General features: G+C 38.6%; 1 protein-coding gene across 1 annotated transcript; it reads right to left on the bottom strand.

Moving 5' to 3' along the window:
• Positions 1-77,419: 77,419 nt before the first annotated feature.
• Positions 77,420-142,586, bottom strand: CEP135 (centrosomal protein 135). Its single transcript, XM_068975565.1, has 24 exons — positions 142,474-142,586; positions 140,779-140,969; positions 139,363-139,530; positions 136,832-136,973; positions 134,757-134,841; positions 131,322-131,450; positions 128,946-129,161; positions 125,860-125,925; positions 123,313-123,451; positions 119,262-119,485; positions 113,797-113,949; positions 112,754-112,906; positions 107,829-107,906; positions 98,287-98,438; positions 94,887-95,002; positions 94,659-94,813; positions 94,133-94,188; positions 91,702-91,870; positions 90,751-90,861; positions 90,282-90,467; positions 82,879-83,088; positions 81,826-82,028; positions 80,472-80,576; positions 77,420-77,519 (listed from the first exon to the last, which is right to left on the bottom strand). The coding sequence occupies exons 1-24, from the start codon at positions 142,584-142,586 to the stop codon at positions 77,420-77,422; spliced, it is 3,420 nt and encodes a 1,139-aa protein (XP_068831666.1).
• Positions 142,587-144,179: the final 1,593 nt, after the last annotated feature.

Genomic DNA, 144,179 nt, shown 5'->3' with positions numbered 1-144,179 from the left:
TTCTTTAAAATGAAACAGTATGGATCATAAAGCAGAGAATTGGCAAGTTGCTTTACTTTTTCCTGACTAAAGACAACATAAATAAAGCTAAGAGACAGATGGAAAGAAGATCTAAAATACACAGACTTCCTTAAAGCTGTAAAAAAAAAAAAAGACAACAACTGAAATATGGACTACACTAATGATGAGCTAATTCACAGAAAGGAGGCTCAACAGGTCAATAATTCTAAGATGCTCAGCCAAACTGCTGATCAGAAAATGCAGACTGAAACAGCCATGAAATGATGTTTTTTAAATAATTTTTTTGATGGGGATCATTTTTTTTACAGTCTTTATTGAATTTGTCACAATATTGCTTCTCTAAGGCATATGGATCTTAGCTCTTTGACTAGGGACTGAACTCATAATACCCCCTGCATTGGAAAGCAAAGTCTTAACCACTGGACTGCAAGGAAAGTCTCCATGAAATACCATTTTATATTCCTGAAATTAGTAAAAACTGAGTTATCTGTCAACAGTAAGTGGTGGTAAAGATGTAGATAAATCACAACTCTTCCTGTTTTTCCAGTGGATATATACATTCAAACACAAAATAAATTATATTTCTTTTCTTTTATTATAAGAAATGCAATTTTTAAGGTTTCTGGTAGATAATTCTGTGAACTAAATATAGATAAATGTACATGGAGGTGTGGAATACACATAAATGAATACATATAAAGTCACTATATAAATTCTTTCTACATTTTCCTATGCTTACATTTCCAACTAAAAGACTGCAATAGCCAATGGAGTCAAGTCATAAACATTATTATGACTTGTTAGGGAAGAAAGAGAAAGCTCCTTGAGACTCAGAGATTCAAAAGAAACAAGCAGTTATTGGAAGAAAAGGTATATGTAAACCAACCCAGCTTTCAATGCATTTCAAACAGTTTTCTTTCAAATACAATTTCAAAATCCCTCAGATATTTAGTAAAACCGCAAGCTATTTTTCCAACCTGGACTCAGTAACTACTACTTGAATTAAACTAAAATTTAAGCAAACCTTTTCATGCTATGCAATCGATTTCACCTTATAAGGAGTCAAATTCAGTCTTCCAAATGATATAGTTTCAAGGTGTCTTTATTCAAATCAAATTATTATGACAGCCAGTGTCCCAATTTGAGGCCTAGGAACTGCCAGCCATAGTTCATACATTACTGACAGGGAAATAGAGGCCACCTGGGAAGGAAAGATCTTAGTGTTTCCGCCAGGAAAAAAAAAAGGGCATCGGCATTTTCTTCCAACCAATCACTATCTAAAATGGCGTTGGGACAGAGGGCCTCTGGTTACCTAACCTCTTGAAGCATAAACAAGGTCTTCAGGATTCTGATATAGTCACTTTGGTAGAACAAGAGTATCAAAAACACTCAAAAGATAAAGCATCACTTTGGCATGAAACATGGGACCAGAATTCCTATTCAGGGCTTCCAGGGGAAGGACTCAGCTTCCTTATGGAGAAAGAAACCACATTTAAGGGAAGGGCAGGGAAGGTGGCCTGGTTGCAGGATACCCGAGGCCAGGCTCTTTATGTCTAAGGTACTCTAGAGGACCAGTCTGGATATAACAACCTCTTTTATTTGTAAAATGGAATAATTATTTTCATTACACGAGAAAGACCTCAGAAACTTCATGTGAAAATAATAAGACAAAAATGTAAACTAAAATAGTGTCATGAACCTGCACCGCACTTTCTCAACACAGTCACTCGCTGAGTTCCAAACATATTCTCAAATACCCACAGGCAGGTATGACCAACTTATGTCACGTCAGAAAGTAAGGGAAGGAACGAACATTTATATAAAATTAGAGGCTAGAGCTATCTCCCAGTGCCTGATACACAGTAGACACTCTACCAAAGCTGATTTAACACTACAAAGTAGTATTACAGCCACATCTGAAAGACGAGAAAGGATAAAGAAAATCAAATAAACTGTCCATAGTAAAATAAACAAATACAAACTATAACAAAATCCTTACGTACTCAAACCCCATCAGTCTGAATCCAAAACACAGGCTAATTCATCAATACCAGTGCTGTCCACCAGAAACAATATGAGCAACAGACACATTGTTTATATTTGGGCCTACTTTCTTTTTTTAATGTATTTTTAATTATATATATATTGTTTATTTTTTTATTGAAGTATAGACGATTTACAGTGTCATATTAATTTCAGGCATAGAGCACAGTGAGTCAGGTGGCTCAGATGGTAAAGAATCTGCCTGCAAGGCAGGAGACCTGGGTTTGATCCCTAGGTCAGGAAGATTCCCCTGGAGGAGGGAATGGCTACCCACTCTAGTATTCTTGCCTGGAGAATTTCAAGGACAGAGGAGCCTGGCAGGCTACAGTTCATGAGGTCACAAAGAGTTGGACACAACTGAGCAACTAACACTTTCACATACACACATACATATAAATATATATTCTTTTTCAGATTCTTTTCCCTTGCTGCTGCTGCTGCTAAGTCGCTTCAGTCGTGTCCGACTCTGTGCGACCCCAGAGACGGCAGTCCACCAGGCTCCGCCATCCCTGGGATGCTCCAGGCAAGAACACTGGAGTGGGTTGCCATTTCCTTCTCCAATGCATGAAAGTGAAAAGTGAAAGTGAAGTCGCTCAGTCGTGTCCAACTCTTAGCGACCCCATGGACTGCAACCTACCAGGCTCCTCCGTCCATGGGATTTTCCAGGCAAGAGTGCTGGAGTGGGGTGCCATAGCCTTCTCCTCTTTTCCCTTATAGGTTATTATAAAATATTGAGTATGGTTCCCTGTGCTATACAGTAGGTCCTTGTTGCTTATCTATTTTCGCTATAGTAGTATGCTACTGCTGCTGCTGCTAAGTCACTTCAGTCATGTCTGACTCTGTGCGACCCCACAGACGGCAGCCCACCAGTCTCCCCCATCCCTGGTATTCTCCAGGCAAGAACACTGGAGTGGGTTGCCATTTCTTTCTCCAATGCATGAAAGTGAAAAGTGAAAGTGAAGTCACGCAGTCGTATCCAACTCTTAGCGACCTCATGGACTGCAGCCTACCAGGCTCCTCTGTCCATGGGATTTTCTAGGCAAGAGTACTGGAGTGGGGTGCCATTGCCTTCTCTGCTATAATATATGTTAATCCTAATTTATCCCTCCCCAATCCCTTTCCCCTTTGGTAACCACAAGTTTGTTTTCTACGCCTGTGAGTCTCTTTTCTGTTTTGTAAACAAGTTCATTTGTATACAGATGCAATTTTTAATCTTCTAGTGGTGGTTTAGTGGCTAAGTTGTATCTGACTCTTGCAACCCCATGGACTGCAGCCTGCCAGGCTCCTCTGTCCATAGGATTGCCCAGGCAAGAACACTGGAGTGGGTTGCCATTTCCTTCTCCAGGGGATCTTCCTGACCCAGGAACTGAACCCAGGTCTCCTGCATTGCAGACAGATTCCTTACTGACAGAGCCACGAGGGAATTCCAATCTTCTAGCAGTTGCATTAAAAAAGTAAAAATTTATTTTAATCACATATTTTATAAAGCCAGGATGTTAAAATAGTATCAATTCATTGTGAAATCAATATAAAAAATAATGGAAATGTTTGCTTTTTTTTTTCATACTAAGTCTTTGGAATCCAGTGTACTTTACACTTATAGAACATTTTGGTTCAGACTGGCCACATTTAGTGCTCAAGAGTCACCTGTGGCTAGCAGTCATCATGCTGGGACAGCTCAGGTCTACACCACACTGATTCCCATAAACAAAAGGACTGTTCCTCAGGGCCCAGGACTGACAAGTGCTCTCTGCCTCACAGCTGGTGGTACGGAGGGCCATGTCCCTGGAGACACCATGTTCCCTTCTTTCCCTGGGTCAGGTGTCTCTCACCTGAAAACTTTCCTCTTTAGTGATTCCTTTCCTGACCCCAAAGTCACACTCCACCGTACCCCATTCACCCTCCTTCACCATATCATCTTTATTTTCCATTCATGGCACAGATTACTAACTAAACTGTCTGTCCATGTATTTGTTCACTGTTTATTGCCCATCTCCCTACATGAAAATTTAAGCTCCGTGACGGCAGAGCCTTTTCCACATCGTCCATCACTGTTTCCAGAGCTGGGAGCAGTGCCCGACACATAGGAAATATTCAAAAACTTTTTGGTGCACTCATCAATTGCTATAGCCAAAAGGTACAAATTCTCCTTCTACCAACTAGGTAATGCATTTACCAGAGAAACAATGTCATATGGAAGTCAGTTTCCCAGACTAGCCCACCAAAGTCTACTTAACCCATAATGTAACCCAAACCTAGCAGAAAATAACAGTGCCCATGACAATGCCAGCAAGTGGTTTAGTGAAAAGCAAGAGCTCCTCCAACGCCTAGTGCACTTTACTTCCCCAGGTCCTAGTAAGTTCCATGGGACACATCGGGCCTTCGATACGAATGAATGAATCCATTCTAAGGAGAAACAGAAATCACTTTCAACTACACTATGGGTTACATCATCATGGGTATGTTATCCTGGAAGTCCAACCAACAATTACAACACTGTGTAAAAAGTACGTTGTAAGTGGCTTTCCCAATCCCTTGGTTTGGATAAGGTCCTTGTGCTATACATGTCTCTATTAGAAAAGACTGCTCTGGTGTCATCAAACAGAAATGCAACCCAAACTACCTTAAGCAAAGAAGGGACATTTAATATAAAGATTCTCATGGAGAACTCTAACCAGAAACCTAAATACTGCAAGATAATTCTCCCCATCTCTGGTACCCACACCTCTGAGTATCAGATTCATTTCCTCCCATTCTCTTCCTAGGGCTTCCTCCCCTCATTCAGGTCTTATGTGAAAGTGAAAGTGAAAAGTTGCTCAGTCGTGTCCGACTCTTTGCAACCCCATGGACTGTAGCCCACCAGGCTCCTCCGTCCATGGGATTCTCCAGGCAAGAATCCTGGAGTGGGTTGCCATTTCCTTCTCCAGGGGATCTTCCTGACCCAGGGATCGAACCCAGGTCTCCTGCATTAGAGGCGGATGCTTTAACCTCTGAGCCACCAGGGAAGGGAGACATTCAGGTCCTATGGTGACCCTAAAAGCGACCAGGCTTTCACATTCCTGCTTAGACATCCAGAAATTCCTTGGTCTTCTTGCCTCTGATCCATTTCCAAAGTTCCTGGGTAAGAAAAGGTCCTGGCCCAATTTGAAAGGTGCTCATCTTTGAAACAATCAACAGTGACAACAGCATTGGTTCAACTTTAATAACCATGTGGATGGTTGGGTATAAAGAGTGACTCCTAGAAAAGGAGTGCCAGGCATCAAACCCACTGCAGTCCATTACAGCTTCTCTAAATCCTGCATTTCCCCATTCATATACTCATCATACCTAAGTATAACTATTGATTTAACATTTACCTTTCAGGTTATGCTATTGGCCCAAAGAATGTGGAATATGTGAGTACATTCTTGGTCTCTGTCTCTTCACCAAGAGTAGTTTCTGGCACATAGACATCCTCCAATATATTTCTGCTAAATAAATTAAACTATTTTAAAATGAAATTTTAAGGTGAAGACATGTAGCAAACGAGGAACTTTTCATACAAATTAATGATAGACTGGAACTCTATCAGCCCATGAAATAAATCCTCCTCCCTTATAAAAAGACACCTGGAGCAATTCAACTGGGAATCCAGTGTTGGAGACCATAAAAGCCTTTAATACCCTCACCAAAACCACTCTTGTCTGAATGACTCCTGCACACACACTAGGTAGCCTCCCTACAGGAAGTAGTGCCCATAGGCGGCAACTTAACAGTAGATATTCTATCAAGAAAAGTGATAGGGCTCAGGGAAAAAAATCTGCAAAGTGAACCCTCAGGTAACAAAAGCAGCAAGAGAACAGTGAGAGAGAGGGAAGCATCGTGTTTACAGCTTCACAAAACGAAGGATAAGCAGCCCAGTGTCTGGAGCAATACAAGCTCCTTTCACTTAGAAAGTGACCCAATTTAGCTGGCACACAAAATCCTACTTCAGCATGAAGGTGTGAACGCTTCAAGACACGCACACTTGTACTCCCAGACCTTGGTAGGGCATTCTAAATGCTGTACTTTACCAGTGATACTAAGTATTAATTCATGTACTACTCAAAACTAAAGGAGAATATCTCTAATTTGTAAAGAGGCTGAGGTATTCTACTCCAAAACAATAAAAATAACTCTCCAGAATTTTGTCTCTGAGATTTATCCACATAAGTAAACTCCAGTGAAAAACTAAGTAACAAGTCCTATTTGCATAACCCTCATGAAGCACTTCCACATGCCATATATGGTTTGAGCAAAGGCTCGGAGGGAAAAAATAACTTGGCGTAAATCGGTTTGGCTAAAAATCGCTAAAACAATACTTCGGCCAAGGCCTTTGATATTAAATCCATTGTTCTCTTTTTTTTTCCTTCCAGTTTTATTGAGATACAATTGACATACAGCACTGTCTAAGTTTAAGGTGCACAGTATAAAAAAGATTTGATTTACGGATATCATGAAATGTTTACCTCAGTAAGTTTAGTGAACATTCATCATCTCATACAGATGCAACACAAAAAAAATTTTTTTAATAATTTTTTCTTTATGTTGAGAACTCAGGATTTACTCTCTTAACTTTCATATATAATATACAAAGTGTTAGTTAGTATGTATTTATCATGCTGTAAAGCATATCCCTAGTATGTATTATCTTACAACCGGCGAGTGTACTTTTATCTGCCTTCATCCTATTCCCCCTTCCCTCATGCCACTATTTCTACTGCCTCAAAAATCACAGGTAAATTTTGGCAAAGTGAGTATTTCTTAAATTTACAACTGCAAACTATTCTTTCATTTGGGATGTATAACCAGCATGTATAAATCCTAACAAAATCCCAACTCCCCTGCTACACTGGTATTATGACATTGAGCAAGATAGTTATTTAGCTTCTTTTGAGCTTTAGCTTCCTCATCCATTAGAATGGGTACAATAATGTCAACTGCACAGGGTTATCATAACTGTTGAGAAGGAAGCCCTTAGATTCACGGAGGAACAAACAGGATTCTTTTCTCTTGGAAGAGTGAACAGTCCGTAAGTAAGACACAGATACTAACAAATTACTTCAATAATAATAATGACAGGGATCAAATATGAGCTGAAGTCCATGAAAAGGATCAATGCCCAAATTGCTAGTCATTCTTCCAAAAGAAAAAAATGAGACAGGGCATTTCTGTGGAGCAGGGGGAGCTATTAGCAAGAAGGTGAAAGATTAGAGTATAGCAGGCTGCTCCTTTAAATGTGCCTGCCTGAGGACAGAAGGTACGTGTTCAGAGTGGTTCTGGAATCAAAACCCCAAAGATACTCAGGCCCCATGGCATGAAGGAGGCTAGGCCAATTCACCCACTGTGCCACCAATAACAACAGTGGAGAAAGTCGGAACTCACCGGGCCGTGAAAGGCGAGTGCTGTGGCCAGACAGCTCCTGAACTGAACCAGGTAGTCTGAGAAGAGAAAGAAACGAGATGGGTGCTGGACTGGGGTTCACAGGGGTACTGGAGTGTGTGATCCATAGCGCCCTCTTCTGAGTCTTGTCCTTCAGGAAACAGAAACACCAGTACATCCCAGTATGGGCCAAGGGGTCTTTATACATAGAATTCTGGACTGTCGGTTACGTGTGAGCAACAGGATGCAACTCCATCAGAAAAAGAAGAATTGGGGTATTTCTTAACACTCACCACCATCCACCCTGTCCCACCCCTTCGCACCACCAGCACTGCCCACCCCTCCACCCCTCCCCCATCCTTTGCTCCCTGCCAGCCACTCCCTCCCAAAGTTCAGAGGCTGGGGTCAGGCCTATTTAATACTTCTTTTCTTAGGCTTCCAGGGGCAAAAAAATGGCTGCTTCCTTTTTGTAAGTGAAAGGTCACATCTGCATCTGCAAAGAAAGCCATTCCTCTAACTAGATTGCTTCTCTGAGCAAATAAGAAATTTGCGGAGAGCTACCAAGGGTAAACAGTAATATGCTTGGAAAGATGAAGATTAGGACTTAGGAATGAAATCACGTTTAAAACTGAGAAAAGTACAAACAAAAGGGAAACTAAATCATGAAATAAATACATAATATTTAAAATAAAAGAAAAACCCTTGCCTCCAGAATCCATGCTTTAGCCAGTGTACCTCACTCAGTCTTATATCTAAAAACTGCCAGTTCAAACTCCTTTTACTTCTCCCCGCTCCTTTTCTATTCTATTTACATGGTGGTGGGCAAACTAAAGCAAAGGAGCCAAGTTTAGCCCATGGCTTGCTTACATGTGGCCCAGGAGCTAAGAATGTTTTTTATATTTTTTAACGGTTCTAACAAACAAAACCAAAGTAGAATATTTAACAGAGACCACATGTGGCCTGGGAAACCTAAAATATTTACTTTCTGCTCCATTCCAGGAAAAGGTTGTCCCCCAGGTACAGTTGTAGACTCCAGTGCCCAGCAGAGCAGACATTCCTGGAGTCACACAGCTGTTCAGCAGGAGAATTTCCACAAGAAACCCTGGCTCCAAGTCCCAGGCACTCTCCCAACCACCACACACTAGAGCTGATATGACTGTCAGCCAAACACAGACTTGAGTAATTCCCACTTGAAAATAAAAAGGGGCGACATTAATGTTTCCAAGAGAACCACATAAATAAATGTTAAAATAAAGATTCCACTACTGTTTTTTAAAAACTCCTGGTTGAGGGATGTGAAAGTGGCGGGAACTATTTAGTGAGGGGCAACACACATCCCTCAGACTTTCCCCTTCTGCACTTACCTTTTCCTCCTGAAATCTAATCTCTGTCACCTGGATAAGAACGTCTGTAGAGAAGCTATGCCAGGAAGTAGGGTTTGCTCTTGGTCAAGCACCAGCTTTCCACTCAGACCCACCCATACTTGCCCATAAACCCAAACTGTGAAGCTTCGTGACAATCACATTGCCTTCAGTGAAGGCTGTGCCCCCAAGAGATTTACGCATGGCTTAAGTGTTAATTCAGGTCAACATGTCTCTCTTTTAACATATAAAATGGTTTCCTATGTAATCCATTTACCTAACCTTTGATGAAGTTATGTGTAATGATCAAAACTCATCTTGAAACGTCCAAGAAAAATTCACATGGTAACAACCCCGGAATAAATCTTTCTTACTAACCAGACTATTTTCTGGCCTACTTCTCTGTCCTGAATGGCCATTCATAAACAACTCCTCTTGGGGGCAGATATTTAATATCATTCACTGAGAAAGGATGGTGATAATTTATCTGTCTTTCTAAATCAAAACACATCCCCAGTCATCTCATCAGACATTTCTCAGTGCCTGTGGCCTCCTTCTGTCCTGGAGCCGAGCAGAGCTGACCCTGATGGTAACGATATTATGAACATCACCATAAATATTCCAAAAGGCAAGAAGCCAGAACAAGAGGATAAATGCAAATTTCATACTGAGTATTGTTTTCAAGTCTAAAAGTAGATTCTAGAAATCTAGTCCAGTTTTTTTTTTTTTCCACAAAGATACTAGGTCATAATCAGAAATAACAGAATCCAAATATTATATAATATCTTAACTGAGTGATCCTTCCATATCCTCTTAAGAAAATATTAAAAATTTGAAAAAAAAAAAAAGGAAGGAAAGGCAAAGGGAAGGAAGAAGGAATGAGTAGGCGGGATACAAAGAAAAATCCTCAGCCCAGTGTAGTTCGTAACTTTTCAGTCCAATGTAGTTCCATGGCTTTTAAATTCTGAAGTATTTTTACTATTTGTGATAATTTCACTGGTCTTTGCAGATGAAGCGAACCCAAGGTCCCAATAACATGTATTTTTACAGTGCACATAGCAAGTTTCTTGGTCTTCTATTTACATACCTATCTAAAACCCTCTTCTCTTATCTCCCTAAGAGAAGATTCATTGACTAGATTCATTCATAGGTCCTTATGCATTCTAGTAAGCACATTTTTAATCATAACCAATTTTTAAGAAAATCAATAATGAATCTAGGGTGGCTATAGATCCCCCTTGCAATAATGAAACAGAAAAATCTCAATTGGTTTTCTATTCTAAATGGAGCCTATTTACTAAATTAAATGCAGGTGCGTTTAGAGTATGCCATGGCATGCATGAGTTTACTGCGTTTGTTTATGTGTTTATTCCCCCAGCTCAGCTTAGCCTGTTAATTGATAGCTAATTTCTCACTTTGTCCACTAAGGAGAAAGAACTCCTTTGGAGAGCCTCTTTTCTTTACAGAACGAACAATTGTGCATTGCTACTGATTTATTTTTCAGGTTCTATTCATAACACACTGTAAAAAACATTTTTATCCTGGAAACACTTCAGGGTATAAGTTCCTTTCTCATAACAAAGAATGGAAGAAAGGAATCTCTTCCACTTCTGAAAAAGATTTGGTCTCATTTGCCTTTGGTCGGTAACTCAGTACCACTTCCACAGTTAATTACAAGAAAGAAAAAATGTTCTGACCTCCTTATAACTGCCTCCAGCATCCATCTTTGGCTTTAAGTGTAGAATGCAGAATCTGTGTGGGATTGCGTGTCCTTTGTGTCTCTAATTTTCAGCATCTGTCTTTTATCTGTAATTTTTTTTCTGTATCTTTCCATCCCTGTGTTTTTCTCCGACTTGCTTATTCCTCTTGTTACCATTTTCTACTCTTCTTTTCCCCCAAACTTCCTGTTCCACTTCTGCTGACAGGCCATCACATTAAAAAAAACCAATACATTTATAACTCTTCCCAAATATACTGAATAGAATATGATGTCTCTGTTCTCAGAAGCAATGATAAAAACTGGTTTTTATCAAATCATAAAAGCCTACCCCATAAGCTCTATCTATTCCTATCTCTATGTTTGAAACTCTTGACTCTTTTCCTCCAAATTCCATCCTTTCTTCAAAGTTCATCATCATTTGTCCAGCTGCTTAAGCCAGAAACCTATAAGGCATCTTTGATTACTATTTTCCTCACATTTAATTTCATTTTTTAAGTTGATATATAGTTGATTTACAATATGGTGTTTGTTTCAGGTATACAGCAAAGTGATATGGTTAATACATATACACATATTCTTTTTCAGATTCTTTTCCCATATAGGTTATTATCAAATATTGAGTACAGTTCCAGGTACTATACAGAAGGTCCTTGTTGTATATTCATTTTCTATATAGTAGTGCCTCACATCCCATTTTAAATCTATCAGCAGATCCTGCAGCCTCGATACCTAAAACACACCCCAAATCTATCCACCTCACTCCATGCCCTCACCGCCCTCTGGTAGAAGACACCACAGTCTCTCACTTGGACTTCTACAGTCGCCTCCTAGTTAGTATCTCTGCTTTTGCTCCTGCCTTCCACAAATTCATTCTTCACAGTGTCCACAATGAAATTCTTCAACAGCAACAAGCTTGTGGCCCTCCTTTGCTCAAAAGCCTCCTCCTGTTTACCACTGCAATTAGCATTCAATCCAAAACTATCAAAAACCCACAGGTCCATGTGATCTAGGACCCCTACCAACTCTTCTTATCTCATCATCTCATTCCTCAAACAAATCAAGCTCCTTGCTGCCCGAGGGCCTGGGCACGGGCTGCCCCTCTGACTAGAGGGCCCAGATGTCACATGGCTGCTTCCCTCTTGTCATTCAGGTCTCAGCTAAAACCACCACTTCAAGCAGCCTACAGACCAACAATCTAAAACAATCTGCCAAGATGTTCTATCATACCACCTTACATTAAATTTCTGCAGAACCATTATAAAATATTTCTTGTTAAATAGAGTTTTTGCCTTGTTCTTCCACCAGAATTTAAGCATTTTAAGAGCAGAGAACTAGTCAATCTTGTCCGCTGCTGCTGCTGCTAAGTCGCTTCAATCGTGTCCGACTCTGTGCGACCGCATAAACAGCAGCCCACGAGGCTCCCCCGTCCCTGGGATTCTCCAGGCAAGAACACTGGAGTGGGTTGCCATTTCCTTCTCCAACGCGTGAAAGTGAAGAAAGACTCTCAGTCGTATCCGACTCTTAGCGACCCCATGGACTGCAGCCCACCAGGCTCCTACGTCCATGGGATTTTCCAGGCAAGAGTACTGGAGTGGGTTGCCATTACCTTCTCCGATCTTGTCCACCACTGTATGCCTAATACCTACAGAGGTTCCAGGAACTTAGTAAGATCTCAATAAACCTTCTTTTTTTCAACTTTTCTATATTTGTATACAATTTTTAAAGGTTACTTTCCATTTAGTTATTACAAAATATTGGCAATATTCCCCATGTTGTACAATACATTCTTGAATCTTATCTTACACCCAACAGTTTCCCACCCCCAACCGCTATATTGCAACCTCAACCGAAAACCAGTAGTTTGTTCTCTGTATCTGTCAGTTCACTTCTTTTCTGCTATATTCGCTAGTTTGTTATACTTTTTAGAATCCACACATAAGTGCTATCATACAGTATTTGTTTTCCTCTGACTTGTTTCACTTGGCATAATGCCCAAGTCCATGCATGTTGCTACAAATGGCAAAATTTTGTTCTCTTCTGTGGCTGAGTAGTATTTCATTGTGTTCGTGAGTAGGTGTGTGCATGTCACATCCTCTTTATCCATTCATCTATTGGTGTACGCTTAGGTTGCTTCTGTATCTTGGTTACTGTAAACAGTGCTGCTATGAAGCTCAGTTGGTAAAGAATCTGCCTGCAATGTGGGAGACCCAGATTCAATCCCTGGGTTGGGAAGATCCCCTGGAGAAGGGAAAGGCTAGCCACTCCAGTATTCTGGTCTGTATAGTCCATGGGGTCGCAAAGAGTCAGACATGACTGAGTGACTTTCCTTCACTCACTCACTCAGGAACACCAGTGCATGTATCTTTTCAAATCAGTGCTTTTGTTTCTTTCAGATATATACCAAGGGTGGAACTGCTGGATCATGTGGCAATTTATTTTGGTGGGTTTTTTTGTGTGTGTGAAACCTCTCTACTGTTTTCTACAGTGGCTGCATCAATTTGCATTCCTTTAACAGTGTAGAAGAGTACCCTTTTCTCCACATTCTCTCAACATTTGTTACTTGCATTCTTTTTGAAGATGGCCCAACCCAGGTTGTGAGGTGCTAACTCGTTGTGGTTTTGATGTTCGTCTCCCTGACGATTAGCAATGATGTGTATCCTTTCGTGTGCCTGTTGGCCATCTGCATTTCCTCTCTGCAAAAAAAATGCCTATTCAGGTCTTCAGCCCATTTTTTAATTGAGCTGTTTGGTTTTTGATGTTGAGTTGTATGAGTTATTTACATACATTGGATATTAACTCCTTATCTGTCATATCATTTACAAATATTTTCTCCCCTTCAGTAGGCTGCCTTTTCATCTTGTTTATGGTTTCCTTTGCTGTACAAAAGCTTTTAAGTTTAATTAGGTCCCATTTGTTTATTTTTGCTTTTATTCCCTTTAATTTGGGAGATGGCTCCAAAAAAAACTTTGCTGCATTTGTGTCAAGAGTATTCTGCTCTTGTTTTCCTCTTAGGAATTATATAGTATCCAATCTTACATTTAGGTCTTTAATCCATTTTGAGTTTATTTTTGTATATGGTGTTAGAGAATGTTCTAATTTCATTCTTTTACATGTAGTTGTCCAGTTTTCCCAGTATCACTTACTGAATGAATGAACAAAAATTCACAGTCCTCCCAAAGTCCTCTCTTACCACTCTAGCCTAAAATGATATTTTTCCTTTATGACTTCAGAGCGTTCATTTGACTCTTCGTGTTTTGCTACATCTCTTATGTCTTCAACTAACACATTATTTAACTTTTCATGATGTCACCATTATGAACCACAAATATTAATTAACTTAAATATTAAATATGTACCTCCTCTAGTTGAATGAATAGAGGCAGGAAACAAAAAATACTTTGGTCAGAAAATTAATTAGCCCTTTTGCCTGAGCATTCTACCACAAGGAGATCTTTGGATTTCTGGCAGTCCTGCTGTACAGGTGCTCAGATCATTAAAAATAAAACTATATGTGATACATTCTCCATACACCATCCAGATGGGTCTTTAGCAAAATAGTACTAAGCATTAAGTGGTGCTGATATGAAAGAATTTAAGCAGAAGACATCATGCAGGTGTTTAATTTGATCTATGAGAACAAGATAACTGGAGCAAGAGAAAACAAGTGTACAGATCTAATACAGCTTGAGAAACGAGACATTTTCGGAATTTTGTTTTTAGAGACAAGGCATTGCTGCTCTAAACATATCATTTATCTTTGTTAATAAAGGTCTGGTGTCCTGGTTGCTGCTCATAAAAGGGTGGATGCCTTTAAAGGTAATAAATATTTTAAGTCTTGTCACCTTGACTTTGCCACTGAAACTATCTGTTGATGAGAGAGGGGCCTTTATTTTGTAACCATATCTTCTAGAAAACTGACCTTACTAATGAGTTGGCAAGCTACCACCATCTACCACAGTATGCGCCATACTCCGGCTCAAAGGAGGTTCCATAAAACCGGGAGCCACACTTTAGTTTATAAGCAGGGACTACCTGACAAACAAGACTTCTGTGATCACCCATGCAGTACCATGCATGCATGTTATAATATTACTGCAAAAAATTGAAAATGTATATAGGACTTCCTAGGCAGAGGTGACATCTGATCTCTGGACGCATGCCATGACAGGCCCTGAAGACCAGGGAAAATCTGGTGCAATTTAATATCTGATCCAGCACACGTGGTTGCTTACAAATAATGTAAGATGATTTGTGGAAATCAAACTTTGAATTGTTTAAGCCACCTCTGAAAATATATATATAGTATTTTATGGGTGAGAACCCATGATCATATATCCAGCAAATGCTACTATTATGAAATAATTTCTTCCAGTTTTTTTTTACCACCATATCTTTCAACATCGTTTCAAAAGGTGATTTAAAATATTCAATACTCAGCTAATAAGACAAGAGCCATGAGAAAACAGTGCTTCTGAGTGGTAGTTTTCCTTATCCTGTCTCGTATATCCCCATTCATCTCATTCTTCCAGTGTTCAGGTTCTAATCATTCAAATTATTTAACTGTTCAAATGGTAAACCAACTTCTGTCTTGCCTTATGTCACTGGGGAAAAGACAAATCTGCTACTGCACAAAGTGAAGGCTTTTTCATTTTTTAAAGAGGAGAAAGAGAATTGAAAGAAAAAGCTATTAGGAGCACCTGAGAAATAAGTTTGGTTTGGACCCAAACACAATCAACAATTATTAGACAAAAAAAAAAGTCTTAAGCACCTACCTAAAACGCCATGTCTATTCCTACTTCCTCTGAAAGGTGGGGGGGAGGGGGGGACAGTGTGATAGTTCAAATATGAAGTAATCAAAAATCTTTTTTGTAAGTCTTCCTTCCACAAATAAAATCAGAAAGGAGACATCTCTGCGTATAGACCGTCAAAGTCAATGGTAACCTTCAGCATACACTGTGCACTGAAAAGTCTATTCAGCCTCGCTCTGAAGTTGTTTTGGGAAAAGCTCCAGCGCCTGGTGACTGGGCCGGCATGGTGCCTTTAAATGGCTTCCCCTGCCCTGGCAAGACACGCTGGACTCCACGTAAAAGGAGCCTTCTACCACCAGCCAAGTGTCTGCAGACTTCGTTTCCTGTACAGCCCGACTTCACCTGCGTAGTGTTTTTTGCTCCATTCCCTGGACCTGCTGTGCCTCTGAGAGTTCCATCTGTGGATTCTTCCCCTGTAACTAAAATTACCCAGTCTCTTCCAGGTTCCTCTCAGCCACCCTGCTGTCTCACCTTCCTGGTTGAATGCATTCCATTAATTGCATCCAGGGTCAACTCTCTCTGCCAAGACACCTTTTTCCCATGTACTTCAGCAAATAACCCCCTCCAGGTCAATCCTCGTGGCCCAGATGAGAGCCAGACAATGAACACTCAAGGGAAAAAGAAACTTGGGGTCTGTTATCAAAAAAAGGAACCAAATGGTATCCTTGTCTGTGTTCTCTCCTAAAAAAACTAGTAACAACAACAAAAAACAATAACAATTTAGTCAAATGGGCAATACTAGGTTTTTAATCTGGATGTTAAATTAAGTACAAATACAGACAATGACAAAGTAATTCACTCTAACGGTCTGATACAATCATCACAGGCTTTTCTCCCATTTTATTTTGAGTTATGAAAAGAAAAGAGCAAAAATATTAAGAGAAATTCTAAAAAAGGAGAAAAGAAACCTACCAATAACTCCACAACCATGAAACACCAACTATTCCTTTTCAATTTTTTGCAATATACACATTTATTTTTGGACCAGACCTTTCCATAGGTTGATGCCTTTGTGTATTTCTTACCCACTTTTCATCTGGCAAATTCCCACTCTTCCCCCTTCAAACCCAGCTCATGTACAACATCCTCCCAAAATATCTTCAGGCAAAGGATCCTCTGGGCTCGTCAGACCTCACAGCATCCTCCTCCTATCTCTGCTGAAGCACTGTCCCTGCTGAATTCATCTATCCCTGTAGAATCCATCTGTTTTCATGACTAAGGCTTCCCTTAGTCACCTTCATATCCCAGGACCTAGCCTGCCACTTGCAGGTTGTATGTGAAAAGAAGGAACAAAACAATTGCAATCATGTTGTACATATAAGCTGGACTCAGCTCTGTCAGCTTCATGCTGTATCATAAACATTGTCCAACAGCCATCTCTAGCAACAGCTGGCAGAGAAGGCAATGGCACCCCACTCCAGTACTCTTGCCTGGAAAATCCCATGGACAGAAGAGCCTGGTAGGCTGCAGTCCATGGGGTCAGTAAGAATCGGACACGACTGAGCGACTTCACTTTCACTTTTCACTTTCATGCACTGGAGAAGGAAATGGCAACCCACTCCAGTGTTCTTGCCTAGTGAATCCCAGGGACGGGGGAGCCTGGTGGGCTACCGTCTACGGGTCGCACAGAGTCAGACACAACTGAAGCGACTAAGCAGCAGCAGCAGCAGCAGCAACAGCTGAAAGGAAGAAGGAAACTGGTTGTATCACAATCTCCAATAAGAAGCTACTTTGTTGTTCAGTCACTCAGTCGTGTCTGACTCTTTGCAACCCCACGGACTACCGCGTCTTTCACTACTTCCTGGAGTTTGCTCAAACTCATGTCCTTTGAGTCGGTGATGCCACCCAACCATCTCATCCTTTGTTGCTCCCTTCTCCTCCTGCCCTCAATCTTTCCCAGTATCAGGGTCTTCCCCAAGAAGTTACCAGGAAACTATAAAAGGACAAAAGAGCCTCTTTTGATGTGATAGGTTGCATGAAATGCTCTGGGAACAAGCCAAGGTTGAGTCCATTATACACACACACAGACGCACACATACATGCCACACTGGCAGGCTGTGAAAGGGGCCCACAGCACATGCAGAGCAGACCCCACTTGCATTCTTTTGTACTTAGAGACAAAACCACACCCACTGTAACACATAATTCAGATGCATCCTTACAGAAGTAGCATGATATCGTTGAGAAAGAGCTGAATTTAGACGCTAGAAAACTAAGTCCAAATTATTAGCGATATGATCTGATACATCCAAAAATAAAATATCCTGGCACTCTGCTGCTGCTAAGTCGCTTCAGTCGTGTTCGACTCTGTGTGACCCCATAGACAGCAGCCCACCAGGCTCCCCGGTCCCTGGGATTCTCCAGGCAAGAACACTGCTAGATGCTGGAAATTCAGTGATGAGAGACAGAGTTCCCATTTATAGGGCTGCCAGTCTGGTAAGGGAAACAGACGACAAACAGGCAACATAGTTCAGGTGACCTGCACCATGGTGGGGAAACAGCACTAAGAAGCATGTTAGCAGGTCAGAGAAAAGTCTCCTGAGGGAAGCTAAGTCCTGAAAGAATTTAGCAGAGGAAAGAAGCGGGGAGGTACGCAGGGGGCAGGGAAGTGTCTTTCCGGGAAGCAGGAACGACATGTATAAATGCCCAGAGGCATCTATAAAACAGGAATCTGAATACCTAAGCCCTGCACAGAGCAATTTCGAGGTTCAAATTAGATATTGATGTGGAAGGATAAATTCCTTTGTGAATGGTATCTATTAATGAGATTATAAAATTGCGATGTTGCAATTTTTCAGTAACATAGAGAATTGGAAAAAATTGATCTAAATCTAAAAGAACATAAAATAGAGTAGGTGGTTCTACACTGGTGTGTCTCAAACCTTTTGTCATTATCACCTCCCTCCCTTTATTAGCCTGCCAGGCCTGCCAAAACAAAGCGTAGACTGAATGACTTAAACAACAGAAATTTATTTTCTCACAGTCCTGTAGGCTAGAAATCCCAGATCAAGGTGTCAGCAGGGTATTCTTCTGAGGCTTCCCTCCCTGGCCTGGAGATGGCCATCACCTCCCTCTGTCTTCACACAGCCCTTCCTCTACGCTCGACTTCTTGTACTACTCTCTTCTTCTTCTAAGGACACCAGTCATGTTGGATTAGAGCCCATCCTAATGAATTCATTTTACCTTAATTACCGCTACAAAGCCCTATCTCCAAACTAGTCACGTTCTGAGGTACAAGGGATTAGAACTTCAACACATCAATTTGAAGGAGCAGCACCCTCCAAGGAACCTTTTAAGACATTTTCTTCCCTGATCACTCCCCTCACTCACGAAATGTAAGTACATGTTTATATACTCTGGCCCTTTGGAAGGGCACACACCACTGTTATCTCCAAGATTTTAGCCTCTCCAAGAACCAATTTTTGTGCCCTTGAAGGCAGTACCCTCCCTATTGAGAATTCGTACTCCTCCTTAAAAACAACCAGATCAATGTCCAGCTAAAGAGCACGAGATGGTAAGTAATTCTGAACTAAAATAACTTGTGACCTCAATGTAGCTACATGAATGATTTTTACTTTTTTTGTTAATACTTAGTTCTGAGTTTCATACATTTCTTACGATTATGTCACAGTCTCTTTGATGAGGAAACCAAGCAAACTCTCCTTATTATGTAACTGTTCACTCATCTCCCACTAGCCAGTGATCTTCCCAAAGATCTTAGTAATCTTATGTGGCACAATAAATGTCAACAGAGCAAATCGAAACTCTAGAAAGCTGTTCAAGTATGGCAACTGCTTTCTAGCTGTTTGTAACAGCTGTGTGGAGAAAGGTCTCCTGCCCTGCCCCCACCCCCTCAAAAGAGCCTCATCCGAGGGAAATCAAGACAAATGAACAAGGACATTAACTGTGAAAGAAGTCCTCAACAAGTAGGCGAGGGGACATGGGGCCAGTACTGAAGAAGGGCAACCCCTTTCCAGCTCATTGTGCAAATACAAGTCTGAGGGTTTATTTCTTTAACAGCATCAGAGGATTAAAACGTCTCCTTCACTACCAGGCCACCTGCAGCGGAGACCCTCAGAAGTATCTAGGACAGCCTGTCCTCTGAGTGCTTGCCACAAGGTTAATTTCACCTTGCTGTAATCAAAACTGTTAGAGGAGACTTCCCTGGAGATCCAATGGTTAAGACTATACTTCCACTGCAGGGGGCAATCCCTGGTCAGGAAACGATGATTCCACCTGCCGTGCAGTGTGGCCAAAAAATTAAAAACACACGAAAACTATAAGAGACGGAGGTTGGTTCATTTCTTATACATTTAATTTCAGGGCTGTTAAGTCATATCACAGCCACATGAAAATACAGAAATTCAGCAAGGAATGCTGGGAGGCGATGGGGGTACCGAAAGAAAGAGAGAAGGAGATGGGAAAAAAAGGAGGGAAGAGGAGAGCCAGGTAGAAAGAGGAAGAAGCCAGAGGAAGGGTGGCAGAGAAGGGAGGGACACTTGGAATGAACAGTGTAAAAAATTCTGCCAGCTCCCCAGTCAATGAGCATCTGTACTGTGAGGCATGGGGCAAGGAAATGTGAATTTGCACTGAAATTCTAATGCTTAAAGGTCAGTATTTTGCAAATAGCAGAGCCCCTAAATGGAAGCTGACTCTAGCTGGTGCTGAACTAAAAAAAACGAGTGAAAATATGGCCGCGATGAACCAATGAAAAATAGTACTTGACCTCCAATGCTGCACCTTCCTAAGGTAACTGCTCCTGTGTTTGTTCGGCGCCTCTCCCACTGGCTTTATTACCTTATCCAATTAGAGAGGATGCCACTGTATACAACTTAAATGCCCCTCTTACTATGTGAGGATTAAAAGGAGAAGAGTAAAGCTATATTAATCAAGACAGTGTGACACTGACATAGGAGAGACAGAGATACTGTACAAGGGAACAGAATCGACAGCCCAGAGGTAAACCCTCACATTTATGGTCAGTGAACTTTCAACAAGGGTGTGAAGACAACCCAATGGGAGAAAGAAAGGACAGTTCCACATCCACATGCAAAAGAATGAAGTTAAAGAGTCCCACCTTACACAAAAATTGACTAAACTGGATCCAAGGCTTAAAATATAAGGGCTAAAACCACAAAGCTCTTAGAAGAAACTACGGGAACAAATCTTCATGATCACTTATTAGGCAATAGTTTCTTATATTTAATATAAAAAGCACAAATAGAAAACAAAAAATAAACTGAACTATGTCACAATGTAAAACTTTTGTGGTTCAAAGGACACTATCAAGAAAGTGAGAAGAAAAAAAGAGAGAAGACCACCCACAGAACAAGAAAATATTTGCAAATCATATATCTAGAATATATAAAGAATTCTTACAAAATAATTTTTAGAAAACCAACCCAACATAAACTTGGCGAAGAATCTCAACAGACATTGTTCCAAAGAACATATACAAATGGTCCATAAACATACAAAAGAAGCTCTACCTCATTAGGCATCAGGGAAATGCAAATCAAAATCATACTGAGATACTACTTCATAGCCCTAGACAGTTATAATCCAGAACACTCAAAATAATATAAATGTTGCAAGGACACAGAGAAACTAGAACCCTCATACACTGCTGGCAGGGATGTAAACTGGTACAACACCTTGGAAAAGCCGGGCCATTCCTCAAAATATTACACGTGAATTACCACATGATCTGGCGATTCTACTCCTAGAAATACATCCAAGAGATTGAAAACATATATCCACTCAAAAACCTGCACACCATGTTCATTATATACAAAGTATAATATAAATTATTTACCCAATAGAAAAACACATATATATAAACATATATATTTATGAAAATGAAAGTATAAACAGAAGCATAATTTATGTCTCTTGAGCCTTCCAGGTGGCTCAGTGGTAAAGAATCCGCCTGCCAATGCAGGAGAGGCAGGTTCAATCCCTGGGTTGGGAGGATCCCCTGGAGAAGGAAATGACAATCCACTCCAGTATCCTTGCCTCGGAAATCCCATGGACAGAGGAGCCTGGCGGGCTACAGTCCACAGGGTTGCAAAGAGTCAGACAGGACTTAGCAACTAAACAACATACTATGAACCTTAGCCAGAGTTCATACTTTATGTCAACCCAGATATTCCAATTTTGAAACTTTTATATGAATTAAAGAAATACGTAAATACAACCTCCACTAATAGTAATTGTTACCATCATAGCATATTAAGGTAGAGAAAAACAACCTAGATCTTCTATTGACAAGGTAAATACAATTTTAGACAGAAGAGCTAAGGTAAATACAAGAGGACTGACCCTTCATTACTGTTACCAGGGAAACTCTAGTATTTCTCAGACCTTGAAGCAAGAAACTGTCTATCTGAAAAGATACCAGTAAGAGTGGGCACACATCACTGTCATCAATATCTTTCTTATGAAGAATCAGTTTTCACTTTTCCTGGGTTATCCTAAGTTTATTCGAGTGCAAAAACTTTTGGGGAATAGAAGTCTTACCAAAGAAGTTACATGATGCTTAGAAACTGTCAGTACAAATAGGGTTATTTAGCTAGCTATTTTAATCCAGACATTAACATGAGAGGGATCCAACTTTAAAACCTTAGGAGGTCTTTTTACAAGGTAATAAAGACTGACACAATGTTACACAGGCCACGTCAGACAAAGCATACAACTTCTGTGAACAGGGACTCATCAGGGAAACTGCCAAGCAAAAAATATGGTTCTCCTCTCCCTGGGAGCTCAAAGGGATACCTGCCTACAGGGGTGCCTTGCACACATGCACACACACACACACACACACACACACACACACACACACACACACACATCCGCACAGCCCCTAGGCTGCTCTCCTCCGTATTTACCCAGCAGGTTCTGCTCTGCAACAGAGGCAATAAACATGTGCAGATGAGCGATGGGGGACTGGAAGCTAACAGCACTCTACCCCCCATCACCACCACCACCATAACTGCAGCACCCAGATATTGTCTTGGGAATCATGCTAGAGAATTTCAAAGAGGAAGAGAGTAATGTGACTAGACAGGTCAGGAAGGAATTCACAGGTGTTGTTAGACCGTGAAAATGGGCCAGGACCTGGACAAGGAGAGAGGAAGTGGAAGGGGCTGCAGGCAGAGCACACGCGTAGAAAGCATGGAACGGACAGGAACCAGTGGCGGCACAGAGGGGGTGACTGGAGACTGAGCGGAGGGCCCAACAGGAGAGCGAAAGTACTGGGGAAGGACCTGGAATGGAAATGGAGCTGCAGCCAGAAAGCAGAGAGCCTTAGGTGCCGAGCTAGTGACTTTTCACTGATTTCTCTTTTTGTGTAGCTTAAGGGAATCACTGTTAGTTCCTGAACATCTGAGTCTCAATTTCCTTATCTATAAAGTGACAGTTTAGGATTAGAAAGCAGCTATTAACTAATAATAATTAGCATAAGTCGCTCACCCATTATATGTAGAGCTGTGTGCTGCACTTGTACACACACCATCACGTTAATTAAGCCCCTTCTAGTCTCAACCTGCTGTGACTCTTTGAAAGAGTCTGCCTCTCTAATTGATTCTAATTCCTCCTTTGATATTAGGAGGTATATTCTCTCTTTATATTCTGGTATATTCTCTCTTTGGAGTAGGAGAGGAGAAAACAGAAGATATAGCCTCTTTGTTGCTCCAGTTGTATTCTGGCCATTTTCTACACAGGCTCATTCATTATCAGGGTAAAGGGTCCCCCATCCAATATTCCTCCTCTGACATAAAGTGTTCCCTGGTGGAAGATATCTGAGGTTACAAGAGAACAAACAGAGAAGGCAATGGTACCCCACTCCAGTACTCTTGCCTGGAAAATCCCATGGATGGAGGAGCCTGGTGGGCTGCAGTCCATGGGGTTGCTGAGGGTCAGACATGACTGAGCGACTTCACTTTGACTTTTCACTTTCGTGCATTGGAGAAGGAAATGGCAACCCACTCTAGTGTTCTTGCCTGGAGGATCCCAGGGATGGGGGAGCCTGGTGGACTGCCGTCTAGGGGGTCGCACAGAGTCGGACACGACTGAAGCGACTTAGCAGCAGCAGAACAGAACAAAAGCTAATGAGCACGTTAAACGTAGGGGGTATCTAAGTCAATGTACCATTTTTCCCCTTGATACTCAGAAACAGAGAAAGATACAGGGCTTCCTTCCCAGACCACGATCAGAAAAGAGCTCACTAGTTGATCATCCTAAATCTCCCTCATAGCCAAGCTCTGCACATAGGAGAGCCCTGGGACTTGGTCGATGGACTCTTCTCCTGACAGATTCTTCCTGGGCATTTCTCCCATGTTACCAAATGGTGGTGGTGTCCAGATGCTCCCTGCTCAAAAGCCAATAAACAGGCCAGCTTGGTGGAAAGGAAAGTTTATTTCAGATGTCAGCAACTGGGTGTGGGGAGGGTGGTGGACGTCTGTCCAAAGGCCCACTCTCCCTCCGCCGCCGCCCCCCCCCACCACCGGGCAACCAGTAGGGCAAGAGGTTTTACGGACAGATGGAGGGAGCTACATTCAGAAACAGCAGAGTCAGCTCTGACAGTCACGTTCAAAGTGATCATCGATGGGGTGACCAGCGCTATCTTGTTTGTTTTACGTACAGTTCATCTTCACTTCCAGGGTCCATTCGTTCCCATTTCTTAGAGACCAGCTCTCAGAACTGTGGCAGCTTATGTCACGGGTACAGGCTGGTCATCATGCAGTTAAATTTTTCCACCTGGGGTTTCACAGGATATGGCTCTAGGACAGCTCAGAGGATATGGCTCAGAATATTACCTATAGTCCTTGAGAAAGAACTAAAGGTCGTTAACTATGCTCAACGACTACATTGCTATCATTGAGTCTCCTTTGACTGGTTTCCTTCATTTCCACATTTCTCACTTCTCTCATTAAACTTACTCTTTGACTAAAGTTTTCCACAGACAAGGCAGGCAGAGGACGAGGCTGGGGGCAAAGACCACAGGGTCCTGCTCCATTTCATCCATGCTCATGACTTAAGAATCATCTCCAAACTGAAGGCTCTCCATCTTAACCATCATAGAAAGTAACAGATCCCAGTCACCAGTGTGACTGTAAAGGCTCATGTCGAGAGGCTCCAGAGGCAGTCACCTGGAGCTCTGGGGAGCCTGCTGCGTCCACCTCGTGTCCTCCACCCGTGGCCCGACAACCACAGCACGTCGCCCCCAGCCTCGATGCCAGCCCTCGATGACTTCAGTTGCCTTCAAGGGTGAAGAATCACTTCCAACGTCTGTGACCAGACACAGATGGCAGAAAAAAGGGCACTGGAATTTTTTGGCTGTAATTTAAACTTTTGGTGAATCTGTAGAATGGAGTTTCCATTCAAGATGAGAGTAAGAAGTCAGAGTGCATGAGATAAGGAATTTGTGGAAAATTTGAAAGTGAAAGTGGAGACTTGAGGCTGTACTTATGGAAAACCTGTGAGTGAGTGAAGAAATACAGATAGAATGGCATCTCAAAGAGGAGGTTAAGTCTCGAGAATCTGGTTTTAAAACACTGTTTCACATTGTAAGTCGGACCTAAGGATATTGTATTAAGTAGGGAAAGAATCAGTGAGGAAAAGGAGATAATCTGAAACCAAAGTTTCTGAGAAGATGGAGGTAATAAGGTCAAGAGAACAAACACAAAGCTTGCCTTTGGAAAAAGGCAAGTTTTTCTTCCAGAACACTAAGGAAGAGGAGCCTGGGTAATGATTCAGGGAGATGACATGTATGCAGGCACCTTGTGCTGTGTACTGACCCTTGTAACATTAGTTATTAGAATGTGAATGCTCAGTCACTTCAGTCGTGGCCAGCTCTTAGCGAACCCTGTATCTCGCCAGGCTCTTTTTTTTTTTTTTTTCGCCAGGCTCTTTTGTCCACGGGATTCTCCAGGCAAGATACTGGAGTGGGTTGCCATGTCCTTCTCCAGAGGATATTCCCAACCGAGGGACTGAACCCACATCTCTTAACGTTTCCCGCACTGTCAGGTGGGTTCTTTACCACCAGTGTCCAGTTCAGTTCAGTTCAGTTGCTCAGTTGTGTCCGAGTCTTTGCGACCCCATGAATCCCAGCACGCCAGGCCTCCCTGTCCATCACCAACTCCTGGAGTTCACTCAGACTCATGTCCATCGAGTCAGTGATGCCATCCAGCCATCTCATCCTCTGTCGTCCCCTTCTCCTCCTGCCCCCAATCCCTCCCAGCATCAGGGTCTTTTCCAATGAGTCAACTCTTCGCATGAGGTGGCCAAAGTACTGGAGTTTCATTCAGCTTTAGCATCATTCCTTCCAAAGAAATCCCAGGGCTGATCTCCTTCAGAATGGACTGGTTGGATCTCCTGGCAGTCCAAGGGACTCTCGAGTCTTCTCCAACACCACAGTTCAAAAGCATCAATTCTTTGGTGCTCAGCCTTCTTCACAGTCCAACTCTCACATCCATACATGACTATTGGAAAACCATAGCCTTGACTAGACGGACCTTAGTTGGCAAAGTAATGTCTCTGCTTTTGAATATGCTATCTAGGTTGGTCATAGCTTTCACCAAATGCCAACAGAGCAGCCATTCAAAACATGTTTGTTAAAAAACAACCAAAAACACACCAAAAAGTCTGTTAAAATAACTGAGATCTAGGCACTTCCCTGATGATCTAGTGGTTAAGAATTCACCATGCCATGCAGGGGACTTGGGTTTGATCCCTGGTCTGGGAAGATCCCACGTGCCATAGGGCAACTAAGCCTGTGAACCATAACTACTGAGCCCCTGGGATCCAGACAACTAAAGAGCCTGTGTGCCTCAGCTACTGAAGACGGCACTTTCTGGAGCCCACACGCCACAACCAGAGAATCTGTGCCCCTCAACAGAGACCCTGAATTATGCAACTAAGAAAGACCCAACACAGCCAAATAAATATTATTTTTAAATAGCAGATCTACAGGAAAACTTAGTGAGATAGTTACGGGTTTTGAAATGTTTAGAAAAAGAGAGGAAAATTAAGTTCATGCTGAATTTCCTGAGAAAAGCATGAGGTTAAGTCATCCAAAATGGAAGGCACTGGGCTTCCCTGGTAAAGAATCCACCTGCAATGCTAGAGACCTGGGTTCATTTCCTGGGTTGGGAAGATCCCCTAGAGAAGGGAATGGCAACCCACTCCAGTATTCTGGCTTGGAGAATTTCATGGACAGAGGAGTCTAGCGGGCTACAATCCATGGGGTTGCAGAGTGGGAAATGACTGAAGGACTTTCACTTTCACTTTGATATGTACAGAAAAGGTTTGCAATAACTGCTTTAAAAGTATGTAAAGTAGTCAAGGGCAATAAAATAAGTGACTGAAGTTTTTAATTATTATTTTATTGGAAACCTTTTCAGTTCAGTCCAGTTCAGTTCAGTTGCTCAGTCATGTCCAACTCTTTGAAACCTGACAACATGCCAGGCCTCCCTGTCCATCATGAACTCCCAGAGTTTACTCAAACTCATGTCCATCGAGTCAGTGATGCCATCCAACCATCTCATCCTCTGTCGTCCCCTTCTCCCCTCACCTTCAATCTTTCCCAGCATCAGGGGCTTTTCAAATGAGTCAGTTCTTCACATCAGATGGCCAAATTATTGGACTTTCAGCTTCAGCATCAGTCCTTCCAATGAATCTTTAGGACTGATATCCTTTAGGATGGACTGGTAGGATCTCCTTGCAGTCCAAAGGACTCTCAAAGGTCTTCTCCAACACCACAGTTCAAAAGCATCAATTCTTCAGCACTCAGCTTTCTCTAGAGTCCAACTCTCACATCCACACATGACTACTGGAAAAACCAAAGCTTTGACTTGGATGAATCTTTGTTGGCAAAGTAATGTCTCTGACAAATAATGATGGTCAGTCAAGGCTGACAATATGAATGCGTTACAGAACAGAGAAGAGGGCTGGAGGCAGAGAGAAGTACTCCAGGAGTGCAACAGCTGGTGCTAGGGGTCTTTTCAGGTCCCAGGAGGGGAGTACCAGTGCGTAATGACATGCTTGTCCACGGAGGCCAGGCTGGGCACGAAAGGGGGTAAAACTAGGAGACCAATGCACTGGACAATCGCAACAGGGTTAAAAAGAGGAAAATCTCAGAATGAAGGCAATAAAGAAAGATTACCACTCAGGGGAAATAATGGGACTGAAAGGTGAGAAGATTATGGTCAGAGAAGAGGTTTCATCCACGAGGTTCGGAGCAACAAGTGCTCAGAACCCTATGAGAGGATGAGCTCAATGCTCAATCCTGAGTCCCAGGTGTCTCTGCCCTTTAAATAACACAAAGATATGTAGAAGTACACAAAATAAGATCCACTAAGGCCAGCGTCCGAAAGTTTCAATCTACTCAGAATGAGCAAGTCCTTATTTACTTCTTCTCTTGTTGCAAGTTGGTGGGTGGTTTGGAATTTTTATTGAATTATTCTTAGCTCTGGGACAGATACTAACACATTACTGCAACCTAAGGAAGGAGGCCAAAAAATACTTCAAGATTCTATAACCTGAGGCTAGGGACTGAAATGGCTCATTTCTTTTACATCAAAACATTACTCGATGCAGTAAAACTCCCAAATATCCTCTAAGGAAATAGTTGTTTCCTTATTACCTTTTTAATGATACTGGCTCTCTAACCAATCAAAAACAAATACTCTACTTGGAGAAACTGTTTATAAATAAGACTGCATAAAAACAAAGTCATACATATAAAGGTACAAACACATTTATACACATAAAAATTTCAATAACCCTCAAATTATTCTAGCAAAGCAGCTTTATGATGTTTCATAAAACTTTTTAAAAAAATAAAGGTTCAACTGCATCTAAGAACAACTCTTGTAATCTTACAAAAAGACAAAAGTGTCACCCCCCAATTCCATACTGGTGAAATTATCTGTGCAGTACTGGGGATATGAAATGCTTGAGAACTGAGGCAGCAGCTTGGGAGTGGAAAGACGACACGATTATTTGATATACAGATATATCTATTCCTGCTTTGATATTAACCCATATGTCAATGCTAATTCTATACTTGGAGTTGATTTCATGAATAAAAGTGGGTTCTTCTGTGCACCCCTCTTATCAATTAAAGATGGAACTATTAATGGTTAGCATCTGTGCCTCACCACAGAGACATATAAGGAAACATCACTAATTCTAAACTTAATAACCAAACTATTTGTTTTATTTTGATTTTACTTACGAGACTTAAAGACAGGATCACATACTGAAAACTTATGCCATCTCCTCAATGCTGTTTCTCCATCTATCACACTGTAAGGACAACGTCCTGAAAATACGTATTGCAAGTTTTTTGTTACCTACTCAGCCTCACATAATACCCCAAAGTCTTTGCCAGACTGAGATAATCAATAAGGACACAATTGTGTTTTCTTCTCCTTGTCCTAAGAATGAGTCTGGGGAGAGTAATAAAGGCAATTTTCTTCATTTTAACAATGAAAACCATAAACGTTACCACTGTAAGCTTCAGGTGGTAAACAAACAATGACAGTTCCAGTCAAACAGGCTGACTGCTTGAGAAAGTTGGAGACAGCAGTTGCAAACAGATTTATAATTTAAAAAATCTTGTAAGTGGAAATGTAATGGATAAACCAATCTCCAAAAGAAATAACCAGAATTATTTCTGGTTACTCACTGAACTGGGGGGAGATTTTTCTCTCACCAACATGAGACACTAGGACAAATATACAGTTACTAGATTTGGTACAAAAATAACTATGGTTTCTGCATTGCTGAAATTTGCCATTTGATATTGGAATACATTCCAAATAAATGTGATTATGTTATACATCATTTTAATGCACACCTCTCACTCTATCTCTTTTTGCTAATGACTTTGCTCAGGAGTTGCACAAAGAAGCAGCTCCACAGCACTTCCCAAAGCCAAGCTTGCACCAAAAAAAGGTCACGGTCACTGCTGTGGTCTGATCCACCACAGCTTTCTGAATCTCAGGGAAACCATTACATATGAGAAGTATGCTCAGCAAATCGATGAGATGCACTGCCAACCGCAGCACCTGCAGCTGGCATGGTCAACAGAAAGGGCCCAATTCTCCGCGACAATGCCCAACTTCACATTGCACAACCAACACTTCAAAAGTTGAACGAATTGAGCTACAAAGTTCCGCCTCATCCACCATATTCACCTGACCTCTTGCCAACCGACTACCACTTCTTCAAGCATCTCGACAACTTTTTGCAGGGAAAACACTTCCACAACTAGCAGGAGGCAGACAATGCTTTCCAAAAATCTGTTGAATCCTAAAGCAAGAATTTTTATGCTACACAAATTAACAAACTTATTTCTCATTGGCAAAAATGTGTTGAGTGTAAGGGTTCCTATGTTGATTAATAAAGATGTGTTTGAGCCTAGTTATAATGATTTAAAATTCACAGTTCAAAACTGCAGTTACTTCTCTACCAACCTAACAGCACAGAAGGAGATATTACAGGGAAAAGCAGGTGAACACCATGGTCAGAATATTACTGCTGAATCAAAGTGGATGAAAATACGAAAGAAAACCAGAACACGGGGTTACCAGCAAAGGTTTGGGAAGAAATATGGAGGAAAAATATATGAATGACCAATAGCCAAATCCACTCTGTGTCAAATGCCCTGGCTGTAAGAAGCCTACATTCCTCAGTATTCACTCATGACTTTGGTCACTGACTTTCCAGAAAAACGGAAAACTGGTTCCCAAACTCTCAGGGAACCTGAACACACACTATGAGGCAGAGACTTCATCTTGTTTTCTCCTGGAAGCCTTCATCAAACAGCATCAATATTACCATCGACTTGAATAGCTGAGTTTGTGTCTGCTGTTTGCTTTTTAATCTTCTTTCACATCCACGTATTAACTTTTACAATTAAGAAAACATGTAAACACCATCAAGAAAGTGAAAAGATAACCCTTAGAATAAGAGAAAATAGTTACAAAATGTTGTATCTGATAAGTGATTGATATCCAGAATATATAAAGAATTCCTAAACTCAACAATAAATTAAAGCAAACATCTCAATTCAAAAATGGGCAAATGAGGGACTTCCCTGCCAGTCCAGCAGTTAAGATTCAGCACTTCCACAGTAAAGGGCACAGGTTCAATCTCTGGTTGAGGAATTAAGACCTTGCAAGCCACATGGCATGGCCTAAATAAATAAATAAATAAAACTTAATGGGCAAAAGTAAGAGGGGTTCTGGGGAAGATGGCAGAGAATTGGTCTCCCCATCTAGAAAACAACTGCACTGCCAGAATCTGTGAGACATAAATATCTGGAATTCTAGAGTCTGTTGAAGGCTTGCAATTTCCAGGGGAAGACCTAAACTGTAAATTATGGTTAATTTAAGTCAATTTCAGCTCTGAGCACTATGGCAGTTATCATTTCCCCCAGCCACATGGCAGATAGTTGTGTATGGTTTCTGGAGCAGCTTGTACACAACCTGAGAGCCATGGTGAGCAAAAAAGACTCTGCCTTCCAAATACTCACGAGTTGTGCTATAACGGCTGACAGCTGCTCCTGATCACAGAAGTGCAAAGGGGCCAAAGTCAGTGTTGTATCTCTTCCCATTGTTGTAAGGCCCTCTCCCTGAGGCTGAAGTGAAATTATGGGAGTTTATAAGGCCAGTGCCCTTTCCCTCACTCCCCTGCCATTTTTCACATTTTCTCCTCTGGGGAGCCAGATACTGAAGACTACTACAACATTCAAAAGCAACTGCATATACAGGCAAAATAAGAAAGTGCCCATATATACTCTGGGAAAGGTTCAGCAAAGACCTCAGAAGATACTGAGTTTACACTTCAGGCTAATTTTCAGCACAGGGACAGCCTCAACATTATCATAACAACAACAAAATAACAGAAAATAGAAAATCCTGGAGAAGGGGGAAAATCTGATTTCCAGAGTTAAGATTCAAATGTCCAACACTCAACAAAATACATGGCTTACGAAGAAACAGGAAAGCAAGGTCCATTCAGAGGAAAAAATAAATCACTAGCAGAGTAACTGTCCCTGAAAAAGACCTAATGGCAGATATACCAGACAAAGACTTTAAAACTAACTTAAAGATGCTCAAGGAACTAAAGGAAGATGTGGAGAAAGTCAAGAAAATGATGCATCAACAAAATGGAAATATCAATAAATATGCATCATGGAAATCCTAGAGTGAGAAAATAAAGGGACAGAAAGAATATTTGAAGAAACAAAGGCTGAAACTACCCAAATCTGATGAAGAATATGAATATGATAAAAGACATCAATATAAAAATCCAAAAGGTTCAATGAATTTGAAGTAAGTTGAACTATGATAAACCTAGACAGTGTATTAAAAAGCAAAGACACTGTTTTGATACTCAAAGCTATAGCCTTTTCAGTAGTCACGTATGGACATGAGAGTTGAAAAGAAAGCTGAGTGCTCAAGAATTGATGCTTTCAAATTGTGGTGCTAGACAAGACTCTTGAGAGTCCCTTGGACTGCAAGGAGATCAAACCAGTCAATCCTAAAGGAAAACAACCCTGAATACTTATTGGAAGAACTGATGCTGAAGCCCCAATACTTGGGCTACCTGAACAGCCAACCCATTGGAAAAGACCCTAATGCTGGGAAAGACTGAAGGCAAAGGGAGAAGAGGGTAGCGGAGGATAAGATGGCTGGAGAGCATCACTGATTCAATGAACATCAACTTGGACAAACTCCTGGAGATAGTGAGGGATAGGGAAGCCTGACATACTGCAGTCCACAGGGTTGCAAAGAGTTGGACCCAACCCAGTGACTGAACAAGAAGACGAGCTCAGAGACGTATTATAATCAAACTTTCAAAAGACAGAGAAACACTAAAGTATCAAGAGAGAAGCAAGGGATCACATACATGGGATCCTCAATAAAATTTCCAGCAGACTTCTCATGGGAAACTTTTGGAGGCCAGAAGCAGTGGACTGGTATATTCAATACGCTAAAATAAAAACACTTCAACCAGGAATCCAATATCCACCAAAACTGTCCTTCAAAAGTGAGGGAGAAATTAAGACATTCCTAAATAAGTAAAAGTTGAGGGAGTTCATGACCACTAGACCCAACCTGCAAGAAATGCTTAAAAGAGTCCTACAAGGTGAAATGAAAGGACACTAGACAGTAACTTAAAGCCATACGGAGAAATAAATATCTCAATAAAGGTCACCACATAGGCAATTATAAAATCTAGTATTATTGTAACAGTGGTTTGTAACTATACTTTTTGTTTGATTTCTATTGGGTAAGCCAAAAAGTTTGTTCTGAATCAGTAATCAAGAATTTCCCAACAAATAAAATGTCCTGTATCTGATAGCTTCACTGATGCTGAAGCTCCAACACTTTGGCTACCTCAACAGCCAACTCATTGGAAAAGACCCTAATGCTGGGAAAGACTGAAGGCAAAGGGAGAAGAGGGTAGCAGGTATCAAATATATAAAGAAGAACTAATGCCAATCCTTCTCAAACTTTTCCAAAAAATTTAAAAGGAGGGATCACTTCTCTAATTCATTCTGTGAGGTCAACATAACCCATACCAAAGCCAGAAAAAGACTCTACAAGAAAAGAAAACTATAGACCAGTAACTCTTAGGAACATTGATGCAAAAATCCTCAACAAAATACCAGCAGACAGAATTCAGTAGTATATTAAAAGGACTGTACACTATGACCAAGTGGGATCTATTTCTAGAATTCAAGGATGATTCAACATATGAAGCTTAATCAATGTAACATGCCATATCAAAAAAAGAAGAAGAAAGGAAAACACTATGAGATCACCTCAGTTGAAGGAGAAAAAAATACTCGACTAAATCCAACACCCTTCCATGATAAAAAAAAAAACTTAACAAAATAAAAGAAGAGAAGAAAACCATCTAAACATAATAAAAGTTATATATTAAAAACCCACATCAAACATCACACTCAAAGGTGAAGACTGAAAATTTTCCCCCTAATATCAGCAACAAGGCAAGGATGTCTGCTTTCAGCATTTCTATTCAACTGGATTCACTTCTATTCACCTCTCATTCTACTGGAACTTCTAGCCAGAGTATGAGGCAAGAAAAAAAAAAAAGGGATCCAAATTGGAAAAAAGAGATGTAAAATGATCTCTTCAGGGGACTTCTCTGGTAGTCCAGTGGTTAAGACTCCAAGTTCCCAATGCATGGGGCCCAGGTTCAATCCCTGGTTAGGAAACTAGATCTCACAAACCACAAGTAAGAGTTCACACACTGCAACTACAAGATCCTGTGTGCTGCAACTAAGACCTGGTATAGCCAAATAAATAAATTAAAATATTCTTTTAATTATCTCTTTTTGCAAATGATATGATCTTAGATGTAGAAGACCCTTTAAAATCCCACCCTAAAAGCTACCAGAACTAATAAGTGAATTCAGCAAAGTCACAGGATACAAAGTCAGAACACAAAAATCAGTTGTATTTCTATACACATATAGTGAACAATATGAATACAAAAACAACTCCATTTATAATAGTATCAAAAAGAATAAGATAAAATTAACTAAGGAGGTGTAGACTTGTACCATGAAAACTATAAAACACTTCTGAAAGAAATTAAAGATATAAATAAATGGAAACACATCCCATGTTCATGGATAAGAAGACTTGATATTGTTAAGATGTCAATACTACTCAAAGTCATCTACAGATTCAATGCAACTTCTATCAAAACTCCAACAGCATTTTTTGGCAGACATAGAAAATTCATACGAAAATTCATGTCTCTAGGCGCTCCAAAAAGCCAAAAAGATCTTGAAAAAGAAGAACAAAACTGGGAGATTCACAATTCTTGATTTCAAAATTTACTACAAAGTTACAGTAGTCCAAAAAGTGTAGTACTGGCATAAAAACAGACAGACAGACCAATGGAATACAATAGAGAGCCCAGAAATAAACTCTTGTATATAGGGGCAAGTGATTTTTGACAAGAGCACTAAGAACATTCAATGCAAAAAGAACAGAAGACTGTTGGGAAAACTTGATACCCATATGTAGAAAAATGAAGTTGGACCCTTCCCTAACACCATACACAAAAATTAACTCAAAGTTAATCACGGGACAAAATGTTAAGACATAAAACAATAAAACTCTTAGAAGAAAACATAGAACAAGAGCTTCACAATACTGGATTTGGCAGGGATTTCTTGGATGTGACACCAATGACATAGGTAAGAAGAGAAAAAATAGACAAATTAGACTTCACGAAAATGTTTTAAATTTTGTGCATCAAAAGACACTATCTACTCAGTAACAGGCAACCATGGAATGGAAGAAAATATTTGCAAATCATGTATCTGATAAGGGACTGATAGAATATACAGAGAACTCCCAAAACTCAACAACGAAAAAGCAAACAATCTGATTCAAAAGTGGGCAAGTTCAGTTCAGTTCAGTCGCTCAGTCATGTCCAACTCTTTGCAACCCCATGGACTACAGCAGGCCAGGCCTCCCTGTCCATCACCAACTCCCAGAGTTTACTCCAACTCATGTCCATTGAGTCGGTGATATCCAACCATCTCATCCTCTGTCATCCCCTTCTCCTCCCATCTTCAATCTTTCCCAGCATTGGGGTCTTTTCAAATGAGTCAGTCCTTCTCATCAAATGGCCAAGTACTGGAGTTTCAGCTTTAGTATCAGTCCTTCCAATGAATATTCAGGACTGATTTCCTTTAGGATGGACTGGCTGGATCACCTTCCTGTTCAAAGGACACTTAAGAGTCTTCTCCAACACCACAGTTCAAAATTATCAATTCTTCAGGGTTCAGCTTTCTTTCAGTCCAACTCTCACATCCATACACGACTACTGGAAAAACTACAGCTTTGATTAGACGAACCTTTGATGGCAAAGTAATGTCTCTGCTTTTTAATATGCTGTCTAGGTTGATCATAGCTTTTCTTCCAAGAAGCAAGCATCAAGAGTGGGCAAAGGACTTAAAAAAATATTTTTCCAAAGAAGATAACAGGAATGGCCATAAGCACTTGATCAAGTCTTCAGGAGAAGAGGGGACGACAGAGGATGAGACGGCTGGATGGCATCACCGACTCGATGGATGTGAGTTTGAGTTAACTCCAGGAGATGGAGATGGACAGGGAGGCCTGGCGTGCTGCAATTCATGGGGTCGCAAAGAGTCGGACACGACTGAGCGACTGAACTGAACTGAAAGTGTTCAACATAACTAATCATTAGGGAAATGCAAATCAAATCCACAGTGAGGTATCACTTTATACCTGTCAGAATGGCTACTATAAAAAAATAAAAGACAACAGGTATTGGTGAGGATGTAGAGAAACTGGAACCCTTGTTCACTATAGGTAGGGATGTAAAATGGCATAGCCACAGTGGAAAACAATAAAATTGTTCCTCAAAAAATTTAAAAATAGAATTACCATGTGATCCAGCAGTTCATTTCTGAGTATATACCCAAAAGAATTCAAAGTAGGTTCTCAAAGAGGTATTTATATACCCATGCTTACAGCAGGATTATTTACAATAGCTAAAACATGGAAGGAACCCAAGTTTTCATTGACAAATGAATAAACAAAATGTGGCATACATATACAACAGAATATTAATTGTTACAACAAGCAATCACCAGTGAAGCCGTGGAGAAACTGAAACCCTTGTACACTGCTGGTGGGAACTTGTATATGTTATAGTTCTAACATTAAAATGGTATAGTTAGAGACAGATAAATATCATGCAGTATCGTTTATATCATGCAGTATCGTTTATATGCAGAATCTAAAAAAATGAGTACAAATGAATATATTTACAAAACAGGGATAGAGTCACAGATGGAGAAAACAAACAGGGTTATTACCAAGAAGAAATGGGGGGAGGATAAACTGAGCGATTCAGGCTGACATACACACACTGCTGCTGCTACTGCTGCTAAGTTGCTTCAGTCAGAGATGGCAGCCCACCAGGCTCCTCCGTCTCTGGGATTCTCCAGGCAAGAATACTGGAGTGGGTTGCCATTTCCTTCTCCAATGCATGAAAGTGAAAGTGAAGTCGCTCAGTCGTGTCCGACTCCTAGGGACCCCATGGACTGCAGCCTACCAGGTTCCTCCATCCATGGGATTTTCCAGGCAAGAGTACTAGAGTGGGTTGCCATTGCCTTCTCCCACTACTATATATAAAATAGATAACCAATAAGAACCTACTGTATAGCACTGGGAACTCTAATCAATACTCTGTAATGACCTAGATGGGAACAGGATATATGTATATGTATAACTAATTCACTTTGCTATACAGCAGAAACAAATACAACACTATAGACCAACTACATGCCAATAAAAATTAACTAAAAATAAAATAAAATGGTATAGTTAGTAAGTAAGTAAGTGTTAGTCGCTTCAGTCATGTCCGACTCTTTGTGACCCCATGGACTGTTTCCCTCCAGGCTCCTCTCTCCATGGGATTTCCCAGGCAAGAATACTAGAGTGGGTTGCCGTTTCCTTCTCCAGTGGACCTTCCCAATCCAGGGATCAAATCCGGGTCTCCTGTACTGCAGGCAGATTGTTTACCATCTGAGCCACCAGGAATGCAACAATGTCGATCAACAATATTCCAAAAAATAAAAAATAAAATGTTATAGTCCCCATGAAAAACAATTTGGCAGGCCCTCAAAAACTTAAACAATGAATTACCATAGAATCCAGCAATTCCACTCCTACCTACATATCCAAAAGAAAAGAAAGCAGGGACTCAACCAGATACTTATGTAACATGTTCATAAAAGCATTATTCACAGTAACCAAAAGGTGGAAACAACCCAAACGTCCATCAACAGATGAATAAATTTCACATACATTTTATACACACACACACACAGTGGAATCTTCTTTAGCCATAAAAAGGAATGAAGATCTGATATATGCTACAACATAATGAACCTTGAAAATATTATTCTAAGTGAAGTCACTCAGCCATGAAAGGACAAGCATTGTATGATTCCACTTCTGTGAGGTACCCGGAATTCACAGAGAGTTCAGAGACAGAAAGTAAAATAGAGGTTCCCAGGAGACAGGGGGGATGAGGAGTTATTGTTTAACAGAGACAGAGTTTCTGCTTGGAATGTGAAAAAGTTCTGGATGTGGATAATGGTAATGGTTGCCAACATTCTGAGCGTACTTAATGCTAATAAACTGTACATCTAAAAACAGTAAATTCTGTTGTAAATATTTTACCATAATAAAAATATTTTTAACATTTGAGGGGAAAAAATAGAATATTGAAAATTAATGTAATATAATGAGCAAATTAAATATATACATGACCTATTAGTACAGTGTCCACATAGAATTTCCTTTCTTCTTTCCCTCCTTTCCTTCCTTCCTCTTTCTTCAGCTATACCAAACAACTAACCATTCTAAGGAAGAAAGATTCACAGGGAAGTATAATGAGAATTCAATTTTAAAAAGATAAATCATATTGTAAGGGACTGGCAGAATGATGTAATCCAGAGCAGGGATTATAAACAATCAGCAGGCAGAACCAAAGACCAGGAGGTATTTCTATCTTCAGTAAAAGAAAATGAGGAAAAGACAAAAATGTGCAAGCCCCAAATTTGTAAGTCGTTTAGTTCTAGAACAACTCTTTACAATTATCTTAAGGATAAGATGAGTTAAATAATTCAGGTGGGGCCAGTCTCACTGGCTGTGAACCATGAGGCAAGGAGACAAGCAACACCCTGGATTCCATGCCAGCAGAAGGCCAGGGATCACATCTTACACCATCTCTGAAGGTACAGTTTATCACTCCAGCTTCCCAACTCTGTAGACACAATTTGTGGGAAATCAGTTCAAAACTCTATGTGACCACAGGGGAAAGGGAGGGGGATGGGATGAACTGAGAGACTGTGATTGACATATATACACTATTGATGACATGTGTAATATAGATAACTAATGAATACCTACATTATAGCACAGGGAACTCTACTGAATACTCTGTGGTGTCCTAAATGGGAGGGAAATCCAAAAAGAGGGGATACGTATATATTTGCATAGCTGATTCACTTTGCTGTACAGTAGAAATTAACACAATATTGTAAAGCAACTATACTCGAGTAAAATTAAAAAAAAAAAAAACCTCTATGTGAATAGTCCTCAATAAATGGTAAATCCAGATTTCCCAACCTCATGGTTCATGTTCAAGAACAAGCCAGTCATAAGCACCCTCGTCTGCAGATTATTGCTCAGCTGTTTCACATCTCCAAGAAAAAGGTTTAGGGTCCAAGAAGAATGTTTGCATTCTTCTGCCTTTCACTTGATTCAACAGAAATCATCTATAAAATAAACTTGAAGACCTCAGGAAAGACCCAGCTTATTAAGTAAGGCTTCTTTAAAAAAAAAATCATAACGCCACTGTTATGATTATAACTGGCAGAAATGGTCTCCTAAGATGCATTCCAACTCTAATTAAAACAGAGCTTTCCCAGGGCTCTCACTTAATTTTAATTTATATTAAAATAGAAGAGTCATTCGATACATTGAACAGCCATCCTAAATCTACTGGCTTAAATGCCAAGCATCTTCCCTTGCCACAAGCTTGGAGATGGATAAAGGGCTGAGGGATAACATTCAGGATTACGCACCCACACAACGGGCTTTTTTCCAGAATATGAAGAAAACTGTTTCCTCAAATGAGATTATGCTGTGCTTAGTCAAGCTTTTTCAAAGATGCAAAGCTAAAGAGTCTTCCCATCAAGAGCCATACTGGTGGACCTAAATGAAACTGTAAGAACAACATCTATTTGGAAACTGACTTTAATCAATGTTAAAGAGCTTTAACTTTTCACTTAATTATACTGATGATTTGAGCTCTGGAAGAAATGCCATGTTGTTCCAAGGCTTCTTCCACTTCATTCAAAGTTCTCTAGGTTTCTCTGTCTAGAAACTTCTCACTCCACTCACTCAGCATGACTTTCTTTTAGCACTTATCGCAACCTGACACTGTTATATACATATTTGCATACTGCTTCTTGTCCCTCTCTCCCACCAGAATGTCTCTGCAGTTCAGGGGCCCTGCCTGTAGGTTTGCTCTCATATTCCAGCACCAACAACAGGACCTGGCACAGACCAAACCCTTGGAAGCATTGTCTTTGTTCACTGTTTGACTGGATAACTCTTGCTCTACGCTTTTATTTGTTGTTGTTGTTGTTCAGCTGCTAAGTTGTATCTGACTCTTTGAGACCCCATGCACTGCAGCACGCCAGGCTTCCCTGTCCTTCACCATCTCCCAGAGTTTGTTCAAACTCATGTCCATTGAGGTGGTGATGCCATCCAATCATCTCATTCTCTGTTGCTCCCTTCTCCTCCTGCCTTTAATGTTTCCCAGCGTCAGGGTCTTTTCCAGAGTCGGCTCTTTGCATCAGGTGGCCAAAGTATTACACGAGATTATTTGAGGCTCAGAGGAGTAAAGTGACTCGCCTGTGGTCACTAGGCTAGAGGGAAAGCTGGCTTTAGAACCAAGCTTAACTCCCAGTCATTCTTCCAAAGTAGATGCAATTATGCCACTCCCTGCTTTTGATAGCTCCCCGATGCTTAAAAAGTGTCAGTACTCTCTGGCCTTTCAAATCTCTCCAAATGTTGCCTGATCCACATGTCTGGTCTGGCCTCCTGCCATTCCCTTCCGTGTCTGAATGCTCCTGCCACCTCCATGTCATGGCTTCATGCTTGCTGTATCTTTGCTCATTCTGTTCCCTACCTCTGGAATACCCTTCCACTCCCTCTCCATCTGTCAAAATTCTACCCCTCCTTCAAGACCCAGCTCCAATATCACCTCCTCTGTAAGCTACTTCCTTGTCTTTCTTCATTCTGTCCTCCTTCACCAAAACAGTCACCCCTTCATCTGAGTCCCCACAGCACTGGGACGTTCTCTCACAGCACATTTTACATTCTTGTCTTTCTTCTCTGCTAGCCTGAATTCTTCACAGTTATATTCACTAGCACCTCCACAGTACCTGGTATGAACAGCTGGGTCAGGGAAAGGAAGAGGAACACAGGGGACACGTACTACCCTTCCATGTTCAGTATGACTGTCAACATGACCACAAGCCTTCTGGCATACTAAACGACTGTCCCAATGACCCAAATTTTAGAAAAAAAATCAGTTACTGCTAGAAACGGGACATGACATCAAACACAACACATGAAATCAACTAGTGACTCGTAGATCATCATCATGTGTCCATTCATTCTGCAGCAACGTTAAAATGCTACATTCTTTTCTCAAGCTAGAAACTACAACAAAAGTTCTCATTCACGTGACCTGTATTCCCTCAACCTTTGTTCTTTTCCTGTTATGTCCACGGTGCCTAGTCCACAGTGCCCAGCCCACGGGGCACAACACTCAACACACATCTGCTGACGTGAGATCAACTGAGTTTGTACAGTGACTCAGGCTGCACAGAACGTTGGTGGTTATGGGGCTTTTCATTAAACTTCATACTGCAGGACATTGTTATTTACTTTTGGTCTACTCCAAGGTAACCATTCAAAGATCGCTATCCTGTTTTGATTCTAGTACTTATCCTCTACCCGGGTTGTTTGTAACAGACAAAAAGCACAGAAAAATGATAATCTGGAATTACGTTTATAAACCACCCTTCTGGAAGTAACTGTGTATCTTCTCTCAAACTCCAGAATGCCCCTATTAGAAGGGTAAGCTCACGCACATTACTACCTAGTATGGATGATCAGAGTAATCAAAGTGTCAGAGGTGGCCTGACAAAGTTGTTGTTCACAAGTTGTCACTGATAACAAACTGATAGTGACTTACACCTCTGAGCGAGCTGGGGCGGGGTGGGGGAGAATAAATCTGAAGCTACATAATGTAAACTTCTTTAAGATGGTAATCTGAGCTGCCTATGTTGATTAGGAAAATAAAAATCTCAACTAGAAATAACAAATTGGGTCCTGAGGTGTTTTTTTTTTTAATTTTTATTGTGGTATATTGGTTTACAATGCTGCATGAGTTTCAGGTGTACAGCAAAGTGAATCTGTTATACAAACACAGATACCCACTCTTTTTTAAGATTCTTTTCCCCGATAGGCCATTACAGAGTATTGAGTAGAGTTCCCTGTGTTAAGTAGGTCCTTATTAGTGATATATTTTATATGTAATAGTGTGTATATGGCAATCTCAATCTTCCAATTTTCCCCCAGTTTTCTTCCTTTCTATCTTTGCCAATTAAAGACTATTATGTCATAAAACTGACAGAAAGCCCCAATAGGAGGCCACAACCTTAACACCACCCAATCCTGGCTATTTCTTTTTCGATTGGAGTATCAGGCACATCCATAATTAAGAGAGGGAAACTAACAGCCTGTAAGTTCTTCCTTCGGAACACAAAAGAAATACAGCCCTAAAAGCTTGCTGCTTTGTCCTCAAGGGTCATTCAAACTATCTAAATCTTCACAATAAAGTACCCATTTGACTGATCACCATATCTTATTTATCCCAGAGTTACAACTGTTAATGTCTAATTTAATGTGTTTTTCTCAGAACTAAATAAAGCTATATGGCCTCTGACCTATATAGGAAGGTAAAATAAAGCCTAAATATCAGCATTATAAACAAAGCAAAGCCCCCCTCCTACACACACACACACACCTGGCATAATACCTAAATATGCAATGACTCAGGCATAGACCTTGCAACATTTGATAACTGTCAGGCACTAAATGGTCTTCTAATGGTTCAAAGAGTTCCCATCTTCCTGAACACCTAACCTATTAGCAGGGAGAGGTTACAGGCAATGGAAAGAACTCAGCTCAGTTACTTAACCTCTGAACTTGGGCTTCTCATCTGTAAAACGAAGGGCTGGTCTAGAACACTACCACCGAACAGAAATATAATGCAAGTCACATCTGTAGCTTTTATAGTCAACACAAAACACAAAATTTTCTAGTAAACACATTTTCAAAACAGTAAAATTAAAAAAAAGGTAAAATTAACTTTAATAATGCTTAAGTTAATCTGATATAGTTAAAACATTATTTCAACATGTTAAAGTATTTTTAAAATATCCATGACATATTGCCCTTTTTTTTCATACCAAGTGTTTGAAATCTGGTGTGTATTTTATACTTAGGGCTCCTCCCAGTTTGGACAGGCCACATTTCAAATGCCCATGGGACCAGGGACTGTACGAGACAGCACTCGTCTAGATGATCTCAGATATTTCACTTGACATTAGATGTAATTTTAATAAAGGGCATAAGAGATTTATAGATAAAGTATGCTTAGAAAAACTATAAAGTATTTTCCTGGATATTCTCAGTCTATTCATTCCCATTCAAAAGGGTGTTTTGCTTTTTTAACTTTTATTTTTTAACTCAAATGGGGTTAGAACTGCAAACGACTGAGTAGGTGGTCTGTTCCACTGTCAGCCTTACCTTTTTCTCACTGAGTCACTGGCCTACAAATGTACAAGGAAGCTAAGAACATTCAAGACAACGTAAACCTGCTGACTGAAATGAGATTTCCAAAGCCCCAGAACTAGAAAAAACAAATGTTAAAAATGGGAGTTCAACAGAAGCGACAAAGAAAATGATGTGACCACCTCGTTATCTTACACATATTAAGACAATGCTAGGAAACACAAAAGTACGCATGCTTTTGTAGTTGATTCTCTTAATTACTCAATATCCACTGAGGAAGATCCAGGCTGCTCTTCCCACACCGTCCTGCTTATTATTAGTCCCTTTGTGATCAATGATCTGCCTTCGCCAGATGGCTAGTCCGGGTTAAGAGCACAATATGAGATCAGAGAACAAAGCAAAGCTAACTGGCCTTCCCAGGAATTGAACCTGTGACCCTGACCTCATTAACTCTAGAAAACAGTTAACCCATCACAAACATGCCCAGGCAGCTGCATCGTAAAGAGTGCCAAGCAAGCCCACAGCATCTGTCACAATGATACTGTGGTAGAGAAAAAGTCACTCTACATTTATTAAGAACTTTTCAAAATGAAGAAAAGACAAAATGCAGTCACTGAGGGCAGCTGGAAATCATCAGCAGTGTCTGATCAGCTCGGCTGAATTCATCACAAGCTTCCCTAAGAGTATCAGCTGTGGCCCTGGCCTGAGACCACAACTGGCTTTGACAACGGGGTCCTCATGCTTCCTCTTCCAACAACAGTGGTCTTGGGGCCATGGGCGTTCCTTTTTATTTCTCCCCAGGGGGGGAAGCTGTGGGTTAACAATTACATATAAGAATTTTCACAGATTATTTATTGAATCCAGCTTATCTCAGATTTAAACAATAACTGAGTTTCTCTGTTGCCCCCCGTGACCCCACATGCTCCCCTTTTCCCCTGTTAGTGCCAGCCAACCCCTCTCCAAGGGAGTGGAGCGAGGCCAGTGGACCTCTGGGTCGGGTATTCCTACCCTCCCTAGTAAAAAGCCTTTTGTTTTTGCAAGTGTTCCCTCCTTTCTTGTTACTGAGAATACTTCTTAGCAGCTGGTAACTACTCTAAATTCTAACAACCTGTCCCTAGTGAGCTGAGTGCTTACTTCCAATTTAAATATTTCCCAAAGTGTTTCAGGAATGTGGGTTCTGTATCTTTTCCTCAAAGACACATTTTTAAAATAGTACCAGCTTCGGAAGTAACTTTATTAAAATTTCCACGCAAACTTCAAAGTACACTGTTTCAAAAACTCTACAAACATCTGGAAGAGCTGGTGAAGATTTTAAAATCGGATTGAAATTATTTCTGCACTTCATTTTTGACATTTTATACAGAATCACCTTTCCACATGCAAACTCAACATAAAAGCTTTATATATGGATGTTCTATTTGCTTTCTTAAATATTTCTGATAACATGTGACCAAAGCATTCAATGCGCTTCCCAGGTGGTTCAGTGGTAAAGAACACGAATACACACACACACACACACACACACACACACACACACAGCATTCAACATCTCTTAAAGGTTTTTACTCAATTTTTTCATTTCCACAAAGTTACTTAAGATTATTTTTTAATTTATGGATTAAGAGTTTGTAACCATGCACTTCTCATGTAACTGGAAATCGTACATATATGTAGATACAAATTTGTATATGTATCTGCCTCGAAGGCACTAGCGCAAGTTCACATCTAAATTGATGTTCCTCTTTTTATCTCTAAGAATGTTCACATCAAGAATAAAAGTAGTACAAAATGTAATGAGAACCCAATTTGCCTGCCTGAACATAAAAAAATTAGTGACCATTCAATAGCTAGAATGTTTCTTGATCCTCACAAAAACTATGCCAATCCACTAAGAATCAAGAGTTACACAAAAGGAATAAATTAATAAAATAAGCATAAAATATAAGCTTATGACAATTATACACAATTTCATTAGAAGCAAAAGGAATTTTTGAGGGTTCGTCTATGGATAAAATCTGATGTCCAACAATAACTGAAACAATATACTCACTTTAATCTTAATAGAAAATGATGGTTGAGGAAAATATGTGGTTTCACAAAACCACGAAATTGCTGTTCTTTGTCCAAAATATCATCATGATCTATACAAACTCTGATTTTAAAAACCTGTCAGTTTTGAAAACACCAACCTTAATTCAACAAGTAAACTAGTTAAACATACCAGTGAAAGTTTAAAGCTCCATGCCTGTGGAAGCCATATTGCAAAAGCAAGCGTGTATTTATATATCTTTAAGCCCCTTGTAATTATCTTATTTATAAGATACAACCCTATGCATCCAATCAGACAACAAAAGAGCCTGAATCTGTCAGACATAAAGGGGAAAGAAACAGTGATATCTGCCTTTCCATTGTCACGTGTTTCTAAGTACTATTTATAAAATATATTTCCTTAATTCTTTCTCACAATATTTTTAAAAGAGGAGAAAAGTTCCAGGACCACCAAAAAAATTAAAATAGTACTAAAATTTTAAGAAACATTTGCAAGGAACTGAAATACAAAAACAAAAAAAATAATAGTACAGTTAGTGGTGGTTTCTTACAAGCACTTTACAAAATAAGTACTTCAACTGCCTGGTGAGTTTGAAACAAATCAATATACTATAAAGTACTCTTTGTAGCTCTTAAGTCTTCATTTTGTGCCTTAACAAAAGCCGACATTCATTTGTAATGAAGTCTTTTTATAGTTACACGGCTATTTCATGTCTCTTCCAAAGATATATTAAACCTTTGGGTGCTCAATAAAACTGACCAATTAATTGACTCTATCATAAAAACCTGAGAAGCTATTTCAAAATGTTTACATCAAAGACCAGCCAAAGTCAAAATGAAATACTGGTCTATGCAGTATGCTTTCTTACTTACTAACTTGAAAATTTTCTTCAAATGAGTCATTTCAAAGGAAACTGCAAAAGATGTACCACAACAGGTAAGTTCTCAATATTGCCATTCAAATTTATCTAAGAGAAGGAATACTACATCTTCAGAAATCACTGGGAGAACCTGAGAACAGAGGGTTGGGGCTGGAAGAGCAGAGAGCTTTGGGGTCAAAAAGAACCCTGAACTCTTGCTTCATCTCTCACTAACTTTATGACCTTGGGCAAGTTCATAAAACCTCTTTGAGTCTTAATTTCAATTATCAAATGGAAACAGAAGACCTTCTTACAAGGCTGTTACAAGCACTAAATTAGATAACGTACAAAAATAGACTGCTTAGCACAGTATCTAGACAGTAATAAATACTCAATATACGGTTATAATTACTAAGAAATGTTTAAGAATCTGTTTTCAGTGTAATTTAACATTCAAATTTCAGAAGATGTTGTAAATAATTAGAAGGAAAAATATAAAGGTTCAAAAAAAGACTTGTCTTTAATGCACTCATTAACCTGATTATCCTTAACACTAGCGCTTTTCAAACTGCAGGTCCTGGTGCATTAATGGGATGTGAAATCATTTAGTGTATTTCAACCAGCATTTCTAAATAAAACAGAATGAAAGATATAAAAATGCATTGCACACATAGGAAGTCTAAGCATTTTTTACCTAAACCTAACTTTTTTACCTAAACACATCTGTAATGTATCTGTATATCAGATGGCAAAGTAAAACATTTTATTGTGCAAAAATAAAGAAGTTTAAAAGCCACTGCTTCATTACAATAATGAGAATAAAAATAATCAGCTGACACTGAATGCTTAGTTTCTACTAGACATTGTGCTAAGCATTATGCTAAGCACATTATTTAATTTGATCCTGCCTCAAATCCTATAAGGCAAGTAGGTAGTTACTTACACTATTTTACAGACGAGAAAACTGAGATTTAGACATATTAAGTCACTTGCCAAAGATGCAGAGCTAACAAGTGGCAAACCCAGAGTTCAAATTTAGTCACCTGTCTCCAGAACTTTCCCAATCAACCATTCCACTTAGCAGGTGGTAAGATATAACTTTTCCTTATGTAAAAGTTATTCAAAAGGTAGACTTTTTCATGAGGTCTAATTCAAGGGAGATTTTGTGGAGATGCAGCATATTGGGGAGAAGACAATGTGATTCAGAGATGAAAGCACCAGGCATGAGGTCCCCTTCTGTCCCTGGCACTATTGCTTCAGTGGTGAGAAGCTGGCAAGTCATTTAATCTCGCTGTGTCTGGATTTCCTCACCTACAAAACAGGAATGATAGTATCTGTCCTGCCTCCCCACAGGCCATTGTGAGAAAGTATTTGTACATATAACAAGTGAAATGTTCTACTGTGCTATTCAGTTATACGAGATGATCATTAACATGACCCAAGGGGCCCCGGTCTTCACAGAAACATACATCACACATAATCAAAACAGGAAAGTCACCAGGCTTTTATAAACTGTATGTGCAAACAGTCCATACAGTTCTTGGCACACAACAGGCCTTCAGTAAATGTTCATTAAACTAAAAGAAGTAAACCAACTCAATCTGTATGCATATTTTATCTATTTGCATTTTATTTTTCATTAATTCATTCTTTCTTCAACTATTTATTGAACACCTGGTATGTACCAGACCATCCCTTACCATGGAGAATTTTTTTTTTTTTTGGCCATGGCACACTGCTTTCAGAATCTCGAGTTCCCTGGCGAGGGACTGAGCTTGTGCCCCTGCTGTGGAAGCACCAAGTCTTAACCACTGGACCACCAGGGAAGTCCCCTACCCTGGAGAATTTCATATTAATTTCAATTAATTTTCCTGAAACTGTGTAAGGGAAAATTGTAAAATACAACTTCCTCATCTAGCAATAATAATAACTTACATTTATTACGGTGCTTTATAGCTTGCAAAGAACTATGTGAAAGCTTTTTTACTTTTAAAAATTTTATGTTTAATTGGAGGATAATTGCTTTACAAGTTGTGTTGTTTTCTGCTGTACTACAACAATGGTGAATCTGCCGTAAGTATACTTACATCCCCTCCCTCAGTGGAAGCTTTGTTTCTCAAGCCAACTGCCTAAGTATGTCAAGTCAGTATTATCTTCCCAACTCCAAATTCAGTGCTAAGTGACAGCTAAGTCTTTAGAGTGAAAGTTTCTCCATTTCAGAGGTGACTGTAAATATAGGGGTTTGGAAGAAACTACGTTTTAATACTGGAAAAGGGCAATCTAGTAGCCTTGATTTTCTTCCCTTCACATATCTGAGTTGAAGTAATGAAACCATCCATATCACTTATGTAAGATGCATTTTTCAAAAATGTTTCTTAAAAAAAACCTGCTTTTGAAATTTTTTTTCTTACAGGTTAATTTTTTGTTGAATATATTCAACCAGGATTCAGTTTTCTCAGAATAAAGGAGGGAGTGGTGGAAGCATCTTTCCTTTGTTGATTTTTTAAAATTACTCAAAATTGACTGTTGTTTTCAGATTCCTGAGTCACATTACAATGCCAAAAAACTGTTAGCCATTTTATATATAATTCAACAACTACTACAGGTGATTTTTACAGAAGAATGATGATTTAATGACAACTTGATGAACTGAAAATTTGCTACAGGATATTGACTAAGAACCTTTTACTGAAATTGCCTTATTCTTTGTATTCTAACCACTCCCTCTCCATCAGCACCACCCCGCCTCACACACGCACTCCCTCACCTACACCAGATCAGTTTCCGGGCCATTATTCTTAAAACCATATTAAAATTTCACAACACATGTTCACAGTTATTAGGTTTTCTGACCCCTGCCACCCCGCCCATCCACTGAATCCATGTGTCTTTTAAACATTTTTTTTTTGTATTGTCTCTTAAAATGTAGACTTACGATGCCTCTATTCTGAGAACACCTCAAATGTAACCCTCTGCCCTTCTGTTTACTGATAAGCAGGAATAAAAGCCATTCCCCACCCACCGTCTCGGTAGGGTTAGGAGGTCCAATCTCGCCACTACAGAGCTCTGCAAGAAAGAACGGTTATAGAACCAGGAAAACCATCTCAAGAACCCGGGGGAGAAGATAAGGAAAACACATTTTTACATCACTGGCAGCGTGCAGTGTCCCGGCTGCAGCCCTTGTAAACAGGGAAAACCTTTGTCTTGCCTCAGCCATCAAACTGGTGGCTCATCAGAATTGGAGCAACAAGAGTTTGTGTGAAATGGCTCGGCAGAGGTTAAACAAAGCAATGCAGTTGCGGGGGCTGGTGGCGGTGGGAGGCAGGGCTGAGCCCCGGTCAGCGCCCGAGATCCCAAACGGCGAGGTCTCGCTTTGACCCCCGCCACAGCCGGGACCCGAGCCGGAGACCCCAGGACCGGATGCCGCGGCGAGGGAAGGACAGAGGGAATTTAAAGGTCCCACGCTTTCGGCAAGTTACCGGGGGCGCAGCCCGTCCGCAGGTTCCTCGCGTGGGATCCAGAGCCGCGCACACCACGCGCCTGGTGCCTCGGGGAGGGTCCGCGCCGCACGCGCGGGGACACCGCCCCGGAGTCCACGACTCGCCCAGCCGAGCCCACTAACCCAGGGCAGGGGCAAGGTCGGGAATCCCGGGCCGCCGCGGGGGCCTGGGCCGGGGGTCGCCAGGGAAAGGGAGAAGCCAGCCCGCTGCACCCATTGTCTGGCTCCGGCCGCGGGCCGGGAGAGCGCTCACCTGACGTCCCGGCCGGGAGCCGGGGCTGGGAAAGTGGCTAGATGGCGGTGGCGATCCCGCGCGGGCGGCGGGCGCCAGTGCAGTGCCCGTGGCGCTCCCGCGGCACCAGCAGCCTCCGCAGCAGCACCGGCAGCGCACCCGCCTCTCAGGCGGCCACGGCCTCCATTGCTCTCCCCGCCGCCGCCGCCGCGCGGCACTACGAGCCCGGCCCCGCGCGGCGTGGTCACATGCTCCGCCCGCGCCTCGGGCGCTCGGACCCGCGCCCGCCGCGGCCCCGCCCGGCTTCGCCCCTGGACCGACGGGCCCTGCCAGGGGGACTGGAGAGCCCGGTTTCCTTTCGAGCCCTCCAGGAAAGAAGCCGCGGGACGGCTCCCTTCCCCTGGGGGTGGTGGTGCCCAGAAATCGAAGCTGATCACAGGCAAGGGCGTGGGATTGGTCAGTGTCCTCTCCACCACTGCCGGGGATGGCCCGGCTGACCTGTGGGGTCTGAGGTTACTGTGGTGGGCTCACAGGGAGGCTTACGTGGGATAGGAGCTCGGGACCATCAGTTATCACCCTCCACGGGGTGCACATCCGGCCCCCGGTACCGGGATGAGCGAGAGACTCGGGGAGCGACCTGGACTCCCTAGGGAGTTTTCCCCTGCAGAGCCCCGACCGTAAGAATGGCATGGGGACTCCTGAAAGTCAAACAAGTTGCAAGGTGCCACACAAAAGTAGAAAGGCTCGAAATTGCTTTGCTGAGTGGCTGTACATCTGAACAGAGTGACGCTGACATTGGGCGTTATTGTTCTCAGCCAGAATGAAATTAAACATTGACTTTGATATTTTAAGAAAACTATGTTTTCCTTTTGTGGCTTAACTGGAAGCACTAATAAGCCTTTTTTTTTCCCCCGTATGTTTTGCTATGACTATTTCGGTGGAACTTGGAAATCCATTTCTGGTGATCCTTTCCTTCACAATGCATGCAGAGATGCTAAAAACAATTTTATATCACTATTAATAAAGAAATTGAAAACAAAGCAAAAAATAAGTCCTCTGTGACAAAAGATGCAGAAGATGAGGGGTAATGCGAACAGGTGCTCAATCTTTAGTCAGATGTCCCAGTGCCAAAAACAGGACTGCTAATTTTAATATGGGTGCCTGACTTAAAGGAGCAGCTTTGACAGTGGAAAAATCTAGTGCATACTGCCTCATCCAAATGGATTGTTCTAGATGAACATTTTAATTAACTACCAGAATATGGTTGTGTATATTTGTAAATATAGATCATTGTTCAGTATTTGCATATTCTAAATGATGTCTGCTGCTGCGTTCTTGCCTGGAGAATCCCAGGGATGGCGGAGCCTGGTGGACTGCCGTCTGTGGGGCCGCACAGAGTCGGACACAACTGAAGGGACTTAGCAGTCCCTTCAGTCGTGTCCGACTCTGTGCAATGCCATAGACGGCAGCCCACCAGCGTCCTATGCCGATTCTCCAGGCAAGAATACTGGAGTGAGTTGCCACTTCCTTCTCCCAAATGATGTCTGCTTTATTCCAAATAAGCACAAGGAAGAGTTTTGTGAAGGCTTGAGCAGGTTCTCCTTGATTTGATCTAGTAGCACTAGAAGCCAAAAACCAAGTCTGTGTAGAACATATAACTGAGGTCTTTTTCTTGACATATTATAATCTTGCCAAGGACATGAATACACATGCTATAAAAATTCAATTTTACATAAATCAAGTGTCGGTCTAAAGTATTTTAATTTTGCAGAGCAAGGAACACCAGATTATACATTCATAAATTATTGAAAGCGTTCTAGAGAATTTATACTAATATTAGAGCATTCCTAGCTCTAATGGATTTTGTGTCTCATGGGCCTCAGAAATCAGAAGCTATCAGGCACCACTTTTGATGGGTGCTGTTTTTTCCCCTCACTTTTCAAACACACTGCTTCCTAATTACTACATTCAGGGCTATAGTAACAGTGGTACATCGAACAGGGTTATCAGGCTGCTGTTCCACTTTTGACATGTAACACGTGGATTTTCAGAGACCATACTGCAACACAAACTAAAGGTGCAGAAGAGTAAGAATTTTAAAAATACTTAACCATTTATTTAACTGCTATATTAGAGATTATAGATTCAAGAATATGAGAATGAAATTATATAGTTAAACCCATAGTTCTCAGTTCAGTTAAGCTGCTCAGCCGTGTCCAACTCTTTGCAACCCCATGGACTACAGCACACCAGGCCTCCCTGTCCATCACCAACTCCCAGAGCTTGCTCAAACTCCTGTCCATCGAGTCGGTGGTGCCATCCAACCATTTCATCCTCTGCTGTCCTCTTCACCTCCTACCTGCCATCTTTCCCAGCATCAGGAAAGATGCTTGTTTTCCAAGGAGTCAGTTCTTTGCATCAGGTGGCCAAAGTATTGGAGTTTCAGCTTCAGCATCAGTCCTTCCAATGTATATTCAGGACTGATTTCCTTTAGGATGGATTGGTTGGATCTCCTTGTAGTCCAAGGGACTCTCAAGAGTTTTCTCCAACACCACACCACCATAGTTCTTAGTTGTGGGTAATTTTTCCTCTGGAAAACATCAGGCATTTTCTGGAGACACTTTTGGTTGTCACAACCAGCTCACAGGTGCTACTACTGGCACCTAGTGGTTAGATGCCAGAGATGCTTCTAAACATCCTACAAGGCACAGAACAACCTTCCACAACCAAGAGTTCTCTGGTGAAATGTCAGTAGCGCCAAGGTTGAAAACCCTGAGGTAGACCATGGGCTTCCAGAGCCTCAAGATTTCATATTCCATCATTTCTGTGTTAGCCTCCCTATTCCTGTGTATTTACATGGAATTTTCTTCATGCTCAAGAAATGAGTACAATAGTCAAATCTTTCACTAAGAGGAGACCAATGAAATAAATGGGAGAATAATTGTGCAAATAAAATTTATACAGGTAACAAATAAAGGTAGGAAGAAGCTAAACTAGTAGAAATATTGTGGTGTAGACAGTGTCTTGATTGTCCCTGGCAACTTCTTCAGAACCTTGTCATCTTCCCAACAGCCCATTGTTCTGAAAGTTTTCCATTAGTCAACCATAAGGTTAGTAATTCCCTCCTGACCACTCCAAGTCAAGGGCTGTTGTGACTATTCAGAGTTCAAGGTGAATGAGGGGGACGTATTTAAATGACTCAAAGGGCAGGCAGTGACTTGGGATGGGATGAGACTTAGAAAATGCTTATCCTATCAATAGCTTTTCAGTCGCTAAGTCGTGTCCAACTCTTTGTTATAGTACTGACTTTCTGTTCTGTGCATGAGTTTGTGAGTAATTCACTTAATTTCAGACTTTTCCACAAGTCTGTAAAACTGAGGAGAATTGTTGCATGTTACATATCTTCCATCAATTACAAAGTTATTCCTGTGATAAACCTTAATGGAAAAGAATATGAAAAAGAGGCCTTCCCTAGTGCCAATGGCTAAGGCTCTTCAATTCCAATGCAGGGAGCCCCGGTTCAATCCCTGATCAGGGAACTCAATCTCACATGCCCCAACTAAGAGTTCACATGCCACACCTAAAGATCTTGGATACCACAACTAAGATCCAGAGCAGCCAAATAAATAAATATTTTTAAAAGACTATGAAAAAGAATGAAAAAAAAAAAAGAAAAAGAATGTGTGTGTATATATATATATGTATGAGTGAATCGCTTTGCTATAGAACAGAAATCAATGCAACATTGTAAATCAAGTATATTTCAGAGACTTCTCTGGTGGTCCAGCAATTAAGACTGCACTGCCAGTGTAGGGTCCAGGGATTTGATCCCTGGTTGGGGAACTAAGTATATCTCAATAAAATAAAAAGAAAATTACAAAGTTATAATGATCTCAAAAACTAATGACAAAGTATAATAGGCAAATACTAATAAAAAGAAAGCACATGAAGACAACTGAATATTAATACTTCTAGCAAAACAATGTTCCAGCAAAACAATGAAGCTAGACCACTATCTCTCACCATATACAAAAATTAATTCAAAATATAGGTCTAAAAGTAAGAGCTGAAAGGATAAAGCTGCTCAAACAAAGCATAGGGAGTAATCTTCACCTCCCTGGGTTAGAGAATGGTTTCTTAGATAAAACACCAATAGCACAGGCAAAAAGGAAAAATAAAACTAGACTCCATCAAAATTTAAAGCTTTTTAAAAATTTTTTGAAGCAAATAATATCAAGAGAGTGAAAATATGGCCCTTAAGGTAGCAGAAAAAAAGACTTCCTCTGCGTCTGAAAGCAGAGCATTCCTATAAAGCTTTCATATGCCACAGTGGTGTAAAGCAAAGCAGCACATAACTTAGGACACATCTTGCGAACGGATGCACAAGATAAATCAAGATAAAGGAGTTAAACAACAAAGGCCTACTGTATAGCACAGAAAACTTATTCAATATCCTATGATAAGCCATAATGGGAGAGTATATTAAAAAAGAATGTATATATATTAACATGTATAACAACACTTTTCTGTACAGCAGTAATTAACACATTGTAAATCAACTTACTTCAGTGAAAAAGATAAAGCACAGATAATCACAGACACAGTTCAAACTAATGCAGCTTGATGCCAAGATACGGCGTGTAGTTGCTGGGGAAGGATCTTGGCAGTGCCACTCGCACTGCTTGGAATGCACATCTTTTCCGTAACAGGTAGCTATAAAAAAACACTGAATGTTATTTTTATCTTTGCCTTTTTTTTTGGTAAAGGTGAATATCCTCTTTGCATTTCTTTCAGTCACCAAAAGCAAGTACTGATACAATGAAGTGGCATAAATCAAACTTGAAAATCAGGGGATACATGTATTTGCAAATTATATATGTATCACATAAGGGACCCATATGCAGAATATATAAAGAACTTGTACAATTCAATAGTTTAAAAGATAAATATCTGAATTTTTAAGTGGGTAAGGGACCTCAGATAATTCTCTGACAAAAATATAAGCAAGCAGCCAATAAGCACATGAAAAGATGCTCAATGCTGTTAACCATCAGGGAAATGCAAATCAAAACCACAGTAAAATACCACTTTATACCACCAGGATAGCAATAATAAAAAAGAGAGATGATAACAATTGTTGGTAAGGATGTAGAAACACTGGAACCGTCAGACATCACTGGTGTAATATAAAATGGTTTGGGAAATAGTTGGCAGTTCTGAAATATGTTAAATGTGGAAGTTGCCTGTGACCCAGAAATTCCACTCCCAGGTACACACCGAAGGAAATGAAAGTATATAGCCACTCAAAACATGAATGTTTATAATAGTATTACTTACAATGGCCAAAAGTGGAAATGGTCGAAATGTCTGTCAACTAATGAATGGATTAAAAGAAAGGTGTTATTAGCCATACAAAGGAATATTTGGCAATAAAAATGAATGAAGTACGAATACACGCTACTACACAGATAAACCTTGAAATCATACTAAATGAAAGAAGCTAGGTGTAAAAGACCACATACTGTGATTCCATTTATATCAAATGTCCATCCAGACACAAATCTATAGGGACAGTAGTAGATCATGGTTGGTGGGGAATGAGAGGGGAGAATGAAGAGTCACTCAATAGATGTGATATTTCTAAAATTAAAGGTGGTAATGACTGTACAATGCTGTGAGTATACTAAAAATCATCAAATCATACAATTTAAATAGGTGTACTTTATGGAGATATATAAATTATATCTCCATAAAGTTGTTCAAAAAGAGAAGCAAGAGTAACTAACATTAATATATGACAAGAGAGATTATAAGGTGACAAGTATCAAATGTTATAAGGTACAAGTAAACAACAGAAAATAACACTCTTGAAAATTTATATATCTAACAATAGAAATTTTGAGTTATTTAATCTAAAAACTGAAAAATAAAAGTTAATAATCTACAGCAATAGTGGGAGAGCTTTAAACCTTTCTTAGAAATTGACATATCACATAGACAAAGATGTGTGTGTGGTAAGTCACTTCAGTCGTGTCCAACTCTGTGTGACCCTATGGACTGTAGCCTGCCAGGCTCCCCTGTCCATGGGATTCTCCAGGCAAGAGTACTGGAATGGGTTGCCAGGCCCTTCTCCACGGGATCTTCCTGACCCAGGGACCGAACCCACACCTCTTCTGTCTCCTGCATGGGCAAGTGGATCCTTTACCACTAGTGCCACCTAGCAAGCTTGATATAAAATATATCAAGAAAGGTATATCCAACAAACAGAAAATATGCTTTCTGTGCAAAACCATTTGGCACAGCCACAAAAATGTACCAAGTTTTAGCACTGCCTCACAAAATCTCAATAAATTTCAAAAACTGAAATCCACGTAGGCCACATTCTGTGATTAAAATTCAATAAATTAGCAATCTGTAACAAAATCCAACGTGAAAATTTTTAAACGTCTTTTAAATAATTCATGTTAAAAATAGAGTGATCCTGCTTTCTGGTTTACCCAAGACAGTCCTAGCTTACACTTACTGTCTGGACATAATATGTATATTTCACTCTAAAAGTATCCCAATTTGGATGGTGAATTATATAATAATCACAGTTAATGAATAATCATTAACTGAATTTGGAGTCTATTTAGAAAGCAATAACAAAAAGAAATTACAAAATACCTTGGAGGGTATAGCCCAGCGTTCTTAGAAGAAATTTAAGAAAGATTAAAAGTACACTATGACCAACCTAGACAGCATATTGAAAAGCAGAGACATTACTTTGCCAACAAAGGTCCGTCTAGTCGAGGCTATGGTTTTTCCAGTGGTCATATATGGATGTGAAGTTGGAAAGAACAAAGCTGAGTGCCAAAGAATTGATGCTTTTGAACTGTGGTGTTGGAGAAGACTCTTGAGAGTCCCTTGGACTGCAAGGAGATCCAACCAGTCCATTCTGAAGGATATCAGCCCTGGGATTTCTTTGGAGGGAATGATGCCTGAAGCTGAAACTCCAGTACTTTGGCCACCTCATGAGAAGAGTTAACTCATTGGAAAAGACTCTGATGCTGGGAGGGATTGGGGGCAGGAGGAGAAGGGGACGACAGAGGATGAGATGGCTGGATGGCATCACTGACTCGATGGACGCAAGTCTGAGTGAACTCCAGGAGATGGTAATGGACAGGGAGACCTGGCGTGCTGCGATTCAAGGGCTCGCAAAGAGTCAGACACGACTGAGCGACTGAACTGAACTGAAGTATATAACTCCAGGCTGAAAAACAAATAAAAGCAAAGAAAGCAGAAAGATGGAAGGTGTGAAAGCAAGAGTTAATGAATGAAAAACAAATCAAACAGTAGATTTGATCAGCAAAAAAAAAAAATTGATTCTTAGGAAAAGGTCAGTCAGTGAAGAGAGACACAAAAAATAGTCATTTCACAAAAAAAGAGAAATAATTACAGTATGGATTTTTAAAAACATAGATGAGATTTTCCATAAAAAATCTGAATTTCCAAAGCTGATTTGAGAAGAGGAGAAAATCAGAATAGCTGAATAATTTTTTTTAATAGATGAATATTTGCAGGAGAAATTTAAAATGTGGTCCAATGTTTTCTGGGCTGGATGAAGCACAGTCTGGAATCAAGATTGCCAGAAGAAATATCAGTAACCTCAGATGTGCAGATGACACCACCCTTATGGTAGAAAGTGAAAGAAAACTAAAGAGCCTCTTGATGAAAGTGAAACAGGAGAGTGAAAAAATTGGCTTAAAGCTCAACATTCAGAAAACTAAGATCATGGCATCTGGTCCCATCACTTCATGGGAAATAGGTGGGGAAACAATGGAAACAGTGACAGACTTTATTTTGGGGGCTTCAAAATCACTGCAGGTGGTGAGTGCAGCCATGAAATTAAAAGATGCATACTCCTTGAAAGAAAAGCTATGACCAACCTAGATAACATATTAAAAAGCAGAGCCATTACTTTGCCAACAAAGGTCCATCTAGTCAAAGCTATGGTTTTTCTCTTAGTCATGTATGGATGTGAGAGTTGGACTCTAAAAAAAGCTGAGCCCCAAAGAATTGATGCTTTTGAACTGTGGTGTTGGATAAGACTCCTGTGAGTCCCTAGGACAGCAAGGAGATCCAACCAGTTCATCCTAAAGGAGATCACTGGAGCCTATTATACAGAGTGAAGTAAGCCAGAAAGAAAAACACCAATATAGTATACTAACACATATATATGGAATTTAGAAAGACGGTAATGATAACCCTGTATGCGAGACAGCAAAAGAGACACAGATGTATAGAACGGACTTTTGGACTCTGTGGGTGAGGGAGAGGGTGGGATGATTTGGGAGAATGGCATTGAAACATGTATACTATCATGTAAGAAATGAATCGCCAGTCTATGCTTGATGCAGGATACAGGATGCTTGGGGCTGGTGCACAGGGAAGATCCAGAGAGATGATAAGGGGTGGGAGGTGGGAGGGGGCTTCAGGATTGGGAACTCATGTACACCCGTGGCTGATTCATGTCAATGTATGGCAAAACCGATACAGTATTGTAAAGTAAAATAAAGTAAAAATAAAAACAAATAAATAAAGGAATGTTCATTGGAAGGACTGATGCTGAGCTGAAACTCCAATACTTTGGCCACCTGATGCAAAGAACTGATTCATTTGAAAAGATCCTGATGCTGGGAAAGATTGAAGGTAGGAGGAACAGGGGACGACAGAGGATAAGATGGGTGGATGATATTACTGACTCAACGGACATGAGTTTGAGTAAACTCCAGGAGTTGGTGATAGACAGGGAGGCCCGGTGTACTGCAGTCCAAGGGGTCACAAAGAGTTGGACACAACTGAACAACTGAACTGAACTGAATGTTTTCTTCTAAAAAAGACACCTACCCAGGTGATTTCATGAGTCAGTTCTAACAAATTTTCAGGGAGCCAACAATGCCGTGTAATGCAAAAGTTTCCAGGGCATGGGAAGAAGGCAATTTCACTGCCCCTTCTAGGAAGCCAGAAAAACTATAACATCAGAGCCAGACGTTGCTGCTTTCACACAAAAGATGACTAAAAGCCAGATAAAAAATCCAAATTTAATACTAGAAAATTAAGACCAGCAGTGCATTAAAAGTAATGTTACAGTTCTGGAAATGGATGGTGGTGATAGGTCTACAACATTGTGACTGTACTTAATGCCTCTGAACTGTACACTTCAAAATTGTTACTATGGTACATTTCCTGTATATCTTACCAGAATAAAAAAAAAATAGGATTACAAGTGTTGGAGACAATTCTATATAGAGCTGTCATTTCTGCATGTCTTTTATCACTGAGGCACAGACAGTTTTTGTTCTGAACAGTCTTTTCAAGGATGACTGTATAGGCTGAATGGTAGAAACAGTGTCACCCCAGAGCACAGGGCAGCTTTGTTTTCCATCCAATATGAGGAAGATAGGGCTTCCCTGGTGACTCAGTGGTAAAGAACCTGTCTGCCCATGCTGGAGACATATGTTTGATCCTCAGGTCAGGAAGATTCCCTGGAGAAGGGAATGGCAATCCACTCCAGTATTCTTGTCTGGGAAATCCTACGGACAGAGGAGCCTGGTGGAAATAGTCCATGGGTTTGCAAAAGACTGAGCAACTAAACAACTACATAAGGAAGGTGACATCTTCTTCCAGGACAAAGGTTTACAGGTTTGCTTGAAGCCCCTTAATAGAAAAGGCTTCCTAAATCCCCATTTCTCAGCTGGGATATATTGTCCACTGCACGTGCAATATCCATCTGGGTCTGCCTGCGTGCTTCCTGGGGGTTTGGGGAACATGAGGGTTTGGTATAAAACTCACGCTGCCTGCTGTGCAGTAATAAAGACCTTTGTCCCTGACCCAGGAGTCTCGTGCCCTCTGACACTCAGAGAACTGGTGGTAGGCCATGTACCAGGCTGTGAGCAGGACGGAGTCTCAGACCGCTTACAGTGCTCCAGTTTGGGCAACAGATGGATGGGAGCTGGGATTCCCTGGTGACCCATTGGAAAAATCCGCTATCCAATGCAGGGGATGCAGGTTTGTTGGGGAACAAAGATCCCACATGCTGGCAGTGCAGCCAAAAGAGAAAAAATTTTTAAAAAGGATAGCTGGCAGACTTGGCTCTCTGAAGAGAAAGGGTGAAGTTAGGGGACAGGCGAGTGCTCTCACCGAAGTGTTGGGTGAGTGAGTGAGTGAGTGAAAGTCGCTCAGTCGTGTCCGACTCCTTGCAACCCCATGGACTATACAGTTCTTGGATTTCTCTAGGCCACAATACTGGACTGGGTAGCCTTTCCCTCCTCCAGGGGATCTTTCCAACCCAGGGATCGAACCCAGGTCTCCCACATTGCAGGCGAATTTTCTTTACCAGCTGAGCCACAAGGGAAGCCCCAAGCGCTGGGTGAAGGGGAGGAAATGGGAGTCCTGGCTTGCCCTTACCTATTAATACTTAGAAGCTGCACAGTGATTGGTGGGATTGAAACAAGATGTGGGACGGTGTTCTCATCCTTAGTTGGGACAAGAAAGAGATGTCTTTGTGACAACGGGTGGGCAAGCCCTGTGGCCCACTCAAAAGGCAGTACATTAAAGCTGCTGGAGTAAATGCTGTTAGTGGTGAGAACACAGAGCTTTGGTTCATCCACTTGAAGTCAGAAGTCAGTGCAAAGCTTCACCTACGGGGGATATCGACTGAAAAAAAAAAAAAAGTACAACCTAAAAGTTGGGAATTATGTTTTATTTGATGGACAAAACTGAGGACTTACACCCAGAAGACAGCCTCTTAACTCATAGGGATTGCTCCACAGAGGTAAGAGAAGTGCCACAATATATAAGTTTTTGCAACAAAAAGCAGGTAGTTGGAACATCAGTAGATTCCTATTAATTTAAGAAAACCTGACATAAGTGAAGGGATTTAGTGCTTTTCTGTGCAGGGGGAGATGCAGGAGACTGGGCTCCCTGAAATTATTCCTTTGATAGACATCTTAGCTCTCTAGGGCCAGCATCCTGCTTTTGTCCATCCTGAATCCCCTCAGGGTGCACAGTCCAGGGCGACTACAGTGGCAGATGGCTTGATGGCCACAACATCCTTTGCTTACTGTCATGGGGCACGTGACATTCCTGGTCCACAGGGAGGAGCTGCTCTCTCCCTCTGCAGCCTCTGACCCCACCGTGCCCTGACCCTGCCCTTTTTCCTGACCTCAGGAAAGTCCTGATACTCTAAGAAACCAAATTATTGAGTCACAATCTCATGGTCCCCAAGAAGGATTGAAGGCCCTACACACTCTGCACAAATATACCCAGGAACTTCAAGGAGTGAAGAGACTCACATTTCTCTAGCTTCTTTGAATATAGGCACCCAAGTCACCATCCTATCTGGTCCAGTGATGCTCAGATTTAACTGACGGGATTTGAGCCAGGATCTCAATGGGGAAGAGAAGCTAATTTGACCTTATGAGTGGAACTAATTCAGTGTGCTGCTGTTGCTTGTACATCTGAATGAATAGTAAGAATTGAGACGCTATATGCTTATACTGCCAACCTATAAGTGTCAAGGGCTTCCCTGGTGGCTCAGATGGTAAAGAATCTGCCTGCAGTGCGGGAGACTTGGGTTCTATCCCTGGGTTGGGAAGATCTCCTGGAGAAGGGAATGGCTATCCACTCCAGTATTCTGGCCTGGAGAATTCCATGGACAGAGGAGCTTGGCGGGCTATAGCCCACGGGGTCGCAAAGAGTTGGACATGATTGAGTGACTAACACTTTCACTTGTAAGGGTCCTTGGAGATTATTCCAGTAACAAAAGTGCAGAAAATAAAGATATGCTTATGATATGAGTTCCCTATCATTTGTCACATGTAGGTGAGCCAGGATTTAGCATGGGTGCCTTTACCCTCTGATTTCAAAGTTTTCACCCAACAGGTGAAGCCCTGTTGGTTGGCAAGTCAGAAGGCTTTGTTTTAAGGTCCCTGACTAAGATCATGGCATCTGGTCCCATCACTTCATGGGAAATAGATGGGGAAACAGTGGAAACAGTGTCAGACTTTATTTTGGGGGACTCCAAAATCACTGCAGATGGTGATTGCAGCCATGAAATTAAAAGACACTTACTCCTTGGAAGGAAAGTTATGACCAACCTAGATAGCATATTCAAAAGCAGAGATGTTACTTTGCCAACCAAAGTCCGTCTAGTCAAGGCTATGGTTTTTCCTGTGGTCATGTATGGATGTGAGAGTTGGACTGTGAAGAAAGCTGAGCACCAAAGAATTGATGCTTTTGAACTGTGGTGTTGGAGAAGACTCTTGAGAGTCCCTTGGACTGCAAGGAGATCCAACCAGTCCATCCTAAAGGAGATCAGTCCTGGGTATTCTTTGGAAGGACTGATGCTAAAGCTGGAACTCCAGTACTTGGGCCACCTCATGCGAAGAGTTGACTCATTGGAAAAGACCCTGATGCTGGGAGGGATTGGCGGCAGGAGGAGAAGGGGACGACAGAGGATGAGATGGCTGGAAGGCATCACTGACTCAATGGACATGAGTTTGAGTGACTCCGGGAGATGGTGATGGACAGGGAGGCCTGGCATGCTGCAATTCATGGGGTCTCGAAGAGTCAGACACGACTGAGCAACTGAACTGAACTGAACTGACTATCATACACACCAGGAGGTGGCTGATAAATTCAGAGGCTTGCTTTCTAAGTGAAGTTTCTTGGACTTAAATGCGCAGATTCACAACCCTCTATTTTTCTGGCACCCCAGGAAAAAGTGCTGGGTGTCTGCTCCACTTCCCCACTCCCTGCAACCAAAAAGGAGATTTCGCTTCTTAGACTTTGGGGGAGCTAGAGATAGTATGTGCTTCACTTGGGCATTCTATTTGGTCCTTTATATCAGCTAACCCACAAATCAGCATTTTTTGAGTGAGGCCCAAACCAATAGCAATGAATGCTCTCTTTGTCCCCTACAAAGAGCCTACATTGCAGCCTGGCAACAAAAATCATATGGTCTGCCTGCATCAAGAAACTGCAGTGGCTGGCAATCTGACCTGTTGCTGTGCCTGTCATCCCTGTCCACGTGCTATGAAAACAGAAAAACTCACCCACTCCTGCACCATTTATTTTGCTTTGCATTGATGGCAGCTCCCAGGCAGGGACTCTGCCTTGTACATGTATGAAGACACAGACGAGCACAATCTTTTAAAAATGATATCGATACAAACTCATATGCTTCTCCTGGCAGCTGAGCGGCCTTGGGTTACGCCATGTACAACTCTCAAGTCTACCACAACCCAGTGACAGAGCCCATGGTTCTCAACCAAGCAAATGTGATCCAAATCAAGGTTAATAACGATCCCCAAATGGGAGTGACTTGTGATCTTTGGGCTGTTTTTATGTAGGGGAGAGATAGCCATGCACTCTCCATTGTGGATGAAGGTTGGTTTTTTGCTCCTCAATTGCTCATTGGCAATGACAATAGAGATAAGCCAGTCAAAATTTCATGATTCATAGTGGATAATAGAATGACTTTAGACCACATCCTCCGTGTCTTAAATAACACCCTCTGCTCCCTGTAATAGTTAACAGTTAGTTGTGTCTAGGATCCTGGGAGGTATGATTGAGGTCAGTACTGCTGGTCAGCCTCTTTCTTCCACTTTTGGAATCTTATTGATATTAGCCTTAATTAATGCTATCTGAAGCACATTGAACAGGTTTGGTCCCAGGGTCTTTTGGGCAGTTTAAGCAGGTGGTCAATGGAGTGGCATACTCAAGTTTGGCCAAGAATATATGGGGTGAAGGGATAGAATAACCTGGGAGAGGAAACTTGCCATGGACCCCTGTGTGTCCCTTTCATTCTTATTGAGGGTGGCTTTGATTGATCTTCACCCAGGCCATTTCTCAGCACTGTGTTTACAGCAACCCTGGGGGATGAAGTGATGTATCTTTCTGGAACAAAGAACAGGCTTACCAATTGCTTGCTATAAAAGAGACTGGTTAACTAAGTTCAGCACGTTCCTAAGTGTTCCTTGGTATCCCACTCCTATAAAAGAGGTTAAGGTCAGAGTTCCCAAAGTGCATGCTTAGCACTCATCTGAGCCCCTCCATGTTTACCTCATGAGACTTGGGAAGGTAAGGAGAAACTGAAAACATGATGCTTATGCTGCTTGCTGCAATGAGTAATAAAGGCTTTTGTTTCTGATCCAAGAGTCTCCTATTTTATTTCTGTGTCTCAGTTCAGTTCCGTTCAGTTCAGTTCAGTTCAGTCACGCAGTCGTGTCCGACTCTTTGCGACCCCATGGACTGCAACACGCCAGGCCTCCCTGTCCATCACCAACTCCCAGAGTTTACTCAAACTCGTGTCCATTGAGTCAGTGATGCCATCCAACCATCTCATCCTCGGTCATCCCCTACTCCTCTCACCTTCAATCTTTCCCAGCATCAGGATCTTTTCAAATGAGTCAGCTCTTCGCATCAGGTGGCCAAAGTATTGGAGTTTCAGCTTCAACATCAGTCCTTCCAATGAACACCCAAGGACTGATCTCCTTTAGGATGGACTGGTTGGATCTCTGTGCAGTCCAAGGGACTCTCAAGAGTCTTCTCCAACACCACAATTCAAAAGCATCAATTTTTTGGTGCTCACCTTTCTTTATAGCCCAACTCTTATATCCATACATGACTATTGGAAACACCATAGCCTTGACTAGATGGACCTTTGTTGACAAAGTAATGTCTCTGCTTTTTTTTTCTAATAGAAATTTATTTTAATTGGAGGTTAATTACTTTACAATATTGTATTGGTTCTCCCATACATCAACATGAATCTGTCATAGGTATACACGTGTTCCCCATCCTGAACCCCCCTCCCTCCTCCCTCCCTGTACCATCCCTCTGGTTCATCCCAGTGCACCAGCCCCAAGCATTCAGTATCATGCACCAAACCTGGACTGGCGATTCATTTCATATATGATATTATACATGTTTCAGTGCCATTCTCCCAAATCATCCCACCTTCTCCCTCTCCCACAGAGTCCAAAAGACTGTGCTATACATCTGTGTCTCTTTTGCTGTCTCACATACAGGGTTATCATTACCATCTTTCCATATATATGCATTAGTATACTGTATTGGTGTTTTTCTTTCTGACTTACTTCACTCTGTATAATAGGCTCCAGTTTCACCCACCTCATTAGAACTGACTCAAATGTATTCTTTTTAATGGCTGAGTAATACTCCGTTGTGTATATGTACCCCAGCTTTCTTATCCATTTGTCTGCTGATGGACATCTAGGTTGCTTCCATGTCCTGACTATTATAAACAGTGCTGTGATGAACATTGGGGTACACGTGTCTCTTTCAATTCTGGTTTCCTCGGAGTGTATGCCCAGCAGTGGGATTGCTGGGTCATAAGGCAGTTCTATTTCCAGTTTTTTAAGGAATCTCCACACTGTTCTCCATAGTGGCTGTACTAGTTTGCATTCCCACCAACAGTGTAAGAGGGTTCCCTTTTCTCCACACCCGTCTCTGCTTTTTAATATGCTGTCTAGGTTGGTCATAACTTTCCTTCCAAGGAATAAGCGTCTTTTAATTTCATGGCTGCAGTCACCATCTGTAGTGATTTTGGAGCCCCCCAAAATAAAGTCTGACACTGTTTCCACTGTTTCCCCATCTATTTGCCATGAAATGATGGGACCAGATGCCATGATCTTAGTTTTCTGAATGTTGAGTTTTAAGCCAACTTTTTCACTCTCCTCTTTCACTTTCATCAAGAGGCTCTTTTAGTTCTTCTTCACTTTCTGCCAGAAGGGTTGTGTCATCTGCATATCTGAGGTTATTGATATATTTCCCGGCAATCTTGATTCCAGCTTGTGCTTCATCCAGCCCAGCATTTCTCATGATGTATTCTGCATATCAGTTAAATAAGCATGGTGACAATATACAGCCTTGACATACTCCTTTTCCTATTTGGAACCAGTCTGTTATTCCATGTCCAGTTCTAACTGTTGCTTCTTGACCAGCATAAAGATTTCTCAGAGGTAGGTCAGGTGGTCTGGTATTTCCATCTCTTTCAGAATTTTCCACAGTTTATTGTAATCCACACAGTCAAACGCTTTGGTATAGTCAATAAAGCAGAAATAGATTTTTTTCTGGACTCTTGCTTTTTCGATGATCCAGCAGATGTTGGTAATTTGATCTCTGGTTCCTCTGCCTTTTCTTAAACCAGCTTGAACACCTGGAAGTTCACAGTTCACGTATCACTGAACCCTGGCTTGGAGAATTTTGAGCATTACTTTGCTAGCGTGTGAGATGAGTGCAATTGTGCAGTAGTTTGAGCATTCTTTGGCAATTTCTGCGTCTAGGAAACACTAATAGGTTAACTTATTAGCTTGCAACTGAGGCTTCCCTGATGGCTCAGATGGTAAAGAATCTGCCTGCAATGCAGGAGACCTGGGTTTGTTCCCTGGGTTGGGAAGATCCCATAGAGAAGGGAATGGCTACCCACTCCAGTATTCTTGCCTGGAAACACCACGAACAGAGGAGTCTGGCGGGCTACAGTCCATTGGGCCACAAAGAGTCGGACATGACTGAGCGACACACACACACACACATTCACTTGCAACTAAGGTAAAATAAAATCCCGACCTTTACATAGTATTTGACTATCCATCAATATCTTTAACACATGTTGTTCTCATTGAGTTCTATATTCTTGCACCAAATTTCAGCATTTAAAATTTCCTTGAGTTAAATGCTTGCTTATTTGTGAACAGTTTTATTTCCTGATTAACATAATTAAAATAACAGGTTTTCCTCTAATTACTCATACTTTAGCTGTGTCCCACATTTTTTAGTGGTTTATTACATGATTATCAGTCTAAATTGTCTTAGCACAGGCAAGACTTGCCCATGGATACTTAAATTATAGAGAGAATAAAAGAATAAATGAGAATAAAAAGTATATGGTGGTTGTGGGAATTAAATGATTTAATATATGTAAAACTCTTTAAGAAAGTGGTAAAAATAAAGTTCTATATGTGTGTATTAATCATGTTGACAGTTGCTTTTTAAAATTTATTTATTGAAGGATAATTGCTTTACAGAATTTTGTTGTTTTCTGTCAAACCTCAGCATGAGTCAGCCATAGGTGTACATACATTTCCTCCCTGTTGAACCTCCGTCTCATCTCCTGCCCCATCCCACTCCTTTAGACTGATACAGAGGCCCTGTTTGAGTTTCCTGAGCCATACAGCAAACTCCCACTGGCTATCTATTTTACATATGGTGATGTAAGTTTCCATGTTACTCTTTCCATACATCTTACCCTCTCCTCCCCTCTCCCCAGGTCCATAAGTCTATTCTCTACGTCTGTTTCTCCATTGTTGTCCTGAAAATAATTTCTTCAGTACCTGTTTCTGGATTTTGAATATATGCATTAGAATATGATATTTATCTTTCTTTCTGACTCACTTCACTGTATAATAGGTTCTAGGTTCATCCACCTCATCAGAACTGACTCAAATGTGTTCCTTTTTATGGCTGAGTAATATTCCATTGTGTATATGTACCACAACTTCTTTATCCATTCATCTGTCGATGGACATCTAGGTTGCTTCCATGTTCTAGCTATTGTAAACACTGCTGCAATGAACAATGGGATACATGTGTTTTTTTCATTTTTTATTTCCTCAGGGTATATGCCTAGGAGTGGGATTGCTGGCTCATATGGTGATTTTATTCCTAGTTTTTTAAGGACTCGCCATACCGTCTTCCATAGTGGCTGTATCAATTTACATTCCCACCAACAGTGCAAGAGCATTCTCTTTTCTCCACACCCTCTCCAGAATTTATTGTTTGTAGGCTTTTTGCTGATGGCCATTCTGACCAGTGTAAGGTGATATCTCATTGTGGTTTTGTGTTTCTCTAATAATGAGCAATGTTGAGTATCTTTTCACGTGTTTGTTAGCCATCTGTATGTCTTCTTTGGAGAAATGTCTGTTTAAGTCTTTTTCCCACTTTTTGATTGGGTTGTTTGTTTTTCTGGCATTGAGTTGCATGAGCTGCTTGTATATTTTGGAAATTAATCCATTGTCAGTTGTTTCATTTGCTATTATTTTCTCCCATTCTGAGGATTGTCTTTTCACCTTGCATATAGTTTCCTTTGCTGTGAAAAAGCTTTTAAGTTTTATCAGGTCCTACTTGTTTACTTTTTATTTCCATTACTCTAGGAGGTGGGTCATAGAGGATCTTGCTTTATGTCATTGAGTATTCTGCCTGTTTTCCTTTAAGGGTTTTATAGTTTCTGGTCTTACATTTAGGTCTTTAATCCATTTTGAGTTTATCTTTGTGTATGGTATTAGGAAGCATTCTAATTTCATTCTTTTCCATGTAGCTGTCCCGTTTTCCCAGCATCATTTGTTGAAGAGGCTGTCTTTCCCCATCGTATATTCTTGACTTCTTTGTAAAAAATAAGATATCCATAGGTGCACGTGTTTATTTCTGGGCTTTCTATCTTGTTCCATTGGTCTATATTTCTGTTTTTGTGGACAGTTCCTCTTAAGAAATGTCATTGTGTTATCCTTTCTTGCTGATTTCTGAAATACCAAGATTTGCATTTTCTCCTAACTAGTATTTTCCCTCTTCTCATGTTCTTTTCTTCCTTTGTCTCCCATCCAGAACATTGGTGTTATACATTCTAAAATTTTTAGCCTTAATTTTTATATATTTTCTTTTCTTTGTCTCTCTTCCTTTTATTAGTAAAATGACTTTACCAAGTTATTTGATTATCTTTAATTCTCACATCTCTCGCAGCATATTCCATACATACTTCTCTAATTCATTACTTCCTCCAAAAGTTTTTCAATGTTGATCTTCACTTGACAAACCTTCTGAGACTTTATATGACTAAGAACATCTTTATCACACCTTCAGATTTGAATGGTAGCACAGTTAGCTGTAAAATAATAGGTTCACAATTCATTTCTTTATATATTCTAAAAATACTGTTGCTTGTTTCCAGGGTAGTTATTGAGAAGTTTGATGTTATCTCAGTCTGTTTGAATTGCTAAAATAATTTACCAATAACTTATCATTGGTAAACAATAGAAATTTCTCACAGTTCTGGAGGCAGAAGTCCAAGATAAGGGTGCCAGCATGGTTAGGTTCTGGTGAGAGCTCTTTTTTGGTTACAGACGACTGACTGACATGTTGTGTCCTCATGTGGCATAGAGGCAAGAGAGCTGTTAGGAATTCCTTTTACAAGGGCACTAATCCCATTCATGAAGGCCCTATCCTCATGACCTAATTACCTCCCAAAGGCCCCCCTCCCCTACTATCATCACATTAAGGAATAGGGTTTCCACACAAGAATTCCAGGGGATATGTTCAGTCCATAACAGATGTAAATCTGATCTTAATCCTTTTTAGGTGACTTGTGTTTTTCTCTTGAAACTTTCAAAATTATTTTGTCTTCAGTATTGTATCTAAATGTGAGTTTCCCTTCTCTACTTGGCTTTCTCTGAGCTCTTTGAAGACCTCAAACTGTTTTCCTAATTTGGGGACATTTATCTCCATTATTTCTCAGGGGTTCAAAATAATGTAAAATAATTTGTTTTCTACATTTCTTTCTACTATTTTTCATTTCTAAGGCTCATTATTACCTGTATGTTGGCACTCCTGTACATACCCTCCATAGTGGTCTTTTTACATTGTTTATCTTTTTCTGATACCTTCTGGAAGAATCCTCAATCTTATCTTCAAGTGCACTGTTTTAAAGCTTTATTTATGCCCAATCCTTCCTCAAAGAAAAATAGTAGTAGTATCAGATATCAAAACGTAACAAAAAAGCACTAATGGAAATATTAGGTATGAAAAAGGTCATAGTGAAATAAACAAAACGTGGGGATTGTTGGCACCTTGACAAGAACGGTTTGACTGGAGCAATGGGAATAAAGTGATTAGAATCGTTCAAGAAGGAAAAGTGGGATGAAATTATAACAGAAGACTCTTTTCAAGGAATTTTTGCTGCAGAGTACAAAAAATGGAATGGTAGGGTTTGCAAGGGATTTAAAATGAGAGATTAAAAATGAGAGGTATGTATACAAGTGGGGACAAGGCAATAGAGCAAAAATGACTGGGAATGAGGGCTTAATTGCAGGAGTCTTTCGAGTAGGAGAAGGAATGAACACTGGTCACAACTAGACAGAATAGCGAGAGGATTGAGGTGGTTCATGGATATAACACAAGAGAAGGGAGTTATATGGACACAGTGAAAAAAGAAACAAGCTGAGAGTGAGATGGAAGGAGGATAGAAGGTCTGAAATACTTGTTGGGGGAAAAGTGTGAATTGATCAGGAAAATGTTTTAACTATTCTTACAGGGTGTTGTGGGCCTTGATTTTCAGGGCCATATTTCAAGTGAAAAGAGTCAGCATCATTGTTTTTTTCTCCAGGAATTTTCAGCAACTTACGTACAGTTGCAGAGTAGCTAAAGTAATTTCATATGCACAAGATTTGAGTTTTCAGTTCACAGGGACAAGGGAATTGAGAGAATATGCAAGGAAAATAATGTCTATGCTATACAAAGAGGAAACTGAGTGATGGACTTGTAGATGGGGGATAGCTGACAGAATCAACTGTCACAAGATCCTGTTAAGAGTCAAAGAATTGTCAGGATAGACATAATAAACAGAGTTACCTAGAAAGAGGAGGAAGTACGATGCTAATAGTTAACAAGAGTTTTGGAGGTAATGAATGACAAGATCTAGAGCTGTGTTTTCAAACTATAGGTTGAGTCCCATTAATGAGTCATGAAGTCAATATGGTGGGTCAGTTTCTCAATTGGCCTTTTAAAATCCGGGCCCCATATAAGAGTCATCTAAAGAAACTAAAGCTTAAAAAAAGAGCTCAACACCTCAGTTACAGAGATTCTGATTTACTTGGGCTGATGCAGGATTCAGAAATTTAGTTTTTTATTAGAAAACTTCAGGTAACTCCAATATGCAAGCCTGGTTAATAACCACTGTTCCAAGAAGATATTGACATAAAGACCAAGGGTAGAAGTAATGGAGTTAAGACCGTAAGCCAGGAACTAAAATTTTCTAAGATGAAAAAAGAGAGGGGTATGAGATCAGATGTCTGATAAGTTGTAATAAGGTGAGGTAGCAGGTGGCATATTCAATGATAATTAATGTAGTCAACAAACAGTATTTACAAGACAGAAAACTGTACACACACACACAAAGCCTGTTCAACCATTTTGTAGATGGATTTCAAACAGAAACTTTGACTTCATTTCTTATATTTTGAACTAAGTGGAAATAAATGTAAGTCAGCTAAAAAAAAGGGCCTGCAATCTGAGTTCAGAAATTTCTCCAAATCCCAACATGATAAAATTTGATTTGAATAAATAAATTGTACTTAACTTTAGAATTAGGAATATTGCTATCATTATAAAAAATTATTTGTAAGAAAGAGAAAATAAATTGACTGGAAAGTTTATTGGAAAATCTATGTCAAGCTCCATAATTTAAAATTTTTTAAAACAAATTAAAAACATCTATAAAATACATTCAGTATTTTAAGATAAAACTACTTAAAAAACTGTATTATCATGGTTATGAAAATAACAATTATGGCAAGCTATACATTTTTAATTATAGAAAACATTAAAAATAAAACATTCAAAAAATATGTCTTGCTGTTGTTTTGGGGGAAACGGGGGACAAATATTTAAATATTATTTACATATATTTATTAAAAGATTTTTCTTATGACATTGTAAGTAGTCCCATTTCTATGGTAGTTTGGTGTAATACATGAATTCACACACAGGAGATAGAATACATAAAATTACACAGATGGTGGAAAAGCCACATCACTCTCCAATACACACTGAATTATTGCAAAGGGCATAATCCAAACACATAAAGAATATTAATTTCAGAAAAAGAGCACTGCTCACCCCTAGGTACACACAAACATTTACAGACTTCATTTTATTAAACAAGAGGAAGAAATAAAATGTATCATAAATAACTGGTCTTCCATTTTATGTTAGTTTTTAAGTTCTTTTTTAATCATAATGAAATCTATTAAGAATAAGATTTTCTTCAAATGTGTATGGTTCAAACACGATTCATTTTTGTATGACAATCTTTTTACTTATGTTCTTATATTAATATCTGTATATATATATATAAAGTTACAATTTTGAAATTGATTGTAAAAAGCTGCTTTCTATTTAATATGCCACAATAGGTCGGTGTTTACATACTATTCTGGAGGACTGATAAATTACAACACACAGATTTAGAAGCAGAAAACTGAGTACTATTGAATGTATATTGGAATCTTAACAAAATGTTTTACTGTATTTACCCTATATCCTTTTGCACTCAAAGTTTTAGGTTAGTACAGTGAGGAATTTTATTTACTGAAAAATATCCCAAATATCTCTTCTATTGTTATATAAAATTCTAAATACAGCTTTTAGTTTAATTTTGATAACATTTGTGTTATATGAAGAGTTCATGTGATAGCCAAAATAGTATAATATTGTATGTAATATATGAATGTATTTTTGCCATCATAGTTCTAGCTGGTAATAACAAATTATATATGATAACCATTATTTTATCAAGACCTCTGCTATTATAAGAATAGACCTGAATATAATTCCCTCAATGGCAGACAGCAAATTGGCAAATAATTAATTTCACATTTAGAAGAAAAAAGTTAAACATGACAGCCTAGCATCAAAGTTGATCATCCTTTGTGAATGCATTAAAAATATGGGTTATAAACACAGACACAAAAACCAAATACACTTTAAAAACAAGCACTGTAAGAATATTTACATATACATATTGTGGCTCACTAAGAAAAAGATTATTAAAACATAATGTGAACAATAAATTAATTCACAGTATAAACACACTCTGAGGAGTAATTTAAGTTAGGAATAATAAAAATACAGATATAACATCAGTTAGCACTATGAATATATATTCTGTTCTGTCACATGTATAAAAATTTACACATAGTACAGCTCTTTTAAACCAAATTTTTTACAAAAATATTCACTGATTTAAATAAAAGTTGACAGAGGTAGAATCTGTGTCAATGTTCATGATTTTCAGGAACAAGTAATTCAAATATTTCATTACTGTTTGTCCTTTCCAACTCACAGAAAGCCAACATTCTGAAAAGGGGGGGAGAGGAAAGATGGGTTAAATAAAAAAATGATAAAATTAGTACATTCATGAAAAACAAATTCAGTAATGTTTTAAGTGAAATTACAGTCTCTAATAAAAACTTGCCCACAATCAAGTTATATTTAAAAGTTAAGAAGTATTGTTCTCTATTTTAAAAGATATTCTTCTTAAATTACAAAAGCATGTCAAAGTATGAGTACTAAAAGAATGATACACAGTGAAAAGAATGGGGTAATAGAGAATGTTAATTGAGAAAACTCACTCAAAACAAGAGCTAATATGATGTCTAGGTTTAAAATTACAAACAAGTATTGTAAATTATGTTGTCTGAGTCATAAAATAGCATGTTTTAGGGAGAATCAAATATTTTTACAAGTATCTTAGAATTTCCCCCCAGAACAAAACAAAAAAACTGATAAAAACTTATTTTGATGATAATTTCTATAAGAATTATATACATATGACTGTCCATGTGTGCATATTTATTACAAATCAAACATAAGAAAGAAGTATATACCAAAATGCTAATTGCTTATTTTCTCTTGAGTTATAGTATTAAACATGTACATCTGGGTTCACAGCAGCATTTTCACAACAGCCAGAAGGCAGGAGCAACCCAAGTGATGAGCGGGTAAACAAAGCGTGTTATATATAGAGAGTGGAATAATATTCAGCCTCAAAAAGGAAGGGAATTCTAAAACATACTCTGTTGGTGGGAATGCAAACTAGTACAGCCACTATGGAGAATAGTGTGGAGACTCCTTAAAAAATTGCAAATAGAACTACCTTATGACCCAGCAATCCCACTGCTGGGCATACACACCGAGGAAACCAGAATTGAAAGAGACACATGTACCCCAATGTTCATCGCAGCACTGTTTATAATAGCCAGGACATGGAAACAACCTAGATGTCCATCAGCAGATGAATGGATAAGAAAGCTGTGGTACATATACACAATGGAGTATTACTCAGCCGTTAAAAAGAATTCATTTGAATCAGTTCTGATGAGATGGATGAAACTGGAGCCGATTATACAGAGTGAAGTAAGCCAGAAAGAAAAACACCAATACAGTATACTAACACATATATATGGAATTTAGAAAGATGGCAATGACGACCCTGTATGCAAGACAGGAAAAAAGACACAGCTGTGTATAACGGACTTTTGGACTCAGAGGGAGAGGGAGAGGGTGGGATGATTTGGGAGAATGGCATTCTATCATGTATACTATCATGTAAGAATTGAATCGCCAGTCTATGTCTGACGCAGGATACAGCATGCTTGGGGTTGGTGCATGGGGATGACCCACTGAGATGTTATGGGGAGGGAGGTGGGAGGGGGGTTCATGTTTGGGAACACATGTAAGAATTAAAGATTTTAAAATTAAAAAAAAAACAACATACTTCCAACTTGGATTAAATTTGAAAACATTATATAGTAAGTGAAATAAGTCAGTCACAAAAAGAAACATAGAGCATGATTCTACTGACATAAGGTACAAACAGTAGTCAAACTCAGAGACAGAAACTGTAACAGTAGTTGCCAGAGGCTGGGGGAAGGGAAGACTGAGGAGTCATTTAATGAGTACAGTTTCACATGGGAAAGATAAAAAAAAGTTCTGGAGATTGATGGTGGAGTTGATTTTTGTACAAGAGTGTCAATGTACTAACTGCCAGAGAAATATATACTTAAAAATGGTCAAAATGATAAATTTGATCTTATGTACATTTACTTCAATAAAAAAACGTAAAAAGAAAGTGATTTTGGTTTTCTTCTTTATACTTTTATATATTATGTTTTCTCAGTGAGCATTTTTTTTAGACATAATAATCAAAACAGTAAAAGCAAAACTGGATTATGTAATTTATTAAAGAAATTATAAATATGGCTTAATATGAATATTTCTATTCATTTATGTGTATTTATGGGGAAACCCCTTAAAATTAGCTTTGGTGACAACATTAGAAAATATGAATGGAAATGTGTTAGCAATTAACAACATCACGAGGATGCTTTGGGAATTTGTTAATGGTTGCAGATGTTTTCTGAACTACATCTACTAGAACAGAAAATGGAAAAAGTCTGGCAGGTATTCAAAAAGTTAAACATAGAGCTACCTTATGACCCAGCAAATCCAGGTACTCCCAAAGATATGAAAACAGACTAAAACAGACTCTTGTACACAAATGCTCACAGTAGCATTATTCAGAATAGCTAAGAGGTAAAAACAACCTATGTATCCATCAACTGATGAATGGAAAAACAAAATGCAGAACACACACAATTGAGTATTATTTAGGGATGAAAGGAATGAAGTTCTGATACACGCTACAACACAGATGAACCCTGAAGACGTTACCCTAAATGAAATAAGACCGATGCAAAAGATAAATACTGTATAAATTCACTTAGATGAAAATCTGGAATAGGCTAATTTTTAGAGATAGAAAGTAGATTAGAAGTTATCAGGGGCAGGGGAAGTGAAGATGAGACTGGAGAGTTACTGCTTAATCAATAGTTTCTATTTGGGGTGATAAAAAATTTTTGTAAATAGTGCTGATGATTGTATAACATTGTGAATTTAATGTCACTGAGTTGTACAGTTTACAAAATAGTTAAGAAGGCAAAGTTCATGTTATTTATATTTTATCATAAGTTAAAAAAAAGTTTTCTAATTCATCCCAGGTTTAGAGATTGCTGGTATCCACTATGTTCTAGATCAGTGGTTCTAAGTATAGTGTGGAGATCCCTGGAGTCAAGCCTCTTTTCTTAAAACTAGGGAATTACTTGCTTTTTCACTCTTATAATCTCATGAATGTAAAGACAAGTTTTCCAGAGGCGACATGATGTTGAAAGGTGAGTTAGTAAATATTTCAGATCGCTGGGCCCCAGGGTCTCTGTCACAACTACTCAATTCTGCCACTGCAGAATAGCAATCTTAGACAATATGCAAACAATTGGGTGTGGCTATGGTCCAATAAAGCTTAATTTACAAGAACAGGCAGTGGGGTGGATTTGGCCCATAGGCCCTAGTTTACCAACCCTTGATCTAAAATGCAGCTGTGATTCAAGCACAAAAAAATGTTTGTGACACAACTGCCAAGAGGCTTTATAATGAAAAGCTGAAGCTCCATCTAATCACATTCAAATTAATGCAGCAGCTTAGAAGTTGTAAGGACACAGTGATTGCAGCCAGCACTGGGAAGTGGTCCTCAAAATGAAAGAAGAAAACACATGCTTTCATCATATAAATAAACGCAAAAGCACAGCAATCTGAAATCATTTAAACGAAGGTCTTACAAATACTAATAGACCTGGACATCAGTATATTAAAGAACAGAACATAACTAATGTTCTTATGAGGATCCTGAGTCACTAAGGAAACAATTATTTTCTATATATTTCTACTGAAAGAGGCCAAAAAATATAATTTTTAAAAGGACTCAGGATTGACTTTACTACTTCTTCAAGGTAAGACTTGACTACCTACCTTTCACCTACCTTTCAAACTCTGGGTCTGACCCATTCATTCCCATGTCCAATGTATGAGCACGTCACTTTTACTCTTCTTCAAATATACTCCAGCTCTTTGCAATCACTTAGGAAAACTGACTTGCCAAAACTACTCAAGCCTGAACATATGTGTGCCCAGTGTGACCTAACAATTTCCTGCCTAAGAGTATACCCCAAAGAAATGTACGGTATCTATAAGGTGCTAGAATGCTTATCATGTTTGTCTATAATAGCCCAAACTGGAAATGATCAAACGCTCATCAAAAACAGAACGAGTAAATGGACTGTGGCTAAGTTCACACAATGGAATATAATACAACAAGACTGAACCATCTACAAGTACACAGCAGTATAAATGAATCTCACAAAGGTACTGTTGAGGAAGAAAAGTCAGAAATATATTTCATTTATAAAATGTCCAGGAACACAGAAAAGGCATTTATGCTCCGAATAACCAAAACAGTTACTTTCAGAGCAGGGATTACAACCAGAAGTGAAGTGCAAGTTGCTCAGTCATGTCTGACTCTTTGTGACCCCATGGAGAGTCCATGAAATTCTCCAGGCCCAAATACTGGAGTGGAGTGGGCAGCCATTCCCTTCTCCAGGGGATCTTCCCAACCCAGGGATCAAACCCAGGTCTCCTGCACTGCAGGCACAGATTGTTTACTGTCTGAGCCAAGTATGACCAGAAGGAAGCCCGAAAGAGAGGTTATGCTTTGTTTCTTGTTCTGAGTGCAGGTTGCATAGGTGTGTTCAATCTGTAAAAATTCACTCAGCTGTATATACTATGATACAGCACTTTTCTGTATGTATTTCTGTATATATAATTTACTTTAAAAAAATCTGTCCTAGCTTTCAATATTAAATAATATTTTCTGTCTTTGTCTATACTTTCACTATCTGTTATTTGTACCTTGAGTCTGGGACTCTATCAAATATTACACTGTGAGATTTCATATTGTCCTTTAATTTTTAAATTAAAGTATAATTTACATATAATAAGATGCATGGATTATAAATGTTCAGTTCAATGAGATTTTACACTGATATACACTCATGTAACCATCACCACCACAATACAGCACATTCCATTACTTCCAAAAGTTGTCGACTACCTTTCTAGTCGAGACTACTTTTCCCCACTGACTCAGAAAACAACTCTTGCAATTTTTTTAACCAGAGATTATTAGTAGTTTGCTTGTACTTGGTGCTATATAGATACCTTTCTGATAGTCAGTTTATATGTTCAGGAGAATGTAAAGGAGACCTCATAGTAGAACTAAGGGGTGGCGTGTGAAGACCATGCCGACGCATCTCTTGAATTGCTCGTTCTCTGTCAGGAAAGACAAAATAAGAGATTACACCAAAAGTGGTATACAAATAAAAGGCTCTGTTATTGTTATTGGTTACATAATTTCTACTCAATTAATTAGTATTTCTACTAAATTTAAATCATGTCTTTATATAATTTTTAAGTTGTGGATAAAAGATTTCAATTAAAGGAGGATGTACTTTAAGAGATTGTTCAAAGCTCCTCTGAATATAGATTTTTCAAAGCTGAATGGCTCCCCTCTCTGCTCCTAGTTCTCCCACTTCTTGCACATAAATCTAGCTCTCTTCCTTCTTCCTGTGTCAAAATGCCCAAGTGTTAGAAGTAAAATCATCTGTGTTCTTTTATGCTTTCCTTCCCCATGTCTGGGTCTGTCCCACAAAGCATAGTGACTATGTTGCCAACTCTACTGTGGGCTGTTCAGAGTGCCTGGGCTAGACTTTCTGACTTGAACTTTTCAATATCTAGGATTTCTACGTGAAGAGGAACTAAAAAATCTCTCGATGAAAGTGAAAGTGGAGAGTGAAAAAGTTGGCTTAAAGTTCAACATTCAGAAAACAAAGATCATGGCATCTGGTCCCATCACTTCATGGGAAATAGATGGGGAAACAGTGGAAACAGTGTCAGACTTTATTTTTGGGGGCTCCAAAATCACTGCAGATGGTAACTGCAGCCATGAAATTAAAAGATGCTTACTCCTTAGAAGAAAAGTTATGACCAACCTAGACAGCATATTGAAAAACAGAGACATTACTTTGCCAACAAAGGTCCGTCTAGTCAAGGGTATGGTTTTTCCAGTGGTCATATGGATGAGAGAGTTGGACTGTGAAGAAAGCTGAGCGCCGAAGAATTGATGCTTTTGAACTGTGGTGTTGGAGGAGACTCTTGAGAGTCCCTTGGACTGCAAGGAGATCCAACCAGTCCATTCTGAAGGAGATGAGCCCTGGGATTTCTTTGGAAGGAATGATGCTAAAGCTGAAACTCCAGTACTTGGGCCACCTCATGCAAAGAGCTGACTCATTGGAAAAGACTGTGATGCTGGGAGAGATTGGGGGGCAGGAGAAGAAGGGGACGACAGAGGATGAGATGGCTGGATGGCATCACTGACTCAATGGATGTGACTCTGAGTGAACTCCAGGAGTTGGTGATAGACAGGGTGGTCTGGTGTGCTGCAATTCATGGAGTTGCAAAGAGTCGGACACAACTGAGTGACTGAACTGAACTGAACTGAACTGCAACTTTTTCCCTTATAATCCCCTAAAACTTATTTTTAGATGTCTCCTTAGATGTCCTACCCTCCATCAAATTTTAATACACAGATACACTGCTAATGTACTGTGGTCCTTCGGAGGGCCACAAATCACGGTTAACACCTAAGGTTTTTTTGCCATTCCCTCTTCCCCCAAGAACCCATACTGTCCCCTGTGGCAATGATATTTTTTCTTTAAGAACCCATGGTTTAGCTGGATGGTAAAGAGAAGGAAAGACACAGCTACATGGGTAGACGTTTCTTTGGGGACCATGGGCAAGAAAAAGGAGAGGAATTAAGGGGGAGTCTCTAACCCAAGGAAATAAAGAGCTTGGTTTAGGACCCTTGAATTGAAGAGAATTTCAACTGTCATTAATAAATGAAAATCATCATACACATTCAGTTTAGCATGCTCAGAAACTGGATCTTTTAAAGTACAAGAAGTTAACATTGCTTTCATGACAAAGATTCAGTCTCAGGCTTCATCTCTCTTTGAAATCATAAATATTCATTTCCTAGCAAATTTCATCTATCATCTAAATTACATATTATTTAAAAGTTTTTGATATAAATGGGTAAGAGTAAGATTAGAGAACCCAAAAAGTTGATCTAAATAAGCAATCTGACCACTAAAGATTGAAATCTTAGATATGTTGATGTCTATGGTATTAATATGGTAGGAAAGAATAATGGAAGAAAAGTTAACTTGACAAATTGATTCGCAAATTAGATTTGGATTTTAACTGTTAAACCAGGTCTCATTTCTATTTGTAACACTTTGAGATTAAGTTTTTCAACATAATAAAGCTAATGAACTGACATATAAGTGAGTGTGAAAATTACTAGCCTGCAACCAGTCCATTCTGAAGGAGATCAGCCCTGGATGTTCTTTGGAAGGAATGATGCTAAAGCTGAAACTCCAGTACTTTGGCCACCTCATGTGAAGAGCTGACTCATTGGAAAAGACTCTGATGCTGGGAGGGACTGGGGGCAGGAGGAGAAGGGGACAACAGAAGATGAGATGGCTGGATGGCATCACTGACTCGATGGACATGAGTCTGAGTGAACTCCGGGAGTTGGTGATGGACAGGCAGGCCTGCTGTGCTATGATTCATGGGGTCGCAAAGAGTCGGACACGACTGAGCGACTGAACTGAACTGAACTGAAGGAATATATTGTAAAGATTAAGAACACAGGGTTTATAGTTAGACAGATTTTAGTCTTGGCTCTGCTATTTACTATTTGTGTGACATTAGCTTCTAATGATAATATAGGTACAATACTAGATAGTTAATAGAATACATGCATAGTATATGATATGTATTTTTTAACTGCCCTATGATCATCACTTATATAATAATTTGTATTTGGAATTTCCTGTTGGATCATAAAGTTTTGCCTCTTGTAGAATCCTTACTACTTTGTTGATTCCCTAACTAAATCCTTTAAAATAATGTCCTGATTTTGCCCTGAGGAATGCTATAGCAAATATTTATTTATACAATACTTGCTACTCTGCTATTTTATTATGGGGATAATATCTTATGCAACATGTATTGCCATTTTAGAAAAAATTACCAAAGGAATTTATCTTCCATATTAATGCCAAGAAAAGTTTGCTATTTATAAGCCATATAGAAGCCTTTTTGGAGTAGAATATAGGGAATAAATAAAAACACTGTCCAATGTTAAAAATATTTTCTTACCGTTCATATCTTTCAGTTGAAATCTGCCTTTTCAGAACATCAAGATCTGTTTGTAATTGTGCCATTTTGGCCCGGAGCATGGTGTTTTCCCGGCTTTGACTATTTCTTAAAAACAAATACAAAAAAAGTCAAGTAAGTAACATATACTCTGTTTTATAGAGTCAAGTACTATGGAATTTTGTTTTTGTTATTAAGAAAACAAATGGAGGTGACATATAAGGATAAAAGAAGACTTTTCAACAATAATTTCATAATCATCTGGATTTCCATCACAGAGTTTTCTTTTTCATTCATCTCATTTATTTAACAAACATTTACTGAGCTTCCAGTATGTGCTACGCACTCCAGCAATGCTGGAGATGCAAATTTGAGAAGACATGAATTGTAACACTGAAGTGTAGAGTATTTTTATTGGCTCTTTCTTGACTCCTACCTCAGGAAGAGTAATATTTCTCACTCCTTTTAAAAGTTAATTATTGGGACTTCTTTGGTGGTGCAGTGGCTACGAATCTGTCTGCTAATGCAGGAGACATGGGTTCAGTCCCTGGCCCAGGAAGATCCCACATGTCATGGAGCAACTAAGCCTGTGTGCCACAACTACTGAGCCGACGCTCCAGAGCCCACATGCTACAGCTAATGAAGCCCGCGCACCTAGAGCCTGCGCTCTGCAAGAGAAACACTGCAGTAAGCCCAGCCACTGCAATGAGCCGCAGCCCCTGCTGGCCACAATTAAGAGAAAGCCTGCACAGAAGTATTGAAGACTCAGCACAGCCAAAAATAAATAAATAAACAAAATTAATTATTCTACTTATACTGTCTATTCTGGGTTTCACTCCCTCTTCCAAAAATATGTCCCAACTTCTCCATCCTAAAAAGGCACCATCATCAATCTCCTAAAAAGTAATCTATATATTTATGAGGGTCAAATTTCATGCTTTTCAAAGTTATTTCCCTAATCCATAGCATGAAACAGCCAACTCTCCCCATTCTGAAATGTTCTCCGTCTCTGATTTTCCTCTTTGTTCCTCAACTGTAGACATTTTTTGAAAGGTCACTCATTCACTTTCATGGGTACCATTTCTGTAGTGAACATACACAAATTACATCTCCAAACATGATGTCTCTTCTGGATTTCCAACAGGAGCTGCTACATAAGCAAAATATTTTGGTTTGTTACCACTGTTTCAACTCCCATCCTCCTCTCCCCAAAAATTGAAAAAAAAAAAAATTTTTTTTTGTTCCTCCAGTATTTTTCTATCATTTTCTTTATGTTACAAGTCTACAAAAAACTATTCACATTGAAAAATTATTTGTGACAGACTTTCCCTCACATAAGTTGAATTATGACACTTACAGTTTGCTTTCTGAAAGGGTCAACTTCTCTTTAAGTAGCTGAATTTCTGTATCCTTCTCATGGGAAGTTAAATGGGAATGAAATTCTTTATCTCTATTTGTAGCCAACAATGATTCAAGGTTTTTAATTGTATGTCTCTCACTCAACAGTTGTTTTTTTAACAGCTCTGACTCTGATTTTATATTTTCTAATTCCATTGTAACCTACAAGAACAAAGTGAGATTACTTCAGTACAATTTTAGACTTATTCTGAAATATTATCTGGAGAGCTATACAAACACCAGTTGCTTTATTCTGTGTACTGACTAAAGATTCTAAAATACTTTTTTAAGTATAATAACAACATTTTATTTTCACAATAATCTTTGTTATTTTTAGTTAGGATTTATTTTGACCATAAGACTTATTCCAACCCTCATATAATTTTCTTTTGCATTATTTTGTTAAGAAAGAGTAATTAACATAAAACTCTAAAACGTGACCGCTTTATCAGCCAGGAGGCCCTTCTGGTTTATTAAATATATATATTCTCATTACACAGCTAAACCAGTTTTGAAGCTTCTCTGTCTCTGAAAATAAAGTTACTACTAAATGAGTGAAAACTAGAAACACTCATGTTTAAGAATACTCATTGGGTTGTTTAAAGTAACGTGCTTCAGTTTAGGAATGCAAAGTTCCAGCTTACTCAACTTTCAAATCAGAGTAAAATTTTTACCAGGAAAAATATTCCACTTAGGGAGGAATAAGCTGCTCAATTCTTCACAGAAGTCTTAAACAGAGAAAATACAGTGGGATATGTTCCTGTTCTATAATTAGAAGACTCATGTTCTAAGTACCCATCTGCTTCAAAATAGCACCTAACTTCATTATTATATTTGCCAAAGAAATCTTGGCAATGAATCTAATAGTCAAATCTAGTTGTCAAAATCCTGTAGTCAGAAGTCACCGCTCTAAAGGGGAACAAATATATTTGGTAGTGAATGGTAAAGTAAAACAATTAGCATAGGGCTAAATAAAATAGTATGGTACAAGACAATCTTTTTAAGTTCTCACCCTCTCAAATTCAAGATTTTTGGAATTCAATTGTTGGGTCATAATATCTTTGCCTGAATCAAGCTTAATGCAAAGTTCCCTAAGAGATGACAAATCATTTAGCACTGCTGCTTTCTCATCTTCTTGGTGTCTCAGCTCTTCTTCTAATCTAGAAATAGCTTTTGCCATTGATGAGATCTGAGATTCATAAGCATGATGTGCATTCATGTGCTGAAAATAGAAAAAGAAGTAAGTACAAAATTAAAGTAACCCAATAATTTTAAAGGTTTGAATCTGTATAGCTACAATGTCACTTTATAAAACTGTAAGAGTCAATTTTTGCAATTTAAAAAAATTTTGCAATTTTAAGATACACTCAAGAAGTTCTCTGCTATTTAAAGATAGCCTATATAAAGCTTAAAAAATAAATCATGCATAATTATTAATCATGGTAACTATCTCATATATATGAAGAAGATGCAAAGATGAAAATTATTGTTTTAGGATTGTGAACATAGGGATCTCTTAAGTGAAATTTTTCCTCTATAAATTCTCTTTGTTAAAACAATGATGAAAGTAAAAGAGGAGAGTGGAAAAGATGGCTTAAAACTTAACATTCAGAAAACTAAAATCATGGCATCTGGTCCCATCACTTCATGGCAAATAGATGGGGAAACAATGGAAACTGTGACAGACTTTATTTTTTGGGCTCCAAATTCACTGCAGATGGTGACTGCAGCCATGAAATTAAAAGATGCTTGCTCCTTGGAAGAAAAGTTATGACCAATCTAGACAGCATATTCAAAAGCAGAGACATTACTTTGCCAACAAAGGTCCGTCTAGTCAAAGCTATGGTTTTTCCAGGAGTCATGTATGGATGTGAGAGTTGGACTCTAAAGAAAGCTGAGCCCCGAAGAATTCATACTTTTGAACTGTGGTGTTGGAGGAGACTCCTGTGAGTCCCTTGGACTTCAAGGAGATCCAACCAGTCCATCCTAAAGGAGATCAATCCTGAATATTCATTGGAAAGACTGATGCTGAAGCTGAAACTTCATAACTTTGGCTACCTGATGCAAAAAAAACGACTCATTTGAAAAGCCCCCGATGCTGGGAAAGATTGAAGGAAGGAGGAAAAGGGGACGACAGAGGATGAGATGGTTGGAATGCATCACTGACTCAATAGACATGAGTTTGAGTAGGCTCTGGGAGTTGGTGATGGACAGGGAGGCCTGGCGTGCTGCAGTCCATGGAGTCGCAAAGAGTCGGACACGACTGAGTGACTGAACTGAACAGATCAATAACATATATACTTACCACTTGTCAATTGCCTTGAGTTAAATTTTGAATTTAACTCAAAAATGGAGTTTGCTTTAAAATTATATACCTAAAGTCATAATTAAATTTAAACTAATAATAGTATACAATTTTATGAGTTTAATAACTGAAATAATGAGCAAAATTTGAAATACTTGTAAGACCCTTTTTCCTAGAATGATCCTTTTTAAAATGGAATAATAAATAAATAAATTAGTAATTATTACAATAAATGAGTAATAAATAAAAATAAATATAAAGCTCTACTTCTAGAGTTTAGGAAGAATTCCACATTTGAAAATTACATTATTACACAGGATTTACTGAAATCATCAACATTAAAAGTCTAATGCAATGATGTGAAGATTTAATACATTTCAACAGTTGCAGAAAAATATTTGGATTTTCCAAATATTAATGAAGTAGTCAAAATTTCCCCAAATATACATACGACAATTTCATATACCACATAAGACATAACAATGACAAAGAACAGAAGAGCTAAAGAATAACTTCTGAGAATTAGGAGGCTGAGAAACATTCCTTTAGTTACATACTCATAACAGAAAAACACAGAAATAGTGTATTAGATTCCTAGGACTGCTGTAACAAACTGCTGCAAATTACTGAACGGCTTAAAACAACACAAATTTATTCCCACACAATTTTGGAGCGTACAAGTCTGAAATTCAGATGTCGGCAGAATTGGCTTCTTCTGGAGGTTCTGAGGAACAATCTGTTCCAAGCCTCTCTCCAAACTCCTATGACTGCTGGCAATCCTCGGTGTTCCTTGCCTTGCAGACACACCACTCCGATCTCTGCCTTCATCTTCAATTGACACTCTCCCTCGTGTATTCCGTGTTCAGACTTCTCTCGTCTCGTAAGGACACCAGTCATTGGGTTATGGCCTGACCTAGTCCAGTATGGCCTCATCTCAAATTGACTACACCTGCAAAGGCCCTATTTCCAAAAAGGTCACCTTCACAGGTACTGGTGGTTAGGATTTTAATATATTTGGGGGGGACATAACTCTAGCAACTCTCTGGCTCCCCCAAATTCACAAGTCCTTCCCATGTGCAAAATACATTCATTCTATCCCAACATTTCTAGCATCAATTCTTAAGTCCAAAATCTGATGTAAATCAGAATGATAAGATTCTGGGAATGGTCCATCATGGGGCAAAATTCCTCTCCCTCCATGATCTGTGACTCTAGAAAACAAACTACCTCCCTTTAAAATACAATGGTGGAGAAGAAATAAAATAATCTTATTCTGAAAGGGAGAAAACAGAAGGAATCGAAGGAGTAAGTAGGTCCAGAGTAAGTCTGCACTCAAGCAGGGCAAATTTCATTAGATTTCAAGGGTCTAAAAGTAATGATCTCTATCCTGATGCTCTGTCCTTTGGGCCTGCGAGGGCAGCCACACCTCTTGGCCACAGTGGCAGTGGTGCTGCCTTATGGAGTCAAGGAGGAAACAGTCCAGTCCCCTGGGCCTATGCTGTCTGGGCCTGTGGTAATGCAACAGCCCCACAAGCTTTTGAGCAGCCCTGCTGGTCTCCCAGTCACTCTCAGAGTTATTCTTCCCTTTTCCTGAAGAACAGAGGTTTGTAACTCTCAGTTCAGTTCAGTTGCTCAGTCATGTCCGGCTCTTTGGGATCCCATGGACTGCAGCATGCCAGGCCTCCAGGTCCATCATCAACTCCCAGAGTTTACCCAAACTCATGTCCATTGAGTTGGTGATGCCATCCAACCATCTCATCCTCTGTTGACCCCTTCTCCTCATGCCTTCAATCTTTCCCAGCATCAGGGTCTTTTCAAATGAGTTAGCTCTTTGCATCAGGTGGCCAAATTATTGGAGTTTCAGCTTCAACATCAGTCCTTCCAATGAACTCCCAGGACTGATCTCCTTTAGGATGTACTGGTTGGATCTCCCTGCAGTCCAAGGGACTCTCAATAGTCTCCAACACCACAGTTCAAAAGCATCAATTCTTCGGCGCTCAGCTTTCTTCACAGTCCAACTCTCACATCCATACATGACCACTGGAAAAACCATACCCTTGACTAGAGGGACCTTTGTTGGCAAAGTAATGTCTCTGCTTTTCAATATGCTGTCTAGGTTGGTCATAACTTTCCTTCCAAGCAGTAAGCATCTTTTAATTTTGTGGCTGCAGTCACCATCTGCAATGATTTTGGAGCCCAAAAAAACAGTCTGCCACTGTTTCTGCATCTATTTCCCATGAAGTGATGGGACCAGATGCCACGATCTTAGTTTTCTGAATGTTCAGCTTTAAGCCAACTTTTTCACTCTCCTCTTTCACTTTCATTAAGAGCCTCTTAGTTCTTCTACACTTCTGCCATAAGGGTGGTGTCATCTGTATGAGGTTATTGATATTCCTCCCAGCAAGCTTGATTCCAGCCTGTGCTTCATCCAGCACAGCATTTCTCATGATGTACTCTGCATATCAGTTAAATAAGCACAGTGACAATATACAGCCTTGTCATACTCCTGTTCCTACTTGGAACCAGTCTGTTGTTCCATGTCCAGTTCTAATTGTTGTTTCTTGACCAGCATACAGATTTCTCAGAGGCAAGTCAGGTGGTCTGGTATTCCCATCTCTTGAAGAATTTCCAGTTTATTGTGATCCACACAGTCAAAGGCTTTGGCATAGTCAATAAAGCAGAAATAGATGTTTTTCTGGAACTCTCTTACTTTTTCAGTGATCCAGTGGATGTTGGTAATCTGATCTCTGGTTCTGCTGCCTTTTCTAAAACCAGCTTGAACATCTGAAGTTCATGGTTCACGTACTGCTGAAGCCTGGCTTGGAGCACGTGAGATGAATGCAATTGTGCCGTAGTTTGAGCATTCTTTGGAATTGCCTTTCTTTGGGATTGGAACGAAAACTGACCTTTTCCAGTCCTGCGGCCACTGCTGAGTTTTCCAAATTTTCTGCCATATTGAATGCAGCATGTTCACAGCATCATCTTTTAGGATTTGAAAGAGCTCAACTAGAATTTCATCACCTCCACTAGCTTTGTTCGTAGTGATGCTCCCTAAGGTTCACTTGACTTCACATTCCAGGATGTCTGGCTCTAGGTGAGTGATCACACCATGTGACTATCTGGGTCGTGAAGATCTTTTTTGTACAGTTCTTCTGTGTGTTCTTGCCACCTCTTCTTAATATCTTCTGCTTCTGTTAGGTCGATACCATTTCTGTTTTTTATTGAGCCCATCTTTGCATGAAATGTTCCCTTGGTATCTCTAATTTTCTTGAAGAGATCTCTAGTCTTTCCCATTCTATTGTTTTCCTCCATTTCTTTGCACTGATCACTGAGGAGGGCTTTTTTATCTCTCCTTGCTATTCTTTGGAAGTCTACTGACCTGTTTTCTGCTTGTAAGATCCAAGGAGTTCAGCCTTCCTTTCAATCATCCTATTTCTGTCCCTTTCAGCCCAGGCTGACAGTGTTTCTGCTGAGATGACTGGCTGGATCTATGGGTCACTCACCTAATTGCTTCATCAAGAGGTTGTCCAGCCACAGTCTCAGCCCTGCCTCCAAAACACCCTATCTGTACAGGTTAGAACTTTTCCAAATCATTGAGTCCTGGCTCCTCTCTTGCTTAGCAATTCCTTCCTCAATCTGTCTCTTTCCTTCACATATTACTATAAACAGCAGGAAAACTCAGCCTGCACCTTTCATACTTTGCTTGGAAATTTCCTCAACTAAATATCCAAGTTCATCACTTTTAAGTTCTACTTTCCTAAGAGCAAACCATACTTTAGCCAAGTACTCTGCCATTTTCTAAGAATCACCTTTCCTCCAGCATCCAAAAACATGTTCCTCAACTGCATCTGAGACCGCAGTGGGAGAAACATTCTTATGTCTGGACAACTTCCATTCATAATGATTTACGTATTTTGTAAATAATAGAAGTTACCTCTATAGCTTTCTTGTTTTTTGGAGTCCTCACCTTTAATGTCTACCTTTCTACCAACAGTCTTTTTAAGGTAATCAAGTCTTTTCTATCAGTCACTCAAAACCCTTCCAGAATGTAACTGTTACCCAATTCCAAAGACCCTTTTAGTTTGTTACAGCAGCATCCCACTTCCTGATACCAACGTCTGTATTTGTTTCCAAATGCTGCCATAACAAATTACCACAAACTAGCTAGCTTAAAACACAGAAACGCATTCCCTCCCAGTTGTGGGGCCTCATGTCTGAAATCCAGGTTGTCAGCAGGATTGGTTCCTTCTAGAGGTTCTGTGGGAGACCCTGTTCCATGCCTCTCTCCAGCTATGGTGATTGCTGGCAATCTGCGGGGTTCCTTGTGTTGGTAGACACTTCATTTCAATCTCTGCCTCTGTCTTCATGTGGCATTCTCCCCTGGGCCTTCTGTGTCTGAATCGCCCTTATTTTATAAGGACACCAGTTACTAGTTTAGGGTCCACCCTACACAGCAGGATCTCATTTTAACTTGATTATATCTGCACAGACACTATTTCCAAACAGAAGTCACACTCACAGGTTCTCAGAGCTAGGACCTAAATATATTTGGCATTGGGCGGGGTTGGGGGGGCACGGTGCTTAATTCTACACACTACGAGTAATCAAGTTTCTTCTAAAAAATGAAGACCAACTACATTACTCCACCAACAAAATGAAAGGAGAACCAATAACCAACAGTTCTACATCAATCTAACTTACTAACGATTCCTATATTTTAACTCAACTCAAAATTTTATTAAGAGATTTTTATTAGACTCTCTTTATGGGAAAAGTTTGTCTAAATCCACATGCAAAAGAATGAAATTGGAACCTTATCTTATTTCATATATAAAAATTAACTCAAAATGGACCAAAGACCTTAACATAAGAGCTGAAACTATAAAACTCATAGGAAAAAAAAGGGAAAAGCTTTGTGATGTTGGATTTAGCTATGATTTCTTAGATGACACCAAAAATACAGGCAAAAAGAAACAAATAAATTGGACTTCATCAAAATTTAAAACTTCTCTGCATTAAGGATAAGATTGAGTGACAAGGTAAGCCACTAGATGGGAGAAAATATTCACAAGTCACATATCTAATAAAGGAGAAATATTTAGAATATAAAAACAACTCCTAAAACTCAACAACAAAAAACAACTTGATTTTAAAAAACAGGCAAAGGATTTAAATAGATATTTCATCAAAAACATATACAAATGGCCAATTAACACAAAAAATATGCTCAACATCACTAATCATTAAGAAAATACAAGTCAAAACCAAATTGAAATACTACTTCACTCCCAGTGGGAAGGCTATCATTAAAAACAAACAAACCACACACACACCAACAGAAAAAACAAGCATTGGTAAAGATGTGGAGAAACTAGAACCCTAACATTGCAGGTAGAAATGTAAAATGGTACAGACCCTGTGAAAAGCTGTATGGCAGTTACACACAAAAAATCAAACACAAAATCATAATATGATCTAGTAATTCAACGTCTAGGTATATCTTAAAGAACAGAGCCAAAGACCTGAACAGACATTGTATGCCCGTGTTTAGCAGCATTATTCTCAATAGCCAAAGATGGAAATAAACCAAACGTTCATTGACAAATAAATGGAGAAACAAAATGTGGTATATACAAAAAAAGGGATATTATTTAGCTTTAAAAAGAAATGAAATTCTGACACATGCCACAACATGGGTGAACCTTAAGATTTCAGTGAACTTTAGGGCTAAATGAAATAGCCAAATTCACAGGAAAGTAGAATGGTGGTTGTCAGAGGCTGGGGGAAGTGAGTGGAAAGTTAGTATTCAGTGGGTACAGAGTTTTAGGTGGAGAAGATGAAAACATTCTTTTTTTGTTTGTTTTTTTTTGAAAACATTCTGAAGAAGGATGGTGGTACACTTAAAATGGTAAATTTGATGTTATGTGTATTTTACTACAATAGAAAAGTAATGGAGCTCTCTTAAGCAAATTATCAGAATTAATGATGAAAGATTACCATTCAATTTGATTTTACCAATGTTTAAACCTCATTTTGATAAAGTGCCTCTGAATGTTTTCTGTTTTACTAAATTATATCTGTACAAGAAAAATATTATATATAAATATTACCTCCTGAATTTCTTTTTCTAGCAGCTCCACTCTCTCTCGAAGGTGTCTCCTCTCTGTGTCTATAGAAAGAAGTTCCAGTCGAACTGAGCTGCTTTCTCCCTCAGCTTGATGGGCTTTGACTTCCCAGTCTTCAGCACGGTTATGAAGCATCTGAAATCTATCTAACAAATCTTGATTTTCTTTTTCCTGGTTTAATCACAGTTAAATTGTTTCTAAATTAGTAATGGTCACTCACTGAAAACGCATGTCATAAACGTACAACACATTGGGATTTTGCTTTAATTTAGGAAGCATAAGCCATCTGTGCAGATACTATACTACATAAGACATGTAAGGAAATATACAAGGACAATAGGCAAAATCTCCACTTTCATATGTTAATATCTAATATTAATATGAGACAGAATAAACATGAAAAAGTTAAAACAAAATCAGTCTTAAAGTCAACCTAAACAATGTTTTTTTTCACCTTAGCAGCCATTAAGCTCTCCCATCGTGACACTTCAGTTATGTAATTATGAACTCTACTCTTCATTTCTTCTTTTTCTTGCACTGCTGCTTCTAACTCCAATGAAATTTGCTATATATCAGAAAATTGAAGACAATATAAAATGAATGTAGCACCTAATGAGTTCTACTATGTTCAAACAGCTCTTTCTGAATTTGGGGACTAACAGAGAGTAAGAAAAAAGGAAAACTGTTCTTAAGTACTATTTTCACATGTTTTTTTGACTGATCTTGTCTTTTTAACCAATTATTACCATGTATTCCCACAATATAACTGACCACATATCTGGTACTTAAACTAAGAGCTCAGGGATTAATATTTTTAAAAATTTATGTATCAGCAATGTGCTCTATATAATGAGTAATTTTAAAAGTGTAAAATATTTAAAATAAGAAAATCACTGGTTTTCTTGGTATGATCCTTTATAAAAACTCATACAAACAAAGCCAATACCTTTCAGTATTTGCCATTCTAAAATATTCATTAATTAGCTTATAGGTAGGTAATCTCTAAGCCACTGGAAGTAAGTACAAATAATTAAAATCTACCATGGGTCTTTAAAACACAGCAACTTTGCCTTGGGAGTGATACTGAGGTCCTCATGCAGTAGACTGACAATGACTTCTGCCATAGAGAACACCACGCTCCCAGATTCAGGATTCCTTGCAACAAAGCCTACAATGGTGTCTGATGGTTTATTACTGGTATAATATACAGCAGTATTCTAAGTCACATTTTAAAATACCTTTATAAACAATATTCTCCTTAAAGAGTTATTTCTTTTGTTGCTCATATTTATATAATTAAAATTTAGAAGACATAATATTTAGAGTTTTAAAATTTAGCAAACATTGAATATACTGTAAAACTGTGTATTATGAAACTATCAAAGTTTATGTACTGTGCTCATACCTGGTTTTCTCTTGCCATTGTAGCCAGATCATCCTGTAATCTTCTGTTTTCCTTAAAAGACATTTCTTTAGATCTTCCTACTTCATCAAGTTCTTTGTGAGCTGCATCAAGCTGGCGCCGAAGGCTGCTTATCTCATGGTCCCGATTAATCAATGTTTCCTTTAGGTGCCTGTTACACGAGTGGGGTAGCAATAATAAAGAAAGCTTTTTGGAAAATTTAGTTCATTTAAAAGGAAACTATTTTATTCTGAATTAAATATACTAAGAATGCAAGAAATTACAACTATGCAACCTATGGATTGGGATAAAATATTTGCAAATAATACAACTGCTTCTGCTGCTAAGTCACTTCAGTCGTGTCCGACTCTGTGCAACCCCACAGACGGCAGCCCACCAGGCTCTGCCATCCCTGGGATTCTCCAGGCAAGAACACTGGACTGGTTTGCCATTTCCTTCTCCACTGCGTGAAAGTGAAAAGTGAAAGTGCTCAGTCGCATCAGACTCATAGCGACCCCATGGACTGCAGCCTACCAGGCTCCTCCATCCATGGGATTTTCTAGGCAAGAGTACTGATAAGCACATAATTTCCAAAATCTACAAACAGCTCATACAACTCAATAACAACAAAAAAAAATCAAGCAATCCAATTGAAAAATGGGCAGAAAACCTAAACAGACATTTCTCCAAAGAAGTACAGCTGACCAATAGGCACATGAAAAGAGGCTCAACATCACTAATTATTAGAGAAATGCAAATCAAAACTAAAATGAAGTACCACCTCATACCAGTCAGAATTGGCCATCATTAAAAAGTCTACAAGTAATAAAAGTGGAGAGTGTGTGGAGAAAAGGGAATTCTCTTACACTGTTGTTGGGAATGTAAACTGGTGCAACCACTACTGAAAATAGTATGGAGGTTCCTCAAAAAAACTAAAGAGTTATCATATAATCCAGCAATCTTACTCCTGGGCATATACCCAGACAAAACTATAATTTGAAAAGATACATGCATCTCTATGTTCAAAGCAGTACTATTTACAATAGCCAAGACATGGAAGCAACCTAACTGTCCACAGACAGATGAACAGATAAAAAACATGTGGTATACACACACAATAGAATATTACTCAGGAATTTAAAAAATGAAATAATGCCATTTGCAGCAACATGGATGGACCTGGAGATTATGAGAAGCTAAGTGAAATAAGTCAGAAAGAAAAAGACAAATACCATATGATATCACCTCCATGTGGAATCTAAAGTATGAGACAAATGAACATATTTGTGAAACAGAAACAGACTCACAGACATGGAGAACACACTTGTAGTCACTAAGTGGGAGGAGGTTGGGAAGGGAAGGACTGGGAGTTTGGGATTAACAGTTGCAAATGAATGTATCGAGAATGGATAAACAACAAGATCCTACTGGGTAACACAGGGAACTATATTCAATATCCTATAGTAAACCATAATGGAAAAGAATATGATAAAGAATATATACATATAACTGAATCACTTTCCTGTACAGCAGAAATTAACGCAACACTGTAAATCAACTATACTTCAATAAAACAGAAAAAGAAATGACAACTACTGAATTAAGACACTAATTAATTAGGTGAAGAAGACATTTTAGATCTCCACCAATCATTATGTGAAAAAAGTCTTAAAATACATTTATTATTATAAAATTAAAGTAAAAACAGAAGATTTTCAAGTGTTAGTAGAACATAAATGATTCAATCGGTAAATATTTACTTAAATGTTTTAAGTACCTACTATTATATAATATGCTGCTGAGTCATGTCTGACTCTTTGTGACCCTAGGGACTATAGCCTGCCAGGCTTCTCTGTCCATGGGATTCTCCAGGCAAGAATACTGAAGTGGGATGCCATTTACTTCTCTAAGGCATCTTCCCGACTGGTGGATTGAACCTGTGTCTCCTGCATTGCAGGCAGATTCTTTACCTCTGAGCCATGAGGGAGGCCCATATAATATGTAAGTGTATATAAAAAAAATGCAATTAGTGCTTTTTTTCTTGAGGTAGAGAGACTAGACACAAAATGTAAAATCTTGTAACCGTACTTAAAAAGGTTTAGATGTGGAATAAATTCAGTACTAGCTGCTGAGGTAATCTGTTTTGATGATTAGGGCCTGCACAGGATAACTGCTGTAGAAATAAGGAGTAAGTAGGTATGTAAAGGAAAAATTAATAAGACATAACTGTTTAGATGTTGATGACAGAGGAAGGGAGAAAGTTAGAGGATAACAATTTCTATGTAGGAGATTGAGAAAATGATAATTGCCACTGGCAAAAATAGGAAAAGTGAAAAGAGAAATTTTCCTATTGCCAGACTGCTACCCAAATAGATAATGCTGCATTCACTGAAAATTTCTTAAAAAGCTGGATGCCATTCCATCAATTACTTACTTCAGAGAGGATTCATACTCTGAGACTGTTATCTTCATCTGTGTAATAGTTTTTTCCTACAGAAATTATAAAAATATATCAGATTCTAAACCATTCATGTAGAAGTATCTCCAGTTGAATTCTAAAATTTATCATCTTTATATAGTTTAAATTCAATCATATAACATGTTATAAAAGAAGGCTCTAAGTAAAGAGATTTCCATGTACCAATTATATTTCACATATTGGCATATTTCTACCCACTCTAAGTATCTGAATTGTTCCTTGAGTTTGCTGTAATCATATATGATAAAATTGTATTCTAGAAATAGAACTGTTAAAAATTCAAATTATTGGGATAAAATGAAATTTAAACATATTAGAAGAGATGGCTCTGGGTCTTGGGAACTCAGGCATGGTTCTTATGAAATAAGAACAGTATACCTTGTAAAGCAATTATCCTTCAATTTAAAAAAAAACTGCATATATGAAACAGAATAAGATTTTCTGTTCAGAGAGCAGATAATATTACTTAATAGTCCCATACTTTACTAGCTAGGTTTTCATGTAAGTTTGCAATCTTTTCTGTCTTCTCATCCACAGTCTCCTGAAGGATGTCTTTTTCTTTATCAATAACACCAATGGTCTTCTTCATTACATGAGCCTCTTCATTCTGTGAAGTCATCCTGAGGTGTAGTTTACCTATAAATGAAAAGAAATGTTTCTTAGACAAAGTAAATTAGGATCAGCAAAAACAAAATTTAAGAACACTTACCTATTTTTTCCTCCAGTATTTTAACTTGTGCTTGGGCTGATTCAAGTTCACTTCTTTTCATGTTAAGTCGGTGCTGATAATCCTCAACTGACCGCTGTAGTTGCTCATTTACTAGCCTAAAGAGTCAGTGGATAAAAACAAATGGGATTCTTTATTTCTGGTGGGAATAACATTTAAAAAAATGAAAGATCTTAAAAAATAGTTATTTTAAATAGCTTATTTTAAAAGAGTCTTTAATTTCTCATTTTAAAGCTCTTTCAGTATAATCAATGGCATTATATTATATATATTAGTCTTTTCTTCAAAATATTCCATCTTCCTAAAAAATAATATAGTGTAAAAATAAAATTAATTGTACTTTTTCTAGAGGTTTCCTTGTAGTTTTAAAGCTTTTCTGTTTTCTATCATCAACTCTCTTTCTCTTACAACTTATTTCTAACAGTCAAGGCAAAGTCCTGTTTTTATAGAATGGCCTCGTACTTCAAGATTCTGACCATCCTGATCAGTGAGCTTTTAATTCTGCTTCCTATTCTGAATATTCCGAATACCAGACCATCTTACCTGTCTTCTGAGAAATGTGTAGGCAGGTCAAGAAGCAACAGTTAGAACCGGACATGGAACAAGAGGTTGGTTCAAAATTGGGAAAGGATGCGTCAAGGCTGTATATTGTCACTCTACTTATTTAACTTAAAGGAAGAGTACATTATGTGAAATGCTGGGCTAGATGACTCACAAGCTGGAATCAAGATTGCCAGGAGAAATATCAACAACTTCAGATATGCAGATGATACCATCCTAATGGCAGAAAGTGAAGAGGAACTAAAGAGACTCTTGACAAAGGTCAAAGAACAGAGTAAAAAAGTTGGCTTAAAACTTGACATTCAAAAAAGAAGATCATGGCATTCAGTCCCATCACTTCATGGCAAATAGATGAGGCAACAATGGAAACAGTGAGAGACTCTTCTTGGGCTCCAAAAATCACTGCAAATGGTGACTGCAGCCATGAAATTAAAAGACACTTGATCCCTGGAAGAAAAGCTATGACAAATCTAGACAGTGTATTAAAAAGCAGAGACTTCACTTTGCTGACAAAGGCCTGCAGCGTCAAAGCTATGGTTTTTCCAGTAGTCACGTACAGATGTGAGAACTGGACTATAAAGAGGGCTAAGCACCCAGGAACTGATGCTTTTGAACTGTTGGAGAAGACTTTTGAGAGTCCTTTGGACAGCAAGGAGATCCAACCAGTCAATTCTAAAGGAAAACAACCTTGAATATTCATTAGAATGACTGATGTTGAAGCTGAAGCTCCAATATTTCGGCCACCTGATGTGAAGAGCTGACTCACTGGAAAAGACCCTGATGCTAGGAAAGATTGAGGGCAGGAGGAGAAGGGGGCAACAGAGAATGAGACGGTTGGACGGCATCACCGAATCAATGGACATGAATAAACTCTGGGAGATAGTGAAGGACAGGGAAGACTGGCGTGATGCAGTCCATGGGGCTGCAAAGAGTTGGACACAACTGAGCAACAACAACTTCTGAATACAGACATGAACCAGAATAAGAGAGGCCATTCCATTTAGGCTGCTTTCCATCTTAGAATGTACATAGTGCCTTGCAAGGAAATAAGAGGGGGAGAAAGAAGTTTCCACCTTAGTTCTTCCTAAATAGTATTTCTTAATTAAACAAACACAGCAAGTTCTTGGTCTTATTACACTGTTTGTTCTGATTTTGTGTAACAAGTGTTTCCTAAATCTGGCCACTGTTCTCCAAGCTCGTTGCCACTCTGACTCCTGGTACATTGTCTCCACTGTTCTCCATCAGTCTCTTAAGTCTCCAAATCCACCTTCCCTATTTTTGCCATAGTTCACTTCCTAACAGGCATGTTACTCATGTCACTCCCTTGGTTAAAAATTTCTGTTTATTCTCCACGTTTATATGGTAAAATCCATTCACTCTTAGTTATCATACTATGTTCTTTATAACCTGAGTCCAACCTGTAGATACCGTCTACCTGGGCCATACTGACCTCCTTACCATTTTTTAGACACATCACCTTTTAGACTCTGTAATAAATAGTCTGATTTTAGATTTCTTTGAAAGAAGAATGAGAAAAACAATGACACAGGTAGCAAAATTTTAGCAGTTCTACACTATGGAGAACAAATACTGGGTTGACCAAAACGGTTAGGGTTTTTCGTAAGATATCACAGAAAAACCCCAAGGAACTTTTTGGCCAACCCAATATAGATTTGGCTCCAGACCACCCCAGTAAAGAGAATATGGCAATAAAGTGAGTCACATGGATTTTTGGTTTCTCGGGGCATATAAAAGTTATGTTTAAGACTCACAAACATAGAAAACAAAACTATAGCTACCAAAGGAAAAGGGGGAGGGGTAAATTAGGAGTCTGGGATTAGCAGATAAAAACTAGTGTATTTAAAATAGATAAACAACAAGGCCCTACAAACTAGTATGTAAAAAACAGATAAACAACAAGTTCCTATAGCACAGAGAACTATATTCAATATCTTATAATAAACCATAACAAAAAGGAATATGAAATATATATGTGTATATAAATATATATGTGTATATATATAAATATATATATACTAAATCACTTTACTGTACACTGAATCACTTTGCTGTATACCAGAAACTAACACAGCACTGTAAATCAACTATACTTCAGTAGGAAATAAAATTAAAATTCAAAGCCATTAAAAAATAAGTAAATTTTAAATAAGCTGTGTTTAGATTATACTGTAGTCTGTTAAGTGTGCACTACATCTGAAAAATCAATGCACATACCTTAATCAAAAAAAACTTTATTTCTAAAAAATACTAACCAGGGTCTGGGCCTTCAGTTAATTGCTATAATAGTCAAAGCTCACTGAAGACAGATCATCATAACAAATATAATAATAATGAAAGAATTACCAAAATGTGACACAGAAACACAAAGTGACCAAATGCTGTTGGAAATATGTCAGCAATAAACTGGCTTGACGCAGGACTACCAAAAACCTTCAATTTGTAAAAAACACAACATCGGTAAAGAGCAATAAATTGAAGCACAGTAAGACAAAGTATGCCTGTATCTATTAGGGAGATGTCTGAAGGAGGCAGATACAAAAATTTGCCTGTAACCATATCAATCTATGAGTCTTTAAAAGTACAGGTACTCAAAACCTACCCAGATTCACAAAGTAAATAAAAACCTCCTGAGATTAGCCCCTCAACCCATACTTTACAAAGGCTCCCCCAGTGATTCTGTTGTAAGGGCAGCTTTGAGAACTACTGCTTTTCAAAGACTTAGCCCAAAACACCACTGTTATGAACCATAAATAGTCACAAGCTAATTCTCAGAAGTGAAATAAAACTTCAGTAAACTTACCTAAGAGAGTTCATCTCTGTTTTCTGATGAGATGAGTCACCAGCCACATGGCTAAGTTTTTGAGCTTGGAATTTTGCTTTTTTCTCTAAAGACTCCATTGTTTCTTTCATTATAAATATTTTAGACTTTAATTCACATTTTTCGTTTTCAAGCTATAATTTTAAAAATTAATAGGGATATGTCTCAGTTTCTTTTCCTTACGCACTCTTTAATACTATTTCTGGGTGGAAACTAAGGAAATAAATTAGATTTAAAAATACATTAAAAGTCATGTTTTAATGTATTTATACTTTAGGTTCTAAATGTAAGAGCAGGTAAACAAATTTATCTCTCCTCTTCAATATCACTGAAATCAAAGAAAAAAGGAAAGGCAAGAAAAGAAAAGAACATGTCCATAACAGCAATGAAACAGGAAGGGAAAACACCAGCAGAAAAAAATTTCTAAAAAAGGTAGATAGTATTGAATGGAAGAAAAATCAGGACAGAAAATACTATAACTCAACACAAAATGGACAAGACTTACATAAAGTGAACATTTTCCTCAAGAGCACAAAACACAACGTGACAATATAGACACACCATGTTTCGGAAGGGGAACACAGTATTAGAAATGGACTAAAATTTCCTAAAATAATTGTAAATTCCATGAAATTTCAGTAAGAATCCTAACAAAATCTTTTTAAACTAGATAAGTGACTTAAGATTTCATTCTAAAATTTATTTAGGGGAAAAGAAAGTTAAGGAAAAAAACAGTAGAAACTGGAGGGAAAAAGAATGCAGCTAGACCTGTTTTATGAGATATCAAAATAAATTTAAAAGCTACTGTAATTAAAACAATATGAATTTCACATGTGGACAAGCAAACATATCCCTGATGTAAATTTTAAAAAGGTAGCATTTTAAGAAAGTGGAAAAGAATAAACTCTTTAAAAACTAGAGTTGGGACAGCCACTCATTGGAGACAAAAAATAAGATAGATTTCTATTTCATTTTATATACAAAAATAAATTCTAGATGTAATAAGGATCTATCATAAAACTCAAAACCAAGAAATACTAGTGATAAATTTAAGTCTTCCAGTTAAGATGGCAGACTGACCACACATGTTTTCATCTCCTCTTCCTCTAGAAACAGTGCTAAAATGACAGTAAACAGGGTTAATAATATTATACTCTTAAGGACAAAGAGAGCAAGAAAGAAAACAAGGGTGAACTGGTGACTGCAGTAACTTGTAGGAATATTCACTGCAGCACCTTTACGATAGTCAAGACAGCGAAGCAACCTACATTCCCACTGATAGAGGAATAAAGAAGAGGTGGTACACATATACAGTGGATTATTACTCAGCCGTTTAAAAGAATGAACTAATGCCATTTGCAACAACACGGATGGACCTAGAGAGTGTCATACTAAGTAAGTCAGACAGAGAAGGAGAAATACTACTGTATGTCATCCCTTATACGTGGAATCTAAAAAGAAATGATACAAATGAATTTACTTACAAAACAGAAAGAGACTCCTAGACTTAGAAAACAAACTTAGGGTTGCCAGGGTGAAGGGACAGTTAGGGAGTTTGGGAAGGTCACGTACATATTGCTATATTCAAAATGGATAACCAACAAGGACCTATTGTATAGACATGGAACTCTCCTCAATGTTATGTGCCAGCCTGGATGGGAGGGGGATTTGGGAGAGAATGGACACGTATATATATATGACTGGGTCCTTTCCCTGTTCACCTGAAACTACTACAGCATTGTTAATCAGGTATACCTGAATACAAAATAAATTTAAAGTCTGAAGAAAAAAAAAAACTTGCGAAAGACAAGGAGTAGACAGAATAGTGGTTCAGAGTGGGAAAAAAATACAATCTAAAGCAGTTAGATTATTTGGTGTCAACTAATGATGTTGACACTAAATAATTTTCTGTTGTGGGGGGGCTGTCCTGTGTATTGCAGGTTGTTTAAAAGTTATCTCTGCCCTCTGCTTACTAGATTCAAGAAGCACTTTTCCCCCTTAATTGTGACAGACAAAATTCTCCAGATATTGCCACATATCTCTTGGGAGGCAGAACTAACCCCACTTATAATCACTGACCTGCAATGACTACGGTCAGGAATGCCAGTAAGAGGTCAGCTGACTTACACTGAAGCTGAACACATGAAGCCATGAAGTGGTGGGGGAGGGTCACAAGGAAAACTGAACAAGGAGACTGGCTGCAAGTCTATACCTGGGATGTGCATATGAGCATTCCAGGTACTTAGTATGACACTCTCTAGGTCCATCCGTGTTGTTGCAAATGGCATTAGTTCATTCTTTTAAATGGCTGAGTAATATTCCACTGTATATGTGTACCACATCTTCTTTATTCCTCTATCAGTTATCTCTTCTAGAAAGTTCTATTGGAAATCAAAAATACATAAAAAATCAATAGAAGGGCTAAAAGATAAAGCTGAGTCAATCTCCCAGAAAGTGAGAAAGTCAAAGAGAAAATAAAGAAGAAGGGATAAGAACATCAGATCTTTTTAGGAAGTCTAAAACCAACTAATAATAGTTTCAGAGAGAGAAAATAGAATATAGTAAATCACCAAAGAAATGAAAACAGGAGATAAAGAGAGAAAACTGTAAAACTTTTCAGAAATAAAGACATGTCACGTACAAAGGACTCGGTAATAGAACAGCATCAGACATCTCAAAGAAAGCTGAAAGACAAATGAAGGACAATATTCAAAACTTTTGGTGAAAATAATTTTCCAATTCAGACTGCCATATGCTGAAGCCAAATCATAAATTTGAAAGTTGAATAAAGACATTTTCAAACAAATAGACTAGCAACAAAATTTCCTCCCATGTATTCTTTTTCAGGAAACTGCTGGAGCAGGTACTATGCCAGAAGAAGGAACAAACCAAGAAAGAAGGAAACATGAGGTTCAACATAGGCGGGGCAGACAGGGAAAGTCTTATGAGGACAGCTATGGAGAGACATAGTCCATAATGAAGCAAGCAGATAGAAAGCTCAAGAAGGAAGGTCTTTAGGGGGGAAAGGACCAGAACTGACAGGTTTGAAAACAAAAAATATTGAAAGGCACGTGGCAGAAATAAAGTCCTTGATTAAAACACAAAAGGAAACAAAACAAAGCAATGAATAACTCTAGCAAAGTGGTCTACAAGAAAAAAGGCAAGAGTAATATTGTCCCACTTGGCTGAGTCATAAACCATGAGAAGTCTTAGCAATATAAACAGTAACTATTAAAGACAGGAAAACATCTAATTAAACTATGTTAATGTAATGGGGGAAGAAAAGGAGAGTGCTAAGCGATCAACTACCATCCTGGAGACTCACTCAATAATCTTAAATCCGTAAATAGCACAAGGTAAACACCAGGAAAAGAAGTTAAACAGCTGTGGATGGTAATCTGTGGGATAGGGAAGTGAGAAGGAAAAAAAAAAATTGCACTAAAAATTCCAGAATTCTTATACTACAAACAGAAGTACATGCACGGTATAAAGATTAAAAACATGAATCACCTGGCTTAAAAAAGACTACGTGAACCTTTGAAACTACTGTGAGCAGTCTCCAATCACATCCCCTAATCCCTGCCCACAATAACTATCTTGAGTCTTGAGTTTATCATTTCTTGCTTGTCTTAGCACACCACATCTGTATGAACCTCCAAACAACATACAGTTTATGTGAGCATGTTTTGGAATCATACTGCATGTTTTCTTTCTTCTTCTTTTGAAAAATAATTTGTTTGGGCTGTATCGGGTCTTTGTTGCTATGTGGGCTTTCGTCTAGTTGCGGAGAGCAGGGGCTACTCTCTAGCTGAGGTGCTTGGGCTTCTCATTGCAGTGGCTTCTCTTGCTACAGAACATGGGCTCTAGGGCACCACGGGGTTTAGCAGCTGCAGCACATGGGCTCAGCAGTTGTGGTTCCTGGGCTCTAGAGCACAGGCTCAAATACTTGCGGCACCCAGGTTCAGCTGCTCTGCACCATGTGTGATCCTCCCAGATCAGAAATCAAACCCGTATCTCCTGCAATGGCAGGTGGATTCTTTACCACTGAGCCACCAAGGAGGCCCCTGCATGCTCTCTTCAACATATTTGTAAGATTCATGCGTGCTGATGGTTGTGCCTACTGTTTTTCCTTTTTGCTGCTCTGTAACACTCCACTGTATGACTTACCACTCTATCTATTTTGCTCACAACTGACATCTAGATTGTTTTCTATTTTCTGTCAGTGGGCAAACATTTTAGGTTTCGTGAGCCTTATGGTCCATTGCCACTACTCTACTCTAACACAAAAACAGCTGTAGACAATGTATTAACAAATGAGCACGGCTGTGTTCCAATAAAAGCTTTACTGCAAAAACAGACTGGAGGCCAGATTAGTCTAGGGGCCATAGATTATTGACTTTGATTCAGGGTTCAATGGATTTGTTGACTAATAAGAGTAATCTATTGGCCAACCTAGAACAGTGTCAAATTATTCTTCAAAAAGGTACCAGTTGGCATGCTCAGAAGCTTCACATACTCACTAATAAAACTAGCTATACCTTGTTAATTTATGATGACCTGAAAGATGTGAAATTATTTCATTTTTATTTTAATTGGCATTTCCTCTATTTTTGAGGTAGAACATCTTTTTATATTAACCATTTATAATTTCTTCTACCATGAAGTGTCAATTCACAACTTCTGTTGCATTTTTTTTAGGTTAAATGTACAGCAAGTTGTTCTCTCAATTAGTGGCTGTCTTTTCAATTTATAGCTGTTTGATAAAGATATTGCTGACAGCCAAAGAATTGACGGCTTTTGAACTGTGGTGTTGGAGAAGACTCTTCAGAGTGCCTTGGACTGCAGGGAGATCCAACCAGTCCATCCTAAAGGGGATCAGTCCTGGGTGTTCTTTGGAAGGACTGATGCTGAAGCTGAAACTCCAATACTTTGGCCACCTCATGTGAAGAGTTGACTCACTGGAAAAGACCCTGATTCTGGGACGGATTGGGGGCAGAAGGAGAAGGGGATGACGGAGGATGAGATGGCTGGATGGCATCACCGACTTCATGGACATGAGTTTGGGTAAACTTCGGGAGTTGGTGATAGACAGGGAGGCCTGGCATGCTGCGATTCATGGGGTTGCAAAGAGTCGGACACAACTGAGCGAATGAAAGGAACTGAACTGATAAAGATATTCCTGTCAATGTGGTCCTATTCATCTGTTTTCTTTAAAGGAGTAAACTTGTTTGTGTCTTGTTTAGGAGCAAACACTCTGGAATCAGATACCTACTAGCTGTATGATCTTGGGCAAGCTTCCCCTCTGCCTCACTTTCCTTATCTGTGAAATAAGGATAATATTAGCACTTACTGCTTATAGCTGTTGTGAGAATTAAAATTATATGTGTATGAATATATATAAAATGTTGAGAAAACTACCTGACACACCGTAAATGCTATATAAATGACTGCTATTATTATTCTGCTAAGGTAAAGAAGATTTTCCCTTGTATTTTCCTTTAAAATTTGGAGTTATTTCTTGAACACAAGGATGCAAGTAACCCTGAACTGATTTCTGAGTTTGGTATATATTTTAGGTAGGATCCAATTCCTTTTTTACATACATATATATGAAGTCAATTGTTCCAAAAACAAGCGAAGTGAAGTGAAAGTGGCTCAAGTGTGTCTGACTCTTTGCAAGTCTATGGAATCTGCCAGGCCAGAATACTGGACTGGGTAGCTATTCCCTCTCCAAGGGATCCTCTGAACCCAGGGATCGAACCCAGGTTTCCCACATTGCCGGTGGATTCTTTACCAGCTGAGCCACCAAGGAAGCCCATCCCAGAAACACTGTTACTGAATAATTCTCTCTTATCCTGTTGATCTGAGTCCTCTATATATCAAATTTCCATAATTTGTGGGTTTGCTTTCTACTGGTCTTATCACTCTTCATCCCTGAGCACTACCACCCTACCTTAAATACTGACTCTAAAGCCTTCATATCTAGTAGGACAAGTTCCACAGTGTATTTTTCTTCAAAATTTCTTTGTGATTCCTGACTCTCTGCTTCCATGTAAATTTTTAAATCTATTGTCAGTTTTTACATACACACACACACACACACATACATCAGGTTCGTGGGATTTCAGATGAAACTACATCAACTCAACAGATGAATTTGGGGAGGATTTACATTTTTTTACAAACATGGTATCTGTTACCTTTTTAATAAACTGTCACCTGTTTAATAAACCTGATACAGCGCTCCATTTATTTAGATCTTCCTTAATGTCTTAATAACGTTATAAAATGTTTTCTATTAAGATCCTTCAAAATTATACACAGGCATCTTGTACTATTTCTTGCTATAAAAACGGTATGGATTTTCTTTTCATCTATATTGATTTGTCATGCTACTGTAATTCACTGTGCATTCTGAATCAGAGGATTTCTGTATTTCCCATAATACCTAGAAAAGTATCAGTTATTATGTCATGAAATACAGCCTCTCCCATAGAATATATTCTATTATAATCTTCTAGAATTCTGACTAAATAAATGTTGGACACTTTCACTTTATTCTCTAAGGCTTTAAACTTATTTTATATTTTCTATCTCCTACTATCTTTTCACTTTGGCCACCTCATGAGAAGACTTGACTCATTGGGAAAGACTCTGATGCTGGGAGGGACTGGGGGCAGGAGGAGAAGGGGACGACAGAGGATGAGATGGCTGGATGGTATCACTGACTCGATGGACGTGAGTCTGAGTGAACTCTGGGAGTTGGTGATGGACAGGGAGGCCTGGCGTGCTGTGATTCATGGGGTTGCAAAGAGTCGGACACGACTGAGCAACTGAACTGAACTGAACTCTCTTTTCAATGACTTCTAGTACTTCAGATATATTTTCCAGTTTATTAAGTCATGCTTTCAGATTCTGGGCAGGCTAGAGTGATAGGCACCCTTAATAACTAAAAATTTAGGCAAAATACATGGAACAATGGTTTTAAAAGACACTGGGCATCAGGCAATGATGTATAGTGACCCTTAAGAGACATGAATACGTGAACCGTGAACTTCCAGATGTTCAAGCTGGTTTTCGAAAAGGCAGAGGAACCAGAGATCAAATTGCCAACATCCGCTGGATCATCGAAAAAGCAAGAGAGTTCCAGAAAAACATCTATTTCTGCTTTGTTGACTATGCCAAAGCCTTTGACTGTGTGGATCACAATAAACTGTGGAAAATTCTGAAAGAGATGAGAATACCAGATCGCCTGACCTGCCTCTTGGGAAACCTATATGCAGGTCAGGAAGCAACAGTTAGAACTGGACATGGAACAACAGATTGGTTCCAAATAGGAAAAGGAGTACGTCAAGGCTGTATATTGTCACCCTGCTTATTTAACTTCTATGCAGACTACATCATGAGAAAACGCTGGGCTGGAAGAAGCACAAGCTGGAATCAAGATTTCTGGGAGAAATGTCAATCACTTCAGATATGCAGATGACACCACCTTTATGGCAGAAAGTGAAGAGGAATTAAAAAGCCTCTTGATGAAAGTGAAAGAGGAGAGTGAAAAAGTTGGCTTAAAGCTCAACTTTCAGAAAACGAAGATCACTGCATCTGGTCCCTCACTTCATGAGAAATAGATGGGGAAACTGTGTCAGACTTTATTTTGGGGGGCCCCAAAATCACTGCAGATGGTGACTGCAGCCATGAAATTAAAAGACACTTACTCCTTGGAAGGAAAGTTATGACCAACCTAGACAGCATATTCAAAAGCAGAGACATTACTTTGCCAACAAAGGTCCGTCTAGTCAAGGCTATGGTTTTTCCAGTGGTCATTTATGGATGTGAGAGTTAGATTATAAAGAAAGCTGAGCGCCGAAGAATTGACGCTTTTGAACTGTGGTGTTGGAGAAGACTCTTGAGAGTCCCTTGGACTGCAAGGAGATCCAACCAGTCCATCCTAAAGGAGATCAGTCCTGGGTGTTCATTGGAAGGACTGATGCTGAGGCTGAAACTCCACTACTTTGGCCACCTCATGGGAAGAGCTGACTCTTGGGAAAAGACCCTGATGCTGGGAGAGATTGGGGGCAGGAGGAGAAGGGGACGACAGAGGATGGCATCACCGACTCAATGCACATGAGTTTGGGTGAACTCCAGGAGTTTGTAATGGACAGGGAGGCTTGGCATGCTCCAATTCATGAGGTTGCAAAGAGTTGGACACAACTGAGCGACTGAACTGAACTGAACTGAACTGAAGAGACATGAAATAAATGAGACGAGCCCTATCACTCACTGTTCCAGCTTATTGCTGGAAGAATTTCTAGGCTGTGGCACAGGAAAAGGAACCCAGCTGGACTTGGTGGTTCCCCTAAATTCAGACTACAGGACTGAGAGTCAAGGGAGGCCAGAGCAGTTAGAATTTATAGGGCAGATACTAGAGGAGTAAGAGCACAGGGTTAGAGCTCCAGAGATCTACAAGAGTGCCCCTGAATCTTCAGCTGAGCAGAAGCTCACCCCACAAAAAGCTACCCAAGGCCAGGGAAAGAGCCATCAAAGAACTAGAGGGAACTGTACTGAGGGCTCGTGCCAAGTCAGGAATAGTTTCTTTCCCATCAGTCATTTGAAAACCTCATAATTCATGGGTCAACAGGTAGCAAGTGTACCCAAAAAGATTTGGTCTCAATAGTAAAACAAAATTAGTCCAACACTAAATGCTCCTCTAGTCCCACCTAATTAAGCTTAAAAGCAAAACCAAAAAGGATAGAGCTACTTCCATCTGAACAAACTTCAAGAGTGTTTCTAGGAATATAAGCTCTCCAGCAACCAAAAAAATAAAATAGACAATGTGTGACATCCAATCTAAAATTACTGGGAATGCAAAGAAGCAGGAAAATAACAACCTAAGTGAAAGAGGTAAAAAATCAACTGGCCCAGGACTGATTGAAACAGATGATAGAATTAGTAGATAAATAAAAACAGTGAAGACATGGAAAAGGAAATTAGCCAAAAGAAAACACAGTGAGAAAAAAAAAAACTATCAAAACACTTAAGAATTTGTTAAAAACCCTATCTCTAGTGAGAGCAATAAGGAATGAAAAGGAATTTCACTTTTACTCTAAGCCTATATTGCGTGATTTTTTTGTTTAAAAAAACAAAAGAGCAAACAACTATCAAAGCTAACACTTAATGAACGCTTATGATATGGCAGTGAATATTCTAGGTTTTTGATGTGTATTAATTCATTTAATTTTCACAAAAACTCTAAGAAATAAGTTTGAGTACCATTTCTATCTTACAAACAAAGAAATTAACAGATAAAAAGTTTAAGAAATTTGCCTACAGAAAACAGATGACAGAGATGTATCAATATGAACCCATGTAGTCAATCTTCAGAGTACATACTCCTAGTCAGTCACCGATACACAGCTTCTCTAAAATATTATCTTGTAATTTTAAAAACATACAGTACATTAAAATAAAATTGAAATAGTCATTCATACAATAAAATATACCCCAAATCCAGTTTGATAAATTACCTGGTGATTAACACATGTCAAATGCTCAATAGTTTTCTCTAATTCTGATTTTCCAAAAATACTCATTTCCTGGAGATGCTGTAAGAGAATTTTATAGAAGATGTTCATAAGCAATGCAATTCTACAGCACTATTTTGTCTTTTTATAACACAGAAATGCTTTAGAAAGAAAATCACTAGAAATTTTACAAAAATGATACTTTCGGTTGAAAACAAAAACAAGAGTTCTTCATCTTTTACACTCTACCTCCATGTGTGACCATGACAGAAGACACAGACTGATATGGGTTCATTTATAAAGATTTAAACAGATCAATCCATTAGCACAACCATAAAGGGAAAACCCAGCAGATTAAGCAAGCCCAGAAGTATGCCCCTCGTGAGAGAAGACGTAAGAGGAACTGACTACAAAGGAACAACAGATGGGATCAGGAAGACCCAGAAAACAGACTACTACAGGGGGACGCAAGAGTTCAGTTTCAAGAGTGAGCTGGTCAATAATATAAACACCAGTGTTGTTATTTTTGGTTATATTAACTTATCTGACTCTTGTTGATGCTAAGTCCAGGATAAATAATAATACTGGTGCTCTGCGAGAATTTTTCACGTCAATTCTTACTTCCATCCATGTTATTCATTAAAAATGGGCTTCCCTTGTGGCTCAAATGGAAAAGAATCTATCTGCCTACAATGCAAGAGAACCAGATCCCTGGATCGGGAAGACCCCTGGGGAAGGAAATGACAATCCACTCCAGTATCTTTGCCAGGAGAATTACATGGACAGAGGAGGCTGGCAGGCTCCAGTCCATGGGGTCACAAAGAGTTGAACACAACTGACACTTTGACTACTATTTATTAAAAATAAGTTAAGACATCTGATGTTTGGATTATATATTTCATTGAAAAAGTCACTCTGCTGTAGGCCTTTTTTTATTTACTAAATCATTCAGCCAGTACTGAGTACATGTTATATACCAAGCACCAAGTAACGTATGAGGGATTCAGTAAAACAGATAAAGTCTCTGATGTCATAGATATTATAGTCTAGTAAAGATAAACCTCAAACAAGATATTAAAATAAAATTCATGAATATTTTGCTAGGAAAAGGAACTTGAAGGCAACATATTGGAAGGGAATCAGAGATCCAGAGTTCACTTTCTATGCAAGGAAATGACTAACCTGGCTCTAAAGGATGAATAGAAATCAGCCAGGTGAGGAGACTGAAAGGGATAAAGGAGTTTTCAATAGCCTATGTTAAAGACAGGGGCATGAGAAAGTCCATTAAGCCTGGAGTTGAGAAAATGAGGGGTGGGGAGTAGGGAGGGCTGAGCTTGACCATGATGTAGCAAGGGCCAATCACGAAAGTCCCTGAGAACAGTTAATGGATTTTAAAACAGGAAGTGAAGTAAGCAGATTTATATCTTTGAACAATGACTCTGACTTCAGTGTAAAATACAGATTTAAGAGGCCACTGGTACACTAGTGCAGCTGAGAGAATAATGGCCAGAACAGGATGGTAGCAGGGGAATAGAAACAAGCAAAGTGATGCAAGAGAAACCATTGTGAGCTCAGGAGCCAGAGTCTTTGTGACTTCATTAGCTGGGTAATCTTGGGCAAATCATTATTACTATTTTTTTATTAAGGTATAGTTAATTCACAATATTACATAGGTCTTAGGTGTACAACATAATAGTTCACAGTTTTTAAAGATTTACTCCATTTATGATTATAAAATACCAGCTGTATTTGCTGTGCTGTACAATATATTCTTGTAGCTTGTTTATTTTATACAAACTCATCAGTACCTCTTTTAACTTTTTTTTTTTAAATTTTGTATTTGCCCACATCACAGCATATAGAATCCTAGTTCCCAGACCAGGGATCAAATCCACATCCACTGTTTTGAAAGTGCAGTCTTAACCACTGGACAACCAGGGAAATCTAATTCCCTACCCCATCTTGCCCCTCCCCCACCCCCTCCCCACCAGTAACCACTAGTTTGTTTTCTGTATCTGTGAGTCTGAGTCTTTCAGACTAGCTTGTTTCATTTTTTTTAGATTCCACATGTAAGTGATAACATAAAGTATTTGTTTTCCTCTGACTTATCTCACTAAGCATAATGCCTTCCAAGTCCACCCATGTTGTTGCAAATGGCAAAATTTAGTTCTTTTTTATGGCCAAGTGGTACTCCATTGAATATACATACTACAGCGTCCTTATTCATTCACTGATGGACACTTCAGTTGCTTTCATATCTTGGGAACTATAAATAATGCTGCTATGAACATATATCTTTCAAATTACTGTTTTTATTTTCTTCAGGCATATACCCAGGAGTAGAATTGCTGGATCATATATTATTATAGATCTATTTTTAGGTTTTTGAGGAATCTTCAAACTGTTTTCCACAGTAGCTACATGAATTTACAATATCAACAGTATACAAGCATTCCCTTTTCTCTACATTCCTGTCAACATTTGCTCTTTGTGGTCTTTTTGACAACAGCCACTCTGACAGGTATAAAGGTGATACCTCATTGTGGTTTTGAGTTTCATTTCTCTGATGATCAGCGATGTTGAGCATCTTTTCACGTGCCTGTTGGTTCAGCAAATTATTTAAACTCACTGTAACTCAGATACTGCATCTGTAAGCACTGCCTACTGAAAAGGCAACTGTGAAGATTTACTGACAAAGCCCTTGTAAAACGCACTTAGAACGGAGTTTCCCACATGGAAAGGGCATAACACATGTTACGTATTACTAGAGGTAGCTCAGTAGGATTCTGTGATTAAATGAGAGATTGGAGTTTTCAGGGAGAGAGGACTCAGTGATGATGCCTGGGCACTGAAATACAGGAAACTAGTAGAGGAGACTTAATGACTGAGAGGATTAGTTGAGTTTTTACATAAAAAATCTGTTGTAAACTCATAAATCCTGCCTCCTGTACTCCAGAAAGAGTCTGGTAATGAGTGTCACCTTTTCTGAGTTTTTGGTAGTACTGTACTTTTTTAACCTACTTTTACATTCCTTAGTCATTTCAACAGATATGAAGGATAAATCAGTAGCTTGTACTAAAAGTTGCCATACTGCACAGAAGTTTTCCATTTGGTAACTGCGACACTTATTTTTATAAAAAAAGCACTTTCTGGAAGGCAATTTTCCAGAAGATTCAAATGAAAAGTACTCTGTTGGGGCAAAACTTTAACTGAAAATCTATGACATAAAGACCACCTTTATAATACTTAAAAGTTCTTATTCTTAACTTTAGGTACTAATTTCTAAACATCAATAATATTTATTGGAAGTAAACTATGGACTCCATAATAGTAACACTAATAGTTAACATTGAGTTCTTTTAATGTACTGAGCACTGTTAAGTGCTTTATGTATGTTAACATTTTGGAGAGATTATGAAATAAAATACTGCCCCTAGATATGACACCAAAAGCACAAACAAAAGAAAAAAATTAAATTGGACTTCATCAAAATTTTAAAATATCTGTGCTTCAAATAACTGTACTAAAAAAATGAGAAGACTACCCACAGAATGAGGGAGGGAAAATATCTACAAATCATATATCTGATAAGGGGATTGTATTGAGAATATATAAAGTATTCTTACAACTCAGTAAGATAAACCAATTCAAAAAAAAAGAGCAATGGATCTGAACAGACATTTCCCTAAAGAAGATATACAAGTGGCCAAATAAACGTATAAAAATAAGCACTTTAGTCATCAGGGAAATGCAAATCAAAATTAAAAAGGATACTGCTTCACACTCACCAGCATGATGATAACAAAAAAGATAGATAGTAACAAATACTGGTAAGGATGCAGAGAAATTAGAACTCTAACCCCTGCCAGTGGGACTAAAAATAGCACAAACACTTTGGAAAAACAGCTTGGCAGTTGCTCAAAAGATTAAAGTTATCGGTATGACTCTAGGTATACATCTAAGACAAAGGAAAACATACCCACACAAAAAGTTGTATACAAATGTTCACAGCACCATTATTCGTAACAGCCGAAGAGCAGAAACCACCCCAATGATAAAGAAAATGTTGTCTATCCATACAATGGAATATTACCCCATAATATGAAGTAATAAAGTACTGATACATATGACCTAACACATGGACCTTGAAAACATTATGCTAAGTTAGAGAAGCCAGACAAAAACAAAACAAAAAAACACATACTGAATAGTTCAATTTACATGAAACGTCCAGAGTGGGTAAATCTAGAGATAGAATGTAGTGGTTGTCTAGGCCTGAGGAGGCTGGGAGATGTTAAGAGTGACTGCTAACCAGTACAAGAGTTTCTTTTTGAGGTAATGAACATGCTCTAAAAGTGACTGTGGGGATGGCTGAACAAGTCTGTGGATATACTAAAAACTAATGAATTATACACTTTAAATGGGTAAATTCTATGGTATGTGAATATCTCAATGAAGCTTTTTTTAAGGAAAAAGAAAAAAAGATAACCTCCCTCCATATGAGGGAATTCCTATTGAGATCAGAGTTGGTTATTTTCTATAAAGAAACAGATAATAAATGTTTTAGGCTTTGTGGATCATACAATTTTTACTGCAATTACTCAACTCTGCCACTGCAACATGTAAATGAATGAGTATTCACACTAGTAAGTATTATCAACAATGAAATCTGAATTTCACAATTTTCATGTGTCATGAAATGTTCTTCTTTAGATTTTTTCAATGATTTTAAAATGTAAAAACCATTCTTAGTACATTGGCCATATAAAAACAGTGTTCTGGATTTGGCTGATGGGCCATCGTTTGCCAACTCCTGATCTAGATTCAAAATAGTCACATCACAGGAAAACATTAAAAAAGACCTCCCTTTTTCTCAATAAATTACCTTTTAAAAATAAGTCTTACTTATTTTACTTTTAATTACTTACTTTTAACTTGTCTTTTAAAGCTTCCTTTTCTGCCATAATCCTTCTTAAGTCAGATAATGCAAGTTCTTTTTCCTTTTCTATAAGACTAACAGTATTATGTGAGACTGTAGTTTGGGCAGAGTCTTGTCTTAGTGCAGATAATTCTTCCTGAGCCTTAAAGTAGTAAAAGATATAAATTAAAACACACTGGATATGCTCCCAGTTAAAAAAAGGAAAACTAAACATATGCTACTTTTGCTCTCTTCCCAAATGCCACCAAAATGAGAGTAAATGGATTCAAGTAATAATAGTAATAATTAAAACAAAAAGACAAGAAGATGGAGAGAAGTGCCAACCATAAAATTTTGAAAGCCAAATAGCAGATGGACAACTACTAATTAAGTAAGCAGACCCAAGAAAGCTGAAATCTAAGCCAACTGCAGGAAAAGCCCAGAAAGTAGATCAATTTGTACCGCAGAATCCCAAAAAAACTAGGAAAGTAAAAAAAGCTTCTTCAACTTGGCCTTTTAACTCATGTATCTTTCTCTTCCTCTCAAAATAGCAATAGGATTTCATGGGAGATTGGTATGAGAACAAATTTTGGTGATAAACACCATGCTTTGCTCAGATTCACCTTGCCTTCTGACAACTGAGGCTTGTAACTGGTCCAACCTATAGTGAATTTTCCCTCCCTATCCCTCAAAGCTAAGTCCTTAATATCCAATGTATCCAATTAGTTAGTTAGTGCTACCCACTGTAACCCAACATGATTGGGTTACACATAACCCAACATGATTGAATCCCAAGGAAACACTTGACTCAGAGTCAGGCTGAGACCCATTCAGTAGTTTGAGAAATAGGGAATTATCCCAAAGTGACCTGACCCATAGATAGGCTAGAAAAGAGGAAAAAAAGAAAAATAGAAATCTCTGCTTTGGGAACAGGATGACAGTAGAAACTACTAACTATGAAGGAATATCCCTAAGATCCATACACCACAGTAATATAAAGGATATACACTGGTTCCATTATAGTTAACTGGTGTTACACAATCAATATCTTACTTCATTATATAAGACACTTAGTTTATCTCTTTCTGCTGTCAATAATTTAACATTGGACTGTATATCCACCATGTGCTTTTCAAATCTTTCTAGCATACGCTGAAGTTCGTCTCTTTCTCTTGTGATGAGATCGATATCCGAGTCGTAATCACCCTGAAACATAATTCAAGACAGAAGTTATCATTTGTTGTAATTATCACCGCATGGTTGCCACAAGGATGCTGATGACGAGACTGACTGAAGGATGCAAACAGACAAAAAGAACACAACTTCCTTTAATGTAATTAAGGAACACAATTATTAATCTATAAGGAGAGCAGGAGAGAGAATGCTGGCAATACTGGGGCAAATTTCCAGGCCTTCAAGTTCCTGGCAAGAGACCCAGCTGCCACTGATCCTACTTGGTTAGATCCCAGCAGATGCTTCAACTGTCATTCTCCCCCAGTTGTTTATACTGGTGTTGTAACTAAAGTATAATCCCCAGATCGGAAGCATGCAGTATCTGGGGACGTGCAAGGCATGCAAATTTTGAGGTATATCCCAGACCTACCCAATCAGAAACTTTGGGGACAGGGCCCAGTAACTGGTTTTTCAAGCCCTCCAGGTGATTCTGATTCATTTGGAGTTGGGAATCACTAGTTTATAACCCTCTCCACTCACCCAGTACAAGTAACTCTAACAGCCTAGTGCATTCCTCAGTGTTTTCTGAGACTAAATCCAAGATCAATTTCTCAGGCATACCATCCCCCAACTGTCCCAGCACCAAACCTATGTGAGGTCTATTTTTCTGCAATCAGATAAATATAAATATTTCTACCAGACGGTGTACATTAGGATATTCACTAAATAAGCAAGTACTTCCAACATTCCTAAAACAAGATTATGCCTATTATTCCATTACAACTTAAAAAAAAAAAAACCCATTAACTTCATAGCTACTGTAGAAAATAAATATGGTAAATGTATACTTGGGGTCTATGCTATACTAATGTTCAAGTACTATATGCAGAAGCCCCAGATAGTGACAATCTGGTATTCTGCTACATTGGAAAGCATCCTGATCTATGTTAATATCTACTATGCACACGCCATGTCCAAAGACACTTGGTAAATGGTAAATATCCGTGAAGTATCCTTCACCTGCCACTTGGAAATAAGTTATCCTCTTGGTTAAGCAAGAAAAGTCAAGGGAAAATGAATGAGAATAGCCATCTGGATACCCTGAAGGACAAAATGTATCTCTATTACAGGATAAAAGCAATTAGGGTGAGGACTTAATTAACAATGATAAAAGAAAACCTATAACTTAACCATATTTAAATAAAAATATTTTTACAGAAAGGAGGTGGTATGCCTAGATTTTAGAAAAGAAGAGCTCAATGAATAAGGATTTGACAGTCTGTTTTCATTATTGTCTCGGTCTCAGCTTAAATGCCACTCTCTGTAAGGAGTCCTTCCAGATTCTCCAATCTAATTTAGATCTCCCTCCATATACTCTCATAGCATTCTGAATATTTCCCGTATTCTTTCCTCATTAACACTTACTATAAATGAGATTATAAAGTTATTTACACAACTGGGTGTTAATGTGTCTTTATCACTAAAACCAGAGATCAAACTGCTAACATTCACTGGGTCATAGGAAAAGCAAGAGAATTAAAAAAAAAAAAACCCTGCTTCACTGACTATGCTAAAGCCTTTGACTGTATGGATCATATGGAGCACAACAAACTGTGGAAAATTCTTAAAGAGATGGGAGTTCCAGAGCACCTTACCTGTCTCCTGAGAAACCTGTATGCAGGTAAAGAAGTAATAGTTAGAACCGGACATGGAACAACGGATTGGTTCAAAATTGGGAAAGGAGTACATCAAGTTTGTATATTGTCACCCTGCTTATTTAACTTATATGCAGAGTACATCATGCAAAATGCCAGGATGGATGACTCGCAAACTGGAATCAAGACTGCCAGGAGAAATATCAACAATCTCAAACATGCAGATGTTACCGACCTAATGACAGAGAGTGAAGAGGAACTAAAGAGTCTCTTTATGACGGTGAAAGAAGAAAGTGAAAAAGCTGGCTTAAAACTCAACAATCAATAAACTAAGATCATGGCATCTGGTCCCATCACTCCATGGCAAACAGGTGCAGAGAAAGTGGAAAGAGTGACAGATTTTATTTTCTTGGGCTCCAAAATCAGTGTGGATGGTGACTGCAGCCATGAAATCAAAAGATGCTTGCTCCTTGGAAGAAGCTATGACAAACCTAGACAGGGTATTAAAAAGAGAGATATCACTTCACTGACAAAGGTCTGTATAGTCAAGGCTAGTTTTCCAGTAGTCATGTACAGATGTGAGAGTTGAACCATAAAGAAGGCTGAGAGCTCAGGAATTGATGTTTTCAAATTGTGATGCTGGAGAAGACTCTTGAGAATCCCTTGGACAGCAAGGAGATCCAACCACTCAATTCTAATGGAAATCAACCCTGAATATTCACTGGAAGGACTTATGCTAAAGCTGAAGCTCCAATACTTTGGCCACCTGGTGTGAAGAGCAAACTCATTGGAAAAGACCCTGATGCCAGGAAAGACAGAAGGCAGGAGGAGAAGGGGATGACAGAAGACAAGATGGTTGGATGGCATCACTGACTCTATGGACATGAGTTTGAGAAAGCTCAAGAAGATGGCGAAGGACAGGGAAGCCTGGTGTGCTACAGTCCATGGGGTCACAAAGAGTCAGATGTGACTTACGCACTGAACCACCACCACCACCACTAAAATGCAAATGCCCTCAGAGACACAGTAGGTCCTTCTCAGCACATCTTCGGAGCTTAGCATGTAATTCAGTAAAATGAATGAATTCCCCACTTCTCTAAATATGTCTTGTATGTATGTATTTGTGTTAATAATTCCCTTTTATCACTCCATTTTTCTTAAACACAGACACACACGCACCCAAACTCATGCACACGTACCCACAATGCTAGAAAGAGAATAGGAAATAGGTCTTCTTTATCTTATATCCTGGATGCCACATTCATAGCATGCTCTCAGTATACATCTACTGAATTAAACCTAACTTTCTACCTACCCCTGATGTGCTTTGGAGAAGGAAATGGCAACCCACTCCAGTGTTCTTGCCTGGAGAATCCCAGGGACAGAGGAGCCTGGTGGGCTGCTGTCTATGGGGTTGCAGAGTCGGACACAACTGAAGCGATAGCAACAGCAGACGTGCTTTGAACCAGCAAATAATAAAGAAATAAAACATTTATTAGGAACTAGGTGTTATGTTGGACCCTTATACATAATTATGTCATGTAATCTTCATTAGAGGTTGTAGACACATTCCTCACTTTGCAAATGAGGAAGCCAGGGCTCCATGAGTTAGGTAACTTGTCTAAGGTCATAAAGCCAATGTGTGGAGCTGAAGCTTCTATAAGGTTTCCAACTCCAAAGCATTTCCCATTACACTATACTCAAAACTCACATCTGGAAGTCTGGTGAGTATAAGGTCAAAGAGACCAGTGCTGTCCCTACACAGATAACACAGAACCACTGGGTATCTTGTTGACAAAAATCACTGATATGAAAAATGTCAATATTTTTTCTGAGTTGCAGCAATCCCAGGAAACTCTGCCCAACAATCTGCTATAAAAAGCAGGGGTTGAAAACTCAGCCTGTACCAAATCTGGCTTGAGAGAGGTTTATGCTGTCTGCCAACGACTGTTTCTAAGCATGTTTAAAACACCCAGTTTTAGGCTGGAATTTACTCCTTAGTTCACAGCACTCACACCCATTCACTCCACCCATTTCACTCATGTATATCACCCATTATTCCCTACAACACCTGAAATTTACTACTGGGACTCTAAAATGCTACGAAGGTCCCAACTTTCTAAACTTTACAAAATGAATTATGTCAGGTATCATTACAACTTTCAAGAAACTAAATAAGATGAAGGGGGTAAGGCCTCTCCTGATTTTACCTGTACCTAACCCGTATCTCAACTTATCTTTCAACCAAGCAAACAAATCCAATATTTAAAAGTATTGAGACACTTATCCACTTAGTTCTACTTAATGAGTTGATTAAACTAATCAACATTTTTGAAGAAGACTGTTCTACACAATGAAGGTGATCAATTCAGTGATTTATTTTTCTTGATTCCTAAGTATACATGGAGCTTAAAAAAAAACTCAGTATATATAAATTAACTTACACTGTATGTTCCCACCAATTCATTGTGCTCTTAACAGATAACAAAGCACAGTGTTTAAACTAACACTCTAAATCAAATTCAGTCACGAGCCAATGAGGTTAAAAAGCAGTCTAATCAGAAAATGTCTCAAAACCACTTGGCAGTAGGCAGATCTTCAGAAAAAAGATGACAGAGTTGGGAAATGCAGCCAAGTCTAAAATCAAATGTCCTGAGTTTTAATGACTGTACTTCCAACTTCTCTAATTTTATCCAGTATATAGATAATGTTAGGGTCATAGAAGCCTCCAGGAATACTCTAATTCCAACGTTTAAAAGAAAGAAAAATCTAAAGAACCCAAATGATAGTCATAAAATGTTGAAAATAATTAAGACATAAAATGAGGACATGTTTTTACTCTCTGATGCTGCTAAGTCACTTCAGTCATGTCCAACTCTGTGCAACCCCCGAGATGGCAGCCCACCAGGCTCCCCTGTCCCTGGGATTCTTCAGGCAAGAACACTGGAGTGGGCTGCCATTTCCTTCTCCAATGCATGAAAGTGAAAGTGAAGTCGCTCAGTCGTGTCCGACTCCTAGCGACCCCATGGACTGCAGCCCACCAGGCTCCTCTGTTCATGGGATTTTCCAGGCAAGAGTACTGGAGTGGGGTGCCATTGCCTTCTCCTTTACTCTCTTATGCATCATCGTTAACTTAATACATCTTTAGACCATCAAGTTGCCAGTGTGGTTGTGGTGGACAAAGGGGATGATCTGTCCAGTGCTCACTGCCATCATTTACCCTTTCCTGTTGCACAGTTATCATGGAAGATGCCTGGTCTGGAAAATGTGGCCTGCCTTTCTGACGGGTTCAAGGCTGCGAATGGCATGAAGCCACGTAGCCTGCCATATAGACAAAGCCACTCTACTCAGAGAGAGAAAATGCAGCTGATACCAAAAGTAAAGATTAGAAAGAGAGGAAGTGTCCAGTAGCAGGAGTTCCTGGATCCAGTTTCTGGAAGCTCAGATGCCCCTGCACTCTTCCCATATATATAATTAGCTACTTAATCTCCCTTAATTTCCAGGAATCAGTACGTTATACTTTGTTCTTAAGTAGTTTTCCTAATTAATGCAGTGTTCCTTAAGTCACAGAAGGTCACAGAAGACTACAAAAATGAAAATTAAGAAAGACTTCTTAAAAATAAGTATAAATCAAAAGTTTGCTCATAAAGATCTTTCTTGCCTTATCAAACACTCACAAAGAGATATTACCTTTTCTAGTGTTTTAAATACTGGCATTTTTTCACATGTAGAATGACTTCTAGAGCAAGATCTTCGCTGTATTATATGTTGTAGTTTTTCTAGTTCTTTCTTATAAAAATCTCGTTCATCTTCTATACCTTTCAGAAATGTATCTAAACGAGAAGGTGACTTGTCTCGTCGTTTTATTCCGTGTTCTAGTCTCATCCTCTCAACTTCCACAGTGAGTTCTCTTTCTGCAAATTAAAGTAATAAAATCTTAAAACAATGTTGCATATAAAAGTATTGAGACACTTATCCACTTAGTTCTACTTAATAAGTTGATTAAACTAATCAACATTTTTGTTGATTAGCCAAATAAATTACATCAATCAGCCAAATAAATTATATCAATAATTTTTACAATGAAAGCTACTAAAAATCATTAGCTGTTTTGCATATCACCTACAACTGCCAAATATCAAAGAGGTAAATGCTGAAAGAGGAAAAAAAAACCAAAAATGGTATTAAAAGTTTAAATAAAATCCAGTAAGTCAAGTGCTGCTTTTGTCATATACAGTCTGAGTACTATTTAGTACTACACAGTGAACAATAAATTATCACATGGCACTTACTCTCTGGTGACCTGAAAATGCACTAAAAGAAAATTTACCTGTTAAAACTGGTTATAATATGTGTGACTTTAACATTAAGCTTAAATTTAACATAGTATACACAAAACAACTAGTCTTTCCTTAAACAAGCGGAATTATTCACGTTTACCATAGAAATTACCTTTTCAGGAGTCAAAAGTCGCCTGTGCATGTGCTTGCATGCTAAGTCGCTTCAGTCGTGTCTGACTCCTGGCAACCCCATGGACTGTAGCCCACCAGGCTCCTCTGTCCACAGGATTCTCCAGGCAAGAATATCGGAGCGGGTAGCCATGCCTTCCTTGAGGGGATCTTACCAACCCAGGGATGGAACCCCCATCTTTCATGTCTCCTGCACTGGCAGGCAGGTACTTCACCTGTAGGACCACCTGGGAAGCCAAAAGTTGCCTAATATTGGCAATTTTGTACAGCTCACTCTAATTTAACTGATGTTCCTTACAATTCAAAAGCATAAAGTGATTTTCAAGACATATTCCGATTCACTTACAATCTTCTTTCATTCATTTGACAGATAATTACTGAGCATTTACTGTATGTCCAGCATGAGCTAAGAATACAAGTATGAAAAACATGCCCAAGGTCAAATAATTATTCTAATTGTAGCAGGACAAGAGCCACAAAAGAACAGCATGCAATACAATCCAGAGGATGAATAGCAGAATTCATTCTAAGGAGTGACCAGAGAGGTTAAGAAAGCAAGAGAGCTGAAGGAATGGGCAAACGCCTTAAACAGTAAGTCAAATAAACTGATGAATGAGAAGTATTCACTGTATTTAGCATAATGGAGGTGACAGGTGACCTTAACGAGAGCAGTTTTATTGGTGAAGTAGAGGAGAGAAGCAAACTGGAGTGGACTGAGGTGCTAAACGGAGAAGGAAATGGCAACCCACTCCAGTATTCTTGCCTGGAGAATCTCTTGCCTAGAGAACAGATGGAGGCAGTGGCCTATCCATAAAAGCCAAATGGCTGTGCTCTAACAGGGAAGATAAGGGTGGACAGGTTCAAGATCTGGGGACAGGAAACATGGAATGCCTCCCTGACAGCTTGTTCTTTTAGGAAAACTGAGGTAAGATCATCTACTCAGAATGGGTTTATATGTTCCCTGCAGAGTGGGAGATCAAACAGTAAGGAATATAGAGTAAGATCTCCATATCTCACTGAAAGGGGCACTGTGGTTCGGGACCATGTAACTTCCAATGCTATTGCTACTGGCTGGGGCACACGCTTGCTCCTTGGAAGAAAAGTTATGACCAACCTAGATAGCATATTCGGAGAAGGCAATGGCAACCGACTCCAGTACTCTTGCCTGGAAAATCCCATGGACGGAGGAACCTGGTAGGCTGCAGTCCATGGGGTCGCTAAGCGTCAGGCACAACTGAGTGACTTTACTTTCACTTTTCACTTTCAGACATTGGAGAAGGAAATGGCAACCCACTCCAGTATTCTTGCCTGGAGAATCCCAGGGACAGAGGGGCCTGATGGGCTGCCGTCTATGGGGTCGCATAGAGTTGGACACGACTGAAGCGACTTAGCAGATAGCATATTAAAAAGCAGAGACATTACTTTGCCAACAAAGGTTCGTCTAGTCAAAGCTGTGGTTTTTCCAGTGGTCATGTATGGGTATGAGAGTTGGACTGTTAAGAAGGCTGAGCGCCGAAGAATTGATGCTTTTGAACTGTGGTGCTGGAGAAGACTCTTGAGTCCCTTGGACTGCAAGGAGATCCAACCAGTCCATCCTAAAGGAAATCAGTCCTGAATATTCACTGGAATGACTGATGCTGAAGCTGAAACCCCTACTTTGGCCACCTGATGTGCAGAGCTGAATAATTGGAAAAGACCCTGATGCTGGGAAAGACTGAAGGCAGGAGAAGAAGGGGACGACAGAGGATGAAATGGTTGGATGGCATCACCGACTCAATGGAACTGAGTTTGAGTAAACTCCAGGAGTTGGTGATGGACAAGGAGGCCTGGTGTGCTGCAGTCCATGGGGTCTTAAAGAGTCGGATACGACTGAGTGACTGAACTGAACTCAACTGGGGCACGTGCAAGCAGTGCTTAGCTGCTCACGAGTAAATGTTTTAGTTGATCCATGGCTGGACTGTGGGTAGGAGGATGCATTCAAAACAAAGAAACAAGGGAGTTTCAGGTATCTGAAAGATTATGCTGAAATGGCAGGATAGAAATAGCATGAAAGGAAGTAAAATTGCAAACCTTCTAATGTAGGCCTCAGTTCAGTTCAGTTCATTTCAGTCGCTCAGTCATGTCCGACTCTGCGACCCCATGAACTGCAGCACGCCAGGCCTCCCTGTCCATCGCCAACTCCTGGAGTTTACTCAAACTCAGGTCCATTGAGTTGGTGATGTCATCCAGCCATCTCATCCTCTGTCGTCCCCTCTCCTCCTGCCCCCAACCCCTCCCAGCATCCCCTAAGCACTTTAATAATATATGAACTCATTTAATCCTCGTAACAACCTTTTTTTGGGTTAGGTGCCATCTTAACCACACAGATAGGGAAACTGAAGCAACGTTGAGTAACATGCTCAAGTCATACAGCTGGTTAAGCAGAGAAGGGGTCAGATAGATTAATCCCATAGATGCTAAAGAGCCTAGGATACAGCATCTTCTTAAAATAGTACACTGGCTTTCCTTCACTTCCTCAGACACATGGAGTTTGATGGCACCAGGATTCTGCACTTGCCATCCCCTCTGCCTGGAAAATTGCCCCAGATTGTCATATGGCTTGGTTTCCATCACTAAGCCCTTTGATCAGCTGATCTGTAGCATACCCTCCCATTTTATTTAATGCCTTTACCATCTGAAATTAATTTCTTCACTTATGTGCTACCAGTTTGTCTCCCTAACTAGATTAAAGCCTCCACAAGAGCAGTGGGCCTGTGTATCTTGTTTACCTTAGGTATCTCAGCACTACAGGCTCATAAACATTTGTCAAATGAAGGAATGAATTCTTACATGTTCCTTAAACCAATTCATTTAGGATAAGGTACCTGGCAGAAAGTTAGCCTATTTCAAGTGTGTAAGAGTGTGTGTGTACCTGAAGGTGATAAAACTGAATTTACTTAAAAAGATTCTGTACTTCAATTTCCCACTATTTCATAATGGTGGTCCTCATAGTCTTGATTCTATTATCATGTGTCTCAAAGAAAGATAAATTTACACTGGAAAATATTCAATCGGGGTTCCCTGTACCAACTAGTCAGAATATAAAAGGTAAGGTCCTTGAGGGAGAGAGATTTTCTACTATATCTCAGTGCCTAGTCTGGTTTCTGATACACAGCAAACACTCAACAAATATTTATTGAATGAATAAATAAAAAAGAAACATCATCTACTACTAAAAATAAAACATTAAGAGGAAATCATACTTTTTAAGTTATTAACATTTTATATTTTACCTGTAACTGCAAAACTTTCAATTTTTTTGTTAAGTCTTTGCTTTTCCTGTTCAAGCTGATGAACAACAGTTTCCAGGTCTGATTTTATAAGGAGTTCATCACTCAGTCTCTCCTTTTCTTTATGACATAAGCTTAATTCCTGAAAAATTTAATACTAAAATTAAGATTTCTAGCAACTTTACAAAACATGAAAACACATTTATTTAAGAGTAATTCACATACACACACTTTTAGTCAGTCAAATATATATCATTTCAATTAAAGTTAATTCTCAATTGAGGCTAAAAGCATCATAAAACCCAAACTCAACAGTGTTCCTTTCTAAAGTAGTAGAATTATTGGATTTTATTTTCTTTTAATTTGTTTAGCACATTGTCTTTCAAAAAAGTGAATACGACTTGTTCAATACAAAATTTTTAACTGTTTTTATGTTTAAAGAAAAGCAAAAGTAAAGACGGTGCTCTAAGACTACCACAGGTATACATAAGTACAGGGTTATTCTCAGTCTCACCCGCACAATGGGGATAAAACCAGCACCTGGACACTGAGGGTTCATCTATGAATGATTCATCTATAGATTCATCTATGGCTGATTCTATGAATGTGAAACACTCTGTACAGTGTCTAGCACATGGCAAGTACTTAATAACTGTTAGCTAATAATATTGTCAGCATTTATCTTAAAAATACATAAAATGTAATACCAATGGAAAAAATAAGAAAGGTCAGAAAGTAACTACATCTTGCTGTCAGGCAACAATATTGAAACTTGGTCACAGTTCAGAGACAATATTATAAATCACATGCAACTGCAAACAGTGTGCATTAGAAACAGCAGTGAACAAACAGCAAAAATTCCTGTCCTCACGGAGCTTACACTATACTGAAAACATCATCAAAACATCTACTTTACATTTCATGACTTCATGGGACAATTTTATGTATCTATGAAACTCAAGAGTAGACAGTATCTAGCAGGTTTAGCTAATTATTCAGTGTTCAGCTGAACGGACTACCTGATAAAGTAGTTGGATAAAATAGAAAGTCATTGTGATACGCTGTTCATAGTGAACATACAAAAACCAGTTAAGTATCTGAACACCTACTGTGAGCCAGTGTATCACAAAAGGCTTCGCTTTTTAATTTGCCTCATGACTGCCACCAGAATACTAGACTGTAAAGAGTATAATTAATGAGAAAACTTGGAAGTGAGTACTAGTCTTTGTTTCCAATATTAATGGAGACTCATCCAATTTAACAAGCTATTAAAAAATTCTCAATAATCTATCAGGTGACCACCTAGGAATTTCTATTTGTACGCAAGACAGTCTTTCTGCCGGTTCTAGACTATAAGATTGCATCTAGGTTAGGCTTCATCCAGGTTTTTGCTGGGATGCTTACTAGTTTTCTCATTTGAAGACCACCAGAATGAACAATATGACTAGTAAGATGGTTTGTACTGCCAAGCAAAATAATTAAAAGAAAATTGAGTTTTTTAAAAATAAGGTCAACCATTTTATCAAGTAATTATCAGTTTTTAGTTTTAATATTAGTAAACTGATGAGTCATGAAGTCACTTTAAATAATATAAAATTCCTAACAGGCTTTCCAAATTTGAGTGTAACTTGCTACCTATTATATATGAGATTAAAGAAATATACAAATATACATACTGACTGAAATAAGTGACAGAAAGACAAATATCATATGGTATTGCTTATATATGGAATCTAAAAAATGGGTACAAATGAATTTATCTACGAAACAGATATACAGTTATAGATGTAGCAAACTAACAGCCGGGGGTAGGCAGGGAGAGGGATAAATTGGGAGATTGGGAGTGACATATATACACTACTATATATAAAATAGAAAATTAATAAGGACCTACTGTATAGTACAAGGAACTCTACTGAATACTCTGTAATGGCCTATATATATAAAAGAATCTATAAAAAAGAGTGGATATATGTATGTTATAACTGACTCACTCTGCTGTACATCTGAAACTAACACAACATTGTAAATCAATTCTATTACCCAATAAATTTTTTTAATTTCTAGAAATATAAAAAAAGAATTATAAAATATAAATGTAACCATATATATAATACAATGGGATATTACTAGCCATAAAAAAGAGTAATGATACATGCTATGATACCCATGAACCTTGAAAACAATGGGTTAAGTGGAAGTCACATCTAAAAGGTTACATATTGTATAATTTCATTTACACAGAATATCTAGAATAGGCAAATTGTAGATGAGAGAGACAGAAAGCAGATTAGTGGTTGTCAGAGGTGGAGCAGAGGAAAATGAGGAGTGACTGCTAATGGTATGAGGTTTTTTTTTGGAGTGATTAAAATGTTCTGGAATTAGTAGTGATGGCTGCACTACTTTGTATCTATACCAAAACTGCTGGACTGTACACGTAAAACAGTAAATATTATGATAGGTAAATTATAATTAGTAAAAAAAATGTAAAATAAAACATAAAATTTTCCTTAATGAAAATTCTGGCAATTCAATACAAAACCTACTCACCAGTTGAAGTTTTCCCATCGTTTCTTCAAGATTCCGCATTTCAGAAAGTTTTTTTTTAATCTCTTTCTAGGAATAAAAAGCTTATTAGGCACATACCTAAAAGTCAAGAATACTTAACACTAAGTGACAGTGAAAATGAGGCCAAGTCATTTTTGAGTAATTTATGTTCCCTGTCATCAGTGAGAGCTAAAGCTTTAGCCAGCTCTATGCCTCAGCTTCAATGAAGAGGAGGCAAAGTTTAGGTTTCTCTTTAATTTCTGGTATCCTGAATGCTTATAGGGACCTATCTGTGACATGTGCAACAAGAGAGCCCCTTGAAAATCTTCTGTCTGTATACTTGTAGGACTTTTCCTGAGCCTTGATTTTTAGGATTCCTCTTACGGCCCTGTCATTTCCTGACTTTCCTATCCTATTTGCTCTTTCACCACCCACTACTATCAACCTGTGCCGTGCTTAGTCGCTCTGTTGTGTCCAACTCTTGGCTACCCCATGGACTGTAGCCCACCACGCTCCTCTGTCCATGGAATTCTCCAGGCAAGAATACTGGAGAGGGTTGCCATGCCCTCATCCAGGAGATGATCCACCTGGATCCTCTGAATGGCAACTAAGAGTGCTGAATGCCAGGATTAAAATATTATGACCTAACAGGAATCTTTTACTGAGACAAGTTGTCATTCTCGACTACTGCCAATGTGACATGTGAAACTGTGTTCAGTATGTTGTGCACACATGACAGAATATGCAAAAGAAAGTAGAAAAGGAAAGCAATGAGAAACAGAAATATTGCAAAGAAACTAAAAGTCACAAAAGCAAAATTAAAACCACTAATTGAGACTTCCCTGGTGGCCCAATGGCTAAGACTCCATGCTCCCAATGCAGGGGGCCCAGGTTTGATCCCTGGTCAGGGAACTTGATCCCACATGCCACAAGACCTGGTAAAATAAACAACTTAAGAAAATTGCACTAATTATGATTTCTTCATTTTCAAGGTCATTTTGGCTATTCTGGGTCCCTTGAGATCCATATGAATTTTAGGATTTTTTTTCCTATTTCTGTAAAAAAAAAACATCACTGGGATCTGGAGAGGGATCACACTGAATCTGTAGATTGTTTTGGGTAGTAGGGACATTCAAACAATAAAGTCTTCCAATCCATGAACACAGGATATCTTTCCATTTATTTCTGTCTCTAAATTCTTTCAGCAGTGTTTTAGTTTTCAGTATACAAGTCTTCTGCCTCCTTGGTTAAGTTTATCCCTGAGATCTTTATTCTTTTTGACACTATTGTAAACAGGATTATTTTCTTAATTTTCTTTTTGGATTTTAATATAGAAATGCACCCAGATTCTTATGCAATGATTTTGTATCCTACAAGTTTGCTGAATTTATTAGTTGTTTTTTTTTATTGGCATCTTTAGGGTTTTCTACACATATCACCTCATCTGGAAACAAAACTTTACTTCTTTATTTCCCATTTGAATGCCTTTTACTTCTTTTTCTTGCCTAATTCCTCTGGCCAAGACTTCCAGTACTATGTTGAACAGAAGTAGGGAGAATGGACATCCTAGTCTTGTTTCTAATCTTAAAGGAAAAGGTTTCAGTCTTTCATCACTGGGTATGATGTTAGCTGTCCGACGACTGAGTGACTTCACTTTCACTTTTCACACTTTCACTTTTCACTTTCATGCACTGGAGAAGGAAATGGCAACCCACTCCAGTATTCTTGCCTGGAGAATCCCAGGGATGGGGGAGCCTGGCAGGCTGCCGGCTATGGGGTCGCACAGAGTCGGACACGATTGAAGTGACTTAGCAGCAGCAGCAGTGGGCTTTTCACATATGGCTTTTATTATGTTGAGGTAGTTTCTTTCTATTCTACTAATTAATGGAGATGACACTGTATAAGATTAATTTATTTTATTTAGTTGATGTAAAGTAGTGATCTTAAAATTATTAATAGGTTATACTCATGCTTGGGATAATATAAAGATTATTCAATATTATGCAAAACTATCATATACATAGTTTTATGAAATCCATATCTGGATTCTTAATTTGCAAATATCCTTCTTAAAAATTATCTACCTGAAAACCTGTGGTCTAGGTATTATGTGAATTCTTCTTTCCCACCTACCCTTCCACAATTGCCTTTGGCCCATTTTTAAAAGAAAGGCAAGCTTCTAATTTCATACTGTATCTCTACATATAAAAAACTTCTGAAGTACCAGACAACACCTGAAATGTTGGGGCTGGTCAAAGCCTTTAATTAAGATGCTATTTTCTCCCATTATATCTTTCTAAAAGATGTATTTTCAGTACAATTTTACTTTTTTATTTGATAAGTATTTACCGACATTTGTGCTACATCTGTCACTTTGATCCACTGACTACTAATAATTATAACACGTTTTACAGGAAAATGCTAACATTCTGAACCTTATAGTCACAGGATATTTTTAAATTAAAAAAATTTCAATTCATGTATGTTTTTAATTGCAGAGACATTTGATAGTTATCATAAAAAGATATTCAAGCATAAAATATGTTACAATAAGATAAAAAATATGTATGTATCTTATTAGATACAATTTTGTGGGGATTTCAAGAAGGGTCATACGGATTCTACTGGCTATATTTATACGAACAATATGACAATTTTATTTTAAGAAATCAATCTTTACAACTGATTAGAAATTATATCCTTTGCATCTATTTAAAGATGAAAAATGTTAGCTTCCAACTTAAAAATGTGCAAGGACATACATAGTTTCAAAAATTACCTTTAAAGGGTTCGTGAGCATATAATGACCTAGAGGACAAACTTCAGAAGCCTGCTCATAATGCAGAGAAAGGACAGATGAAAATCTTGAATGAAAAGAGGAAGGAATTTGGAGAATTGCCATAAGAATAGATGTGCTTCAGAAAGACAAGCGAACAACTGGACAAAGTGCAAACATTTAGAGCATGTAAATAACACTTAAAAAAACTTGAATTACAAAACAAACCAAAAGACCTGGATAGGATATCAAAAGAACTCGAGCTCACTCCTCTCTAGGAGAATTAACGAGCACCCCCATAGCCAAGATGTACCTTTGCTTCCTCAAGTTCTTTGTCAGCAGTCTTGAGCACTTCTTCTTTATGTCTTTCCAACTGCTGCGCTAACTGGTCTATTTCAGTTAATTCCTGGCAGAGTTTTTCATTTTTGTTACTTAAATTAACAACTTCAGATGTTACTGTTTCTTTGGTTTCCATAAGCTCTTGTATATGCTTTTCCAGGTCTTTATTAGCTTGCTGAAGAAAGTCAACCTAAATTGAATTTGTAATTCATAAGTTAATAAATTAGAAAATTATCAAATACTGAACTTTCAAAATATTTCAAAATACTGTGTTTATTTAAATACTGAAAGTTAAAACTCCAGCTATTTTACATTTTCAAATTTATATTGTCTTGATTTGCAAAACTGCTGATGTGTGGTTTAGTAAAAATATATATATGTCTTCAGTTTTCAAGCAAGGAAGGAAAGGATAAGTAAGAAATTTGTGTTAACCTTTTCCCAACATAGAGTTCTAAATATATGACAAGATTACCATTATGATGATAATATTAGTCTGGAGTGCTGTATCATACAGTAGCCACTAGCATCTGCATATGGCTACTAAGCACTTAAAATATGGCTAGTCCAGAGGTGTGCTATAAGTACAAAGAGGAGTCCAAAGACTTAGTACAAAAAAATAGTACAATACGCCAATGATACTTGACAACATCGACTACATGTTGAAACGATAACATTTTGGATATATTTAAGTAGATACATTATTAAATTAATTTCACTTGTTTTGTTTTTACTTTTTTTAATCAGACTACTAGGAAATTTTAAATGACATATGTGGCTCATATCCTATTTCTACTGAACAGCACTGCTCAAGAGCTCTGCTAATATTTGGGACTTAATCTACTCTGGCTGCAGTCCAGGCAGCAGTGATATCTAAATTTCTAAAGATCATATGGAAACAACCTAATGTCCATGACAGATGAATAGATAAAGATAATGTAGTGTGTGTGTGTGTGTGTGTGTGTGTGTGTACAATAGAATATCATTCAGCCATAAAAAAGAATGGAATAATGCCATTTACAGACACATGGGTGGACCTAGAGATTATCATACTAAATAAAATCAGAAAGAAGACAAACACCATATGATATCACTTATATGTGGAATAAAAAAAATACAAATGAGCTTATTTACAAAACAGAAACAGACTCAAAGACACAGAAAACAAACTTATGGGTACCAAAGGGGAGAGGGGATTGGGGAGGGATAAATTAGGAGTTTGAGATTAGCAGATACAAACTATTGTGTATAAAATAAACAAGGTCCTACCATATAGCACAGGGAACTATATTCAATAACATGTAATAAAACACAATGGAAGGACTTTCCTAGTGGTCCAGTAGTTAAGAATCCACTTGCCAAAGCAGGGGACACTAGTTCAACCCCTCATCCAGAAACTAGGATCCCACATGCCACGGGGCAACTAAGCCTGAAAAATGCAACTAGTGAGCCCACCCGCTGTAACTACTAAAGGCTGTGTGCCCTAGAGCTCAAGCTTGGCAAGAAGAGAAGCCACCTCAACAAGAAGCCTGCGCGCTGCCACTAGAGAGCAGCCCCGACCGTCGAAACCAAAGCCCATGTGCAGCGCAGAAGACCCGGTGCAGTTAAAAACAAACAAAATGTATGGCAAAACCAATACAGTATTGTAAAGTGAAAAAAAAAAAAAAAAACCACAATGGAAAAGAATATGAAAAATATTACACATATAATATGGATAACTGAATCACTTTGCTGCATACCAGAAACTAACACACACTGTAACTCAACTATACTTCGGTTAAAAAAAAATTTTCTAAAGGTCATTTGTCATGTTTCACAGAAGTCCCTTGCTCTTTCATTCTTAGGTCAAATGCATGGCAAGGCAAACTACTACAGAGTTAAATAGAAACTCTAGGTTTAATTTTTATATTTATTTTTAAAATAATATTTTTTATATTATAAAGGAAATACAAATTTTGAAAAAATTTTGTAAATTTTTGAGAAAATCATAGAGAAGACTATGTCACCACACAAAGATAAATCTTTATTAGTGTATTTTGGCAAGTTTCTTCTAGTGTTTTCTCTCTCTGAATGTATATACACAATTTTTAAAGCAAATTGAGGATTACTTTTTACCTATAGTTTATTCTCTTCTTTTAAACACATAACACTGTGGTATATCAATTCCTACACCTCATTAAATATAAAAACAGGATTTTTCAACAGCTGTACCCAATTTTGGATACTCTGACTCTATGAAATTTTTTCTGCCGTAGATAACACCCAACTAAACAACCCTTTCACCTTTATAAACCCAAAGACCATTAAAAACACTTACAACTTTATATGCTCAGTGAAATAATTATGTCATTACCTGAATATTTAAATGAGCAATAAGCTTCTCGTTGGCTTTATTTCTAGTCTCCAGAGAAAGGATATCAGAGGAGCGACCCCCATCCAATGCAGTCGACAGTCGTTCTATCTCTCGTTCTCTAAGTTCAATCTGAAAACATAAAGTTGTGCTATCATTTTCAAAGATATGGTCTTGAACTGAAATGATTAACACTGGACAAATGTTTATTTGAATATACTTCCATTTTTCTTATGGCCCACGATGTATACAAAAGAGTAACACTCATATATGTTACTGACACATAAATGGTATTATGAGATCCGTTTACGCAGAGCAAAAATATACACAAAATCTCAACCTAAGAATTGTCAACACAGGTTTCATAAGTATTTTTATTGAAGCGATTCTTTCCAATTTTATGTTTTGTTTCTTCTCTCCTCTAAGATTAGGCAATGTTTATACAAAAAGAAACTAAGTCCTGGAACTGAGTCTGAACTACTTCAGTGCCTGGTGAAATAAATGGGAGATAAACAAATGAATATAAAACAAAAAGGAAGTAATTTGCTACTGAAACTCAGTATTAAAAAGGATATGAGGCCGGAATGAATTTGCTTTACTATCTATTATGTAGAAAAAAACAGATATACAACCAAAAACATCACTACCAACCATGAATTCCCACGCAAGAATCTAGAAAAACACACACACTTTCAAACTTTGGTTTTCTTTTCAAAAAAAGAAATCGAAAACAAAAACCAAGTATTCAATTTAACAAACAATTATTGAGCATAGTTCTAAATATACAAAGATGAACAAAACATGATCCCTTACTTTCAGGAACACACAGCTTTACAGGAAAAGCAAGAAAGTAAGCCAGTAACTGCTTTAATATGTTGTTCAATGATACAATAATAGAAACAGGTATACAGTACCAAAGTAGTCAAGGGAATAAATAAGTCCAAAAAAGTTATAAAATATGCTAGGCAGAGAAGAAAGGAGGGATATTCCAGGCAGTGACAGGGAAGCACAAGGCAACACGATATGTTTAAGGGAGCAGAAATGACTCGGTATGACTGAACTATAACATGCAAGGGAAATTAATAGTTGGAGATGAGTCCAAAGAATTAGGCAGGAACTAACTATGGTAAGCACTGTATACTTCACTAGGGAGAAATATTATTCAGGACTAAAGGGTGAATGTGATAAGAATAGGACCAGAAGCAAGGAGACCTACTGTAGGAACGTACAAGAGATGACTGGAGCCTAAGAAACAGTGGGACGGGACAGAACAGAATACGTAAGTTTAAGAACTGATAGAACATGGTGAGTGGTATGTGACAGGCAAAGAATGAAGAATGAGATATATAAAGACTACAGAATGCTGGCTTGGGTGGATACTCAAGGTTCCAATCAAAGTTGAGGATACAGGAGGAGAAACAAATGTGAGACAGAAGCTGGAAAGTTCAGCACTAGGCATATGTGTACAGACACCATTCATCCAAGTGGAAATGTCAGTGTCAAGCTGGGCATATCAGAATGGAACTCAGCAGAGAAGTGTCAGCCTGAGAGATTGGGGAGTCATCAATATTCAGGTAATAAACTAAGAGAGTAGACGAGACTATCTGAGAAAACATGGAGAGGAGAAGTCAAAGAACCTTGGGGATCGGTGATATTTTAGGGAGCAGGCAGACAAAAGAGCAAAGATGATATTATAAGAGGCTAAAAAAAAAAGGCAAGAAAAGGAAAACCGAAAGAAAATGAAGCCACAGAAGAGTTTCAAAGAGAAATGATCAATAATGTCAAATACTGCAGAGTGAGTCAGGAAAATGAAGACTTAAAAGTATCCTTCTGGATGCAGCAATTAATGTCAACGGTAACAGTAACCAGACCAACTTATATAGTGGGGGACAGAAGCCAACAGAAGGTTAAGAAGTGAACAGGACGTGAAGAAGTAGAGAAAGAAGAGTAAGACACCCTTTAGAGAAGTATGCATCAGGGAGAAGAAGGCCTTAGTTAGCAAGAGGGGAAAGGTAATTCAAAGATTTTTTAAGGGGTATTAGCGATGATGATAAAAGCATCTCCTCACAGTACTGTTATGAAGACTGAAAAAAATTTATAGCCATTAAAATGGCCATATAAGTTTGTTAAAGAATAACTGATTAAAGCAATATCCTAAGGAGAAGAGAGGGAATGGGGCCAAGTGCACGAAACCTTAAACAGGAAGAATATCATCCTACCCATTAAGTCTTAAGGAGAACCTGTGAATACTGCTCATTTTAAAGGCAGAGATAGGAAACTGAAAAAGAAGATGATATCCTGAGAAGGAGGGTGTTACAGGCCATGGAAAGAGCTTGAAGAGAACAGTAAAATCTGGAATATATGCTGAGAAGAACAGAACAGACTCCCACAAAAAAAAAAAAAACTGATAGAGAATAGAGTAGACTCAATCAAGATTGATAACCACTTAAATTGGTGATTTCAATCAGAATGGTTAGGCTATTTTCTTCAAACACCTCAGCCACCTCACGGAGACAACAGAGACTGGTCAGTTTATGTTCATAAAGTACTTAGAAAAAAAAAGTGATGAAAGAATGACTGAATATAAATTGAAAAATATTAATTAATATTCATCACATATGCATATTTGATATGTTCAACATCTCTCCATAAAGTAAGTTTTTTGGATGACATTACTACAATTCCTTTTAACTCCATTTTATCCAAGTGATCGTCAAAGTACTTCATAAACTTAGCACTTATACCAATACATAAGTTACATCTATATTGGTATGTGCAGATTTCTTTACTCCAAAAAAACGTAGTTATGTGCAGAATATGGAAAACATGTTACCTGATTTAAACTTCAGTAAGCATATTAAGAAAGAAAGCCTGTAACTACCCAAATCAGAATTTAGCCAAGACACCAAAAGAAAGTATAAAAGAACAAAGCTTGTTCAAAGTTTTCATGTAACCCTGAATCTGTTCATTCCCTTGCATCTTTAGAAAACTGTCGTATGGGGTACTAGTGCTTACAGAGAAAACATTCAACAAGCATGGTAACTTGGAAGAGTTACTTTCAAAGACATATTCAAAACGATAAAATCTACAGAAAGGGTAAAAAATGTTTTTTAAAATACTATTATAAAGCATAATACAATTCAAATAAAATACCTCTTGAGATGGAAACAGTTAATATGGTTATAATATTTGGGGAGATGTATGATTCACCTAAAAAAAAAAACAAACTACTATTCACCTCAATGCATAATGCAGGGAATGGACTGAAGGTTCTGAAGTCATCTAAGCCATTCCATCTATAAATTCTATTAACAAATTTACTAAAAAGAAAAGCTGTATTAAAAACTCAGTTATCAGAAATATTAAACATAACCCAATTCTATTTACAGTCACAGCACACTCACCTCAATCCCAACTAGGCAAATAAAAAAATCCTACCTGCTTATTATAATCTCTCAGTTCACTTTCCATCATTGCTAACTTCTGTTGTAACTGGCAGACTTCTTGTTGAAGTTCTTGAATTCTGAAACATATAAATTATAAGTAATGTCTATATTTTTGATAAGAAATACAAATTAACAAAAGTGAAATTAGATGCCTTCTTTTAAAAACCCTCAACTTTTTGTTTCTCAGTGAGGCAGGAGGTGCTGTGCCAAAGGGTTCCCAGGCCACAGCACAGAGTGCATCATCTTAGAGATTTAATTCTATAAGAACAGATACAAAGCTGAGTGGTAAATAATCTGAAACTCAGATACATTATGTCTCCTACAAATTCTTCTGGGTACTGTTGCCAATTCTTAGGTTCAGGGAACTAAGCATCGAGTCCCAAACTCACAATACTATTAAGTGAAATAAGGGACTACATGTTTTCTGACCCCACATGGCCCTGCATTTTCTAAGGAACTATCTTATAATCTTAGAGAGAAGAAAAATACTGAGAAATACCAATTTTCCAGGTAACTACAGCAAAAAAAAACCAAAACTACTCTTTCCTGGAACTTGTTAATTCCAAGAGAATTAAGATTTGTCTAAATCATCTGAATTATATGAATCCTAAATGTACTGTACTACATCACACTTTGCCAAGCATTAACAAAACAAGTCACAATCACTTTCATACTGGAAAAATAAAGCCTGAAGCCAGGTTTAATTTTAAGAGAGCTTTTCCATAAAGGACATAGAGTACGGCTGAACACTGCTTGTACCTGCTATTAGTAGCACTAGAACCAACATTACCCACTAAACCTATGAGTAGGAGAGCAGTACGTGTGCAACCACACTCATCTACGTGTGAATGACTCTAAATACTGTTAAACGTGCATGTGCAAATTCAACAAATAAGATAATCAAGAGACTAATGCTCCCTATGATGGCTTGATAGAAAAGAAGATGATTAAGGCAAAGAAAAAGACAGAAAATTATACACATGTTGTTCAGTCACTGTCGTGTGCAGCTCTTTGTGACCCCATGGACTGCAGCATCCCAGGCCTCACTGTTTCTCACCATCTCCCAGAATTTGCCCAAGTTCATGTCCATTGAATCGAATACATATAGGGCCCTCTAAAACTCGGTAAATAATACTAACATATTGTCTAAGTCCTAGTTTATAAGCACCAGAAAAACAAAATACAAAATATTTCATGGGTGAAGTCAAGTAAGTGTATAAATACAGGTACAAAATATTGTGTGAGAATAACTGAGCTAAAGACCCTAATTAGCCCCCCCAATGTCTTTCTTAATTGCTACAGAGACTAAAAATAAAGTTGAAAACTCTCTCACATTGTCTACATAATCTACAAAGTAAAAAGCTGGCTGCACTAACCATTTCCACGAGTGTATTCTGTACTTTACACTGTTTCTGCAGCCGTGACCAGAGAGGCTGTCACTAGTGCTCTCTCACTCCTCTGTACCGTTTACGATGTTCTCAGTGGCATTCTGTGCATTTCCCCTTGTCTCATCTTCTTACCGGGTTGTAAGCTTCTCAAAAGTTGCACCTTTATATCCCAAGAACACTTACCTAGCCTTTTCCAAAGAGTTCACTGAAGTTATAATTAAAATAGAATTTACACCTGATTCCAAGTTAAGGAAACACCAACATACAAAGCTAGAGAATCACGAAGCAAAAATTTCAAAGCCAGTTACAAGTCTACTCATGCTACTGGCATTTGAGAAAAATCTGAAGTAATAGACAGTCTGTAGAAGATTTACTTGGGTGATAAAGCTGAGTGTCAAAGCAACTCTACTGGAATAGGCTCTAGGTGGCACTAAACTGTTTTCAAGCAAATATAGACAGAAACCTCAGATATATGGTTTACTTGAAATCAAATTTCAAAACAAGTGAAAACTTTCTATATTCAGAATATATTCAGGAAGGGTTTACTGAATGCTTGTGCGAAGTTCTGTGCTACACACCAGAGATAGGCTAGTTAAGAAGACAAAACCCTACTATCAAGAAACTTAGAGCTAACCAAGTGATCAGTTAACTAAAACCAACAGAGAATTCTTTAATGCACCTGTTATCAGCCACGTGCAGGAGGTCTGCAATGTAAGGGTCATCTGGCTGAGGAACCGGATATGAACTGATTTCAGAGGGAGGGACTGGTTCATCAATCTGCATCCGCTGGCGCCTGAAAGCAATATTTCTTTTCTTCCCGCCTAAAAAAAAAAAAAGCAAATGTGTATTTCAAAAAATTGAAAACAAAACACTATCTTAGAATTAAATACTTTAGAAGGCTAGCCTTTTTATTATAAAGTATGTCTCTAGCTCTTATTACATAAGAGCCAGGTCAAATGTTTTCTCCCTTACATATAAACACCCACCTGATCTTTAACTAAATGACTCATTTCTGAAAACTTCAACAAGACATGGTTAGAAAGCAAGCTTCATTTTCTGCATGCTTGGTAATATATGCCCAGATTTAATCTGTTCCTTCACGAGATGGGAAGCAAACTCTGGCAAGATTAAAAGCTGAGTGTGCCTTGTGGTACATAACAGAGCTCAAGAAGTCATCAACAGCAGAAAACTGTCAAATGAGAAGCTGAAGGCAATGATAACTAAAATAAACATGTTTATTAAGCAAGGCCAAAGGAGCAGATAACTGAAACTTTAGGAATCAAAATTAGTATGTAGCAGAATATGTATCCTGAATTAATGGGGAATTTTCTTAATTATCCTTAAAACCAGCAGGCGTAATTTCTTTTGATGACTAGATATATCCCATCTTGACCCAAACCACAAGGATAATTTACTTTTCCAGTACCTGGCCTAGATTAGACATGTACTTGAAAACTAACTGACCCTCACAAAGAACAATCAACCCACAACTCTGTCTTCCTTAGAATCCTAACAAGTTTTTTCATACTCTTCGCCTCTTGTTTTGAGGATGAAGAAAATAGGTCAGAAGTATTTAAATGACCTGCTTGTAGTTACACACCTGAACAAGGTAAACCACTTTCTTCTTCCCTTATCTCCTGGTTTTCCTCCTTGGTTGCTCCTTCTCAGTTTCTTTCAAAGACCCTCTTCTTCCATCTGTGCCTTAAAAGACAGTTTCCTAGGGTCTGTCTTTGGTTCTCCTCTCTTTCCAATCTACATAATCTCACTAGTAACTCCTACCACATTCAAAGCTTCCATTCTCTGGATATTCCAATGATTTCCAAATGTGAATCTCCATCTAGGACCATATTTCTAAGGATAGATCTACATATTTCACGGCATACTAGGAGTTTCAATGTGAATGTCCCGTGGATATAACATACTCAACAAACCCTTTGTAAACGGTGGACTTCTGTTTTCCATATTCCCTATCTTAAGAAATAGTACCAGGGCATCCTTGGTGGTCTCGTGGTTAAGACTAGGGGCTCAGGTTTGATCCCTGGTTAAGGAACTAACATCCCACATGCCCCATGGTGCAGCCAAAACAAAAAGAAAGAGAGAAATAATATTAATATCCTCATTCATCCACTCATTCACTTCAAACAAATTTGGAAATTCCTCTACATCCTAAGTTTACTAAATTTATCCATCACTAAATTTTAGAGATTACACCTCCTAAATCACTCTTGATTTAGGCTCATTCTTTTCTCAGAAAATCTAATTATCCTCCTTTTTTGGTTTTCTTAATCTTCTAGTGACTTCTGAGATTCTCTTCCACATTTCCCCAGCTTTTCTGCCTTTGGCTCACGCTCCTCCCTCTCCCAGCTTATTTTCTGCCATTTCAAGTCCCACGGATTCCTCCCTGATCCTGGCCTCCCAGCTTGCCATTCTTCAGTTCTCAGAGTCTCCTCTTCACTCAGCTACAGGCACACAGTAACATGATTAAGCCTGGACTGTGTCACCAGATAGAACTGAGCCAGCTTCCATATCTTCAACTCTCTTCTGATGGCAATCTTCATTCTGACCAAATTACTACTGGTCCTCACCATGTTCTTTAATCCCTCAGTCTCTACCAAGTCTCATAGTTCAGCACCTGCCTTCACCTCCTTTGCTTCCATAACCTTAGTCTCACGGTTTAGATACCTCCACGATCGGGAGATTCTTCCATCAACTCTGAGCCTGGAGAACCACTAACTCTGCATATGGCCCATCATTTCTGTTTTCTTCCTTGAGAGCTACTGAGCATAAGGCTAAGAAGAGTAAAACTAAGAAATAACAGGTGTATCATTTTCAAAGTCTTTAGAGTATGAAGTATTTTTATAATTAATAATGATGATAGAAATAAGATAATAATAGCTAATAATAGAAAATTATTAAGATAACAATAGAAAAAAGAATTCAAACTAATAATAAAGGAAATAAAACCCTAGGCACTGAGGTTAGACAACTTATACCTAAGAAGTTTACTGTTATGTAAGTTTCTAAGCACATGTATAGAATATAAGCTGGGTCTTCAGAAATAAATTTTAAAGGTTTTGTGACTATCCAAATATATCTTTTCAAATACTAAAGTCTAAAGCATGAGTACCCAAAGTCCCATTTCAGTCAACAGTTTTAACATCTTTAAAACATTAGATGTATATGATTTGTTTTGACAGGGAACAGATTCACCTGGAGTTTGAACTACAGCTTGCAAATTCTTTTCTTGAAGCTGCTGAATTTTCTCATTCTTAGCTTTGCTTTCTTTCTCCATAAGTTTGAGTTTATGAACATATTGATTATTTAGAAATTTCAGATCAGCTGTTTCACGTGCACACTTTTTCAATGTGGTTTTCAACTCTTAAAATGAAAAAGATTTAAAGAGTATTTTATACATCAAGAAGTTCTTCCATTCCATAAAACAAAAAAAGTCACAATAATTTGAAAGGCTCCACCTGATTCTTATATGCTTTGTTAGAAGGTTGTAACTTTTCTACCACCATTAACAAAACTGCAAATAAGTCACAAAGCACAAAAAGGAATTATATTTTTCTTCTGTGGTGAGCCTAATATGAGCTTTTGATCCAGTAAATTGGATACGAAACTAAGGGATTATCAATTCATGCCAAGTATTAGCCAGGGCTTTCTACTAAATACAAGAAGATTTTATAATAAGTTAGCCATATAATTTAGCCTTTGCCTAGTACCTCTGAAATCATTCTATCTTCCAGATCAAAAACAGGGTATAAAAGAATCAGAACAATAGATATACAGCTTTTTCTCAGAAAACACAGAAGTTGTTACAAGAACATTTTTCTTCAGTACCAAGCATTTAATATTTTCTACAGCAACTTTTGGGCTTCCCAGGTGCCACAGTTGGTACAGAATCTGCCTGCCAACACAGGAGACACAAGAGACACAGGTTTAATCCCTGGGTTGGGAAGATCCCCTGGTGAAGTAAAAGGCAACCCACTCCAGTATTCTTGCCTGGAAAATTCTATGGACAGAGAAAACTGGTGGGCTGCAGTTCACAGGGTCACAAAGAGCCGAACACAACTGAGCACACACCACCACCATTACAGCAATTTTAATTCTAAATATTTAATCCACATTCAGTGAAGATGAATATAAATTGTGGAATGCAAATTTATTTTTCTTTTGGAAACTCTTCAACATACCCTATGCTACTGCTACAGCTGCTGCTGCTGCTAAGTCACTTCAGTCCTGTCCGACTCTGTCCGACCCTAGAGACAGCAGCCCACCAGGCTCCCCCATCCCTGGGATTCTCCAGGCAAGAACACTGGAGTGGCTTGCCATTTCCTTCTCCAATGCATGAAAGTGAAAAGTGAAAGTGAAGTCGTTCAGTCATGTCCAACCCTCAGCGACCCCATGGACTGCAGCCTTCCAGGCTCCTCCGTCCATGGGATTTTCCAGGCAAGAGTACTGGAGTGGGGTGGCATTGCCTTCTCCGCAACATACCCTATAATATTTCAGAAACTGTCAGTAGGAAGACTATCACATTTTCTAACCAATAGTTTCAAAGGTAGACTAGGATTTCCCACATATAAAATGAAAAGGGCAAAAATTTCAAAAGTCACAAAAATTTACCTTTAATATGTTGACCTGATTGTTCTCTCAGTTTCATTAATTCCAGATATAATTCATTATTTTCCTTATTCAACCTTGCATTTTCAAGTTTATAAGGTTCCAATACAAAATCAAAATTGGCACTCTCTTTTTCCGCTTTCACAGCAGATAATTTTGATTTCCGAAGACTTTCTGTTGTATGAACTAGATCACTAATATTAAAGAATGGAAAATGCAAATACAAGAAAACATTCTATTAACTTTTAATAACTAAAAACAGATTTCTAAAAGGACTTAAATGTTAATGCTAAGTGAGATCAAATCAAAAATCAGACATACAAAAATAAACATGAGAGGTCTTTCAAGGTACTAGGAAGGTCTCAAAACTTTCCCAGCATAATTAAGTTATAAAGCATACACACATAGGCAGAATCATCTTTCAACCTGGTCTCACTCATCCCCCATGTTTAATTAGTCACCTGTGGAATCTGTGAACCTTATTTGGTCATTTAACATTTACTGAATGCCTGCTACATGCTAAGTGTCAGGGACACAACAAACACCGATCAGTTCCCTACCTCTAAGAACACAGATGAACACAATATTCACTATATCAACATTTACTGGGTAGGGAACATGGTAAAGAACCCACTGACATGGAGCTTATATCCTACTAACAATTTGTCAGAAGTTACAGTACTATGTGACAAACTCAATAAATATTTTAGTGCTAACCATGTGTTCAGCCTGTCCTAGGTATGGCAGTGAAACAGTCAGTTTCTAGTTTCTTGGAGTTTGCATTCTAATGGGAAGGTAAAACAAATTTCTAACAATAACAACAGCTAAGGTAACGTGCAGCATATGTGACAGAGAGCTGCAGGCCATACAGCTAACTGAGCATAAAGACAAAGCAGGAAGGAGAGGAGAAAGAGACTTTACAGGCAGATAGAACAGCATATGAAGAGACCAAGGGTGAGAGTTGACACGTGTTCAGGAGCTTCAGGTGATTCACACAGGGAAGATGAAGGGAGTGTAAAATCACTGGGGAAAATGCTTGTCAGTTTCTTGGAAAGTTAAACATACTTCCACCCTATAATTCTGAATTGCTGACCAAGAACTAGATAAAGAAGGATTCTAGAGGCCATACTAGAAACCACAAAGTATCTTTCATCCATTCACTTCTTTTCATCATTATCACTTATAGTCCTATTGCAAAAACTTCCTAGACCATTTCTCTGCTCTAGTTAGCCTCAAATCACAGTACTAGGATTTATGTGGAAAAGAATAAAAATGACAAAGAATCTTTCAGTTAAATTAACATGTTAACAGCTAAAGTCATGATCAACCACCTTAGAGAAGCATTATAAATGTGTAGCAATTAAAGACCAGTGACTAACATAATATCATGTCAGCTGCATTTCAATAAAATAAAAACCAGTGAATAACGCAGCTACAGAACTCCTAACTAGATCAGAAAATCACATTGAAAATTGTACTTTTACTCACAGACAAAACTCTCAGAAACATTTACTGTAAATAGTATAGTGTGAATGGTGACCCTAGAGTTTTGCAACATGGAGAAGAGAGAAGCTTCAGATGATTTAAGGACTTTTAAAAAGTCTACCCATTTCTGTAACTAAAGCATGAAGCTCAATCAGAAACTAGATAAATGGAATTTAGGGTCACACAGGTTTGCAATAGTCTTTTCATCTTTACCTGAAAAGTTTTTCTACCAAAGGTATACAGTCCACTGTCAGAGTCTGGCGGTATCCCAACTGATCCAATCTTTTCCTAATATTAAGATACTTTCTTTCTGCAGCTGTAGTCATCTTGTGTTCCAAACTAGGTTTATTCACTTCCAAAAATTAAAATCCTATAAGAAAAGAGTGAAACATCATTCTATTATCAGTTATTATTATTTGTTTTTAAAAAATATTATTTTAATATGAAGCAATTATTTTTTGTTTCTTTTCAGGCAGACAGCCCTCTAGAATATTTAGATTGATTTAAATCCAATGCTAATGATATCCATGTTGCTGCATTAAAATAAATATCCCCTCATAAACTTAATATGCAGAAGTTAAAACATTTATAAAACCTCTAGAAAAAAGAAAAGAATATTTTTCCAAGCCTGAGACAGGCAGAGAATACTTAGAGAAGCCTCTTTTAAGTTTTTCTTTTAAATATAAAAGAGACACTTGATAAATTGGATTTCTTCAAATTAAAAATGTCTGCTCATCAAAATATATCCTTTTACTTGAAAAATAAAAACTTAAAAGAGTAAGAGAAACATATTCATAATATCTAACAAAGAATTTGTATATAAAATACAGAAAGAACCCTTACGATTCAACAATAAAGACAACCCAATAAGAAATGCAAGGCTAAGATTTGCAAAAGATATCTGAATGAGAATAATCATATGAAAAGGTGCTTAATACCACTAGACATCAGAGAAATACAAATTAAACCACAATGAAATATAATTCTGTCCATACTAGAATGGCTAAAATTAAAGGTACAATACTAAATGTCTTCAAGGACTTGGAGTAACAGGAATTTTCACATTGCTACAGGAGTGTGAAATCACTGTGGAAAAAGTCTGTGGGAGGGAGGCTCAAGAGGGACAGGATATATAAGTACTCATAACTGATTCACATTGTTGTATAGCAAAACCCAACACAACATTGTAAAGCAATTATCCTCCAATTAAAAATAAATTTTAAAGTGTGGCACTTTCTTATCAAGTTAAACATACCTCTAGCCTATGACTGTGTAATTCTAGTCCAAGGTATTTACTCAAGAAAATGAAAATAAACATCTACAAAGAGACTCTACAAGAATATCTGAAGCATCTTTATTCATCATAGCTCCAAACTGGAAACAAACTATACAGAAGAAGGATAAGTACACTGTACTTAAACAATGTAATATCACTCAAGAATAAAACAGAACTGGCACATGTCAACAGCATGGATGAATTTAAAAACACTATCTGAGCATTAGAAGCCATGATTATATGAAGTTCAAGAACAGGCAAAATTAAACTATGTACATAGAAATTAGAACAGCTGTCACCCAGGGCCATGGGGGTAGTTGGAGCCTGACTGGAAGGGCATGCGGGAGCTTTCGTGGGTAATGAAAATACTGTGGTAATGGGGGCAGACACCACATCAATGTATACATTTATCAAAGCTTTTCAAATAGCGTATGTAAATTTTACTTACATTAAAAAAGAAAGACCCCAACATGTGTCTCTGGACATCTTTTTATCCTCGTCTTTTTAAATACCTATGAATATATCATCTATAAATGCACCCTAAAATGGAGTTATCCAAAGATCCCTTCTTTTAAAAAAATGCTCTTTTCTAACTTTGCCAGGTAAATATGGTCCTAGTACTCATATTTCTAAATCAAACAAG

This window comes from Capricornis sumatraensis, chromosome 7, assembly GCF_032405125.1.
Source record: "Capricornis sumatraensis isolate serow.1 chromosome 7, serow.2, whole genome shotgun sequence".
Taxonomy (NCBI): Eukaryota; Metazoa; Chordata; class Mammalia; order Artiodactyla; family Bovidae; genus Capricornis; species Capricornis sumatraensis.
This window is presented reverse-complemented; position numbering and strand designations above follow the sequence as displayed.

Bases quoted from the DNA above. Each gene is read 5' to 3' on its own strand.
- CEP135 (XM_068975565.1), bottom strand. From the start codon at position 142,586: ATGACTACAGCTGCAGAAAGAAAGTATCTTAATATTAGGAAAAGATTG. The intron at 119,486-123,312 runs GTAAAATATAAA...TTTAATTTGCAG, and splicing joins TGAAAGTTTTGCAGTTACAG to AAAGAGAACTCACTGTGGAA. The intron at 90,862-91,701 runs GTATGAGCACAG...TCTGATATATAG, and splicing joins CAATGGCAAGAGAAAACCAG to CAAATTTCATTGGAGTTAGA.